The following is a 131358-nucleotide window of genomic DNA, read 5'->3' as shown; positions in this document are numbered from 1 at the left end:
ACAGAGGACTCAGGTTTGATTCCCAGCACCCACATGCTGACTCATAACCATCCATAACTCCAGTTCAAGGGGATCTCATGCCCTCTTCTGACCTCTGAGGATGCCAAGCATACACATGGTGTACATATATACACACAGGCAAAACACTCACACACAAAATAAAATGAATAAATCTAACTGAAAAAAACTAAAACTAGGAGAAGGGTCCTGGAGAGATGGCTTAGTGGTTAAGAGCACCTGATGCTACTCTTCCAAAGGACTGGAGTTCAATTCCCAGACACAGCACTTAGACATGCACATACACAGCCCACATAACTAAACACAAAATAAATATTTAAAAAAAATTAAAAAACTAAAAAGGTTTGAGATGAGCTAGACACAGTTTTATAAGCCCGTAATTCCAACTCATGTGTACATACCCCAACATCCTCCATATATAAATAAAGTTAAATTAAAAAAAAAATCCCAGATCAGGGTAGGGTGTAGGTGAGTAAAACAAGACCATGATTTGATCCCCAGCACTCATCCCACCCCAACTTTGTTTTGCAGACTGTGATGACACACGAATGTGCTGGATGGGCTGCTGGTGAGAAGGAAGTGTCATCCAGCCTGTGTGTGCTCATGAGCATGCATCAGAGCATGTGGAAGTCAGAAGACACGTGAGGAAGTCAGTTTTCTCCTTCTGTCATGGCTCTGTTTTATGAGTTTTAGTGGTGGAACTCTGATCTCTGGCCATCAGCAAGTGCTTTTGCCCATCTCGCTGGCTGCTCACTTAACTTTTAAGGGACTCAGCCACTAGTGTGTCTGCCTCACAGATTGTTCTAAAGAACAAAATTTGATCTGAAGCAGGCGTGCTGCATGCCTGTAATCCCAGCACTCAAGATGCTGAGGCAGGACAATCTTAAATTTAAAGCCAGTCAGGACTACATCGTAAGAACTTGTCCGCTCAGTGTGTGAGTCACAGGTCAGCAATGTACCCCGCACGACAAACCCTCAAATGCTACTTCAATCTCACTGCTGCAGCCACCCACTGGCTCCGACTGGTGACAGAGTCAGCAAGAGCAAGGCAAGTTCTCAAGTCCGAGCGCTGTGGCCTCTCAGTGGAGCCATTACATTGACTGCTATGTAGAGCATGGAGCTTCAGGGACGCAGCCGGAAGCTGAGGAGACAAAGCCTGGGCTTTTCCAGGGAGGAAAGCATGGGTTTCAGGGCCAGAGGCCCTAGTGTTTTCTTAGCTCTTCAGAATAACTCAGAAGGCAAGTCACTGCACTCAGGTCATTGACTAAGCCTCTGATTTGGTTTCTTTTAGATGGGTCTAGTGTATCCCAGGCTAACCTCAAAATCACTATGTACCCAAGGACAACCTTGAGCTCCTAACCTCATTTCTACCTCTCAAGTGCCTTCTTGCCTTCTTGCCTTCTTTCTTTCTTTCTTTCCTTCCTTCCTTCCTTCCTTTCTTTCTTTCTTTCTTTTTTTCTTTTTTGTGTGTGTGTGTGTGCAGGTACCCACTGATCTATAGAGACCAGCAGATGGTGTTGGATTCCCTGGAGCTGGAGTTATAGGTAGTTATGAACTGCTGAATGAGTCCAAACTTGGGTTCTCTGCAAGAATAGTATGTATTCTTAACTACTGAACTCTCTCTCCAGTTCTTCTTTTAAAACATAAACACACACACACACAATCATTCTGTGTGTATGTGTCATATATCGTGTGTGAGTGCAGGCCTATACGTGCCACATCACAAACATGGAGGTCAGAGGACAACTTTCAGGAGTTGGTTCTCTGCTTCCACCATGGAACCCAGGGATTGAAATCAAGTCATCAGGTTGTGTGGTAAGCACTTCTAGCAGCTGAACCATCTCACTGGCCCCAGAGTCCTCATTCTTCAAATACTAGTGTCAAGGACCATCACGAGGATCGGGAGACCCCACATGCCACATACAGTCTCTAACACATTGAGATTGCAGCTGAAGGCTCTTAGGGCATTAATGCTTTCTCCTTACACTCTTGAGAAAGCCCAAGCAATCAATACAAAAGCTGCTCCCCTGTTGGACCTTGGTATACACTGGACTGGGGCAAAGGGCTCCGTATGTCTATGGGCCAAATCTGTTCCACTTTTTGTTTGTCTTTTGAAAAATTATTGTATATGTATGGGTATTTTGCCTGCAAGTATATCTGTGTCTCACATGCATGCTTGGTGCTTGTGGTATTCAGAAGAGGGCATCAGATCTCCTGGAACTGGAGTTACAGATAGTTGTGAGCTGCTATATGGGTGCTAGGAATTGAACCCAGGTCCTCTGGAAAAACAGCCAGTGGTCTTAATTACTAAGCCATTTCTCTAGCCCCCAATACATACTTGTTTCTGAGCCCATGAAAATAGCTGGTTTTGTTGAGACAAAAACAAAAAAATACAAACAAGTCTAGAAGTGGCACATGCCTTTAATCCTAGCACTTGGGAGGCAGAGGCAGGAGGATCTTTAAGTTTGAGGCCAGCCTGGTTTACAGAGTGAGTTCCAAGGCAGCCAGGGTTACACAGAGAAACCCTGTCTTGAAAAACTAACCAAACAAACAATAAAAACAGAACTAGCCAGGCATAGTGGAACATGCCTTTAATCCCAGCTCTCTGAAGGTAGAGACAGGCGAATCTCTGTTAGTTCAAGGCTAGCCTTATCTACATAGTCAGTTCCAGGACAGGAAGAGATAGGTAGAAACCTGTCTCAAAACAAAACACCCCAGAACCAATGCTGTTTTAGCACCAGCTTTGCAAGAGCTCCTGGATGGCACTCAGCCATCTAACTTGACTTGCTAATAGGTTACACACATCCTCCTCTCTGCACAAGCACTGCCCTGGGGCGCCTGCTGGACTTGTTGCCATGCTGGTGAGTCACACATTACTCCTGTAATTATGAGAGGCGGCTGCTGCTGTATCAGCTGTGCACGGGAGCTTAAAATGCAGCAGGTTCCAGGAAACCAGCTGTTTAACGGTGTGCTGAGCTTAATATCGAGAAACAGATTCTGACAGCCAGGCACCAAAAGAGCTGAACCAAAAGAGCTGGCAGGACCCCAGGGGCCCCGACTCTTACCTCTTCCCTTAGCATGGTGAACAGGAAGTTCATGAGCACGGCATGTTTTCGAGGATACTTCTGGCACAGGGCACTGATGGCCTGGACAACCACCACCTGTGGTAAAGAGACATGCATGAGTAGTAGCCCCTGACAATCCTGATGACTTGCTCACTAAATGTCATAGAGTCCCTCCTCAGGCAACACCATGCCCTAGGCCCAACACAAGAGCAAGAAACCAGGAGGAAAGCCACTCCATGCTGGGGCACACAGTCCTGAGGTCACCCAGGGAAGGAAAACATGGCAGTCTCAATAGCACAAGTGAGGGTCTCTCTATCCCCAAACGCTGCCTGGCCTGCTTCCCTCCTGCCTTGCACATTTTCACCCAACATTCCGTTCTGTTCTCTTCTCGAGGTCTGTTTGGTACACTTACTTCTTCCCTCTGCTTTACCCTTTTTCTTTCTTTAAGTGGCTCATGTCTTCACATGGCTCTACATTAGCCCTCTTGCTTGATTCTAAGCCAGTTCATCTTCTGAGATACCAATCTTCTCAAACTCACCCTCCACTGTCTAGAATGGTTATTCTTGTGTGCAAATCTCACCGCACCATCAGCTGATAGACCTTCATATAGCTCACAGGCACAGTAGATTTCTGTCCACTTTTCACAACCCACACTCTGAATTTATCCTGCTGTATCAAAACTTGTTCCCACCATTCTCTGCTCTGATGAAAACTCCCCAGCGACGTATTTCATGCCCCCATTTACATAACACTAAAATAATCTAACTATGGAAAATAAGAATAGATTAGTGACTATCAAGAATCAGGGACGAGGGGCAGGGAATGGAGTGCACAAGCCCTCTCTAGTGAGGGTAAGTCTGATTGTGGCAGCAATTTTGAAAGGCATCACATGTGTACCTCATAACTGATGAACTCTGAGTAAGTGCTCTAGATTGTACAATTGCTGGTTTCTTTGTTGACACTATACTACGACTATGCAGGATGTAGGCACTGGAGTTGAGAGAAACACCCAGGACCTTTCTTCTTATTCATTTGCAAACTCCGGTGAATTATTTGAAAGTAAAAGTTTAAAAGTTACGCTGGGCATAGTGGCATACAACTTTAATCCCAGCACTCGGGAGGCAGAGCCAGGAGGATCTCTGTGAGTTTGAGACCAGCCTGGTCTACAAAGTGAGTTCCAGGAAAGGCGCAAAGCTACTCAGAGAAACCCTGTCTCAAAAAAAAAAAAAAAAAAAAAAAAAAAAAAAAAAAAAAAACCAAAATAAAACAAAAACCATACTACAAGCCAGATAGGGGGCCAGGCATCTGGAATCTCAAGCACTGGGAGACAACAGAAACATGACTGCTCCAAGGTTGATGCTATCCTGGGTTCTACTGAGTTCCAGGTCAGCCTGAGCTACAGAGAAAGACCCTGTCTAGAAAAAAAGGTAGCAAAAGGTAGGCAGGGTGATGGGTGACACACCCCAGCAATCCCAGTAGCAATGAAGGAGCTAACACAGGAGAATCTTGAGTGCAAGGCCAGCATGGGCTATATAGGGACAGCCTGTCTTGATTTAAAAAACAGAAAGAAAATAAATCCCAAACTACAACCTTTCCAAATGTCTATTTTAACAGTTCAAGCTATCACACGCTGTAGGTCTGCAGGGAACAGCCCAGACTGTGCTGACATCATCCCCTTCACCATCCCCAAAGCATCTGACCCCAGCTGGCCTGTCTCCTTGGGATTTTCCAAACACCCGCTCCTGCTCTTGTCCAGGGCCCGTTGCCTTCCTCATCCATGCCTCCCCAGCAGCTACTAGTGGACTGTCAGCTCCTCGCTGCATCTCGGGCTGTGGCTTGTCTACATGTGTGATCATTTCTTAAAGCGTATCTTTCCCAACAGAGGGCGTCTGTCCCATCCATTGCTGTCCCCTTCTCCTGAAATTCCAGGACAGACAGCAAGAACTCAACAAAAACTCCACGAATCAATAAAGAAACCCCTTCCTGGCCTAAAAAGTACTGATCTTAAGGTTCCAAGGGACAGAGAACCAAAGACCTGAAGCAGGTCTGTACACCCCAGCCAGTGGCGTAGACAGCGGGTTCAGAACATCTCCTTGTCTTGGGGACTGCAGGCTGTGAGGGCACTTGATACCTTGAACTCATCTGAGATCTCCGACATGAAGGAAGAGATCTGCTTCATGAGGCGGTCAATGCTGCTCTCACTGCCCGTCTTGAGGAGGGTGGTGATGGCCAATGTGGCGATGCTCCGGTTCGAGTCTGTGACCAGGTTTTCCAGATCCAGATTGCAGGCGGTCACCGCCGATGGGTGCTTCATGGCCACCTGCAGAGGGACTCAATTCTGTCATTTCACCTACAGGGTAGGCCTGGCCAGAAGTCCTTCGGGGACCATGTCTACTCCGCTCCCAGCCCATTCAGAGGGAGGAGATCTACTCTCAGCTAGTCCAGCCCCGCCCCCTCCTCTCCACCCGACTCTTACCTTATTGAGGGTGCGGACAGCCGCATAGCGAAGAGCGGCCTTGGGCGAGCTACAGAAAAGCTGGAGCACTGCAGGGAGAGACACATGTGTCAGGCTGTCCTCGATGCCATGCAGTGGAATACTTCGGGCCCCAGGGGAGCAGCATGGGATCAAAGGCGAACGAGCTCTCAGGCCTGTCGTACGCAAGCCCTTTGCTCGGCAGAGGCCAGCAGGACTGCCTTGTCCTGAACCTTGTCAGTGAGGGCCCCGTGTCAATGGTTGACACGTAGTAAGCACCTGCCATGTGCTAGGCCTTCGCTGAGTGGGTGACAAGACTGTCTGAGTCTCCCAACTCCCAGGGAACAGCAGCAGAGCAACTCAAATGACTTTTAGGTACCATCCACCCGGCAGGAGCAGGGTTCAAGGCAAGGGCTGTCCAGGCACTTAGCACCTCTCTCCCTCCAGGCTCACAGCACCCAGGGGAACATCCCTCAGAACCAAGCTGGCGAGCTGAGTCCTCCCGCAAGGACCAAGTTTATTCTCTCTGGGACAGTGGCATAGAGCTGAGCCCTGCGGCATAGATCAGGGACCAAAACATTTCCTAACCCTGGCCCCCCGAAGCTCACAGCTGAAGTCAGTGTTCGAGCCTGGTCTTGGATGGGACTGTATTCTGGACTGTCCGAGTTCCTTTCTCTACCGCTTAGCTTTTCCTCTCTTGTCGCTTGTTTGGAACTAACATTTTTCTTAAAGTAAGATAACATATCTTCTAAAACCTCTGTGTCTTTCGTTACTCTGGAAATATGGGGATATCACAGGAGTTGTTAGTGAGTGAATACACCTGTTCATTTGTTTGTTTCCAAGGAGGGAGACCGCTATTCCAAACTGGAACCCCATCTTTCCCCCAGGTTTATACCACCACCGTGGGGAACTCTAGAAAAAGCCCAATCATTCCAGCCCTCCTGTCACACTCCTTTGCCTTTGGGCTGGTCCTGGTGAGGTGTTCATCCCTCTCTCCGACTCCTGGGATCCAACACAGACCCTTTTTGAGCTCTCAACAGTCACTGTTCTGCACTAGCCCCTCGCTCTTTACGTCCTGGGTGCATGTTCTCTACTCCCCCGCTAACAGCAGCATAGGGCGGGTGGACAAGGCACTGACCTGAAGGCCAGAGCAGAAACAACACAAAGCTGCTGGGTTCTTGGCAACAACCCACACTGCGTCCATGCTAGTGTCTCATACTGGGCAAGATGGCTGTTACAGATCCCGCCTTTACTACCCCCAGCAAAGAGGGCTGTTCATGTTTTAGAAGGGAAGCGAGGCCTGAGAGGAAGAAGGTCAGAGGATGGGGGCTTGCCTACCTGCTGAGAGCAGTACAGTGAGTCCAGCTGTGAGCTCCAGGGCCACCCCAGGATGCTATTGGGCTTTATAGGCCCTGAGCCCCACCCCAATTTCTTCCTCTGGAGCCAGCTACCTATCAGTGCTAGTATGGACCACACTTGTCTCCTCAGCACTGAGATGGAACTGAAAACAGCCCACCTCAAAAGCAATGCCTGTGACACCCCTAGATCCTGGTCTGTCTGAAGACAACCTCTGGCTCAGGGCCTGTGCCCAGCAGGCCAACTCTGCGGCAGGGAAGGGGACGTAGGGAGACCTGACACTGCGGGGGCCAGCTCTTTGGCACTGCAACCGGGCAGGTTGACGATGGCCGAGGCAGCTTCGTACACCACCATCTCGTGCTTGTTACGCAGGCAGCTCTCGATGAAGTCGAACAGCGGGCTGTCACGGCTACAAAAGACAGAGAGCGGTGACAGGTGGGGGACAACCCAGCGATGCAGGGGACCCCATCAGCTGGCAGACCAGCGCTCTCACCTGCCATCCTCTTCCTCCAGCTGCTTGCTGGCCACTCGGATCATCATGCAGTAGGCAAAGGGGGACTTCAGGCCGTGCCGGGTGAACTTACTGATCATCTTACTCACGGCCAGACGGTCGTTCTTCCGCACGTGGTACAGAAGTCCCAGTGCATGGTACTACAGGACGGGGCAGCACAAGAAACAAGTACACAAGGTCAGGTCCACCGCTGTGCAGCACTGAGGCCACCGTCTGTCTCTGGCTTACCCTTCTTATTTCAAGGAAAGTACAGCAATCACTTCCACACAGAGGGCTGCAGTAATTTCCCCAAGTACTCTGCAAAACCCGCTCCAGCATAATGCTCAACACACCACATACATAATGTTCTCATTTGCACCAGTTTTGGCAAGGACCCTGCAGGCACCCTGACTATGTGGGATAAGACACCTGAACTGAATGAGCTGCCCCAGAGAGCTGGGGGCAAGACCTGAGTGTGGTCCTGTGGGACATAAGACACAAACCCTTCTACCACCCAGAGGACTGGCCTGCTTGTTCCTGCTTATCTGTCCCACTCATGGCCAAGCCGGCTCTGAAACCCAGGGATGACACTTGTAGAGATGTAAGGTACCAAGGTCACTTGTTTCCTGTTCACTCTTAGTCAAGGGGCATTTGAGGGCTAAGGTATGGCAGGTATATGTGCTTTCCATGTGGGTGTCTCTGACCCTTAGAGATGTGCTGATGGGTCAATGCTGACCCCAAAGGCAGGATCCACACGAGTGAAGAGAATGACAATCACTGAAGGACAGGGACAAACCAGCCTTTCCCATCCCTCATTATGTGTGTTTCTCATTTGGGTCTCACTCTTCCAACTCTCCAAAGAAACTGAGATTTGGAGGGAGGCATACCAGGTTGGGTTACTGAGGAAAGTTTCTCCGATGGAAACGGCACATCACCAATGGTCTGGACGGCCATTGGCCTACCAGCCAGGTGGGCGGTGATGGCCTATGTTCCAAAGCACTCTCATCTGCCTTTCAATGCAGCGCCAGTGAGAAACCCTTTCCAAACGCCCTGTGCTGTCCCAGCCGTTTCTCCCCATCTCCCCACACCCAGTGACACAAGGATGAAAGCCTGTCCTGGCCAGAGGCCACCAGCACTTGTGGAGCGTAGACAGTGACAGCGTGCGATGCATCTACTTGTCAGCATCTTCCTCACCTGTACCATGATGTTATCACTGGACGCCGCCTCCTGGGCTTCGTTCACCCAGCGCTTGACCACATCAAAGCTGCATTTCAGCAGATGCTGTGGGCAGTGGAACTTGTTAAGGTGTCAAAAGGAAGGGTGCCCTTCTTGTCACACCCCTGTCCCCTCTCAGAAGCAGCCAGGGCCTCCTCACTGTCCTGATCCCAAGACCATGGACAGACAGCACAGCTGCCTCCTTCATTCTCCCCGCCTGGCAGATTTCCTGCCCGATCCCAGTCCAAACAATCTACCATCTGGGGGGAGTGGGGGGTCAAAGCCACTCACCCCAGCTCTTCCCAATGGACCCAGAGTTTCTGCTTCTCTTCTAACAAGACTCTCAGACATTTTATTCTACCTTCAACCCACCCCTGCCGGCCCAGTCACAGCTACGTACCAGGGAAGACACCAGGGCAGAGCTGGAGACACTGGGCACCTTGTCCACAATGGCTTGTTTCATGTAGCGCTCCACAGCCTGCAGCATGGTGCTCTGCACGGGAGGAGGAGAGCTCAGACGTGGAAGCAGCGGGGTGTAGAGCAAAGCCAACACCTTCAGAAGCTCAAAGAGCCACTCCCACCCGCCCCTCCACCCGATCCCGAGAGCTGCAGACACCCAGGGGTATGCTTGGGACCAGGCCTCCCTGGAGAGCCTGGGAAGCAGGCCGAGGGTGGAGGAACTCACGTCAGTGATCTGGCAGAGGGCTCGCACAGCAGGACCACGGTAATTATCTTCTTTCCCAGTCATGTCTTTCGTCAGGCTGCCAGGGAAGGGAGGCACTGTGACCCCAGGCCATCCTCTCCTCTAGTCTATACCATGCTTGCCTGCTTACCACACCAGCCTCCTAACTACCGTTCCCTGTTCTCACCCCTCCAAGCTAAGCTCTAAGCCAAACAGCAGCTCCAGGCAGGCACAGAACTCACAACGGAGCTGGGCATGGGGGTGGCACACACTTGTAATCCCAGCACTCCCAAGTACAGGCAGTAGGGTCACCATGACCTCAAGGCTTCCTAAAGCATCCAACTGAGCAGCTTCTCAGTCAGCTGTTCTCTCCTCTCAGGCCTTTTCACATGGACTTACTCCTTCAGAATCCAGACCATTCTGGAGGCCTTTTCTGGTCCAAGTTCAAGCTGATGTCCTTCTGTTCTGCTTTGAGTCTGGCTGCCTGGCTATTTGCTTTAAATCCTGAGGCTGCAGAGGCTATGTTCTGTATAGGTTTCCTCTAAGATTGAAACATTCTATCCTTCAGAGAAGCTTCTTAAGCAGGAGGCTAAACAACTCAAAATAACTTCAGGAAGTCCCTAAAACTGACCAGATTTACTAGGCCCCCCTGCCATAGTAAGGAATAAAAGCGGAGCTTTCCTCAGACCAAGAGCTGAGTGGCATAGAAGACTGAGAGCAGGGAAGCTGCCTGGAAGAAGCAGAAACTCGCCAAACTGCCCGGTAGAGGTTTAGACCAACTGAGGCACCGGGATGAGACATTCTCCAACCAACTGAACTGCCTACAGGCTGTGCAGTGTGCTCTAAGTTTCCAGCTTTGTGAGCTGTTGCCCATGTTGGGGTGGGCTTTGGTGATGCAGCTGTCTCAGTCATTTCTGCTCCTGTATGAGACCCTCAGCCACATTACTGTAAGCAACTCCAATAAAACTCACTGGTTCACCAAACTGGACTTTGGTGGTATCTGTACTTTGGTTTGTTGTGGGTTCCCTATCTGAGGTGAGTAGACGTGTGTGTTGTGTCTCCCCCAGAACAGCTCTGTCACACAACAACATGGCTTTCCTGTTTGCTACAATACTCACAGAACCACACGTGGATTGATATGCATTCAGTATCATATTTCTAAAAAAATTTAGTATTTTTATTAGTTTTAGTAATGTGTAGGTACCTATGTCTGCATGTGTTTGTGTAAATGAGTGCAGGTGCCCTCCAGCACATCAGATTCCTTTGCAGCTGGAGTTACAGATGGTTTTAAGCCTCCTGATGTGGGTGTTAGGAACCAAACTCGGGTCCTCTGGAAAGGCAAGCAAATGCTCTTAACCACTGATCCATCTCTCCAGCTCCAGTAAATACCATCATAATGCACCTGAATATGATTGTATGGAGCACTCCTTACATTGCAGTGTCAAGAAGAAATAAGAAAACTGGGCCTCGGGTTTTGTTGTTGTATTTTGTTCTTTGTTTTGTTTTCTTTGAGATATCTTGCTATATAGCCCAGGTGGTTCAAACTAGCAGCAATCCTCCTGTTTCTGCCAAGTGCTGAAAGTACAAGTGTGCACGATCATGTCCAGCTTTAACTCTCAGTTCTCAAGGACATTTGTACTGGTGACATCAGTCCCTAAATTACTCTGCCTAATGCAGTCACTAGTACTTAAGGGCAAACAGACTTCTTCATAAACTCCTTGCACTCTGTTTTTCTTTTCCTTAGCACTCCCTGAAGACTTTCTGAAAGTTCCATGCTGGCTGAGTGGTCTAAGGAGGAGGAAGGGAAGCAGGGACAGAAAAGTGAGAAGGAAACACAACAGTCTAGAAGCTGGCGTGGGGTGGGTGGGCCTAGGAGGAAAGGGCACTGGCCATATGCCCGAAGTTGCTGTTCCTGTTGCCTCTGTCAATGTATCCCCTCAAGGAGCCATCCCCTGCCCAAGACTTGCCTGCTGGTAACAATGATGACGTCCTCTGCAATGCAAGACATCTCCTTGATGGTCAAGTAGCACATGCGGCGGAGTGTGGGCTGAAAAGATACGGAGAAAGCCCCGTCAATGCTGTTCAGTGAGAGAGGGCCAGAGCCAGGAGAAGCCTGCCACTGAAGGCAGTCCATGCTGATGGGCAGTCCCCCCACCACTGTCACAGGTCTCTGTCTCTAGAGAAGCAGAGGTTGATGTACTTACGTCATTGGACTGAAAGAGCTTGGTCATGGCAAAGAAAGCCTCGGTTGCTTCTGTGGTCCCCAGGTGCTCCCCCTGTGGTAATCATAAAAGCTTTGGATAGGAGGTCAGCCAGGACAGACCTGCCGAGCCTGCAGAGGGACTCCAGGCAACAAATGAGAGCTGGAAACTCAGAGGACACAGGACAGGATCTTTCATTCCAACCACAGAGTTGTCTAAGGGGTACCCCACCCCCACCCTCCGTATTCCCTGCCACCCTCGTCTCATTACCTGGTTTATGAGGTAAAGGATCTTGGTGAGGATGTGGGCACATTTCCGAGGGTTGATAGGAGTTTCATTAAAGACCCGAGCCTGTGAAGAAGTAACTATTATCTCAAACCTAGTACACTTCCCTTCCATGGCTATCCCTGAGTTCATGAAGGGCCTGGAGAACCACAGGGTGTGTATTAACAACTCATTAGTACAGATAAATGTATTCTCAAATGGTAAGTTGTTTTTCTTCCTTTCTTTCTTAATTTATTTTATGTTCACTGGTGTTTTGCCTGCATGGATATCTGTGTGAAGGTGTCAGAAGCCCTGGAACTGGAGTTACAAATAGGTGTGTGCTACTGTGTGGGTGCTGGGAATGTAACCCAAGTCCTCTGGAAGAACAACCAGTGTTCTTAACCACTGAGCCATCTCTCCAGCCCCAAGTTTGTCTTAACTCATCTACTAACCATACCTGCAGTCTTTGTTTGCGCTGCCCTAGTGAATACTGATACTTAGCAAATATAATGAACAACCAGCACTCTATATATGTTAGTATTCTAACAGCATTGCCAGTATTCCTGACCGGACAGACAGGTGTGGTGGAACTTGCCTCTTGGAGTACTGCACTCTTCTCCAGGTGCTGGAGGGGGTTGGAGCCTCCACCTACAGTGAACAGAGAACACTGATTACAGGTTGTAATCCTGAACTAATTTTTTTCCCTTCTTTTTCTTTTTTGAGACAGAGCCTCATGCTGGCCTTGAACTTGGAATGTAGCAGAGAACCATCTTGAGCTTCTGATCTTCCTGCCTCCACCTCCTGGTTTACGTGGTGCTGTGGATCAAACACAGGGCTTCATGCATGCTAGGCAAGCACTCTAGCAACTGAGTTACATTTCCAAACCGTGACCCTAAATATCAAGACACTGCCCAAGACAGGGAAGGGGAAGAAGTCTCTGTCATCTACCAGTGGCAGTCAAGGCTCTACTCCGTCTATAAATCCTGTTAAGGGAACTCCCCTCTTCCCCAGACCATTTGCTAACAGTCACCCGGACCGTTTCTGTGCCTCTCACGGTGCCACATTTTGCATTCATTCATGTAACCAGAACTTGAGTCTATGTGCCAGTGACAACCAACACTAACCAACCTGAGACTTGAGTTTCCCCAACAGCAGATGTTACATTTCTCATTAATTATGTGTGTTATTACCTGGTTGCTGTCTGGTCCCTCCACTATGTGATCATTCTAACATTCCTACTGCAGGCAGTGAGTGTCCCAATGGTTTTAGCTACGGCACTGATGTTCAATATATGTAGTTTATTGAATGAATGAAACAGTCAGGGCTCTTAGCTGCAGGAATGGTTACGCCCAGATTGGCTGGTACCAACTCAGCTCTGGCAAACACCAAGAGGACGGATGTTAATACAAGGGAGCATAACCTGGGCCCCTCCTCTGATGAGATGGGGAAACTGAGGCCCAGAGCGGCGCGTGACCCGCACAAGGTCACACAGCAATCCTGGCCGGAGCTGGCGGGGGCTAACAGCATGTCCCCTCCGAGGGCAGCTACGGACCTAAGCACAAGCCCCTGCCTCTTTCGGGCCTCGACTCTGGTTCTGACACGGGCCCGGAAGAAGGGAGCCCAGGAAGGTCCTAGGAATCTGCGCGAGGATCTGGCCTCCCCAGGCTTTCAAGGGTCCCTCACCCGACTCCTCGTCCTTCTTGTCGAATTTCTTCAACATGGTGCCAGCGGAAGCTCCACGCAGCAGGGAGATGCTCAGAGTAGCGGGGTGAGCAGCTTCTCCCAGCGGCTTCCGTACTCCCGCCCGCCACGTCGCCCTGAGCGCTGCGCTGTGGACGGCGCCTGCGCACTCTGTGCTTTGCGCCTGCGCACAACCGCGCCCACCGTACTTTCTGCTCCCGGACACGGAGACAACCGAGACCTAGGTGAGTGGAGGAGGGCGGAAGGGGAGGGCTGAGAACGCTGATAAAACGGGCGTGGCTTGGCACTGGGGGCGGGGCCCTGGACCTGAAGTTGTCTCGCCTCTGCGCCCCCGTGTGTTCCTGCTGTTTGCAGTTTCTCCTGGCTAAATTTAAAGGGCATTCTGACATGAGAATTGCAGCAGAGCACGCCCTCGGCCCTGTTATTGTGTATTGTCTTTTTTCGGAAGCCTCACTAACTGCTCCTCTTTGTCAGTTCCTCTCCTGTTTTTCCTTTCTTTCTGAGTCACCGTCCAGCATCTTGTATTTTTAATGTCTTGCTTTATTGATTTCCATGCACTGCCGTGGATAATGTTGTTCCTAGTAGTTGCCCAGTAAGTTCTTGTTGAGTGAATTAATGCATGGAATTGCTCTCAAATTCACATCTGCCCTGTCCTGTGCAGACTTTGCTGCATTTGGTTAGCTGTGGGAGGATCAGCATCACCTTGCTGCTGCTTTTGGAGTGTTTAACTGCTTCTTCCTGTGTGCTCAAGGGAACTCGAGTGAAACGAAGGTCCACACGGCTCCACGATGGTAACACAGGTCATAGACGGCGTTGGGTTGGCAGAGTACAGCGACTGGCAGAGACTGAGGCTGGGTGCTGCATCTGGCCCCAAGGTGAAATTATCCAACATTAACAGACCAGTAACCTGTTTAATCCAGACCTCACTCCTTATCTAGAGGAAAGCACTGAAAAAATAAAATTGTTCAGTGCTGCGGTTTGATAAAGGAAATTATGGCACATCCACATCCTTTAGAAGGTATCATTTTAGCTGGGCTTGTAGCTGGTTAAAGCCAGGGCTACACAGAGAAGACCTATCAGGAAGGCAGAAGGAAGGAAGGGAGGGAGGCAGGCAGGCAGGAAAGCAAGCAAGCAAGCAAGCAAGCAAGCCTGGTGGTGGTGGTGGTGGCAGCGGCAGCGATGGCGGTGGCAGGGACAGTACACGCTTTAATCCCAGGCAAGTGGATCAAGGCTAGCCTGGTCTACACAGAAAAGCCCTGTCTCAAAAATAAATAAATAAGTAAGTAAATAAATAAATTTTAAAGCAAAAAAATAAAAATTTAGACAGAGTTTCTCTCTGTAGCCCTGACTGTCCTAGAGCTCACTATGTAGATCAGACTGGCCTTGAATTCATAGAGATCCTCCTGCCTCTGCCCCGAGAATGCTGGGATTAAAGGTGTGCACCACCATGCCTGGAATTAAAAAAAAAAAATGTTTAAAGAAGGGGAGTGATGATGGGTGATAGCATGGGGAGCTGAGTCTACAAATGCCTAGTGATACTTTGTATTACTTAATATCGTAGAACTGTACAGATGAAACTGTAAAGTTGCCTGCTGACTCCATTGTCATAAAAGTTGTCACTTGGTTGTCCAGTAGGGCTTTGAGTTGGCACACCCGAACAACTACCCCATCTATGAGCTGCTGGAGCTCATGAAAGGGCAGATCCTGCAGAACCAAAGCTGCAGGATCCCTATGGCTCAGGGCAGCAGCAGGATTTCTGAGAGGAATCTCCGTGAGGGTTCAGTATCATCGGTGTAGGAGAAGAGAGAGGACTGGAACCACACCAATGACTCATAGCGATGAACCTTTGCAAGCAAAGCTGGTTGGACAATAGGGTGGACGAGGTGACACACCATGACACACTGCAGCTTCCACAGTGAGACTTTGTTCTGTTTTCTTTTGTGTTTGTGGGAGGGAGGTTGGGGGGGTTAAAAAGTTGGAGGGCAGATATGGAAGGATTGGGAAATGAGTGGGATTGGGGTGCATGATGCAAAATTCACAAAGAATCAATAAAAAACGGGGAAAACTTCAATTGGCAGACTAGACATTTTATAACTCGAGGGATCTTGGACTAATTGATGATACTTCTGCTTTTATTAACATTTTAATGCTATAAAATACTATGTGAATCTCTAGATTCTCTAGATTATGACATTATACAGTCTGTATTAGACATGCTGGGGTTTTTTTCCAATGTTTTTCTTCTTAAGATTTAGTTTTTTAAATGTATTTTTGCCCTGAAGTACATGTTAATTTGATGTGAAGTCTGCTTTTAAAAATCATCACTTAATTTTCTAATATAGTAAAAGTTAAGCTTGTAAAAAAGTTTTTTAAAGAAGGAAATTTGTGAAATATATGTCTTTCATTTTTAAGATTTATTTTATGTATATGGTGTTTTGTCTTCATGTACATCTGCACACCAGAAGAGGGTATTGGATCTCACAGGACTGCTGTGGAATAATCCTTCTGTACACGGTGAATATGTGTTACTCTCATTGATTAATAAAAAGCTGACAAGCTGGTAGCTGGGTAGGAAGTTGGGGAGGAAAGCTAAACTGAGAATGATGGGAAGAAAGAGTCAGAGGGTCACCAGGAACTTCAGAGGGAACAAGACATGCTGGAAGACAGGTAAAGCCATGAATCATGTGGCAGAATGTAGATTAATAGAAATTGGTTAATTTAAGTTGTAAGAGCTAGTTAGTAATAAGCCTAAGCTATCAACTGAGCATTTGTAAGTAATATAAGCCTCAGTGTGATAATTTGGAAACAGCTGTTGGGATGGAAAAACTCTGCCTACACAGGACTACAGTTGTGAGGTGCCATGTGGGTATTGGGACTTGACCCCAGAACCTCTGGAAGAGCAGACAGTGTTTTTAATTGCTGAGCCATCTCTCTAGCCCATCTGTCTTCTTTCATTATAGAGCTTTTGGTGCCATATCCAAGAATCATTGCTTAAGCCAGGATAAATTTCACCCCTGTTTTGTTCAAGGAGTATTATAGTTTTCCCTCTTACATTTAGTTCTTTGACCCATTTTTATTAGTTTTGGTGTGTGATGTGAGGTGTGGGGAAGAATTAGAGAGACTGGGGAGAAGTGGCAGGAGGGTATTAAGATTGGGTATGATCAAAATACATTGCATACATGTATGAAATTGACAAAGAACAAATAAAAAAATGAGGGGCTATAGAGATGGCTCGGTGGTTAAGAGCAAGCACTTGCTGCTTTTCCAGAGGACCAAGAGATCAGTTCCCAGCACCAGTAGCAGGGGCTCACAACTGACTGTAACTCCAACTCCAAGGGACGTAATGCCCTCTTCTGGCCTCCAGTGCACCCACACACATTTGTGCACATACATGCACACAGACACCTAAATAAAAAACAAAATGAAATCTGAAAAAAGAAGTGGTTATTGTTATAATATTTTATCAGCACAGTCCCCAACTCAAAAAGAAAATCTAAAGTGCCTTGTATGAATTTCAAGTCTTCCTTTGACTGTCTTATTTTGCCGAAGTCAGAATGTGAGCTAGGAAGCTAGCCCTGCCAGTCCACCAAAATGCCAGGAGAGAGCCTGAATCCTCTCAGTGTAATGAGAAGGCTCGGGGCCACCCTTGCTTCGGGAGAAGACTTCAGTCTCAGAAAAGGAATGCTTGCTGAGCATGCATGGAATCCTGGGTTTGATCCCCATTATCACATAAGCTGTGCATGGCACACACTTGTAACCCAGTACTCAGGAGGCAAAGGCAGGACTGAAGTTCGAGGTCATCATTGGCTGTGTAGTGAGTTTGAGGCCAGCCTGGGATACATGAAACTCTTTCTAAAACATAAAACAAAACAAAACATACATACATGCAAACGGGGGCGGGGTGGATTTGGGCATAGTGGTACATACCTATAGTACCAGAAACTTGGAAGGTTGAAGCAGGACGATGGCCATGAGTTCAAGGCAAGCTTGGCCGCTATAGTAAGTTCCATGCTAGCCAGGACCACATAGCAGGACTCTAAAATTAAACAAAACAAGCAAATGAAAAAGTACAATTGACAGCCCAAAATTCCTCGTCTGTCTCCTTCCTGCCGGAAATTCACTTTGTTTCCAGCTTTTTTTTTTAAAGCTGCTATGACAGTCTGTCATCTGATGCATACACTCAGGGTTGCCCCTTGAATACTCATGCCAAGGATGGGTTGCTGGCAGTACACAGCCCTTCCTGATATCACTGAGAGTTTCCCTAAGTGTTTCTCCCAATTTATGCACCACCAAGGGTCTATATGTTCTCCTTCTCCAGCAGGGTGTGTGTGTGTGTGTGTGTGTGTGTGTGTGTGTGTGTGTGTGTGTTATCTGGGAGTCTGATTTGTTTTTCCAAAGTGGAAAATCACTTATCTGTTTGTTGGACAACCACGATGCTTCACTGAGCAAAGGGGATGAAGCCATCTTGCACTGGGGAAGGCCAACCATTTCCGCAGTGTCCTGAGTTAATAGTAAGCTCATCCTGAAACACTGACATAGAAACACCCAGAATCGTGTCTGCCCAGAGATCTGGCACTTGAGGCTCAGGGAAGTTGTCACCTAAAGTAAGTGATCACAAGCCATCTCTTCACCTCCAGAGTGTTTGCTGTATCTGGTGTTCTGAAAATAGCAGTTAAATGACAGATTCTAGCACTAGCCCCAACAACTCCAGGTTTATTTGTCCATTTGTTTTTGGGATAAGAAAGTCCTTCAGGGGGCCTAGAAAGATGCCTGAGAGGTTAAGAGCACTGGCTGCTCTTACAAAGGACCCAGGTTCGATTCCCAGCACCCACTCGGTGGGTGGTTCACAACCATCCATACATAACTCCAGATCCAAGGGATCTCATGCCCTTCTCTGACTTCCAAGGGTGTTAAACACACACACACACACACACACACACACACACACACACACAAACAAACAAAAAAAAACCACATTTAACAGCCAGGTGGTGGTGGCACACGCCTTTAATCCCAGCTCTCAGGAGGCAGAGGCAGGCAGATCTCTGTGAGTTCGAGGCCAGCCTGGTCTACAAAGCGAGTTCCAGGACAAGCTCCAAAGCTACACAGAGAAACCCTGTCTTAAACAATAAAACAACCCCCAAAAAACCAAAACCAAACAAACAAAAAACCCACATGCAACATAAAATGAATAAATCTATTTTTTAAAAAAAAGAAATTCCTTCAGGCGGAGGGATAGCTTGGTGGTGGAGCGCTTGCCTGCCAGGTGCAGGGCCGCGGGTTTGAGCCCCAGCACTGCAAGGAGCAAATGAGCAGGAGCTTCTCTCGAGCTAGGGATGGAGCTCAGGAAGAAGGGAAGGAAGAAGGAGGGAGAAGGGAAAGAGGGGGAGGAAGGAAAGGAGGAAGGGAGGGAGGGAGCTAGGGGTAGGAGAGAAGAGGAGAGGAAGGGAGGGAAGAAAGGAAGGGGAAGGAAGGCATGAGAAGGAAAAGGAAGGGGAACAGAAAAGTCTCTCATGTTGACCACTTAAAGGAGGGGAAAAAGCAAAGAAGCCGAACTGATGTCTCTGTAAACAGTGACTTTCCTGTGATAAAGCTGTGAGAGTCCTGAACTGGGTGTTCTGGGGCCCTCTTAGCAGCGAAGTTCACCCCCTGGTCCTCTTCTATGTGCTGGTTAGCTGAGCAGGCTCCTGGGAGCTGCTTTCCTGTTACTATGGCACCCACCAGAGAAGCAGCAGCATCTGCAAGATCCTCTGCCCTGCAGGAGGGGTGGTGTAGGAAGGGCTGCCAGTGACTCACCAGAGCTGGTGACAGTGAAGCAGACAGGGCTTGGAACATCTCCACCCACAGCAAACTGAAGAATTGGGACATCGGATAAAACTAAAGGGAGTGTCTGCGGCTATGTCTCCCAGGCTCCTCCCCACCAAGGTCACCATGCATGAGGGCTGTCAACAGGGGGTTGTCCTGAGCCCATCGGTTTTGTAGTTAAAAGACCTCCAGGAATGAGTCTGCCTTCCCCATGATAGTCCCCATCCTCAGAAAAATACATGAGATTGTGGGATGTACACAGACATATGTGAGAAAGGCAGGTGCACATTTCATCTTCAAAGACTCAGTTCCATCGGCTTCCTGGGAGGCACTGATGTTTGTGCAGGACTTGGGGCTTGGAAATACTGTGAAAGGTCAGTCTCTGAGGTGATTTCATTTCTTAGTCAAAAAATATTAGGGGTTTAGCAGTTAAGAGCACCTGCTGCCCTTCCAAAGGACCTGGGTTCAATTCCCAGCACCCACATGGCAGCTCACAGTAACTGTGATTTCGGGGGATCTGACATCCTCTCTGACTTCCAAGGGTACTGGGCACACAAATAGTGCACATATATGCATGTAGGCAAACACTCGTACATATTAAAACACACATACATTTGTACTTTATCAAGCTGATGAAAGGAAATGCTGGCTGTACTTTCAGGAGGGGAGGCTAAAATCTTTTTAGATTATGGATTAGCCTATAGAAAAATGTCTGCCATAAATCAAACAGTGAAGGGAAAGATGCATAGGAATCTCACTTATACAACTTAAAACATAGCTCTCTGAACAGATGAAGACAGGTTTCTTCTGTATCCCAGAATCTAATCAATATTTATATGTATAATTCAGCTATCATTTGGCTTAAAAGGGCTTATTGGGAAATGTTATTATTTATACTATTTTCTACAGAGAAAATATTTTACTGTTTAAAATAACCCTGGACTTTCAAATTATAACTTGTTTTTATGTTCAAGCTATCTGTGTATTATTTCTCCTGCAGTTATACATAAAATGTTTTTACATTAAAAAAGGGACAAATACTATAGAATTGTATTACATGAAATATATAGAATATACAAATTCATAGAGACAGAAAGATTAGATTTACCCTTCATGCAAGACTTAAGTAACCATCAAAAAAAGAAAAGTTGAAGCCATGCATTCTGGAACATTCCTGCAATTCCAACACTCAGGAGGTTGAGGCCAGCTTGGCCTCAGTGAGGCCCTGCTCTGCAGAGAAGCGAGGAGATCACTATTCGGTGTATTGGGAGGGGCGGGAGGGGTCCCAGTTGTGAGCAGAGTGGCAGCAGGGAACAGATGCAAAACCCTGGACCGGCTGGAAATGAAGGTGAAAAACTGCAGGGTTTTTCCTGACTCCTTCCAACATCAAAGGAGGGGGAGGTGAGAGGACAGGACAGCAGCCCTGACAGAGAACCCTCCCTGCCGGGACTTGCAGGGCTGGGATCAGCAGGGAGCCACCAGCATATATATAAAGTGAAATGAAATAAAATATCTTAAAAAGAAAGTAGCTGATTTGGCCGAGTATGGGGACCTAATGGCTTTTGCTGAGGCACATAGTTGGTGATAAGGGCTGGGAGTAGCTCTCAGCTGTCATCAAGGCAGAAACCAGGAATGAAGGAAAAAACAAGGTGGAAAAATTCCCAGCTGCAATTGGAGCCAAGAGCAGACTGTTTGACTGCCCACATCTATGATCTTGGACAGCCCACTGATGATGACTGTCTACGAGGAGCCATGGCAACAGAAGGGTGGTTCTAGACAAGATCATGGCAGCAGCCCTGGTGCAGACTCCCAGTGCAGGCTGTGGTGTCCTGAGGACTGAGTACCTGTGTCTGCATGACTGCCTTGGAGGGGAGAGAAACAGAATCCAGGACCTAGCTGGGAACTCTTTGGGTAGGCTTGGGTCATCCTAGCCCCTTCAAGTTTGATGGCTCTCCCTTGATTGGTGCTTATTCTGCCCTTAATTTACATACACACACTCAACCGGTTCGAGTCTGCCTTGAGCCTATATACATGGGCTTTTTTTGGAACTCTGGAGATGTGCTGGCTTCTGGTCAGAGTCCTACCTGAGACTGGGGCCTGCTGCTCTTTGGAGGAGGAAGACACACAACTCATCAGAGACTCACTAGAGACAGGTCCTCCCAAGATGCTGCAGCCTGCTGCTTTAGCTGCAGGAAGGACATGCTTCAGTCTTTGAGACTTCGGAGATTTGGGAAACCTACCATCTGCAGACTCAACTAAGCAAGTCTCCTAAACCAGGACTGAGTGGCATTGTAGACATCTTATCTCAAGTCCACATTACACTCCAGCTACTTTCTTTCTTCTTTGGTAAATAGACACATGATTCCTCCTCTGGACCAGGATGTGTGCTGGATGATGTGGGTCAGGAACAAACTACAGACAAGATCACTGCCCTCATTAATGCCCACAGTCCAGCTAACTCTGTGGATGTAAATGTTTCCCTGTATGGGTCAGGCACGGTGGCGCATGCCTTTAATATCAACACTTGAGAGGCAGAGGCAGGTGGATCTTTATGAGTTCGAGGCAGCCTGGTCTACATAGTGAGATCCTATCTAGATTAACCATTCCAATAAAAAGTGGATTTTGTGATGGAGGTGAGGGGAGAATTTTTCCACAGTTGGAGAGGTGGGGAAGAATTCTCCAATAGACCACAGGAAGGAGGAGCCCTGAGGGCTGAGGGAGAAGACAGCAGGGGAAGTATTGAGGCAGGCATCAGTAAACACAAAAGACTTTAATCCAGGTGGAACAGGTGGGGAAGGAAAGAGAGGAACCACCAAAAAAGATTCCTCTTGGAAGTAGAGGTCACAGACGGAGGTTTGTTTAATTGTTTTATTATTAATTTTTAAATTTGTGGTTTGCTTGCACATGGTTGTGCACTGTGTGCATGGCTGGTACCTGAAAAGGCCAGAGGAGAGTGCTGGGCCCCTGGGGCTAGAGTTGCAGATGATGGTGAGCAGCTGTGTCGGTGCTGGGAATTGAACCCAGGTCCTCTGGAAGACAGTGTTTCGTTTGGTTTATTCTTGTGTCTGTAATGCTGGCTGGCCCAGAACTCACTATGTAGACCAATTGGCTTTAAACTCACAGAGATCAGCTTGCCCCTGCCTCCCAAGTGCTGGGATGAAAGGCGTGTGAACTCAGCCACAGCAGCCAGGTCTTCGTAACTGAGCTGTCTCGCCAGGCCAGTGCTGGTCTGGGTTTGGTGGCTTGCTTGTTTTTGTTGTTTTAGCATTTCACTATATGTTCTGAGCTGGCCTTGCATTCACAGCAGTCCTCCTGCCTCTGTCTCTGAGGCCTGAGATGACAGTCTGTACCACTGTGCCTGGTGTCTATATTCCAAGCTTTGAACACCAACATTAGTTTTGAAGTGGGGAAGCCTGGGACAGCTTCAGGTAGGAAGTGGGTGAGTAAAAAGAGTCCCCATAATATCTAGGATATATCATAATATCTATTCCCCATTTCCTACACATTCACCTGAATCCACCCTTGCCCTCCCTCTTCTAGACCCATGAAGTCCACATGGCCAGCTGTTTTTCTGGACCTTAGCAGCTGGCTCCCGTCCAGGCCACCTCAGTTTACAGCAAAGTGACCTTACCCACATGACTCCAGTCACCCCTGGCAAGCAAAGTCACGTGTATTCACAATAGCAATGCATTTTGGGAAATGCCTTATTAGGTGACACCATCAGTATGTGTGAACATCATGCAGTGTGTTCATGCAGATCCAAATGTAAGTCCTTCACTTGACTTGGCCTCTCTGTTTTATGTTTTACTTTTTGTAGTGCTAAGAATGCAATTAAGACATACAATAAGCACAAAACATGTGAGGGTGCTATGTGTGTGATGGGGCACACTATTTTGTTATAAAGTAATAGTGTTTAAAACAGGGTCTCACTGTGTTGCTCAGGCTGGTTTAGAACTCCTGGTCTCAAGTGACCCTCCTACTTTAGCTTTCCACAGAGCAGAGACTACAGGTGTGTACCACTGTGCCTGGCTTGAAGAAGTACTCTAAAACAGGACAACATAGAAGTTTTGTGAATGTAATATATAAACTACATCATCATACATATTCTATTTTCTCTTTTTCTTTCTCTCTTTCTTTCTCTCTCTCTTTCTCTCTTTCTTTCTTTCTCCCTTTCTTTTTTTCTATTTATTTATTTTTGGCTTTTTTGAGACAGGGTTTCTCTGTGCAGCCTTGGTTGTCCTGAAACTTGCTCATAGACCAGGCTGGCCTCAAACTCAAAGATCTGCCTGCCTCTGCCTTTCTCTCTTTCCTTTCTTCCTTCTTCCTTCCTCCTCCTCCTCTTCTTCTTTTGGACATATTCTATTTTTATAACTGTGCAATGGTCTGTCAATATCACAAACACACGAGTAACATGTGCTTAAGATCACTAGGGGTGCAGCATCCACCCCTAAGCAATGCACATTTTGGTTCCATCATCTTTGGGGGCACTGTAACGTTTGCAGCCTGTGTTCGACAGGATCAGCACAGCGTGTGACTGTGGCTGCGTAACCTAAGTGTTCAACAGATGCTTGTGAGGTGTAGGTTTGTAGGTTCTGTGGACAGAAGGTGCCTTCACAGTCATCCATTCCAGACCCTCTCAACAGGTCTTTTTAGATTTATTTATTTTATTTTACATGTGTCTTAGTTACTTTCCTATTGCTGTGAAGAGACACCATGATCAAGGCAGCTTATAAATGTTTATTGGGGCTTACATCTCAGAGGCTGAGTCCATGACCATCATGGTGGGGTGCTGTGGGGTGTCCTGTATGCTGTGAATATATGTTGTTATGATTGATTGATAAATAAAATACTGATTGGCCAGTAGCCAGGCAGGAAGTATAGGTGGGACAAAGAGAGAATTCTGGGAAGTGGAAGGCTGAGGCAGAGAGACGCTGCCAGCCACTGCGATGAGGAGCAGGATGTAAAGTACAGGTAAGGCATGAGCCACAAGGCAAGGTATAGATTAATAGAAATGGGTTAATTTAAGATGGAAGAACTAGATAACAAGAAGCCTGTCATGGTCATACAGTTTATAAGTAATATAAGCACCTGAGTGATTATTTTATAAGTGGGAAGTGGGCTGTGGGACTGTGGGGGCTTGGTGAACCCAGAGAGAGACTTTCCAGCTACAATGGGGAGCATGCCAGCAGGCAGTCACGGCACTGAAGCAGTGTCGAAAGCTAACATCTTGAAACAAACTTGAAGTGAAGGGAGGCAGGCATTAACTAGGAATGGTCTGGGCTTTTGAAACTTCAAAGCCTAACCCCAGTGACACACCTCCTCCTACAAGGCCACACCTCCTAATCCTTCCCAAATAGTTCCACCTACTGAGACCCAAGCATTCAAACAGATGAGCCTAAGGAGGCAGTTCTCATTCAAACAACCACGGCATGAATGAGGGTCTTGCTTACATGTATTTATGGACACCACATGCATGCCTGGTGTGTATGGAGGTTGGAACACTGCACTCAATCCCCTGGAACTGGAGTTACACATAATTGTAATCCACTATGCAGGATCAGACCCCAAACCACGGTCCTGGGCAATAACAAGTGCTGTTGACCTCTGAGCCATCTCTCCAGCCCCTCAAGGGATCTTTCTGTTCTAATTTCTTAGGTTCTCCAAAGCTCCCACTTTAACCAAAACATCTGGGATTGTGTCAGAAGCCAAGAACCTGCATTTAATTCAGGTAAGTTATATTTAAATTTGGAAACTTCAGAAGTCTGTGTGGGAAATTTTTTTGGAAGTGTCTTATGCTGCCCAGGCTCCCCTTGAACTTGGTATGCAGCTAAGGATGACCTTGAACTTCTGATGAAGCATCATTCCTCCACCTCCTGAGTGTTGGGATTGCAGCAAGAATTTCCTTTTTAAATGGGCTGTTTTGGGGACTGGTTGGCTCCACAGTTAAAAGCACTGGCTGCTCTTTCAGAGGACCTAGGCTGCTCATGACCATCTGTACCTACCCTTCTTCTGGCCTCCTCAGGTGCTGCACATGTGTGGTCCATAAACAAAAGCCCATACATTTAACAATGAAAATAAACAAATCTTTTTAAAAATAATCTTTAAATTGGTTGTTTTGGAGGTGCCTGTGACCATCTTCAGGTCTAAAAATCTTGGAGAATTCGGAGGGGATGGATGTGTTACTCCTGGTTCAAGGTTTTTTCGTTTGTTTGGTGTTTTGTTTTGTTTTCTGATTTTTGTTGTTGTTGTTTTGTTTTTTGTTTTTTGAGACAGGGTTTCTCTGTGTAGCTTTGCGCCTTTCCTGGAACTCACTCTGTAGACCAGGCTGGCCTCAAACTCACAGAGATCTGCCTGCCTCTGCCTCCCAAATACTGGGATTAAAGGTGAGCGCCACCGCCACCCGGCTTCTGATATGTTTTGTTATTGGATTTGTCAACTTGACTAGATCTGGAGTCAAAAGGCAAGCCACTGGACACACCCCTGAGGGATTTTCCTGAAGCAGGAAGGCCCTTCAGTAGTGTGGGTGGCAACGTACAGCTGCAGCGCTGATAAAAGGAGGTCAAAGAAGGAGACTTCACCTTTGTCCCCTTCCCTCCACTCTCACTGGGAAGCTCACTTATTGCTGCTGCCGTGCAACCCGCTGCCGTGCTCCCCGCTGCCGTGCTCCCCGCTGCTGTGCTCCCCGCTGCTGTGCTCCCCACTGCCGTGCTCCCCGCTGCTGCCGTGCAACCCGCTGCTGTGCTCCCCGCTGCTGTGCTCCCCGCTGCCGTGCTCCCCGCTGCTGTGCTCCCCGCTGCTGTGCTCCCCACTGCCGTGCTCCCCGCTGCTGCCGTGCAACCCGCTGCTGTGCTCCCCGTTGCCGTGCTCCCCGCTGCCGTGCTCCCCACTGCTGTGCTCCCCGCTGCTGCCGTGCAACCCGCTGCTGTGCTCCCCGCTGCCGTGCTCCCCACTGCTGTGCTCCCCACTGCTGTGCTCCCCGCTGCTGTGCTCCCCGCTGCTGTGCTCCCCACTGCCGTGCTCTCCGCAGCCGTGCTCCCCGCTGCCGTGCTCCCCGCTGCTGTGCTCCCCGCTGCCGTGCTCCCCGCTGCCGTGCTCCCCACTGCCGTGCTCCCTACTGCTGTGCTCCCCGCTGCTGTGCTCCCCGCTGCTGTGCTCCCCACTGCTATGCTCCCTACTGCTGTGCTCCCTACTGCTGTGCTCCCCGCTGCTGTGCTCCCCGCTGCTGTGCTCTCCGCTGCTGTGCTCTCCACTGCTGTGCTCTCCACAGCTCCCTGCTGCTGTGCTCCCTGCTGCTGTGCTCCCTGCTGCTGTGCTCCCCGCTGCCGTGCTCCCCACTGCTGTGCTCCCCACTGCCGTGCTCTCCGCAGCTGTGCTCCCCGCTGCCGTGCTCCCCGCTGCTGTGCTCCCTGCTGCTGTGCTCCCCGCTGCCGTGCTCCCTGCTGCTGTGCTCTCCGCTGCTGTGCTCTCCACTGCTGTGCTCTCCACAGCTCCCTGCTGCTGTGCTCCCTGCTGCCGTGCTCCCTGCTGCTGTGCTCCCCGCTGCTGTGCTCCCCACTGCCGTGCTCCCTGCTGCTGTGCTCCCCGCTGCCGTGCTCCCTGCTGCTGTGCTCCCCACAGCTGTGCTCCCCGCTGCTGTGCTCCCCGCTGCCGCACTCCCCACTGCTGTGCTCCCCACAGCTGTGCTCCCCGCTGCTGTGCTCCCCGCTGCCGCACTCCCCGCTGCTGTGCTCCCCACTGCTGTGCTCCCCGCTGCTGTGCTCCCCGCTGCTGTGCTCCCCGCTGCTGTGCTCCCCGCTGCCGCACTCCCCGCTGCTGTGCTCCCCGCTGCTGTGCTCCCCGCTGCTGTGCTCCCCACTGCTGTGCTCCCTACTGCTGTGCTCCCCGCTGCTGTGCTCCCCGCTGCCGCACTCCCCGCTGCTGTGCTCCCCACTGCTGTGCTCCCTACTGCTATGCTCCCCACTGCTGTGCTCCCCGCTGCTGTGCTCCCCGCTGCTGGCATCAGAACCCAGCTACTTCTGGTTTCCAGTGTAGACTGAAGACCAGCAGCTGTCCAGGGACCCTCTAGTCTTCAGCGCCAGATTGGAAAATACGTCTATAGATACAGGCAGACAGATACCTATAAATGTACAGGCGATTTTTTTTTCATTCTATCAGTTCTGTTCCTCTGGAGACACTAATATAGATAGGTGTAGCCGGAGACTTTTCTGCATTCCACCCAGTTCTGCAGCCACTTATAAAATAATCACTCAGAAGCTTAATATTATTTATAAATGTTTGGCCGATAGCTCAAGCTTATTATTAACTAGCTCTTACAACTTAAATTAACCCATTTCTATTAATCTATATTTTGCCACGTGGCCATGGCATTACCTGTCTGTTGGCATCTTGCTCCTTAGGTGACTGGATGGCCAACTCTGCCCTTCTTTCTCCTTGTATTCAGTTTGGCTTTCCCAACTAGCTACATTCTGTCCTGCCATGGGTCAAAGCAGTTTTATTCATCAACCAATAAAAGCAACACATGTTCGAAGCATACAGAAGGACATCCCACATCAGATAGGGCTCACTAAGTTGCCCAGGCTAGCCTCAAATTCATACTCCTCCTAACCCAGCCTCCTGAACACCTGGGATTATGAGTGTGAGCTACTTCCAGATGCTAGTGTTCAAGGTTTTCACTGGGAATCAGCACACTGGCATGGAGCCTCACAGAGAAGGGCTGAGCTTAGCTGCTGGGTCTCTAGCCCCCAGGCCCCAGTAGGTCAAATGGACCCAAAGCTCCAGGCAGACAGAGACGTTCACCATATTCCACTGTTAGCACAAACTGCAGCAGGCATTTCCTGCTGGAGTCTGAAGAATGCAGTGGCCATCCAATGCTGGGCCACTGGTGGTGAAACCCATGAGAACGGGCCTCCGACCTGAGCATGTAAAGCTGTGTCTGGTGGCTCCGCCTCCATTCCCTTTTCATTGAGATACTTTATCCTGGTCCAAGTGTGATAGTGCATGCCTGTTATCCCAGCATTTGGGAAGCAGAGGCAAGAGGATCAGGGTTCCAACTGTCATCCCTGGCTACCCAATCAGTTTGAGGCCAGCCTGGACTACATGACACTCTGTCTCAAATAGACAAACAAACAATGATCCTGTATTCTATTGCTGTAAGTATAATGCTTATCAAAATTAACATTGAAAACATGTACAGGCCTGGCCGTGGTGGCACACTCCTTTAATCCCAGCACTCAGGAGGCAGAAGCAGGCAGATCTCTGTGAGTTCAAGGCTAGCCTGGGTTACAGAGTGAGTTCCAGGAAAGGTGCAAAGCTATACAGAGAAACCCTGTCTTGAAAACAACAACAACAAAAAAAGACAAAAAAAGAAAGCATGTACAGAAAATAATTGATTGTTTTCAAATACAGAAAGCAATAAGATAAACGAAATAGTTTAGAGACTGGTTTCCCCAGTCTCAAATTTAACAATAAAAATTTAACAGCTGTAATTTCCTCAGTGTTTATCAAACTAAAAAAAAAAAAAAAAGGCCTGGTGGCACAGGTCTGTAACTCCAGCTGTTGGGTTATAGAGGAAGGAGATCAGGACTTCAAAGTCATTCTCAGTTACATAGTGAGTTTGAGGCCAGCTTGAGTCACATGAGATCCTGTGAGAAAAAAAAAGGAGGGGGGGCACTAGAAAGACAGTTCAGCAGTAAAGAGCACTTGCTGCTTTTTTTTTTTTTTTTGAAGACTTATTTATCTATTTAATGTGCACTGGTGTTTTGACTGTATACGTTCTGTGTGGGGGCATCAGGTCCCCTGGGACTGGAGTTACAGACAGTTGTGAGCTGTTATGTAGATGCTGGGAATCGAACCTGGCTCCTCGGAAGAGTAGCCAGTGCTCTTAATCACTGAGTCATCTCTCCAGCCCCTTGCTGTTGCTTTTAAAGAGGACCCAAGTTCAGGTCACAGAGCACCCACAAGGGGGCCTCACCACTGCCTGTATTTCCAGATCCTAAGATTCTGATACCCTCTCTGACCTCTGCTGGCATCCATACACACACACACACACACACACACACACACACACACACACACACACACGCGCGCGTGCGCACACATACACAAATAAACATGAAGCAAATATTTTAAAAAGAGAAAGACAAAAAAGATAACTCTTGCCGGGCGGTGGTGGCGCACGCCTTTAATCCCAGCACTCGGGAGGCAGAGGCAGGCGGATCTCTGTGAGTTCGAGGCCAGCCTGGGCTACCAAGTGAGTTCCAGGAAAGGCGCAAAGCTACACAGAGAAACCCTGTCTCGAAAAAAAGAAAAAAAAAAAGAAGAAAAAAAAAAAAAAGATAACTCTTGAAAGGCAGAGGTATGAAGATCATGAGTTCAAGGCCAGCTTCTGCTACACCAGGCTGCAGGCTGTGTCTGCACATGTACAACACTCATCCTTACTTTGACTCATATGTGAAGTCAGCTTGCTGCACTCAGGACCACAGAAGTTCCATGTTTGCCGCAGTAGAGAAGTGAGGTGCTCACGAGGAGTAGGGGATCGGCTCACTTCTGGTTCTAGAGTTTATTGAATAGCCTGTCAAGTCCTTTACAGAACCTGTCCCTACTGATGGCATCGGTGGTCTGGATGCAGCAGCTTCTGCAGCACAGACAGGGTGGCCCCAGACTGTCTGTGATTCCAACCATAGTCATGATGTTGTTTGTTGGCAATCACCCCAAACGACAGCGTCTTGGAGATCATCCTCAATCTGCATTTTCAGGAACTCCCCACAGGCCTTGGCATATGCCTTCTATCACTGCATCCACTGTGAAAAACCAAACCTCAGTTGTTGCGGAAGCAGAGCACCACTGTGACTGGGTCTTGTCCTGTCCCATACAACAGAGATGACGTTCTTATGCCCAACACTCTCTACCTTGAAAGCCATGGAAGAAACGGTGGCCTCAATTTTACTCAGCTTCAGTTTGTACAGAATTGTCATCTTCCAGATGCCATGCAAGGATACTTATAAAGATGTGCACCTCTTTATTTTTGTTGTTAAAAAGAAACATCCCTAGAATAGGTTTGCAAAGATCCTCATGTACAGGTGGAAGGGTCACCAGCTAGAGACCTCAGCTGCAGCCGCTGACCCAGGTGTTAGTTTCAATTCCACAAGTCTTCTAGAGCAATATGACGCTGGCTCCTGGCTTGAGGTATGAGCCTCTGGTTCTGCCGGTGCAAACCCAAGGCCTTGGGCACTCAGGGCCTAGTACTGCCAGCACTGCCAGGTGAGCTTTGGTGCACCTGCCCATGATTCCAGGCTGGGTAGATTGGAAGAGCCCCAGTCAACTTGTTGGTAACAGCTGGACTTCTCTTCAAGGTGATTAAGGATGCCAGTGGACGGTTTCAATCATCACTCTGGGGCTAGAGAGATGGCTCAGGGGTTAAAAGCCTTCGTTGCTCTGGCAGAGACCCTGTGTTCAGTTCCCAGCACCTGCATGGTAGCTCACAACTGTTGCTTCAGTCCCAGGGGATCCAGTGCCCTCTTCTGGCCTCTACATGCACCAAGAACATACAGACACTCATGCAGGCAAAAAAACACATACATCCAACAAAAATGAATAAATCTTCAATAAAGAGTTTCTTGAGAGAGCATGCATTACTGAAGACATCCCATGCAACCATCTACCACGCAAGAGTAAACTGCTGTAAATCACCAAAGAGGAAGTGAGCCCCTGTGTTGTAAAGATGCCATAAAGCAGTGGTTCTCAGCCTTTGTAACTCTGTGACCCTTTAATACAGTTCCTCATGTCGTGGTGACCCCAACCACAAAATTATTTCTATGCTACTTCTGAGCTGTAATTTTGCTACTGTTATGAATAGTAATGTAAAAAATGATATGCAAGGGGGTTGTGACCCACAGGTTGAGGACCACGGACATAAAGGCTTTTTGCTTGCTTGATCACCGAATAAGTTTGTTTTTCAAGTGCTGTTCATGAGATTCAGGACCTCGAGTGTGCTGGGCTAGGACTCTGCTTCTGAGTCATTCCTTCAGCCCAGCCTCAAGTATTTATTTTTAAAGTGCTGGCAATTCAGCCAGGACAAGCTCCTGATTTTGTGGTGTTTCAAACAATAAATACATGTAACAATCGGACGGTGTCTGATGCAAAGGAGTGCTCTAAACAATAGCTTCAGGGCCAGTGAGGTTACCCAGCAGGTAAAGGTGTTTGTCTCCAATTGCAGGCTATATAGCAATTTCCTACTTGATAAGGTCCATTTTGGAGGGAAGCTTGCAAAAATCGGGGAATTCTAAAGGGGAGTAAGCAACCCAGAAACCTCAGGAAGCCCATGAAACTGACTTCCATAAGCTGCAAGGACGTCAGTGAGATGCTTTCAGACAAGCTGGGAGTCTGGGAAGGGACAGGGACCCACCCAGCTTCATGAAAGAACTGCCACCAAGTTAAGCAGTGAGCTCCCAGGTTCCAGTATGTGGCAGCGATTATCCATGCTTGGATGAGTGTTGGGCCCTGGCCCCCGTTCCTTGGGTAGCTGTTGCCCTGCTTGCTGACCTTGATCAGATGTCCTCCCTATGCTAATTCCCCGCCGGTTTCATTCCTCCTAAACAGCTTACCCGAGGTTCCTTGTTTGCGTATCCTGCATATTGGTGTAATGCTAGAATGTAAAACATCTGTAGCGAACTTCTGCCCTTCCCTCCTTCAATAAGGACATTCTACTGAGACAATGACCCGCTGTCTTGTCTCTGTTTTAACCCTCAGCCCCTCGCTCGGACACGGTGAACAGGTGCGGGCGCTACAGATGGGCTTCTGGTAATGGAGCTGCCTGAGTCATTCTTGCTCTTGTAAGTGACCCCTCACCCGAACCCCTATAAGTAGCCCCCATATACTCATTGGTTCACCAAACTGGATATTGTTGGTATCCTTCCTTTGGCCTGTCATTGGTTCCCTATTTGGGGCAAGTAGACATCTGTTCACCTCCCCCTGGCCTGGGAACAGTATCCCACAAACTGCCGAATCTGATAACCATGCGGGTGGTAGAAGGAGATAGATAACTGACTCCTGACCTCTACACATGTGCCCTGACTCAAGCACACACACATACAACCTTAATATAAATATATATAAATAAACAGCCTAGTAAGAAAGAGGTTAACTCTAGGGGCAGGGATGGCCGCTTCAGCTTGGGTGGCCTGGAGAGCCCCTCCTAGTGATAGGGACTCATGTTTCCTGAGGAGATGTTAAGCGCTGATGAGAACATTAGTTTTACATTGTGCTCTCTTTAAATCCTCACTGTAGATGCCCTTTTAGTCATCCCACTGTTTTGTATACGTTAGGATCCCTGAAGGTGTCCAACCTGGTCTAGCTGTTGAGTTCTAGGACAGCCTGAGCTACATAGTGAGACCCTGTTTATAAACAAACAAACAAGCAGGAAGTAAACGCTTAAAATATACCTATCTCAAAAAACCAGAGTTTAGGCCAGCAGTGGTGGTGCTCACCTAAATTAAAATCCCAGCACTCGGGAGGCAGAGGCAGGCGGATCTCTGTGAGTTCGAAGCCAGTCTGGTCTACAGAGTGAGTTCCAGGAAAGGCACCAGAGCTACGCAGAGAAACCCTGTCTTGGAAAACCAAAAAACAAAACAAAACACACAAACAAAAACAAAACACAAAAAACTAGAGATTAGCAATGGTCAGTTCCTGCCCTTTGCACCATGGAAAGACAGGTCCCCTCATCCATCTCACTGCGAGAGGCAATTTGCATTGGTCAAAAGGAACCTCCTGAATTTTAGATGACCCTGAAGCTATCCTGCCTACATAGATTTCCTCAGAAATTAATCAAGGAGCCAGTGATTGGTGAAACTGGAGGCTGTGCTGTGATTGGCGAAAACACACCATGCCCTTGTATTGGCTCTGTATCTAGGCTGGCTGTTCAACTCATTTTTGTCTGCAACTATGTCTGTGTGCCACTTGTGTGGCTGGTATCTACAGTGACCAGGAGAGGGCATCAAATCCCATGGAACTGGAGTTAGATGGTTGTGAGCTGCTATATGGGTACTGGGAATCAAACCCAGGCCTCTGGAAGAGTAGCCACTCTGAGTGAGTCCTCTGGAAGAGTTATCCACTGAGCCTTGTCCAACCTACTTTTATTTTCTATTTTCTTCTTTATGGATGTGTGTCTTACATTTTTTAAATTTTGTTAACTCACTTTTGGAGTCAGCCTGGAGACACCTTCCTGCCTTGCCTCCCTAGTATTGTAACATTATGCCCAGCAAAAGGCTTCTCTTGAATTACTGAATAATAGTTGTGGTAGTTTGAATGTAATTGGCTCCTATAAGCTTGTAGGGAGTGGCACTATTAGGAGGTGTAGCTTTGTTGGAGTAGGTGTGACCTTTTTAGAGGAAGTATTTCACCAGGGGTGTGGACTTTGAGGTCTCATATATGCTCAAGCCATGCCCAGTGCCTCCGTCTACTTCCTGTTGCCTGCATAGCAACATGTAGCAGCTACATCTCCAGTACCACGTCTGCCTGCATGCTGCCAGGCTCCCCACCATGATGATAATGGACTGAACTTCTGAACTGTAAGGGAGCCCCAGTTACATGTCTTCCTTTGTAAGAGTTGCTGTGGTCATGGTGTCTTTTCACAGCAATAGAAACCCTAAGACAATAGTTTTCTTTCTTATTCGAATGTTTTACCGTAAGTCATGAGTGTAGTGGGCTGAGCTGGTAACATATGATGGAGCAGCATGAGCAGAGGTGGAATAAGAGGATACCCGAAAAGCTCAAGGAAGTGGCGGGAAGCGGTAGAAAGCAAAAACAGTGGAGTTGATCAGGGACCAAGGACGGTGGACGTGTGGAGATGGCCAATGCTAAGACTGCAGCAGGGCAGAGGCACTGGTCCTACACCTGAGACGTTAGAGTTGTAGCTGTACCTGGCGCTGGCCATTGCTGACAGCTGCGGCTTACAGCGGAGGGTTCCACGTGCTGCAGAGAATGCTGGTCTTCCAGCACGTGAAACCCAGAGCAGCTGAATCGTTAACGTCTCCAGGTCTCCAGGCTTGAAGCTGTCGGTTCAGCTCGTAAGATTTCAGCACTGAAGGGCTCACACTGATACACTAGAAGTGTTCTTACTGACTCATGCCGTTCCCCTTTGAGTAAAGCAGGAGGCCCCGGCAGCTCGCTGGAACACGAGTAGACAACTTTACTGGGATCAAACTGGTGAGAGCAAGCCAGTCACAGAGATCCTGGGACAGACGTCTAAGAAGAGAGTCCAAAGGAAAAGGGGGCAAAAGGCCGCCTTGACAAAGACTCGGCTTGACTCTTAGGAGCAGAACATGAGTCATAATGGCTGCAGTGTGAGAAAGGAAGGAGAGTGCAAAGTCTGAGGGAACAGAGGCCTGTTTGACCTTTGGATGCAGCCTCCATGTATTGAGTATCAGGACCTCTGTCTCTTAGCTCCTTGTCTCTAAGCTTGTTCTAGCCTCTTCTGAGAAGCTCTATCTGATGCTTGCTTAAAGGAGAAAAAGGTTAAGAAGAATCACAGAGACCGTGCCTGTCATCCATTGTCAATTATAACCAGCACGTGTTTCCACAGACATCATCCAGTATCACCACTGAGTCCAACCAGGGAGAGACAGTCCAAGAAGCAAATGTTTGAGCGACATACATGGTGAGCTCCAGGCTAAAGGCTTTCCTGTGCACTAACTTGGCTAACCTCTACAGCCTTGTGAAGGTTTTACCACTGTTTCCACTATTGCATGAAAGAAATAGCTCAGAGTCCAAACGAAATGTAAAACTACAACTTCCAGGCCGGGCAGTGGTGGCACACGCCTTTAATCCCAGCACTCGGGAGGCAGAGCCAGGTGGATCTTTTTAAGTTCAAGGCCAGCCTGGTCTACAGAGCGAGATCCAGGAAAGGCACAAAGTTATACAGAGAAAACCTGTCCTGAAAAACCAACTAACAGACAAAAAACCCAAAAACTGCAACTTCCACCAAGGCCTTTTATTATGAGTCACAGCCTCCATTGGCTCTTCACCGCTCCAGCTGCAGGGCCTGCCGTGGGCAGCTGGCCAGACTGTGTGTTCTCCAAGATCAAGATCTCCATACAAGGGTGTTCAAAGGACTAAAAGAAGATGCTTCTCATATTACCTTGAACTTGTGTTCTTTTTTTTCAAACCAACACCTGGCATATACTGCACATAGCAAATATATAGAGTTCATAAAGCACTTTGTTCTGTATTTATTATAATGTTTTAAACTACCACTTGGTGCTGTTGCTTTAAAATCTGATGTGCTTTAACTAGAGAGGTGGCTAGAGGTTAAAGACAAAAATCCTAGTCCTGGGAGGGTGGGTGAGAGGTAGAGCGTGTGCCTGGCATGCTCTCCTTCAATACTGAGCACCCCGCCAAGAGAGGATGTATTGTTTGAAACTATAACTAATACACTATTTAAAAACAAACTTTGTCAGACATGGTGGCTCATGTCTGTAATCCTAGCTCTTGGCAGGGTGAGGCAGAGGATTTCTGTCAGTACAAGGCCAGCCTGGGCCACCAGGTGAAAGTCTGTCTCTAAATAAATAAATAAATGATCTCATCTTTTAATTATATATTCAAAAAGCTGTGTGTGTGTGCGTGCGTGCGTGCGTGTGCGTGCGCATATAAAATGGGTTGTCTTTTGGGCTGGGAGGATGGCTCAGTCAGTAGGTGTTTTCCACGCAAGCAAGAGGACCTGAGTGCTGATCTCCAGGCACAGGTGTTGAGCATCTGTGATCCCAAGGCTGGGGAGACAGAGGGAGGCAGATCTCTAGAGCTCTGTGGCCAGCAGGCCATTGACTCAGTGAGCTCCAGGACAATGGAGACTCTGTCTCTCCTGTAACCCAGCACTGGGGAGGCAGAAGCAGGCAGATCGCTGAGTTCAAGGCCAATCTGGTCCACAGAGTGAGATCCAGGACAGCCAGGGGTACGAAGAGAAACCCTGTCTCGGGGGTGTGGAGGGGAGGTGGACAGTGGGGCTAGAGAGATGATTCAGCAGTTAAAAGCACTTGCTGCTCTTGCACAGAATCTGGGTTTGGTTCTTAGCACCCTCATGGCAGCTCACAACAGCCTATAATCCAGCTCTGGGAGGTTCTAACACTCTCTTTTCTGGTCTCCTGGAGTACTGCATGAAATGCTATATGTACATACATGTAGGCAAAACACACATTAGCTGGGTGTGGTGGTGCATGCCTTTAATCCAACCTGGGAGGCAGAGGCAAGCGGATCTCTGTGAGTTCAAGGCCAGCCTGGTCTACAGAGCGAGATCCAGGACAGGCATCAAAACTACACAGAGAAACCCTGTCTTGAAAAAAAACACTCACATATTAATAAATAGGTAAATAAAATCCCCTTTGGAAAAAAAGGTGAGTGACTATGGCAGACACCCAATGTCGACCTCTGAGCTCTTACACTCATTTGTGCCCATGTACACACACACACACACACACACACACACACACACACACACATACACACACACATGCACACACACATACACACACATACACACACATACACACACACACATACACACACACATACACATACACACACATATACACACACATACACACATACACACACATACACACACACACATACACACACACATACACACTGTTGTTTTTTATGAACACTATTATAAACCAACGGTTATGTGATACAGTGATAATGAAATACTTATCCAGGCTTTGCATTGCATGCACATAGCACATGTAGCCCCAGCACTCAGGAGACAGAGGCAAGAGGATTGCTGCAAGTTTGAGGCCAGCATGATACATACATACATACACACATACACACACATACACACATACACACATACACACACACACATACTACACACATACACACACACATACACACATACACACATACACACATACATACATACACACATACACACACATACACACACACACACATACACACATACACACATACATACACACATACACACACACATACACACATACACACATATACATATACGTAGTGAGTTGTGAGTTCCAGACCAGCCAATGCTACACAGAGAAACTATCTCAAAAATAAAGTAGTAAACACTTAAACGACACCACAATTTGAAATTTTATCATTTTGTTTCTTGTTGCTCCTGGAGAGTGGAGCCAGGTGATGTGAACCATTTAGCACTGACTTTACTTTTCAGCCCGGGGAACAGTGATCTCTTTGAACAGCATGTGCTTTCCTGGCAGAGCCTGTGAGGAAGTTCCATGGCTTCCTTCCCAAGACCCAGCTTAGTGCACATCCTCCCTGCACCCAGAACACAGCAGCTGTCAGCATGTCCCAATGACCCCCCTGGCCCCTACCCTGGGATGGAACTGAGCAAGGGGTTGTGCTCTAAATAACTCCCATGGCAGCCAAGCCTGGTTACAGTCCTTTCTCAATATAGTCTTTGATTCGCTTTCCAAAGGTCAGCAGCTTGTCTGAATGTGTTTTAGGGATGGCCTGTCAGCTAGTGTTTAAAGAGGGAGGGTTTTGTGCTTAGCATCTGGGAGACCCTGGGTCCATCCCTAGCACAGCAAAAATGAAGGGCGAAACAGAAAAGGGAATTTTTATAATTTGAAAAGCACGATTGATAATCCCTGTGAGTCCACACCCACAGAGGATGCATTTTGACAAAAGTGCACTAATACAGGCACAAGCCTGAGGCCACCTATCCCAGGGCCATGAAAAGAGTCTAGTTACCAGTCCTGTCCACGTGCATATTTACTTTTTATTTTTTATTTTATTTTATTTTTATTTTTCAAGACAGGTTTTCTCTGTGTAGCTTTGGAGCCTGTCCTGGATCTCACGAGGTAGAGATCCACCTGCCTCTGCCTCTCAAATGCTGGGATTAAAGGCATGCGCCACCACCGCCCGGCCTTACTTTTGTAACTAAAGCAGAAATTTATATTTAACTTTTTCTTGTGTATGTGGGTGGTTATGCATGTTCATGTGTGTGTGTGTGTATGTATGTATGTGGAAGCCAGAAATCAGCTTTGGACATTGTTCCTTAGGAGTTATCCACCTTATTTTTTGAAGGTCTTTCACTGGCTTGGAATTGATTAAGCTAGGCTGGCCAGCCAGCAAGCTCCAGGAATCTGCCTGTCTCTGCCTCACAAGAGCTGTGACTATGAGGGTGTGGTATCACACAACCTTGGTGAATACTTTTATTCTGCCATTTTAAATGATAAAAGTGTCCTTTTATGCTAGATATGGTGGTGCATGCCTTTGGTTCCAGGACATGGGAGACAGAGGCATGTAGAGCTCTACAAGTTGGGGCTAGCCTGGTCTACATAGTGACTTCCAGGCTAGCCAGGGTTACATGGTAACATCCTAGCTAAAAAATAAACAAGAAGAAACCTTTACCATGTAGTGGTGGTGATGCACACCTTTGATCCCAGCACTTAGGAGGCAAAGGCAGACAGATCTCTGTGAGTTCAAGGCCAGCCTGGTCTATGGAGTAAAACCTTGTCTTGAAAAACAAAACAAAATAAAACAGACAAACAAAATACTTTTATCATCTTTGTCAATTTATCTTGAAATTTCCTTAAAATTTTAAAGAATTACAAAAGCAATTCACAAATAAGCATTTCATGAGCAATATAATCACAGTTTACTTGAAATTCTGTCTCCCCAATTCCATCCACTGAAGTGATGTATAGTAACAGCACAATCTTATGGGTTCTCTGCTCTTCTATCTTTCATGTGTAAATAATAGACAGTGGTTCACACTTGTGACCCTAGCACCCAGAGGGTGAGGCAAAAGTATTCAGAGTCTGGACTACTTGAAATGGCCGTGGTGGTATAGACCTTTAATCCCAGCACTCTGGAGACAGAGATAGGTGGACCTGGGACAGTTCAAGGCCAGCCTGGGCTACTCTGAGTTCAAGGCCAGCCTGGTCTACAGAGCAAGTTGTAGGACAGCCAGAGCTACACAGAGAAATCCTGTCTTGAAAAATTAAAAGGGAAAGAGAGAGTCTGGACTACATTCTGAGACCCTATCTCAAAAACCAATCACCTCATAAAGAGTGCCGTAATTTCTAGGTGGGTATTTTATCAGGGTGTTCCTCCCACAGTCTCCTAGCAATTGGCTCACGGCAGACTGAAACCATCAGAGAAGACCCAGAACCCTTAGAGACTTCATCAACCTTCAAGGATTTGGAGAGTTGTAGGGGACAGTGTACTTCTGGAGCAGGGAGAACTTCCTGGGACCAATTTGTCTAGGGGACCTGCAATCTAGTAACCCTAGCATGTTGGTTATAGGCATGACTTGTACACTCTGACCACACTGGGTTAGGAATATGCAAGTGTGCAGCCTATGTATTATACTGAGAGGACATGTTTACCCTCACAGGGCCTGGGGCCAGGGCCTGTGTGTTTATGTTGATAAAGACCTCTATCCAGAACTGGGGAAATTTTTTTTCTCAAGTTTCCCCACTATCAACAATTCACATGTGCACTGCCCCCCCTGTTTTTCTTTTGAAACTAGATGTTATGTAGCCTATACTGGCCTAGAGTTCAAGGCCAGTTTAGGTAGTTTAATGAAACCCAGCCACAAAAAGTAAAATGAGGATGTGGATACTAAAGTCATAAAGCACTTCTAGCATGCACAAGGCCCTGGGTTTGCTCTAGTAACACCACCACCAAAAGCAAATGAAAGCAGGCCATGGTGGTGCATACCTCTTAACCCAGGACCTGGGAGATGGAGACTGGAGGATCAGGGACTCACAGTCATCCTTGGCCACACTGTTAGGAGCCAGGCTGGGCTATATGAAACTCTGCCTTAAGACAAATCAAAAAGTAAACAAAACCAAGCAAGACTTCATTCCCTAAAACCCAGTGTCCAAGTAAAAGAAGTTGGTTTTGCAAACGCAAGAGCCTGGAGACAGCAGAAGAAAACAAACCAGGAAATGAACTGGTCATTTCAGCTCCGTTCCTTGTAAGGCAGAGACAGCTATAGAGAGGGAACTGATGAGTCACCAGGCTGTCTTGGCTTACTCCTGTGTGAGCATGAAGGCACCCTGATTGAAACTGTCAGTCTGGAAATCCAGCTGCTATCTTTCTGATCCAAATTTCTTGGAAAGTCAGATAAACATATGCGTTTCACTTGGTGACTGTGAAACTTTAGTGTGGGTGGCTCAAAATTAATTAACTAATTAATTAATTTTCTGAGATAGGGTTCCTCTCTGTAGCTTTGAAGCCTGTCTGAGAACTCACTCTGTAGACCAGGCTGGCCTGCGAACTCACACAGGTCTGTCTATCTGTCTCTGTCCCCCGAGTGCTGGAATTAAAGATGTGTGCCACGGCCACCACCTCCATTTTGACTTCTAGTCTGGCCCGTTGGGGCCCCTTTGTCCAAAACTGTGGACCCCTGGCTAGAATGTGGCTCAGTGGCTGAGCATTGCTTAGCACTTGGTTCAAACCCTACCAAACCAAACCAAACCAACAAAATCAGTGACCCATAATTAACAGCTCAGAATGGAAAACCCCCTTGCAGATCTCAGCGTGGGCACATATCTTACAGAAGAGTAAACAGGTCCAGAGAGGGGCAGCAAGAGTTCCAGCTGTTAACAGATGGCAGGGCTCAGGCTAGCCCCTGGCAGCCTTTCCCATGAGCACGGCACATGTTTTGGGGGGCTGTCCTTGCTTTGCTGTGGTCCTTTTTCTTTCTCTTGGTCCACATGATTACTGAGCAGAAAGTCCTGGGTGAGCCCAGATGACTCAGAGCTGAGGGATGACAGGGCAGGGTAGGGTGGTGTGTGGCAGAGAGTGCTGGGCTCCTCAGAGAAGGGAATGACTCATTAGGAAACCAGAGAGGCTTGTGGAACTGGGCCAGGAGCCTGAGCTCAGGCCCAGCCCAGCCCAGCCCAGCCAAGCCCAGCGACTGGACAGGAAGGATCTGAGGAGGCAGCTCCTGAGAGAGGAGTCTGGAAGGGTGGAGGGGAGTCTGGAAGGGTGGAGGGAGCCAGCACCCGGACTGGTCAGTCTCGAGGCTGTGCATTTTAGCTCTGTGGAGCTGTCGGGCTAGAGGAGGGTGGGTCTGTTTTCTCTTTTGTCACAGTGGTCAAGTATTATGGCACGTTGTGACCATTCCAGCTCCGCCTCCTCTTTTCTATTTCTTACTTAAACCATTTTTACATGCTCAGTTGAATAACACTAATTACTTTAACTGCAATGCAATGATCACCTTCTCCAACATTCTAAAGAATGAGCTCCCAGTCTCCTTCCTCTACCTCCTGGTAACCTCTAGCCTACTTTGCATCTGTAAATTTGCCTATTCTAAGTTTTATTTTTTAATTTATTTATTTATTCTTTCGTTGTTGTTGTTGTTGTTTTCTGAGACCAGGTTTCTCTAGATAACAGTCCTGGCTCTCCTGGAACTCGATTTCTAGACCAGGCTGACCTCGAACTGGAAGAGGTCTGCCTGCCTCTGCCTCCCGAGTGCTGGGATTAAAGGCATGTGCCACCACTGCCCAGCTAAATTTATTTTTATAGTGTCTTGCTATATACCCCCAGGCTGACCTAAGACTCACTACTTAGACCAAACTGATCCTGAACTCACCTTCCAGAAATACTGGGATTACAAGCATTTATTACCTTGCCCTGCTATAGGGAGTGTATGTAAGTAAATTCTCTCATTTTTATCCTGCACATTTGCTTAAACTTACTGTGTAGTTTAAGACAACCTTGAATTTCTGATCCTCCTACCTCTGTCTCCTGAAGTTTGGGATCAAAATTATAGGCATATGATACCATGCCTGGTTTATGTAGTGTTGAGGACTGAGCCCCAGGGCTTCATGAATGCCGGATCATGACATTACCAATTCTACTATGTGCTCAGCCACTGTTTTCTTTTCTTTTCTCTTTCTTTCTTTCTTTCTTTCTTTCTTTCTTTCTTTCTTTCTTTTTTTTTTTTTGGTTTTTCGAGACAGGGTTTCTCTGTGTAGCTTTGCGCTTTTCCTGGAACTCACTTGGTAGCCCAGGCTGGCCTCGAACTCACAGAGATCCGCCTGCCTCTGCCTCCCAAGTGCTGGGATTAAAGGCGTGCACCACCACCACCACCACCACCACCACCACCACCACCACCACCACCACCACCCACCACGGCCGCCGCCGCCGCCAACTCAACCACTGTTTTCATTTTATTTTATTTGAATTTATTGAGACATGGCCTTATGTAGTCCAGGCTGGCCTCATATTCACTCTGTAGCCTAGGATGACCTTGAATTCCTGATTACAGGCCTGAGTCAACATGTCCATTATTTATGAATTTATTGAGACGAAGTCTTGCTATCTATTGAGGGCTGGCCTTAGACTCACAATCCTTCTACCTGTTTTCAGAGTGCCAGACTCATTGGAAGATCTGAGAATATCCTCAAGACAACTTTGAGTTTATGTGACCTTTTTTTTAAATTTGGGGATAATCTTTTAAATTTGTTCACTGCCAAAATGGTTTACATATGTATGCTGACATCATGTAGAAAAGCAGCATTTTCTATTGTTTCTCAGAGATGCCAGTAGTTATTGCTTTTATATCAGTTTGCTTACAGGAGGAAGAGGTAATAAATACTGTATTCAGAAAATACATTAAAAATATTAGAATATTAAAATAAAGTACAAGAATAAAACAATACTTTATATATTGGCATTTTCATAAAACCTATAAATTTCTGGGCACCTATTAATATACACTTTTTAAAAGATTTGTTTTATATTTTAAAATTACATATATGTGTGTATGTCTCTGTGTGGGTTTGTGCATGTGAGTCTAGGTGCTCTGGAGGCCAGAAGAGGGTGTTGGATCCAATGAAGCTAGATTTAGAGGTAGCTGTGAGATGCCCAACGTGAGAGCAGGGATCTCAACTCTGGTCCTCTGGAAGAGTCCATGCTCTTTACCACAGCAGTCTCTCCAGGCCAAACATACAAATGACAACAGTTATCTTCTAATCTCCACATCCACACTGTGTCTCACATATAATCCCCCCACAAGATAAGCACCAATCTTTTTTGAAAAGGTTAATACAATATAATAAAATTGGTAATTTATATTGAATTAGTTTCTCTTGCTCTGAAAGCCTGAGGTAGTTTGCATGGGGACTTTGCCAACTCATTCACATTTATTTCTCAGAAGCACAGCTCTAGAACTCAGGCTTATAGTCTGAGAGCGGGGATGAAGTAAAACATCTAAAAGGATTCAATGTCTACAGTACTTCTGACTCGGCATAATTTTTTAAATTCCCCTTTGGCAAAGAAAGCTAAGTGATTCTCTGAGACTCTCCACTGTCTCTGCAAGCTTTGAGGTCTTTGTCCAGATGTCCATCCTTGCAAAGGCAGCATGGTGGACTGTGGCCAGAGACCAGTGTGCACAGGCGGTACCAGATGCTTCTCTGGGGCTGCCCAGAGCCTTAGATTGACTTGGCTGCTTCATCTGGGAATATTAGGCTGACTTGTATTGTTTTAATTTGAAGCAAATTAAGAAGAGGGGATAAAAACCCAGATAAAGACCTTAAAAGGGTCAGATGTAGTGGCACCCACCCTTAATCCCAAAGAGAGAGAGAATATCCCTGTGAGTTCATGTCAAGGCTAGTCTGTAAAACTGAGTTCTAGACCAACCAAGGCTACATAGGGAAATCTTCTTTTTTAAAAAGACAATACCACGAATGTAATCAATGAACACCACAAATGTAATTAATATCATGAGTGTAATTAATGAATATCATGAGTGTAATTAATATCTTGAATGTAATTCATGCCATTGAATTGTGAACTTAAAAATGGTTACAAATGCAAATGTTATGTTCATTTAAAAAATAATATGGAATGTAATAAACTATACATTATATGTGTGTATGAAACTGTAGACAGCGATGTTCTAAAATAGAACGTGGTGCTGGTGTCATGGGCCTATGAGGATGCTGGACTAAAGTCTATCAAATTGTGCAAACAGGCAAATTGTATACTGTGTGAACTATTTGTCAATAAAGATTTTATAAAACATAAAAAAAGACATTCAAAAGGAGGGATGCCGACAGGTAGTATAAAATGGATGAACCAAAGGGCACTACGTCAAGTGAGATAAGCTAGTCATAGAAGACAAGTACTCAGGGTCCCACCTACATGAGATCCCTAGACTCATCTATAGAGAGGAACGTAGTGGATGCCAGAGGCTGGGGAGGGAGGCAGTATTTAATGGGAACGGAGTTTCAGTCTGAAAAGATGGGAAAGCTCTGGAGATGGGTGCTGGGTGTGTAGCATTGGCAACTGTTTAGTGCTGCTGAGCTGTGCACTGAAAGGAAAATTCTATATCATGTATTCTACCACAGTACAATATTTGGATAAAGGACCCACCCCAAGCCAGGCACGGTGGCTCACACCTGTAATTACAGTATTTGAGAGGGTGAGGCAGGCGGGGTGCTGGTTTATAGGTGTGTGCCACCATTCCCAATTTATGCAATGCCGGGGACTGAACTCAGGGCTTCCAACTGAAATACATCTCCAGCCTACATCTGCTGAGTTTTACAGCCCAGCACATGACACAGATGGAACTGGCCAGACTGAGCCTCTCCCACCAACATCTTCCAAGTAATGACTGAAGGAGCGATGGATTTGTTTTAAAATGTTTACATTTATTTATTATTAAGGAGGACACTTGTACCACGGCCACCAGGCAGTCAGTGGACAACCCTTGAGAGCTGGTTCTCTCCTACACCATGTGGGGCCTGGGGATGACTCTGGTCACCAGCCTTGGCACCAAGCATCCTCACTCACTGAGCCATCTTGCCACATGGGTGTTTAAACCCAACGTTTGGTCTAGGTCTAGGGAGAGGCCAAGAGTAAGGGCCTGAGTGCAGAGTAACAAATGGAATGGCTTGGAGGTAGAATGATGCAGAAACTGCTTTGAAGCATAGCTAAAAGAGAAGCCGAAGGAGCTGGAGTGTTGAGTCCCCAGACCGAGTGCACTGTGAAGGCCTCGGCCATTCTCTGGATGTCTTAGCATCTGCTCGAACGTCAAACTCATTTGTGAGTTAGTCATCTGAGCCTGTCCTGTCCTCTGGTAACCTCTGAGCCTTATGATACTGTCACCCTCATTCTGTGAAGGCAGAGATTTGGGTTTCCATGGCTGGGAGGAAGGAACTTGGACTATTTTTTTTTTTTTCTTTCCAGAACTGAGGACCAAACCCAGGGCCTTGTGCTTGCTAGGCAAACGCTCTACCACTGAGCTAAATCCCCAGCCCCGGAACTTGGACTTTTGAGCACTTCAATTCTCCCCTGTGCTTTGCAAAGCTTCCCATACACATGCCTCTTGCAAGCAAGAATCTCCCTCCCCACTGCTTCTACAGAGCCCAGAGCATGCTTGACACCAATGGGTTCTTAATACTATATTAACCCTAGTACTGGTAACACTGAGGCAGGATGAATATGGATTCCAGGCCAGCCTGAGCTACATAGTAAGACCGTCTAAAACAAAACAAAGGACAACAAACTAAACTGTTGTGGAATATTATTTTAAGGTGTGTTAGTTTTGTTGATGTTGCATTTGTTTAACTCTGTGAAGCTGTGTTACTGTGCCTGTCTAAAACACCTGATGGTCTAATAAAGAACTAAATGGCCAATAGCAAGGCAGGAGAAAGGATAGGCAGGGCTGACAGGCAAGGAGAATATATAGAAGGAGAAATCTGGGAGGAGAAAAAGAGAGAAGTAGCCAGGAGGACTCCAGGGGCCAGCCACTCAGCTACCTAGCAAGCCAAAGAGTAAGAGTAAGATTTACAGAAGTAAGAGATCAGGAAAAGCCCAGAAGCAAAAGATAAATAGGGTAATTTAAAGTTAAGAAAAGCTGGTTAGAAACAAGCCAAGCCACCTTCAGCCTGAGTGGAACCTTTCAAAGCCAGGAGCCCCAAGTCCAGGAAGGTTGAAAAAAGAACTTTGCCAATGATAGCGACCACAGCAAAAGCAAATAATAATAATATTAATACTAATAAAGAGAAATAAAAGAAATAATAAATAAAAACAATAGCACAAAAAAAGGAAAAGAAACATGCCGGGTGGCGGCGGCGGCGGCGGCGGCGGCGGCGGCGGCGCATGCCTTTAATCTCAGCACTGGGGAGGCAGAGCCAGGTGGATCTCTGTGAGTTCGAGGCCAGCCTGGTCTACAAAATGAGTTCCAGGAAAGGCGCAAAGCTACACAGAGAAACCCTGTCTCAAAAAACAAAACAAAACAATACAAAACAAAAAGAAAAAAAAAAGAAACAAGCCAAACAGAGGCCGGCCATTTATAATTAAGACTAAGCCTCCCTATGATTTATTTGGGAGCTGGGTGGCAGGCCCCCCAAAAGAGCAAAAAACAAACAACAATACTAAACATCTGTGGAGTGAGCCACAGAATCCTTTGGCAAAGTTCAAGGTACTTGGTTCTGTTGTCTCAGCTGATAGAATAATCTGTAGGCAGAGGCAACATCTCTTTAGGCCCTAGGAGGCAGGAGCTAAATGTGTGCTGTTGAGAGTAACATGCTACTCATAGGCAGACAGATATTCACGGCTGGTGAAGAAAATAAAGCATTTCTGCCTATCTAATTTGGTGTGTGTGCGTGCGTGCGTGCGTGCGTGCGTGCGTGCGTGTGTGTGTGTGTGTGTGTGTATTGGTTTTGTTTTTTTTTTTTTTTTTTTTCCCAGACAGGGTTTCTCTGTGTAGCCCTGGCTGTCCCGGAACTTGTTCTGTAGACCAAGCTGGTCTTGAAGGAGATCCGCCTACCTCTGCCTCCCAAGTCCAAAGATTAAATGCATGCACTACCACTGCCCAGCAAGGGGTCTCTATTTTTTGATTCATGGCAAAAGTTGGGTAATACCTACTTTTAAATTCTAGGCTTACTAAGTTATGAAATTTACTTAGATATATAGGTTTTCTTTTGAACTTTCAACTGATTAAGATTTTCTAATTTTGCCAGGTAGTGAAGGCATATGTCTTTTATCCCAACACTTGGGAGACAGAGGCAGGAGAATCTCTTGGTTTGAGGCCAGCCTGGTCTATAGAGTGAGTTCCAGGACAGCCAGGGCTACACAAAGACACCCTGTCTCAAAAAAAAATAAACAAACAGAAAGATTTTCTAATTTTATTTTATGATTTTGTTATAATTTATATAGTGGTAATTCATGTCTGTTCAAGTTCAAAATTTAGTGCTTTTCACATTAAACTGTGATACCTGTCTATTTAATTTTATTTACCTGCTTTGTTAAGACGGGGGCTCATGTAGCATATGGCTGCTCTTGAATTCTCTTTGTAGCTGAAGCTAGCTTTGAACTTTTGATCGTTCTGCTTCCAGCTCCCAAGCAGGGGGCCTTAGAGGCATGAGCCACCATACCTGGCTATGTATTTGCTTCTGTCCCTCCAGTGCTGAGGATCCAATCCAGACCCTCACACATGGCAGGCAAATGCTGGACCTCTGAGTCATCCCTTCAGCCTTGCATGCCCAACTTTACTTTAAAGCCCCCGTGAGTGTGGGCACACGTGGGCATGAGGGGGGAACTGTGGTAGAATATTATCTTAAGGTGTGTCACTTTTGTTTATGTTGCATTTGTTTAACTCTGTGAAGCTGTGTTACTGTGCCTGTCTAAAACACCTGATGGGCTAATAAAGAGCTGAACAGCTAATAGCAAGGCAGGAGGAAGGATAGGCAGGGCTGGCAGGCAGAGAGAATAAATAGAAGGAGAAATCTGGGAGGAAAAGAAGAAAGAGCAAGAGAACAGGGAGAGAAGGACTCCAGGGGCCAGGCACCCAGCTGCACAGCCATCCACAGAGTAAGAGTGAAAGGAAGATATACAGAAGTAAGAGAAAAGTAAAAGCCCAGAGGCAAAAGGTAGTTGGGATAATTTAATTTAATAAAAACTGGCTAGCAACAATCCAAGCTAAGGCTGGGCATGTGTGGGATTTATTTGGAAACTGGGTGGTGGGCCCCCCCAAAGAGCAAAAACAACCAGCAACAGGGGACATGGAACACTGATATTTATTCAGTAATCACTAAATGCTATCCTACCTGGGTGCTTTTAGGAATCTTAGCTCACTTCCTTTGAGCCTTACAGTCTAGTGAAGAGGACCTCCGTGTTGCCGGGTTTTCTTTGGTTTTGAGAGGGTTCCGCTATGCTGCACAAGCTAGCCTTAAGCTCAAGGCCTGGGATCCTCCACCTCAGAGCCCTGCGCACCTGGCATTCAATAGCACAGTGTATTCCTACCTCTGCAAAGAAACACAAATGCAACCCCCCTGAGCCTCACAGAGGCTAAAGACTCCCCAATAAAGTCCTGTTCCCGACTATGCAGTCTGCCCCAAAACCCGTGCTTTCTGTACCTTTAAACCGTTCAGTTGTGTTTCTGCACCATAAGCAAGGAAATTACTGGGCATGGCCAGGCCTGCTGGCACAGGCCTATAGTGCCAGCTCTTTCGGAGGCTGAGTCAGGATCATCCAGTCCTGCCTGGGCTACAGAGTTCCAGATGAATCTGGGTAACTTAGTAAGAACCTGTTACCAAACAAAAAGTAAAAAGGGTGAGGGGTGTGGTTCTGTGGTAGAGTGCTCACCAGCGTGTGAAGAGTCTTAGGTTGGACCCCCAGCTCAACAAAAGAAAAAGAAAAAGGAAAGGAAAGAAAAGCCAGGCATGCTGTCTTAATTCCAGCACTGAGGACATAGAGGCAGGTAGATCTCTGTGAGTTGGAGGCCAGCCTGGTCTATACAGGGAGTTCTAGATCAGCCAGGGCTACACAGTAGCCCTTTCTCAAAACAAGCAAGTAAACAAACAAACATCAAAACAAAACCCAAAAGAAAAAACAAATGAACTGTGTATTTAAAGTAAGGGGACTTAATAGAAGGCTATGTGAGATCCCAGAACTCATGGAAAGAAGGAGGATCTAGCTGGACACAGGGAGGACGGGAGGACGGAAGGGCCTCCAGTCCCAACCTTCAGGTCAACCCTCACCTGCTTGTGGTTCCTGCCTTCCAAATTCAAGTCAAACACTCCCTGTCTGTAAAGTCCTTATATTGTTGCTTGCTATCTATCTCAGGCTGGCTTGGGAGTCACAGTGTAGCCCAGGCTGGGTAAGAATTTTTCTTAAAGTTATATATGGTTTGAGATTTACTAGCAAAAATGGTCCAGAAAAAGATTGGATCAAAATTATAGCATGTTAGACATTAAAAGTTGGTGTTGATGTATTGCTTCTTGGGGACTTTATAAAAGATTTCAATAGAAATGTTTCCTTTATGTCCAAACAGAGCATTAGTGGAAGCTAGCCTGCTTTTCTAATAATTGTGTCCATAAAGACTAGGTTTGCTAGGGGAAGCTCCAGGTCTAAGGTGTGCGCCATCACGCTCGGCTAAGAGTTCTCTTCTTTTGTGGAGTTTTTTATTTTAAATATCCTGATAAACAAAAACCCTCCAAATTCTCAGCTCTATGCAAATACTTATTTACTCTCTGACTCTATGGAAAACCTACAATGCAAATGTTCCCTTTTGTGCTGGGTCTCTGTCATTTGGGAGATGCCTCAGTGGGTAAAGGTGCCTGGCTGCTAAGTTGGAGGACTCAGAACCTGCACAGTAGGAGAGAGAACTGACGAGCAAGCTTTCCCATATCTGCCCCCTTCTCCCACCAATCAACCAGCCAATCACTATTTCTTTAACAAGATCCTTCCTGTGGTGGTATTGTGTTCCCTGAAATATTGTGCATGCTAATAAACTTATCTGGGGTCAGAGAAGAGAACAGCCGCAATATTAAACATAGAGGATAGGCAGTGGTAGCACATGCCTTTAATCCTAGCATTCCAGAGGCAGAAATCCCTCTGGATCTCTGTGAGTTCAAGGCCACATTGGAAACAGCCAGGCATGGTGACTCACGCCTTTAATCCCAGAGAGTGATGGCAGAAAGCAGAAAGGTATATAAGGTGTGAGGACCAGAAACTAGAAGCTTTTGGCTGGTTAAGCTTTTCGGCTTTTAGCAACAGTTCAGCTGAGATTCATTCTGGATGAGGACTCAGAGGCTTCCAGTCTGAGGAAACAGGATAACCTGAGGAATTGGCGAGGTGAGGAAGTGTGTCTTGTTCTGCTTCTCTGATCTTCCAGCATTTACCCCAATACCTGGCCCCAGGTTTGATTTTGTTAATAAGACTCTCTCTAAGATTCCTGCTACACCTTCCTCTGATTTGGGATTGTATTGAAGGCAGTAGTGTGTTAATAAAACAGCTCTCAAGATGAGAAAAAAAAAGCTGCAATGCATTTACTAATTTCTGTTGTATAAATATTACTATGAAGACCATTGTCAAACCCAAGTGTGATGGTGCTGGAGTCAGTTCTAGTATATCACTCTCTTTGTGGGACCTATTAAAGGGGACACATCACCAGGTAGCCTGTCTGGAGTACTTCAAGATGACATAAAATGTGGATGATTGTGTCTTTCCTTTGAATCACCTGAATCAGGTCTTTCTTGAGAGTCAGTGGATCCAAACTGGAGGCAAATACACCAAGAGGAATCCAGCAGAGCCGGGTGTGGTGGCACACACCTCTAATCACACTACTTGGGAGGCAGAGGCAGTCGAATCTCTGTGAGTCTGGTCTACAGATCGAGATCCAGGACAGGCACCAAAACTACACAGAGAAACCTTGTCTTGGAAAAAAAGAAAGAAAGAAAGAAAGAAAGAAAGAAAGAAAGAAAGAAAGAAAGAAAGAAAGAAAGAAAGAAAGAAAAATCAAGTGGGGCTGGAAAGGTGGCTCAGGGGTTAAGAGCACTGGCTTCTCTTTCAGAGGACCCAGGTTCAATTCCCAGCACCCATATAGCAGCTCATAACTGTCTGTAACTCCAGTTCCAAGGGATCTGATAGACAAAACACCAATGCACATACAATAAAAATGAATAAATAAAAAAGATTAAAAAAAATAAGAGTAAGAGAAGCCGGGTGTGGTGGTGTGCATTTTTAATCTCAGCACACAGGAGGCAGAGCCAGGAGGAGCTCTATAAGTTCAAAGCTACTGGTCTGCATAGTGAGTTCCAGAACAGCCAGGGCTACATAGTAAGACCCTGTCTCAAAAAAACAAACAGAAAGAGTTAACAGTGCCAGCATGGTCTATTATCTCAGTGTTTGGGAGGTAGAAAAGGGAGAAGACTCAAACCGACTGGTAACCGAAGGAGCTGTGGCAGATGTACAACTGACAACCTGCTCCATGTCCTGTGCCACTAGGGAATGGCAAGTGAAACTACCCACACCTATTAGAATAACCATGCCCTGCACTTGTCTGCTAGGCTGAGGATGTGGTACGGGCTTCCATTCTTTAAAGGAAGCAGATGAAGAAATCGTCCCAGAGAGAGAGAGAGGGAGGGAGTTTAATTAGACTCTGACTATGTATCCCAGAATGAACGTGAACTCCTCTTCTTGCCTCTACTTCCCATGTGTCCCAAGTGCTCGGTTTACAGGAATATACCACCACACCTGGCTCATTTGTCATTTTTTTTAGATTGAATATATTTTTACCATCAGAACCAGCAAGTGCTCCTTGATATTTACCCAAATGAGATGACAGCTTGTGTCCATACAACGATTAGTAGCCATATGTCTACAGCAGCTTTGTCAAAAGATGGAAGCGAGCGAGGTAGACCTGGGGGCCTCTAGCTCATTCTGTAGCTCAGGCTAACCTCCAACCTTGGATCTGCTCGTCTCGTTCTTCCAAGTGCCGGGATTCTAAGTTAGTTACATGCATTATAGCTGGCCGTTCTGCGGTTACACGCCCTCCCCATGCATGGCAGTTCCCATTAAAAAGCAACCATGCTACCATCTGTTCTGAAGATTCTGGACTCTACTGTGTCATGGCAAAGTCTGCAGAAGGTCCATGCCAACTGCTCTACTAGCAAATCAAGGCGGGAAGGCAATTTCGGAAACAGGAAAAACCTGAGGGAAATGCTTCGTCTTAGCAACTCTCCAGTGCAGTTTAGTAAATGCTGGCTCTTAGGATCGGCAATGAACAAGTTGTGCAACCTGGGGTCAAAGTTGAGAGGGAAAACAAAACATTCCCTCAAGGATTATTCATAGAACATTTTAAAGACAAAAAGAGAAGAATTCATGGAGGCCTGTGTTCCAGTTACTGTAACAGGGACTAGGATTGTAATGGATCTCTGTGAGTTCGAGGCCAGCCTGGGCTACACAGCAGAGTTCCAGAAACAGCCAGGGCTGCACAAAGAAACCCTGTCTTGAAAAACCAAAGGGGGTGGGGAAGAAAAAAGTTAAGGCACTTGATACATGAATGTCTTTTTAAAAAATCTTGGAAACAAGATTTCATGTAGCCTCAACTGGCCTGGAACTTGTAATCCTATGGCCTGAGCCTCCTGAGTGCTGAAATCATAGGTGTACACAACGTCTCCAGCTGCAGCTGAGAGAGCTCTGGCTGAAGTCTGAACTGCTGGGCTATGCGGATTCTTATCCTGAGCCCCTTGCCGGAGCCAGGCTGGCTCCATAAGTGCAGACCAAGGTGGGTGGGGCAGGTGGTCGCGGCACTGTTATGGCACTCAAGGAGACAGAATTGGTTGTGCCAGTTTGGACAGTCCACAGCTTTATTGCCAGGACTGCAGAATCAGGGCTTCTGTTTCTGCCAAGGAGGAAGCGGTGGCCGCTGAGCAGAGGACTGAAAAGAGGCTGCCTGCTACCTAAAAGCACACTGGCTTTGGCTCCTCCAAAGCGCCTTCTCTTTTTCAAAGTCACTTTGTGAGCACTGACTGTGCTGGAATAATCAGCATTCTCTGTGGCTGGCTGAAGGATGAGTCAGGATTCTAAATTCTAGCTGCAGAGCTGGGGAAATGGGAACACCAGGGAAGGAAGACCATGATGTCAGCAGCTTGCCAGGGCTCATCAAAATGCTAGAGAGTATGGGCTGGGTTTGCAGTGAAATAAATGTATTTAAATGCTTGAAAATACCAGGGAAAAGATTTACTGAAACAAATCTATGGGCTTTTGATATCTGCCCTCAAGCAGGTAGAAGCTTTGATATCACCAACTAAGGTATACTGCAGTGTGATGGGAAGCCAGAAAGAAGACCTGCCCTGCTGAGGAGTGTGTGGACCTCTTCAGTCTCTTCCCACCCTTACGCCTCTGAATAAAATGGTTTGACTCTTCTCTGACCAAAATAAAATATCCTGCAAATATAAAGTGTGCAGAATAAATGATGGCTGTCAAGTGTGTAGGCTATAGTGATGTCCACAAGCTCCAAGTGAAGGACCCCCCTCACTTACTTTATCAGTTACACACACACTTGAGCAATTCTGGAGCAATTCCTACACTTTATAACACTTTGGAAATTAGTATTTATTAAGATGGAAACATATATAACCTCATGTGATGGCTGATCTTTGCTGCAACTAGACCAGGTTTAGAATTGCCTAGAGATTCTGCTCCAGGGGTATTTGTGAGGTGTTTCTGGAGACGTTTCACTGAGGTAGAAGACCTACCCTGAATTATGGGAGGCACCATCTCATGGGCAAGGGTTCTGGACTGAATCACAAGGAGAAAGTGAGCTGAGCACCAGCATCCATTTCTGTCTGCTCCAGAGGACTGTAGATTTGACGTGACAGCAGGCTCATGCTCTCATGACTTCCTTGATTCAGTGGACCATACCCTCACACTGGGAGTCTATAGAAACCCTACTTTACTAAGATGCCCAGTACCCTGACAAAGGACTGGAGATTCAGAAAACAAACAAACAAACAAACAAACAAAACAAAACAAAACAAAACTCTTGGAGCCCAGTGTAAATGGTGCATGCCTTTTTTTTTTTTTTTTTTTGAGATAGGGTTTCTTTGTGTAGCTTTGGAGCCTTTCCTGGAACTCACTCTGTAGACCAGGCTGGCCTCAAATTCACAGAGATCCAGCTGCCTCTGCCTCCCTAGTGCTGGGATTAAAGGCGTATGCCACCACTGCCCAGATTGGCGCACCCTTTTAATACCAGCATTGGGAGGAAGATGCAGGAGGATTTCTGTGAGTTCCAGGCTAGCCTGGTTTACACAGCTAGTTTCAGGCCAACCAGGGCTACATAGAGTGGCCTTGTCTAAAAGAAAACAAACAACAACTGAAAAAATCTCTTGGGCTAGGGATGGACCTCAGTCAGAGTACTTTGTAACACATTTGAGGTCCCAGCACTACAAACAAAAGAACATTTAGAGACCTTGTTAGAAAGATGGCCCAGAGGGTAGAGCACTTGCTAAGCAGTTCAGATCTCCTGACCCAGGTAAGAAAACAAAACACAGCAGTAATGTAAGCATCTGTAATTCCAGGGTGCCCTACAAGGGGACAGAAGCAAGTTAACCTGGTCTGTGAAGTAGAGAGCAACAAGAGACCCCGTCTGGGAACACATGGTAGAAAAGCAAGGACTAACTTCCAAGGTTGTCCTCTGAACCTCCACACATGTCATGGTACAGGCATAGCCATCATAATAGCCACATCATGCACACACAGACAGACATATACAGCAAAACTAACCAACTAAAAAGAATGAACAAAATTCTAACATGACTTACAAATTAACAAGAAAGAGACCAGATCAATAGTAAACATGTGCAAAACAGGTTCTTCTGGAAGAAGAAACTGAAGACTCTACAATTTAAAAAGAAATGTTTAGCTGCACTGGTAATCTGAGAAACGCTAATTGGAAAGTGAGATGCAAAATGCAAAAGTGAGATTGCAAAATGAGATGCGTTTATTAATTCATTTATTATATATTACTTCATATATATCATTATTATTTACATTCATAGGAAAGCATTGCATAAATGCTTGTAGTGATTGATTTTCTTTTTCTTTTCTTTTCTTTTTTTTTTTTTTTTTGCAATGTCACTTATTATAATAGCCAAAAACTGGAATTAAGTCCTTCAATGAACAGTAGCTAAGCAGCCCAAATGGGGAATCTCACCAATGAAAAGAATGGATTATTGATCTACAATGATGTGGATTGATCGATCTACAGAGAGTTAAGCTGGGTGAAAAAAGACAATTTCAAATGATTACATGTGTAATTCTATTTACATAACGTTTTTCTTTTTGTTTTATTTTCTTTGGGGGCAGGACAAAGTTTCTCCACATTGCCCTAGCTGTCCTGGAACTCACTATGTAGACCAAGCTGGCCTTTAACTCATAGAGGTCCTCCTGCCTCTGCCTCCCAAATGCTAAGATAATCACCATGCTCAGTTTATACAATGTTTTGAAAGGACACATTGTTAAGAATGGAGTTGAGTTGATGGCCTAATGGGTAAACGGGGCCTTTAGAAAAATTCAGGATGGATTTGAAGCTTGCTCCCTCTCATTCTGACCTTGGGCAGATTATTTAAGATCTCTGAACGTTTTTCTTCTGGGGATAATGAGAATTTACAAAAGGCTTGTGAAAACTTATGAAAAAGTTATAAAAAAAAATGCGTGGCATAGCTGGGCATGGTGCACATCTGTGATCCCAGTAGTCAGGGAGGTAGAGACTGGAGGGCCAGGTGTCCTGGCTCATCTTGGCTCTGTAGCAAGTTAGAGCTCACCATGGGCTATAAGAAACCTTGTCTCGGCCGGGCGGTGGTGGCGTATGCCTTTAATCCCAGCACTCGGGAGGCAGAGGCAGGCAGATCTCTGTGAGTTCAAGGCCAACCTGGGCTACAGAGTGAGTTCCAGGACAAAGCTACACAGAGAAACCCTGTCTCGAAAAAAAAAAAAAAAGAAAAGAAAAGAAAAGAAACCTTGTCTCAAAAACAAAATCCAAAATCTGGTTGAGTGATGGTGGCCTGTGTCTTTAATCCCAGCACTCAGGAGCAGAGGCAGGCAAATCTTGGTGAGTTCAAGGCCAGCCTGGTTTACAGAGAGAGTTCCTGGACAGCCAGGGTGACACAGAGAAACCTTGTCTTAACAAAAACAAAAACAAGAAACAAACAAATAGGCTGGGTGTGATCACACATGCCTTTAATCCCAGCATAAGGAGACCTGGGCAGGTTCTAAGCAAGCCTGGTCTACACAATGAGTTCCAGGCTAGCTAGGGCTACATAGTGAGATCCTGAATCAAAAAACAACATAAATCAAAACCAAAACAGCTGGTAATAGTGGTACATGCTGGCAGGTTATCCTGAAAAGGTGGTGGTGGTGGGGATCATGAGTTCAACACCTTTGCCAGGACTGATGGAGGAAGAGGCAGAGCTCAGTGAGTTCAAGGCCAGACTGGTCTACATAGTGAATTCCAGGCCAGGCCACAAACCAACAAATAAACCAAAGCCATGTAGAATCAGCATTCAATAGATAGTAACAGATAACAGAGTGGTCCTGATTTGTGCCAGACGTTGCTATGAGAGTTTTATACTCAGTTCAGGGCTTAGTCATTCGTCCTATCCTTGGTTCTTTCGCTGGTTTTCTTAAAGATTTTAAGAAATGACTTATGTGCATCCATGTGAGTCTGCACTAGAAAAAAGGGCCTGAGATCACTGGTTGCTGGAGTTATGCGTAGTTGTGCTCTAGGAACTGGACCTGGATCTTCTGCAAGAGCAGTGCATACTCTTAATCCTCAGGCCATCTCTCTAGACCCCGTGTTTTGGTTTTTGAGACAGGCTCTACTTGGAACTCACTCTGAAGGTCCAGCTGGCCTTGAAGTCCTTGCTATCATCTTCTTTCCTTCTCCTTCTCCTTCTCCTCCTCCTCCTCCTCCTCCTCCTCCTCCTCCTCCTCCTCCTCCTTCTCCTTCTTCCGCAAGACAGGATTTCTCTGTGTAGCTTTGCATCTTTCCTGGAACTCACTCTGTAGCCCAGGGGGGCCTTGAACTCACAGAGACCTGCCTGCCTCTGCCTCCTAAATGCTGGGATTAAAGGCGTGCACCACCACCACCTGGCTAATATTCTTTTTTTTCTTTTTTTTTTTTTTTTCGAGACAGGGTTTCTCTGTGTAGTTTTGCGTCTTTCCTGGAACTCTCTTTGGAGACCAGGCTGGCTTTGAACTCACAGAGATCTGCCTGTCTCTGCCTCCCAAGTGCTGGGATTAAAGGCGTGAGCCACCACCGCCTGGCCCCTTTGCCATCTTCTGTCCTTGGTTTCTTGAATGTTCTGATTACAGGTGTGCTCTCCCACACCCAACTCTGATTTCTTTCCCAGGTTTTAGCTTAGTCCCTGTGTTTCTGCTTTAGAGGCATACACGAGATGGAAACATCAATTTATTCTCCTCATCCTTGGCCACATACTTTCCACGTGGAGTCAGAGCAGTTTCCCTGCTGGCCCAGAAAACACAAAGGAGAAAGGCCGGTGTATCATTTCAGTTTGACAGCAGAAGCGAAGGCCTGTGTGGTGCAGTTGGGCACTGAAGTGGAAATGAAGAGTTGCCAAGTACAGCTGTTCAACTGTGACCCATTTTAAGAACTGAATCCTGCTGAGTCACAGCATTTTAGCCGGTCCTCTCGGAAACACTCCATACTTTCTTATGGCCCTTGCTTGTTAACCTGCAAGTTCTCTAAGAGCAAGGTCTAGATGATAACTAATTACCTTTGTAACACGGGTAGCCCAATGTCTGACTAATATGAACAGGGAAGGAGGGGGGGTGTAAAACATCTTCCCAAGGCCAGAGACTGAGACAGGAGTCCCTTTCTTCCAGCACCGACAGCTTCACTTAACATTCTTTTTTTTACATTTTATTTATATATTTTTCTTTGTATACACTTGTGCATGTTTGGGAGTCTTGTGTCGCACATGTGTGGGGGTCAGATGACATGTCGGGGCGTCCTTTCCTTCTAACATGTGGGCTCCAGAGATCAAGCTCAGGCTGTCAAGCCAGGCAGCAGATACTGTTACTTGCTGAACTGTCTTGGCTTTTGATAAAGCTGGCTTTTTTTTCTCCTTATTTTGAAACCTTTCTGGTGAAACAGGCGGTCATACTCAGGGAATATAAGTTAACTTCCCTTCCAGATCTCTTTGCCGACTGTCAGAATGCCTCACGGCCAGTCTAGCTTTATGAATAGTGATAATTACAGAAAGTTGTTTGCCAACTGAAGACTCATCAGCTGTCACATCGCCACACCCAGCTTCAAACAATTTTTATTATAAGAAACATTCTATCCCTGGGCCTAAAAATAAGGTCAAACATTTTATGTGCGATTGTATTTAGAATGGTAAATTAGAAACAAGCCATAAAATTGTATTTTAGCCTGGTATGGTGTTGCACACGCCTTTAATATCAGAAAAAAAAAAAAAAAAGAGCCAAAGGCAAGCAAATCTCTGTGAGTTTGAGACCAGCCAAGGCTACATAGTGAGACCCTGCTTCAAAAACAAAAAGCAGTTATGGTTCTGGAGCAAGAGAGGCATCCAGTCTGGACTTGGGACATAGCCTCGGCTTATCCGTGCTCATTGCTTGAACTTGAGATGACAATGCTTGTCTGCAATTGCTTTATCTCAAGACACTGTCAAGGCTGGATGTGGTGGTGTGTGCCTGTAACCCCAGCACTTGGGCAATGGAGGCAGGAGGATCAAGAGTTCGAGGTCATCTTCTGCTACCCAGGGAGTTTGAAGCCATCCCGTGCTTGGAGGCCTGGTCTCAAACAAACGAAAAGACTCAAAGATAGGAAAGAAAAGATAATATAAGAATAAATCAGATCAGGGAGAGGAAATCTATATATCTACAAAGCTGTGTAAACTTCCCGTTAAGAAACAAATGAAATAAAACCTGCTATTTTACTATTTGTAAGTCTGATATTATAGCTTAATCAATTGCTAAGGATTTATTCAACATGACTGGAAATGTCATCTTTTTATGCTGACTATGAAAACATTTTTATGCATCATTTTTGTTTAAAAGTTTAAAAATAGCACTGGTTCTTAAAATCATGCATTCACATGTTCATAATTGTTGCTTTTTTATTAACACTGTATTAAACTCAAATTGCTAAATGCTTTACAATGATGAGTAATGTTGGTTTGAACCTAGGTTTCATGTCTCTCAATATTTCATAGCCTCGGAACTGAAAGAATCCACTGAGATGATATCCTAGCAAAACAGGACCTCAAGCCAGGCCGTGGTGCACGGCTTTGATCCCAGCACTTGGGAGGCAGAGGAAGGCAAATCTCTAAATTCAAGGTCAGCCTGGACTACAGAGCCATGTTCCAACACAGCCAGGGCTACACAGAGAAACCCTGTCTCAGAAAACCAAAAAAGAAATGAATAAAGACAAAACAAACAAAAAACAGTAGTTCAAGTCTACCTAGTCATCAAAAGAATGAAGAGTACTAACAAGAAGTATTCATCCTCGTTTTACCTTTTAAATTTTTTTAGGTTTATGTGTATGGATGTTTTGGTAGCATGCATGTCTCGGTACCATGCAGGTGCAGTGTCTGTGGAGGCAAAAAGAGAAGTTCTGTATCCTTTGGAACTGGAGTTATAGACGGTTACAAAATGCCATGTGGGTGCTGGTAATTGAGTCTGGGTCCTCTGGAAGATGAGCCAGTGTTCTTTACAGCTGAGCTCTCTCTCCAGACTCTTTTTTTTTTTAAATAAAGATTTATTTATTATGTGTTTGTTTGTTTTGGTACTGGGCATTGGAAACCAGGACCTCACACATGCCAAGCACTCTACCATTGAGCCTGCCATTCAACTTCCATAGATTTCTGCATTTTTAATTAAATGGGGAAAAAAAGATTTATGAAGCCAGGCATGGTGGTACAAGTTTATTATCCCAGAACTCTGGGGGTAGATGCAGGTGGATCTCTGTGAGTTCAAGGCTAGCCTGGCCTACATAGAGAGTTCCATGACAACCATGGCTATGTAGAGAGACCCTGACTCAAATAAAAGCAACAAAAAAACTGATGTGGCTGGGTGTATTTATGTGTGTGGTGATGTTGTGTTCCCCAAAATATTGTGCACCCTAATAAACTTATCTGGGGTCAGAGAACGGAACAGCCACTAGATATACAGGTCAGAAAATGGTGGCACACATGCCTTTAATCCTAGCATTCCAGAGGCAGAGATCTGTCTGGATCTTTGTGAGTTCAAAGCCACACTGGAAACAGCTACATGGCAACAAGAGCCTTTAATCCCAGGAAGTGATGGCAGGAAGCAGAAAGGTATTTAAGGCGTGAGGATGAAGAACTAGAGCTGGTTAAGCTTTCAGGCTTTTGAGCAGCAGTTCAGCTAAGATCCATTTGGATGAGAACACAGAAGCTTCCAGTCTGAGGAAACGGGATCAGCTGAGGAATTGGCAAGGTGAGGTGGCTGTGGCTTGTTCTGCTTCTCTGATCTTCCAGCATTCACCCCAATACAGGTATTGTTTTTACTAATAAGACCTTTTAAGATTCGTGCTACATATGTGTACCTTCTAAGATAGAGGGCATTAGATCCTCTGGGACTGGAGTTACAGATAGTTGTTAACAGTATGAGCTGAATTCTGGTCCTCTGCAAGAGCAGCATGTTGGGGGGTGGGGGGTGGTTCTTTTGTTGTGGTGGTCGTGGTGGGATTTTTTTATTTTTGTTGTTGGTTTTGTTTTTGAGATAAGGCCTCACTATGGTTGAAGATTTTGTTTGGTGGGGCTAGAGATGAAATCCAGAGCATTTTACAAGCAAGGAAGATGTTCTACTACTAAACTGTATTTCCATCCCAAGGGTCTTACCATGTAGCTATAGCTGGCCTGGAACTTGCTATGTAGATCAGGATGAACTTGGACTGACAGAGATCCTACTGCTTCTAATTCCCAAGTACTAGGGATTAAAAGTATGTGCCACCATGCCTGGCTGCAAGTGCTCTTAACTATTAAGTCATTTCTGCAGGCCCATATCTAAGTTTAAAGATTTAAGTCATTAGTGGGAACATAGTCCATTGTTGGGACACAGCAGTCACAATATGGCTAACCTTGATAAGTGTATTAATATTTAGACAAATTTTAGTGCCTCTTGGAACTCAGGCGACTTGAGACTCTTCCAGCATGTTGGAAATAAAAATTCATTCCAAAATTGGACAGAGTTCTACAATGTTTTAGTTTACATAGAACAATTTTTGGGGGTGGGGTGGGGTGGTAGTACTACAGGGGATTAAACCCAGGACTTGAAAACTTACATGAAAGACTTCTGGTTTGAAGGCCTACGACTACACACAGAATCTATTAGAGATACCGCCAAACTGGAGGTCATCCCTAAACGGAGCAGCCTAGGTCAATGACTTTCCTGGCCTCCTGTCTCACCCATAAATCCTATGGATGTCACCCATTACGGATCACAAGGAGCGTTGTGACACACGTCTCAGCAGTAGCACCCTGTCACCATCTTTCACCCTCATTAGGCATTTTCATTTGGGAGGATCGTAATCCAGGGGCCCTAGCAGCGCGATGGCTGGTTATCATCAGGAGGCACAAAAACCAAACGCATCTCATGGGGCGTAACGGTGGCCACAGCCACTTCCGTGACCAGGCTACCACGACCTTCCCCCAAACTTAAGAATGTGTATTCTGGAAACCTGGCCTGCTTCTGAGCGCCACCGGCTTAGGGGGCGCCGGGCAGGGGGGGTTGGCTCCCGCAAGCCGCGACCACCGCCCGGGACAATAGAACACAGCTGGCGGGAGCGGTTACTCGGAGTTGGGGGAAGGCCAGCAAAGGCTCGAGGGACGAACTGCCTGCAGGAAAGCAGCGAAACCAGCCCTGCAACTCCCGAGTCCCCGCTACGGGGGGGAAGGCCACGCGCGGGGCACGGCGGAAGAGGCGGGGCGTGGAGGCGGAGCTCGCCCCGCCCCATGCCGCCCTCGCGCTAGGCCGCGCTCCCCGCGGGCGATTCTGATTGGCCGGCTCAGTCCCCTGCGCTGATTGGACGCGTGGGCGAGGCGGAGAGAGAGCCGTGCGCAGCGGCGTGTGTGGGGCCGTGTGCAGACCCGCGTGTGGCGCAGGCAAGGACCCTGAAAATAAACAGCCGCTGCTGTGCGAGTCGCCTTCCTGGGCCTGGGTCCGAGTCTCCACCGCTGTGGGCAGCTCAGACGCCGAAGGTGAGGGATGAGGGTGGAGGCGGCGCAGTGGAGGGTGCGGGGTTGGCGGGGCCGACACCGACGGGGGGCCGGAGCTGCGAGGCGCGATGGCGGCCGCACCTTGGCCTGTTCCCTGCTGCGTCAGGCGCGGGGCTCGGCCTGGCTGCCGCCTGGGCCTTGGTTTCCCGCCCGCCGCCGATGAGCGGCCGTGGTGGCCGTCCTTCGGCGGGGGAACTAAGAGCCGGTGCGTGGGGGGCCTCGCTCGGCGCCCACGGCCGCGCAGGCCGCAGGCGTGCGACGTCGAGGCCCGGCGCCCTTGGGGCCGAGGCGGAGAGGGTCGTGGGCGGGCCTAGCGCCCGGGGCCAGAGTGGCGGGAACTCCTGGACGGGGCGTTGTGCGGGCAGGGGCGCCTGGCGGCGGCGGCGGAGGCCCGCAGGCCGACCGCCGGGTGGAGGCCTGGCGGGCCATGTGCCAGCGGCTGCGGGGCCTCTGGAACCGACCCGTGACGAAGCCCGCGCACGCCGCTTTAAGGCTCAGGAGTCTGGATTCGGTTTTCCATACTGCCAACCTTTATTCCAACTGATTTCTTGATCATTTCTAGTCCTAAACGGCTTCTTCTACTCTGTTGCTCAAAAGAAACTTCTTTCTCCCGGATCGATACGATTCAAGTCTTAGGTCCTCAAACTCTATTACGGGGCGGGCGGAGGTGGGAAGGATTCCCAGTTTGTCAGGCCTTTAAGGCCATCTCGGCGTCAGAAGTCTTTGCCAATATTTCTCGGATTAAACGGATATAAATTACAAGCAAGCCTCGGAAGTAGAATTGGCAAAGGTGAATCTAGATTTTCATTAGCGTGAAAACCTGTTTTAGAACGGTCTGATCGACCCCGTTTGGGTTTGGGTGTTGATTTTATAGGGTAAAGCTTTAGCTTGTTGCCACATGTCAAGCACATGGCTTCAGCTACCAGACCCTTTCAGAGGAAGTGACTACATCTGGTCTTGAGGTGGGGGTGGGGGTCTTGGGGAAAGGAAACATCGCACAGCAATCGTCTGATTTCAAGTTTTTGCAATATTCTTGAGGACACAAAACAGCCAAGACACTCAACTTATGTGTATTAAAGTAAAAGGGAATTAAGTTATATCCCATTTTTGCCCCCAAATTAAGTTTTAGGAGATAAAAATCCCCATTTCCTGTTGTTTGACCGAGTTTTGGAGAGAGTTACTCCAATAATTTAATCTTTGGGTTAAAATTTCCAGGTTAGCCATTTGCTCCTGGTATATATTGAATGTAAGATTTAAAAAAGACAGATGAGCTGAAGTACCCTATCTCGCAATACTTTAATTCTAAAAAAACTATTTTTAAAAAATTACCGTGCTTAAAATGCAAGTTATCAAATTGTAACCCCCATAGTACTTTAATTCTAAAAAAAACTATTTTTAAAAAATTACCGTGCTTAAAATGCAAGTTATCAAATTGTAACCCCCATAGTTCTAGGTACTTTTTTTCCAGCTTGTTAAGCTTGCTTCTTGTCTACAAGGAACTCTCTGTTTACTGGACTATAAAGGGAATAATTTATTGGAATCCCAAGGGCTGAATTAAAGGCTTAATTTTACCCCCAAATTACAGCTCCTGGCAACAGGTTTTAAAAACCTAACAGTATTGTACCTATGTACTTATCTCCTACTTCATATTTAAAAATTCTTGTGTTTGAATTATTCCTTTTCATATTGATAGCAAGAGATGATGTATTTCAAACAGATGTGCAGTCTGTAAAATGTTTTAAATTAAATATGTGGAAGACCAAGGGCTTATATTCTGGCAATTGAACAACTGCAGTGGGCAAAAATAACTTTTAAAGTATTAAAAAAAATTGTAATGATTTATGACGATTCTTTTGGCCTTTTAGAACCTAATAAAATTATTTGGTAAATCACTGCTGGAATGTTTGCTCCATTAGGTAAATACTTGCCCAGAGAGTTTGCCTTCCTCTTCCTAGCCTCCTGACAGTAAGTTGAGAGCCAGAAGACTAATACCAAGGCATCCTGGCCAGCTATGTGGAGAATGCTCTTTTCCATACTGCCTCACTTAATGGGCCTCTAATTCTGGCAGTGTCTAATTTCAGGTTGTTAAATACTTGGGACAATAAAGTGAACTTAGGTCTCAAATACAGATTGCAAATCTGAATTTGCAATTTGTACATTAGGAATATAAGCCAGGTGTGATGGTATAGGCCTATTTCATCCCAGCACTTGGGAGGATGGGCAGGATTGTAAATAAATTTGAGGCCTGCCTGGTTTGTTTGGAAAGGGCAGGGAATCCAGGAGTGGTGGCACACTCCTTTAATCCCTGAACTCAGGAGCCTGAGGCCCATCTCTCAATTTAAGGACAGCCTCCTATACCTAATAAATACCAGGCCAGCAAAGGCTTTCTGAGACCCTATTTCCAAACTGGGGGGAGGGAGGGAAGAAATAACAAGGGTTACAATAATCACCTGGAGTTGAGTCTATAGTTACAAATGAGGGTTTTTAGCTAGTGAAATTAAGTTGAGTGTTGGTGTGTGTTTGACAAGGTTTAAGAGAAAAAAGATTTTGGTTAAAAATCAAGGAATCTCTGTGAAAGATTACTGGGAATAAATTTAAAATGACTCCAGAGTCTTAACTGTTTAGTTTTTATTTCATTTATCTAAAAGAGGGAATACTTTTGTGCATTGGAATTCAGATAATATATAAGAAGCATGTATGTATATGTTTCTTATCACTATCACATAGCCTTAATTTTACAGAGATTTAGAGGCAAACTGTTGACATCTTGTTAGAACTAGGGTCTGCCTGTATGGTTTTAGTAGGTAAGTCACTTGTTCTCTGTTCTTTTTCTTTGTTTTTGTTTTGTTTCTTTCTCTTTCGTTGTTTTGTTTTAGTGAGACGGGTATCTTTGGCTGTCCTAGAACTCTAGACCAGTTTGGCATTCAACTCAGATACACCTGCCTCTGTCTCCCAAGTGCTGGAATTAAAGGCGTGCACCACCATGCCTGGCCACCTTGTTCCTTTATTAAAGGGAGCAAGAATACATACCTTGGAAAGTGGTTAACATAATAGATTATATACTTATGGCTGACATCTTAGGTACTCAGCTATTAATCAAGACCTTGCACAGGTAGTCAGGACAGGCAGAAATGAAATGGATGTAATTAAGCAAGGTTGGGTAGTGAATTGTAGGGTAAAACAGTCCCTCCCAGTTCTTAAGCTATTTTTCATCATGGTAGCCAAAATCAGGTAACACACACACTGTATCTTGCTTCCTTTTACTATATCTAGTTTATTTTTTTTTTTAAGATTTATTTATTATGTATACAATGTTCTGCTTCTATTTGCATATATCCCTTCAGGCCAGAAGAGGGCACCAGATCTCATTATTGATAGTTATGAGCCACCATGTGGTTGCCGGGAATTGAACTCAGGACCTCTGGAAGAACAGCCACTGCTCTTAACCTCTGAGCCATCTCTCTAGCCCTATATCTATCTAGTTTATTAACAATGGAGTGTGTGGTATTGTGGTACCAAGTCAATTTACTGGTGAATAATATGAAGTGAGTATGTTCAGAGGGCAAGAACTGCGCTATGGTCTAGGTATAGCAACCCTGATAAGGCAGGGATAATCCCCACTTGGGAAAAATTGATCCAGAGCATACAAATGAATGTAAACCACTATGGTTGGAAAGCCAGGTGAAATAGTAAAGATAGCTCGTTACATACTTGTTGAGGGCTGGGATTCTCTTCGTTATTCCTATTATATAATATGAATGCATTTTCTAGGAGGTAGCTATGATTTTTTTTTTTCTGTTGAGGTTCCTTAGTGGCACTCTATCACTGAGCTACCGCCTAGAGATGATTGTTTTATTTATTAGAATTCCTATTAGTCTTGACTGTATATAGTTTACTGGTTTTGGTATAAATGTGTTATTGAAAATGAAGACAAATAGCCAAAAGTTCTGTTATTTAATCTGTAAAGCCTGGGCATGTTCAAAAATCTGTAAAATAAGCAAACTTAGTTTAGCATACCTGGCACCTAAGTGAGTCTTTTCCAAACTTACCTGGCAGTAAGTTACTTGATCACTGTCCTTTTTGAGTGGCATGTTCTACCTCATCTTTAATTGTGGTTTATGTCATGACAAAGTGATACTTAGAATTGAGGCATAGAGTGGCACAAAAATTAGCTCAGCAGTTAAAGGTACTTGTTGCACAAATCAGATGCCTGAGCTTGATGCCTGGAATCCCTGTGAAGAATCCCTGTGAAGGTTGAATTTAGAGAGCTGACATATGGAAGTGGTCTTCTGACTGCAGGATGTGACCTTCCCTGCCAAACACATTTTTTTTGTGTGTGTGACTGTGTACCTACATGAGTTCATGTGTACCATGTGCATGCAGAGTTGCCTAGAGGACAGAAGAGGGTATCAGGTCCTCTGCTAGAGCGATAAATGATCTTTACCACTAAGTCATCTCCAGCCCGTGTATATAATGCTTCTGCCTCCCCACCCCTCTCTTTTGAGACAAGGTTTCATGTAGCCAGTGCTGGCTTTGAACTGATCCTCTTGCCTCTGCCTCCCAAGTGCTGGGATAGCAAGCTAGTACCACCATACCTGGCTTTATTTTCTATAATTCTAATTTTGAAAAGATACTTGATTTCTAATACAGAATTCAGTCGGTATTTCTGGTAAACTTCATCACTTTCATCTAGGAAATTGACTTTAAAACAAGAAGCTTGAGTTTGTGAGAGTTTGAACCACACAAATCTGAGTTCTAATATATCTGTAAATAGCCTGACTTGAAGACTTAGGATACCTCGATTATACAGGGGTCATAAAGCTTTAACAGATGTTTGAAACTGAGCACCTATAAAGTAAAGGGATAACAGCCATGGGGGATGTGGCTGGAGTAGTCCATATTGCCTTCCATTCAAATCCAGATTCTCCTTCAGTGTCATTGCTCCCACCTAGCCATGTGTCTTTGAGGTAACAGGTGCTTACCCTAGTTAACTAGTTAGCCTGTGTTTAACCATGGTTCTTCTCCCCACCCCCCAGCTGAGGACCAAACTCAGGGCCTTGTGCTTTCAAGGCAAGTGCTCTACCGCTAAGCTAAATCCCCAGCCCCAACTATGGTTCTAGAATCTTTTATGCTCCCAAGATACATCTGTGCAGCATAGTTGATAACTAGGTTATTAGCAAAAGAAAGCGAGCGAACAAGCTGTTCTCCTGTTGCCTAACAGCGGTGGAATGAGTGTTCTGGGTTTGGGGGTGATTTTTGTTGAGACCTAGTCTCACCTTGTAACTGCTAGATTGTTCTAAATATTCAAGATCATCCTGCCTCAGCCTCCTTACGCTGTGATTTTAAGAATGTACCTGCCACTGTGCCTGATAATTGGGAGTTTGGTTTTGTTTTGTTTCTCTCTCTCTCTCTCTGTCTGTGTGTGTGTCTGTCTCTGTCTCTCTCTGTCTCTGTCTCTCTCTCTGTCTCTCTCTCTCTCAAGTTTTTTATATTTTTCTGTGTGTAGCCCTGGGGATAAAACACAGGACTTCAAGAATTTTAGACAAGTGCTATACTAAACTACAGTCCTAGCCCATATTGTTTTTATTTCATATTGACATTTTGTGTAGCACTTCATGATTGAAATCCTACAAAGGTCTGAGTTCTTAGGCTAATAAAAAGAGCTTGCATGACAAGTTACAGTAAGATGGAGACCTGGGTGCTGGCTCATTTTAATTTTCATGGTGGAAATTTTTCAGCTTTTCCAGGGTTGTTAGATAATAATAACTTTTTTTTCGCCTAGAACTTTCTTGGTTTACTCTCTCTACTAGCACTATATGACTGTTGGTCAGCATGGTTGTGTGTGCCATGTGCATACCTGGTGCTAGTAGAGGCCGGAAGAGGGTGTCCAGTGTCATAACTGCTGAGCCATCTTTCCGGCCTGGAATTAGGTTTTGGTTTTAACAGAGTGAGCCTTGGTTCATATTAGAAGCAAAAGCCTTGGCTCCTAAAAATCTACCTTCATAAGATCATACCTGTGATTTGAGAAAACTTCAGTTACAAGTGACTGTACCCTTAATGAGTATGTAATTGAAAACATTACATTTAAATTAGAGATAAAGTAACTTATGATGGAAAACATTTATTTAATACTTTACTGTTGGTATTTAAGTAGATTGGGTTGGGTCTATATAAGATACACAGTTGCACAAAGCAGAAAGGACTTAAGACTTCCCCACTGTCCCCCAAAGCCATGCTGTATAACTATTCAGAGGATCACTATATGGTATGCTGTAGTGATTCAAAGGTGAATCACTTGGCCTCAGCCCTCCACTAAGCATTGTTAGTGTGATTTGGCAGCTGTTAATAAGTGCTCCAGATTTTAATACAAATTCCAAGCTGGGAAATGTGTTCAGGTTTTCTTAATACATTTGGTATTGGAGTGGCTCTTAAAAGTTAGAAAACGGTGTGACAAGTGAGGGGACTGCAGAGAAATCTAATAGTCACAAGTAGTGAAAGTCATAATTCTCAGCTGTGTTTTTAGTTTTATGGGGAATGATCAAAATATCTAAAGACATATAACTAGATGGATTTATTTGTATATACGATGATGTACTTGAGTTGCCTGGCCAAAGAGAGAAGCCAACTTGCACGTACATTATAGACTACTGAGCTCACTGACTATGGGTTGACCTTTGATTTTACCTTTTTGGGAAAGAATCTGAATATATTATAGCCTAGGCTGACCTAGAACTCAGGATTCTCGGCTACTGTTCTTAGCTTGAATTTTTAAATTGGTATTTCTTGGCAAAAGTAAACCTTGTTTTTCTTTTTTGAGATTAAGCTTCCTTGGGCACTAGGTGTACACATAACAGTCATGCTGGCAAAACACTCAGGTAAAAAATCTGGACCTACAATGTGAGGTATTACTGGGATTATTAACATAAGCATGTTAATCCATATATGCCTCATTTGGAAATTGTACAGTTTTAGGGTTTTTCATTTGCATATGTTAGTAGGTATATAAATAACAAGTAAATAGAGATGGGTGTTATTCTAGCCACTATAAAGTAATTCCAAGTGTTTGTTGTTTTTTAATATTCCAAAGCTCTAACTGCAGCTATGAGCAGCAACGAATGCTTCAAGTGTGGACGATCTGGCCACTGGGCCAGGGAATGCCCTACTGGTGGAGGTCGGGGTCGTGGAATGAGAAGCCGTGGCAGAGGTGGTTTTACCTCGGATAGAGGTATTTTTGTCGATTAAAAAATTTTGAAGCACTCCAGAATTCATTAATACCAAGACCGGCCTGATTATCCCAATTCTTTTCGTTTCTGCTTAAAATAGGTTTCCAGTTTGTTTCCTCGTCTCTTCCTGATATCTGTTACCGCTGTGGTGAGTCTGGTCATCTTGCCAAGGATTGTGATCTTCAGGAGGATGGTAAGTATTTAACACTTCATACTCTGGGAGAGATGTGTGCCTTCACACAGCCTTGTGATGTTTTCTAGCTTAGAGGGTTTATAGTACGTGGTTTAAAGCATAGCATTACTTTGTAAAGGTTTTATAGTCTTGGTCTGCTTCTTTTCCTTATTGTTGAAGCCTGCTATAACTGCGGTAGAGGTGGCCACATTGCCAAGGACTGCAAGGAGCCCAAGAGAGAGCGAGAGCAATGCTGCTACAACTGTGGCAAGCCAGGCCATCTGGCTCGTGACTGTGACCACGCGGATGAGCAGAAGTGCTATTCTTGTGGTGAATTTGGACATATTCAAAAAGACTGCACCAAGGTGAAGTGCTATAGGTGAGTCATCATGTTGGTGCTGGGGGGTGGGGACCAAATCTCCATTGTAGATGTTTGTGGAGGTGTTGTCAAAGGGAGTCAGGCGGCTTATCAGTGAGTGCATTTGGTGAAAGTGAGAATAGCTTGTGAACTTGGTTCTCCATCCATGGGGTGGGTTCTGGGGGTGAACGTCAACCTTAGTGGCAGATGACTTGACCCACTGAGCAGTCTCATCTAGACTTTTTTGAGATGATTTTCCCTCCTTTAGGTACTGGGTATTGGGCCTGAGGCCTGAAACCTGGTAGGCAGGCACTGCCACTGAACCTAGATAAAGTGTGCAGTATGGGCCAGTGAGGGCCTGGTGGATGTCAAAGTACTTGTGCATGCCTATGTTCTGGCCCTGTATCCCACAATGAAAAGAAGAAACAAACTCCTGGGATTTGTACTCGGATTTCTGTACATGATCTATGGTTTGTGTGTGGTGTAGTTAGTAAGTGCTGTTGGTGTAAATGAAACCATGGGGATTAATTTACAAATAGCAAACATCTTTGCTAATATTTTGACCTTGGTGATGATTAATCTCTTATGACTAGGTTTTTGAGAACCTAGTCTTACTCTGTTCTGCTCTTAGTTAAAAAATATAATGACCTAGAATCCTAACTGGGCATGATGCATTAACACCCAGAGTCCTAACCCAAGGCTAGAACTGGTTGTTTGAGACCAGCTTTGGCTTATATATGAGACTGTCTTCAAAAAGTAAAGTAGTTTATATATAGTCCTTTTAAGGAAGAAAGAACTTGTGCTGATATTAATAGCTTTTTGTTAGTATTGACCATTGATTTGATAGTAGTTTTATTTGTTCTGCAAAGCAGTGTGAACTGTAATTTATTTACTTATTTGTTTTTAGGTGTGGTGAAACTGGTCATGTAGCCATCAATTGCAGCAAGACAAGTGAAGTCAACTGTTACCGCTGTGGCGAGTCAGGGCATCTTGCACGGGAATGCACAATTGAGGCTACAGCCTAATTATTTTCCTTTGTCGCCCCTCCTTTTTCTGATTGATGGTTGTATTATTTTCTCTGAATCCTCTTCACTGGCCGAAGGTTGGCAGATAGAGGCTGTTCCCAGGCCAGTGAGCTTTACTTGCAGTGTGAAAGGAGGAAAGGGGTGGAAAAAAACCGAATTTCTGCATTTAACTACAAAAAAAAGTTTATGTTTAGTTTGGTAGAGGTGTTATGTATAATGCTTTGTTAAAGAACCCCCTTTCCGTGCCACTGGTGAATAGGGATTAATGAATGGGAAGAGTTCAGTCAGACCAGTAAGCCCTTTGGGTTTGAGTGTGTTCCCATGTAGGAGGTAAAACCAATTCTGGAAGCGTCTGGGCTTCCATAAATAACATTAATTTTTAGCATAATGACGGCCTTGGATTGTCTGACCTCAGTAGCTATTAAATAACATCAAGTAACATCTGTATCAGGCCCTCATAGAACATACAGTTGAGTGGGAGTAAACTGAAAAGACAAATGTGTTGCTGGCTATGCCAGAGAAATCGGGATAAAAGCCTAACACAGGAGCAGCTTCATCCCATACAGATGGTGATGGCAAAGGTGTAGAACACATTTTTTTCAAAGACTAAATCTAAAACCCAGAGTAAACATCGCTCAGAGTTAGCATAATTTGGAGCTATTCAGGAATTGCAGAGAAATGCATTTTCACAGAAATCAAGATGTTATTTTTGTATACTATATCACTTAGAAAACTGTTTCATTTGCTGTAATCAGTTTTTAAAAGTCAGATGGAAAAAGCAACTGAAGTCCTAGAAAATAGAAAATGTAATTTTAAACTATTCCAATAAAGCTGGAGGAGGAAGGGGAGTTTGACTAAAGTTCCTTTTTGTTTGTTTTGAATTTCATCAATGTATATAGAACAAAATGCCATATTAAAGAGGGGAATGCAGAGGACTGAAAGATGGCAGTTTGGACTTTTCTTTCTGTGCTAAGTAATGTCTTCAGTAAGGAAAGCTGGTGCCACAACACAATGGCTCGGGGACTTGGTGCATTTGTAGGACTATAGAAAGTTCTCTGGGTCGGCTAGAGAGAGGTCTAGTGGGTAAAGGCAGTTTTTGCATAAGCTTGGTGACCTGAATTTGGTTCCAACATTCATGTAAAGGTGGAAAGAGAACTCTGGCTCTCATTATGCTCTGATTTCACACTTGCTCTAAAGAAAATTCTTTTGACCTGTTGTTACAATGGTCTTAGTTCTCCGTTCACTCATTCATAATTCTGAAGGGTCTGAATTGTTAGATTCCTTGCCCCCATCTCTACCCCCAAGAATCATTTGATTTAATGCCTTTACTCTATAGATAATAAAAGCAAGCTATTGGGATGTAGTTTAGGGGTAACCATAAGCACCCTTCCTACCCCTGCTTTCTGAAATACAATTGGTGGGTTTTTTTTTTTTTTTTTTTTTTTTTTTCCCAATTTAGTAGTTAATGGTCCCCTCTCATTACCATGAGATTCTTCACATTGGGTACATTTTTTAAATCCTCTTGTAGATAGTTCTGGTCAGTTTGTGATGTCTGTTAATGTGACTAGTGTTGGAGTATCTTGGCTATGCTGTGCCTGTGACATATATTTGCTCAGTTTTACACTGAAACTTGGTGTTTCTGCTGAGCAAGTGGTAAATTTATTTCTAAAAGTAGACAGCAGCATAAGGAATGACCTGTTTTAAACATCACTGTTAAATACAGTTAAAGCCTGCCCCCCCCCCAAAAAAAAAGCCTAGTGGGTAATTGTGCCTGATAACCTCAACCTGGAACCCATGTGAAGGTAGAAACAGAAAACTGGTTTTCACAATGTCTGGTGACCTTCACACAAGCTGTGGCACGCATGCACGTGCACAATAAACCTTGAGGTTTGGGGTTTAGTGCACATGTGGTTTCTTTTCAGCCTCTGATCTAAAGTTGCAGTACATAAGGTTTGGAGGTCAAAGGCAATTATGGATTCATACAAACATTCTTGTTCATGCTAGGCCATATGCGCTGATAACTCAGCCATAGCCTTTACCTGTGTTCTGATACCTTTGGTAAGTAGTTAACCAGTTCTATAGACCACAAGAGTTCCTTTGTAAAATATGGATTACTTTGCTCTTGATGGTGTGAGCATGTGTTGTGCAGGTTAGCCCAACTAATATGTAGGAGCAACTTGCTCTATAATTCATGTGGAATTCATGTGAGGTTTAATTGGGAAAATTAACTCATGTGGTTTAAAAACAGAAGGATAGCATTGTCTTCATAAATAGTTTTGTGGGATTTAGTTGGGAGTCAGAAGATTAAAATTGTTTTTTAAAACTGTAGGGTTTATGTGTATGTGTATACATATATGCCATGGTGTGTGTGAGGACAGATTTGTGGAGTTCTTTCTATCCTACCTTTACATGGGTTCTGGGGGTTGACTTCAGCTTATCAGGCTTAGGTGGCAAAGTACCTTTACCTACTAAGCCATTTTGCCAGACTGGAGCAGCTTTTACCTCTACAGAAGCCTGGAGTGTTAATTTATTTTCTTTTTTTCTGGAGCTGAGGACCAAAACCAGGGCCTTGTGCTTGCTAGGCCCTACCTAGCAAGCTGAGCTAAATCCCCAACCCCTCCCCCCCTTTATTTCTTTTCTTTTTCTTTTCTTTCTTTCTTTCTTTCTTTTTTTTTTTTTGAGACAGGGTTTCTCTGTATCAGTCCAGGCTGTCCTGGAACTTGCTTTGTAGACCAGGTTGGCCTCAAAATCACAAAGATTTGCCTGCCTCTGCCTCCCGAGTGTTAGGGTTAAAGGCCTGCGCCGCCATGCCCACCTTTGTTTTGTTTTTTTAAAGAAATGTTCTGCCAGCCCCAAAACTTGCCAGTACTAATGCTTTAGCCTCCCATATGCTGGGATTAAAGGTGTGAGCTAACACACCCAATGTTTTGTCTCCATTTTGAGACAGGCTTGATATAGAGCCTTTTCTTGCCCCTAGAAGTAAATTTGGAAGCCTGGTTGGTGGTGGCCCATACCTTTAATCCCGGCACTTAGGAGGCAGAGGCAGGTGGAACTCTTGAGTTCCAGGCCAGCCTGGTCTACAAAGCGAGTTTCGGGACACCTAGGACTGTTAATACAGGAACACTGTTGGGGGAAGAAATTGGTACTTTGAACCTGGTGGTGGTGTACACCTTTAATCCCAGCACTTGGAGGCAGACAGATCTCTGAGTTATGCAAATGAGTTTCTACTTTTTTTTTTTTTTTAAACATTTAATGTCCCTCATGAAAGTATTGCCATGAGTTCAGTTAACTGGGATGTATGTTTTAGTTTTGTGGTCTTGGTCCCCCCCCCCCACACACACACAGGGTTTCTCTGTGTAGCTTTGGAGCCTGTCTTGGATTTCACTTCGTAGACCAGGCTGAACTTGAACTCACAAAGATTCACCTGGCTCTGCCTCCTGAGTGCTGGGTTTAAAGGCGTGCGCCCCCACCGCCCAGCTAGTTTTGTGGTCTTTATAAATAAAATTATAAGGACGTTGGCTTGGTTTTTGGGTGTGTGTGGAGGGGGAGGGTATTCAAGACATGGTTTCTCTATATAACAGCTCTGGCTCTTCTGGAACTCACAGAGATAAGAGATCTGCCTGCCTCTGCCTCCCGAATGCTTGGATCAAAGACATGCACCACCACTGACAACATGCATCTTATACTTTAAAAGTCCTTTCCCCCTGAGGGACAAATACTCTTTAAGAACTGTGTGGGGAAGAGATGACTCCACAGTTAAGAGCACAGACTGTTCTCCCAGAAGACCTAGGTTTGGTTCCCATTTGTAACACTAGGTTCCAGGGAATCTGATTTCCTTTGGCCTCCAAAGCCTCTGCACACATTGCACATACATGCAGGTGAAACACCTATAAAGCAAAAACTGGGTTTGTGTCAGGTGCATTTAGTTACAGAACACAGAAGGCAGAGCAGGTGAGATGAATTTGAGGCTACTTTGGTCTGAGTGAGTTCCAGGCCTAACAAAGGCTACATAGTAAGACCCTTTCTTGGATGAAGAGACACTCAGCAGTTTAACGGCATTTGGCTCCTCTTGCAGAGTACCAGCACCAACATGGCTGGAATGTGAATCACCTGTAATTCCAGTTCCAGAGAATCAAATGTTTTCTTCTGGCCTGCTTGGCACCAGACAGTGGTGTTTGTACACATGCAGGCTAAACAGGACGTAAAAAATTCTAAAAATGGGGCTGGAGAGATGGCTCAGAGGTTAAGAGCACTGACTGCTCTTCCAGAGGTCCTGAGTTCAATTCCCAGCACCCACATGGTGGCTCACAACCATCTGTAATGAGATCTGGCGCCCTCTTCTGTATACATAATAAATAAAATCTAGAAAAAAAAATTCTAAAAACATGCTGCACAGCCTGATGGTTCTCATTTTGAAGGCAGAAGTTCAAGGTTAGCTTGATCTATATAGCAAAACTTTCAAAAATGAAAAGATGTGAGATGGCTCAGAAGGGATAGGCACTCTGATGACCTGAGTTGGATCCCTGAAAGAGAAGAACTGTTAACTGAAAGTTGTCTCTGATCACAAGTATTGTATGCTCGGTCACCTACATGCTTCGTTGGTTGCAGTAATGGGAGTTCATGACATTGGTTCCATCCAAAGCTTCAAATTTACAGTGCAGCTTTACATGAGAATTTCTTTGGCCAGTACAATAGGTTGTTGGAGCATTTGACTACAAGTTGAACATTGGAAATCCAAGATTAAAAATTGGGCACCGGCTGTTTTCAGAGGTGAAAATTGCATAAAATGCTGTTGCACTAGAAATGTATAAAATCACCTTGGGGAATATGTATAAGGGGCATATGAACCAATTCAATGTCATGATTAGACTTATGATCCACGCCCTGAGATAGTATGTTCATACATTGCAAAGATCAAAGTACTTAATGATTCCAAACACCAGATAAGAGTAACTCGGGCTGTAAATTCTGGGAGACAGATTGGATGCCCACAACAGATCTGTCTGCAATGTTGGTTAAAATATTAGAAGCAAAACCTGGAGTTCTTGGCATGCTGAGAAAGAGTTAAATGCATGTATTGGGTGGCTTTTCCTAGGGAGATAAGGACAAATCCAGCTTCACCCTGGGTATGGCACCAGGGACATGTCAAAGAAATAATTCCACCCAAGTCTAGCTTGGTGAGCCATGAGCTTATTAACATGAGGTTGTGTGACTCAATGGCTTCTGCATCCCTGAAAAGCCCACCCTAGCAGGTGTTACGGAAGCCACATCCTTGTAGCTCCCTGTACAACTTGCAGCTAGCTTGACTCGAGTCGACTGGCTTCAGCGTTTATTTTTCCAACTTTGGGGAACAAGAGGCCTTGAGAAGCTTGTAACTTGCTTAGTTTTTAAAGCCTCCCTTTATGAAGGAATGTTTTCAATTAGGAAATAGTCTATAACAACATATTCTGTTACTAGTTTTCCAGTAGTTGGCAGAGTGATTGATTGGTTGACTAGAAGGTTGATAGTCTAAATCCCCATGGTTTTTAAACTCAAAGTTACAAGTATATGGTTTTTCTAGATCATTTTGAGTGCATTGCTTTTGCAGTGTGCTCTAGTATCAATCCAGTGAACAGTTGCAGATGAAGTATTCCCAACTGCTGTTACTCAGAAATGCTCATTCTACAAATCATAGTCCAAGCTTCCAAGTACTGTATTCTGCCTATATGGATTTAAACCAAAGATCCTATCATAAATAGTTGTTAGTATTAACTCCTTTACTAAAATTGGGAACTCAAACACTTGGCTTAAAATGTTCAAAAGTAGGTTTCCAGATGGTTCTAATGTGCCACCAGATTGAAAACTACTGGGTTAGATGACTACAGGTATTAGTGTTGAAGTGGGAATTCCAGAGCAGCTACAGTGCTAATTATCTTAATTACTGTGGTTTCAGGTTTTTTTTTTTAAAATTATTTTGCATGCCTTATAATTTACAGAACTATCCCATGTCTGTCTACATTCAGCCCAACTACAAAGCTGTTGCTCATAATCACTTAGTAAAATCCTTGTAGTAAACTGTGATATTAGACAGTTAATGCTTAACCATCTGATGGTAAGGTCCATGGTATAGTACTCTGATCTTTAATCTACTACATTTATACTAACTGCCTCAGACAGAAAAGATTTATGAATGAGGCATATTGACCTACTACTTATGAGTCAGCCACATGTGATCACTGGAGCTCTTGGTGGCTTTTTCTGGTCAAGAAATTAGAGTTGGATGTTCAGTACTAGAAGATATTTCTGGCCGATTAAGGGATAATCCTATTTAGGTATATACTAAATATTTTGTATAGTACTTCAATGCAAGATTATATAGGGGCTGGAGAGATGGCTCAGTGGTTGAGAGCACTGACTGCTCTTCCAGAGGATCTGGATTCAATTCCCAGCACTCATATGGCAACTCACAACTGTAACCTCAGCTCCAGGGGATCTGACACCTTCACACTAATGCACATAAAATACATTATTTAAAAAAAAATGTTTATTTGATAAGGTCTCACTATGTATTCCTGGCACTTAGAGATCTGCTTGACTCTGCTTCCTGAGTGCTGAAGTTAAATGTGTCTGTCACCATGTCTAGCAAAGATTTCATTACTTTTGTATATGTCTGTATGAGTGATTGCCATTGTGTATAGCTGCTGGGGCCAGAAGAGGACGTCAGATGCTGTAGTGCTGGACTTACAGGTGGGTGGTAGCTGCCCAACATTCATGCTAGGAACTGAACTCAGTCAGGTAAGTCCTCTGGAAGAGTAGCACATACTCTTAACTGCTGAGCCATCTCTCCAGCCCCTTACGTTTTATTAATTTTTTTATATGTGTATGGGTGTTTGCCTTCGTGTATTGTGCATCATATGTGTGCCTGGTGCCCATGGATGGCAGAAGAGGACACTGGATCTCCTGGAACTGAAGCCATGTAGGGGCTGGGAACTGAACACAGAACACAAGTCCTTTGAAAGAGCAGCTTTTCCCCCCTGCAAATTGAAGCAAGCTTTTAATTAAAAATTTATATACTGACCAAGATGGAATTTGGTCAGGACCACTCCATAGAAACTTTCCAGCTGAGTGAGTGGCCCCAAGGCACAGGTTGTTGGGGCTTATATGCCCCAAATCCATAGGCTACCTTTTCCATGAGGCTTTTTTTTTGTTTTCAAAAACTACAACTCCCAGCATTCCAGAAAGTTACCTGGTCCTTGGGCAGATGGGGCTTACAGGTTAATTTAGGGTATAACATTTCTACCTGAAGTTGTATCCTGGGTCAAATCCTTGATTCTATGACGGGTACCAGTTTACATTTGGATCTAATAACCATTAGCTTAATGGTACCCAACCAGGACTTATCATTTAGTTATTATATCAATAGTGTAAGAAAGAGCCAACAGTAATTAGCAGTGGAAGAAGGGCCAAAGGCCCTGTGATGAATATCTTTGTTCTGCATAAAGGATGCCAAGTATCCTATTGTATTATACACCTATTTGTTAATGAATTTATTTGTTGATAAATGATATATCAATTAGCATTATAGATAGCCATTTTGTCACCTGTGTCAGGGAGTTTCCTTTTTACTTAGTGTTTTCAGCCTGTTAAGGGGAGCAGAGACAATGTACTCTCTTCTTTCACTGCTTCCAGCTGGGGCACTGGTTGTCAGGGCCCAGGAAAGGTGAAAGGCTAGTCAAAGGCTGGGCAATGGGACAATTACCAGAAGCATCTGATAAGTTGATCCGTGTGAAAGGACAGGAAGCAATCACACCTGCTAGACTGGTTTACATCAGCAAGTCAAGCTCAGCAGCTTACAGTTTGCAGGTGCTTTCCTGATAGTGTCTGTCAGCCATGTGAAAGTCTGCTGAGACAAATAGAGACTAGGGAAGGAAGTTGAAAATTCAAGAACTTAAAGAAAAACCTTATCGCCTTTAATCCCAGCACTTGGGAGGCAGAGCCAGGTGTATCTCTGTGAGTTCGAGGCCAGCCTGGACTACCAAGTGAGTTCCAGGAAAAGGCGCAAAGCTACACAGAGAAACCCTGTCTTGAAAAACCAAAAAGAAAAAAAAAAAAAAAGAAAAAAAAAGAAAAACCTTATATTTGGAACTTTCTTGTTTGACCTGTGACAGGTGGATCCAAGTCTTACTGTGCAAGAGTAACCAATGTTCTCAGTCACTGCTGAGACATCTCTCCAGCCTCTTAACTAAAATTTAAAATCAGGTCAACAGTGACAGAAATGACTGGAATAGTACTGAAATAAGCAGTAATGTGTTGGTGCATTCCTGTAATCCCAGCAGCACCAAGAGAGTTCAAGGCCATCCTTGGCCACAAATATTTCAGGCCAGCCTGGACTACTCCAGATGTGTCTCAAAACAAAATGCAACAAAAACCTTATAAGCCTACATATAGTGCTGGAGAGGTGTGAAATGGTTCTCATGAATGAGTGTAGACAGGGCAGCTTTCTTTTTAAAAGCTCTAGAGAAGAAAAAAAAATGTGCGGTGCTAGGGATTGAATCCAGAGCCTTGTGCATGCAGGTGAGGACTTTGTCATTGGTCATTGACCTTCACTTCTAGCCTCAAAAAGAAAATGTCCTTGCCTTTTCCGACTTCTAGCACCTGTCCACATCCTTGGCTCTGGCCACATCATCGCGCTCCCCCCCCCCCCATGCCTTTACTCACAAGAGTTCTCAACTGAACCTTGGTTTCCCTGTTATAAAGAAGACACTTCTGATTCCATGGAGGCCACTGGAGAACATGGGATGGCTCCCATTTTGAGGTCCTTAGTTACACCTACAAAATAAATCCCTTTTGGTTTGTAAGGTAACAATTTTCAGATCCAAGGGATACAAGTGTGGGCATCTTTGAGGGCTGTATTTTGATGCTCTTGTTGTAAGTTTGTAGGAGGCAGTTCTCTCCTTCCATCTTGAGTTTCAGCATACAAACTCAGGTCATCAGGCTTGGTGGCAAGCAGCTACACTTGTTTGAACTGTGAATTGGGTGTGGTGGTGCACATCTGCAGTTCCAGCACTTGGGAGACTGAGGCAGCATTAGCATAGAGTTTGAGGTCAGTCTAGATAATAGCAAGAGCTTGTCCAAAAAGAAAACAAAATCCCAAACCAATCTGGGTGTAGTGGTTGCTTACCTGTAGTCCCAGGAATCAGAGGCAGGAAGATCAGAGTTCAGGCATAATAGCAAGTTTCAGGCCAACCTGGGCTATTTGAGAGCCTGGATGCAAATAAAAACAAGTCTTTTTTTTTTTTTTTTTTTTTTTTTGAAGCCAGATGTGGGGACATGTAGCAGGAATCTTAAAAGTTCTTATTAATAAAATCAAACCCGAGCCGAGTTATTGGGGTCCATGCTGGTAGATCAGAGAGACAGGACAAGCCACAGCTATCTCACCTTGCCAATTCCTCAGCTGGTCCTGTTTCCTCAGACTGGAAGCTTCTGTGTCCTCATCCCGAATGAATCTCAGCTGAACTGTGTTGCTCCATAGCTTGAAAGCTTAACCAGCCAACTGCCCTAGTTTCTAGTCCTCACGCCTTATATATCTTCCTGTTTTCTACCACCACTCCCTGGGATTAAAGGCTGGCTTTCTGGGATTAAAGGCGTGTCACCATGCTTGGCTATTTCCAGTGTGGCCTTGAACTCACAGAGATCCAGAGGGATTTCTGTCTCTGGAATGCTAGGATTAAAGGTGTGAGTGCCACCATTTTCTAGCCTTTGTATCTAGTGGCTGTCTGTTCTCTGACCCCAGATATTTTTATTAGAGTACACAATATTTTGGGGAACACAATACCACCACATCTCCTCTCTTTTTGTCTAAAATTAAAGAAAGCTTATAACTAATACAAGAAAACTATCTAATAAGTATATACAATATATACAGACAGAAATTACATTAATGATGTCTAGTCCATTAACATTTGACAGATTCAGATAAAAACTCCATTATATATATTAACAATGTCCAGTCCAGTAACATCTGATAAACTCAGACCAAAAAATTTTCATTACTTATCTTATTTAAAACAAGTAGTTCCTTTTTAAAAGTAGATTGCATAATCTCCCTTTTTATCTTATCATATCCATATTTTCTCTTTTTTCTTTTCATAATAGATTCAGTAGTCTACCTTTTGTTATTTTTACATCTTCCCCTTTTTCTTCAGTGTAGATTCAATGATCTACCTATTTATCCTATTATTTCTTTATCTTTTTTCTCAGAGTAGATTCGATGATCTATCTCATATCTATATTCTCTTTTTATCTTTTTTCTCAGAGTAGATTCAATGATCTATCTCATATCTATATTCTCTTTTTCTTTTTGCTTTCTAGGGGTGAAGATATCTTTAGGGAATCTTGAAAAGAAAATTTTTGGGGTTAATCATCAAGTCCTGTATCATTTGTCCAGTCTCTGCATAATAGGAAAGTTCAGGGCTTGTTTCAAGTCCTTGTTTGAGTAGTCTGTCAGGCTGGATCATCTCAACTAGTCCTCTCGAAATTGTTCTGACCAGTTTGTAGTCCAAAGTTGATTTTTCCACAGTGTTAATCGGCTTAATGGCTTTATCATAGTCCATGTGGAATCATCGTTGTAGGATCCTGTCATCTTTTTGAAGATTTCAAAGTCACTGTTAGGCATGGTCATGGTTTCATGCAGACTTTTTTTTTTTTTTTTTTTGCCTCCTCTGTGGTTTGGAGCAATCACAGTCTGATAAATGTCTGTCTCTAGGAACCATGAACATTCTACCCTAGAACAGAAAATCTTCACAGCAGTTTCTCCCCACCATTTGTCTTGCCAAACTTTTCCAAACTGACCTTTGCCGATGCTTTCTTGTAACACGATGGTCCTGGCAATTCTTCTCTGAACCAGCAGCAGTAAACCCTTCGTTCCAGGTAGCAGCATCACCGCAGTCACCAACATGATGAGAAGGAGCTGGCAACGTGGAGCAGTAGCCACTGCTTCCATGGTCCCACCACTGTTTGTGGCTCAGTCCAGGCCAAAGCTTCCTAGGCCGGCGTCAAACTCGGGATCCTACTGCCTCTGTCTCCTTCAGCAAATCCTACCGGCGTGCGCCACCACAACCGGCTGAGTGTAGCTTGAGCCTGAGCTGGGGCTCACAAGGCCACAGGCAAACAGCTTTTTCATGAATTCGTAACACGAACGTTGGGCGCCAGATGTAGCAGGAATCTTAAAAGTTCTTATTAATAAAATCAAACCCGAGCCGAGTTATTGGGGTCCATGCTGGTAGATCAGAGAGACAGGACAAGCCACAGCTATCTCACCTTGCCAATTCCTCAGCTGGTCCTGTTTCCTCAGACTGGAAGCTTCTGTGTCCTCATCCCGAATGAATCTCAGCTGAACTGTGTTGCTCCATAGCTTGAAAGCTTAACCAGCCAACTGCCCTAGTTTCTAGTCCTCACGCCTTATATATCTTCCTGTTTTCTACCACCACTCCCTGGGATTAAAGGCTGGCTTTCTGGGATTAAAGGCGTGTCACCATGCTTGGCTATTTCCAGTGTGGCCTTGAACTCACAGAGATCCAGAGGGATTTCTGTCTCTGGAATGCTAGGATTAAAGGTGTGAGTGCCACCATTTTCTAGCCTTTGTATCTAGTGGCTGTCTGTTCTCTGACCCCAGATATTTTTATTAGAGTACACAATATTTTGGGGAACACAATACCACCACAGGGACATATGTCTTTAAACCCACTGCTTGAGAGTCAGGTGAAACTGAATTTGAGGCTAACCTGATCTACATATGGAGTTCCAGGCCAGCAGAACATCATAAAGAGGCACTGTCCCACCCCCTCTATTTCTCTCAAGTCTTTGAAGACTAATCATTCTTGTTTGGAATAAAATATTTTTTTAAAGATTTATCTATTTATTTTGTATACAGCATGTATGACTACAGGTCAGAAAAGGACACCAGATCTCGTTACAGATGGTTGTGAGCCACCATGTGGTTGCTGGGAATTGAACTCAGGACCTCTGGAAGAGCAGTCAGTGTTCTTAACCTCTGAGCCATCTCTCCAGCCCTGGAATAAAATATTTAACATAATGGCTAAAACATTTCAAATGCAATGGCTTCAGGACATTTCTAATTTTACAGAGAATTAGGCTCTAGGCCTGGCAGTGGACTTTGGACTGCTCATTTCTCAGTCCAAGTTGGCTGTTCCTAACTAAGTTCACCTCTCAGAAAAGGGAAAAGGTCAAGATTTTCTTTTTTAAATATGTGGTTTTAGGAATTTAACCTACTATTCATTCATTCCATGGGAATTGAAATGATGCACACCTCTCTGACTCTATTTGTGGAATATTTGTTTAACTATGTAAAGATGTGCTGCATTTGTTTAACTGTGTAAAGATGTGTTGCATTTAACTGTGTAAAGATGTGCTGCATTTGTTTAACTGTGTAAAGATGTGTTGCATTTGTTTAATTATGTGAAGATGAATTGCTGTTTTACCTTGCCTGCCTAAGGCACCTGATTGGTCTAATAAAAAACTGAATGGCCAAGGGAAGACGTATAGGCAGAACTTCCAGGGAGAGAGAGTAAGTAGGAGGAGGAATTTAGGCTTAGGGGAGAAAGAAAGGGAGATGCCAGGGACAGACAGACAGACACAGAGGAAGCAGGAAAGTAGGGCACACAGAATGAAAGAAAGGTTAAAAAGCCCCAAGGCAAAATGAATAAGAAACAGGTTAAAATTAAGTTAAAAAAGCACCTGGAACAAGCCTAAGCTAAGGTCGAACATTCATAATAAGTCTCCGTGTCTTTATTTGGGAGCTGGTTGACAGCCCAAAGGAAAACGCCAACTACTTCCATTTCCATAGTTCCCCACCCCCTTCAAACTTAGGGAAAGTTGAAAAGGCCAAACTCCACAAATCTCTGAATGTAAAATGTCATGGTGTTTTGGTAATGCATAAATTAAGGGTTAAGGAAAACAAACAAACAAACAAAAAACAAAAAACAAAACAAAACAAAAAACCCAAAAACACCTTGGGGCTCCTGGCCGCAAGCACCACTGGCCATCAGTTGGTCATACCCCCACACCTAGTTGGAGGAAGTGGGAAGAGAGGTTCCAGTGGGGCGACCATCTGCCCGCTTACATACAAACTTTAAGTATATGTCCGATCCTGTTTGACCCTGAACTCCTCCTAGTGCACCACTTTTGTTGAGATTCTGTGTACTTAGCAATGGTTGAGTCTAATGGTAGAATGCACAGGAGCAGGGACAGCTAATAGAGTGGGCTGACCATGGCCCAGATGCATAACCAAAATGACCGCTGAATGGATAGCCAAAACAAATGCTACCAGGTTCCCCCGAACTACACCTGACTGTGATGCCATTGAGGTTTTTACCTTCATAAATCCTGTATCCCTGAGCTTTGGTTCAGGGAGTGCTTTGGGACAAGAGCCTGCCCTCAGCGGCCTACTAATAAAGGTCTCTAAATTCGGCCTTATATGCATGGTGGTCTGTAACATTCTTGCCTGGCCTGTGAAATGGGTGCTCTCCCTAAGGCCGACTCAGTAGGAGAGCCCACCACCATTTCTAACACCCATGTCTCTGGCAAGTGTCTCATGTAGTCTCTAACCCCCATCTGCTCCTTACCTCCGTATTTGATTTTCTTCTCATACTCCCTCACACCCCCACCTAAGCCAGAGTTTCTCTATGTAGCCCTGGCTGTCCTGGAACTCTTTTTGTGGACGGGCCTTGAACTCTGCCTTCTGAGTGCTGGGATCAAAGGTGCCCAGCTCTTTTCTTTAGTTTTTGAGGAAGGGTCTCACTATGCACCCCTGGTTGGCCTGGAACTCTCTCTATAGGCCAGGCTGTCCTCCAACACATAAAAACTGGCCTTTTTTTTTTTTTTGACATCTGAATCTGAATGCTGGAATTAAAGGCGTGGGACCTTAAATCTAGCCATAAGTTTGTATTTTAAAAAGGTGGTCTCTGAGCCAGGCGGTGGTGGCGCACGCCTTTAATCCCACCACTCGGGAGGCAGAGCCAGGCGGATCTCTGTGAGTTCGAGGCCAGCCTGGGCTACCAAGTGAGTTCCAGGAAAGGCACAAAGCTACACAGAGAAACCCTGTCTCGAAAAACCAAAAAAATAAATAAATAAATAAATAAATAAAATAAAATAAAAATAAAATAAATAAATAAAAAATAAAAATAAATAAATAAATAAAAGGTGGTCTTGTCTTCTGGGAATGTGTGGAGAAAGCTCTGATTCATTGGTTCACACGTTTCTTTCACGATCACATTCATCCTGTCAGTTTCTTGGCAACAGTCACCTTTAGTAAAGTATAATGATAATTATTATGAGTGTTTCCTAAAAGGAGGAGGGAGGAAGGAGGAGCACCATGGTCTCAGGCACTGTTCAGCTCCAAGTAAATGACAGGCAGCGGTGAAAAAGCCTCCCGGGAAGGCAGGTTTGCTCCCCTGGCTCCCAAGCCAGCACTGGCTCCTGAAGGTGTGTCGGGGACCCGGGTCCACGCAGGCGACAGAACTCCCTGTGTTCAGAGAGGTAGAGGGGACTCATTTTCCAAATGGTCATCTGCTGCCATAGAAGGATCAGGAAGGACAAAGACAGGCCAATCAATCTCTGACCACTGTTGCCACGAGAACAACATCAAACGTTGACAGACTCACTCCCGCGGCGCAAGCGTAGTCCTGGCGGCGCTGCGCGAGAGGACGCACTGGACGGACGCCGGCGGAAAGCCGCCCACAGAAGCGCAGCTGCGTCTCTAGCCCCTCCCCCGGTCTCTCATGCGCTTCTGGTCCTTAACTTCCGGTCCTCTCCATTTATTCTTCCGACAGAAGGAGCGGTTTGTCAGCTATTAAGAGTTTTCCGTTCCCGCGCCGGCCCGCCTGGTCTCGGACGTCAAGGCAAGCTGTACAGCAGCGCGGCGCCCCGGCGCCCTCGCCGGCACCATGGTGAGTGCGGGGGAGAGGGGGTCGGGCACGTGGCTACGGGAGGCCCGAGCCAGTATGCGGCCTCGGGGTCCCTGGCCTAGTTCGGGGTTACTTTCCCTCTTGGGGTAGGTGTTAGAAATTGCAGGAGAAAACTGAGTTGGGGAGCTGAATTACATCTGGGTCGTTCAGTTCGGATGAAGAACATTATTGATAGGACTGAATGGGCGGAGGACCCGCCCGGATGTTCTCAATCTTCACAGATAGGAACTTCTCAAAGGAAGGGTCTTCACACTGTTGCTTACTTAATACCCGAGACAGAGTCTGGCATTCTCTAGACAGGTGTGCCATCACCGTGAATGAATGACTAGCATGGGCTGAAGTGTTGAGAGGTTGTGATTCTCGGTTTCATTCGCTCCAGAAGTGTTTAATATGTAAATATGAAATCACACATAGTGTTGGTAAAAAGAGGCGTGGTTACTGCAGTATTTTCAAAGTGATGGCCCCATGGAGGCTGGAGAGATGGCCCAGTGGGTTAAGTTCCCAGCACCCACATGGTGGTTTGCTGCGGGCCGCAGGAATATATCATAAGAACTCAGCTGGTTATGACAAAGTCACTACCTGGAGGAATCAGAGAATTCCTCCAGAGGAAGCCAAATCCCAAGGAGTTTTTGGTGTTACTTGGCTTGTTATATATCAGCTGTATTCTGTTATGAAAATCATGTGTGCCTTCATAGTTTTCCCAATTGACTTTTCCCTAAGAAGGGCTAACAGTGTGGACTGATCACTCTCTGGACATACACATTCCAGGTATTTGGAGAACAGCCTCAGGAAAGGCTTTCTCTGCAATCATATCTCCCCTAGCCACTTTCAAGGACTAAAGGAGACATCACCCAGGTGGTCACCCAATTTCCGAGGATTAACAGTGATAACAGCCCACAGGCGAGTCTCCTGACTTAAGGTAAATTCCACAAGGAGACACCGCCCAAGTCAGGTAGACATTAAGTAATAGCTTTACACAATTTAGCTCAGACCCCTCCTTTCTTACAGCCTTACTAACTTTATAGATCTCTAATTACTTACCTAACCACTTCTAGGAATATTTAGATAACCTTCTGTGCTAACAGCTATGCTCAGCCAGAACTCCCAGTTCAAGCCTCCCTGTAATTATCACTATTGATAGCATCCGGCCAGGTCCATCACCGGATGGAGGAAAGTACCTTATCAGAGATACCTCTGTACTCTCTAAGAACAGACTTGCTAATTAAGCTTAACTTCCTCCTTTCCCAACCCTTACCTCCAGTTCCAGATCTCCCTTTAACTATCACCAGAGGCATCTAGCTGTACACAGGTTGCCTAGAGACTGAGCACACTTTCCCCCACCCTGCAGAAAAACGGCAGACAGCTTGGACAGATAGGAGTCACAGGAAAAAAGAAGACAGTTTTATTTTCTCCCATTGACCTAGCAACTTATAGATTTTTAACATCCTTTACCAAACACATTTAAGGTTATAGTTGTGCATGTAAGATCCCTCTTCTTAGATATTACCCATATTTAGCCTTTAGTTAATTCATTAGTCACTTCCCCTTTGGGTCACAAATGGTAATTAACAACTAGTGCCCCTCTTTGTAATTCTTATCAACCCTCCATTTGATCCTGATAGCGAACAATCACTGTCTGGGGAAGTTCAGGCTGAGTGTCCTGGGTGGAGGGGAGGATTGTGATTTGGGGAGATATATAACTGTAAAGCAGAGGACAGAAAAAAGGAGAAGAGAATGGAAGAACTAGATGGGTAAGAACTTGAGAGGAACAAATTGAGATGGGAGAGAAGTAGATTGAAGGGCTACAGCAGAGTACTAGAGGAACGAGATGGAAGATGAGGAAGAGCCAGATGAGAGAGAAGGAGATGGGAGAGGAGATGATATGGGAAGGAACAAGATGGATGAGAACCTAGAAGGGGCAGAACTAGACAAAGGAATTAAGATAGAACATAGAGGGGACAGTAGATAAATATAGAGAGAAATCAGGCAAGAAAGGAGCTAGACATGAGAACAGAACTGAAGCTGTGTATAAAGGATGTTATGCCAGAGGAATTAAAGCAAGTGGACTATAGAACTTTGTGTGCTGAGATTATATTTCCTGATAATAGTCCTCGCCGTTAGTAGTTCTCTCTCCTGAGCCCCTGGGATGTATAATATTAAGGCTGGTCCCTTTAATATTATACAAGAGTGGTTCACAACCACCTGTAACTCCAGTTTTAGGGGATCCAATACCCACTTTTGAAGTTAGTGGGCACTAGGCACTCATGTGGCGCACATACATATATATAGGGAAAACATTCATATACATACAAAAAAATCTAGATATCTATCTGTATCTATATATAGTAAAAGTCCCCTTAAAAGCATACAGAGTTGCTTTCATGCTATTGAGTTTTGTTGATATCTCTGAGGTCTAGTTCTGAGATCTGTGTAGTCTTATCCACATGGGAAGATATTTACCCATATACACATACCCAAGTATGTTTATGAAACAGGTGTAAGTATATACATAACCATGTAACTCTATATACAAAGTATGGGCATTTATTCAAATATATAGGCCTTCTTGCCAGTCTGGGGGTGCTTTACAATACCAAATAGAAAAAAAAAGCCACTATTTCACTTTTTTTGGGGGGCTGATATTGTATATATATATATAGGTACAAACAGATACATAATTCTATTAAATAAAAACATACACAAAAGTTTAAGAAGCATATGATGCCATGGAATGGTTACAGAGGATGTTTTGAAAACCACTGTATACTGTTAGTACAGAATCCTAACAAGTGGAAACAGTGGCCTGGAAAGCAGCTGTTTTTGAAGGAGGGTGTGTCCTACACTGCTGTCACGTTCATTTATCCACCATCCACCTGCTGAGTTCCTTTCAGAGGTGATTGGAAGGGAGAATCTGAAGGGCAGGTTAACTAAGCTCCTGGTGCTGACTCTGTAAACTATCTGATTATCTTCATGCATTTATCTGAATAAGTCATCACAACATTGTAAGATAAGAGCTATGATATTTGGTGTAAAGGGAAACTTAGGTTTTTGTGAGACCATGTCTCAGTGATACTGAGAGGAAGAGCTGGGAGCCAAATCCAAGTCCCAAATTTAGCAAGTAGTTTACAACCCAATTGGGAAAGATGTGTTGTCCTCCTGACCCTGTGGTTTAGGGGTCATTGACTTAACACTGGTGACGGCACTTGCATAAAAATTGCTTTGCAAAAGTTGGTCTTGGTGTTTCTGAGTCCCACTGGCAGGGAGCAGCCAGCTCTGCTGTTTTGGGTCGGGGCTGTGCATGGTGGTGCATGTGAGATCCTAGGAGGAGTGGGAGAGGGATCAGAGAGGTTAATGGATATGATCACAGTACATTCTACATATGTGCATGATTATAAAAAGTAAATGATTAAAAAAAAACACAAATAGAAAACAATAGAAGTGATAAAAGGTATTTTAGGGGCTGAGGAGTTCGCTTAGTGGTTAAAAGCGCTTACTGTTGGTGCAGAGGACCCAGGTTTGGTTCCCAGCATCCATATCAGTGGCTTACAATTGCCTAGTTCCATGGAACTGATGTTCACTTCTGTCCTGTGGCCACCGTACACACATGGTACACCTACAGACAAGTGCAGACATACACACAGACGAATTTGAAAAAATAAATATATTTTTTAACCATTTAAAATCATTTCAAGTCAACCACAAGAAGAAAAACAAGTATTCTAAACTTAGTGTTTTCTTCCTTTGTCTCCATCTAGGCCCGAAATGCAGAAAAGGCTATGTGAGTATCAACTTCCTTGGGGCTGAAAATTCTGAGATTTAATTAGAAGCACAGAATTTGTATGTGATCCATTTGGTAGGAGTCTTTCTGGAAGCAGTTTCTTCTTTCCATGTACTAAAATAGCATTTCTGCATTTGCTTGTGTTTGTTTTTCTCCTTAATGTTTTCTGGTATCTTCCAGAACTTATCCTGGATGAACATTTTCCCACCTGTGGATAGGCTGGGGATGACTGCAAGGGCATCCATGATGTTAATCTTTGAACATTTCTGTATATTGCTTATCACAGTAGTCTGATAAAGAGTTTCCCCATATGTAGTATAGTTAAAGTAGATACCTGAGTGTTCAGAAACACAAATGGTATTGGAGGCCTATCCCTTGGAACATGAAAATCCTTAACTACTCTGGTTTCTTTATTACTGTTCACACTAATGACTTTAGATGTGGTCATGAACAGACCTGCTCCATCCAGGAACTTGAATGATAAGAAATCTAATGGGGTTTTTTGTTTCCCTGGCAGGACTGCCCTGGCAAGATTTCGTCAGGCTCAGCTGGAAGAGGGAAAAGTCAAGGTGAGTGAAATCTCATCCTCTGGGAAGTGTCAAGCGGAAATACACTGAAACTTCTTGGACAGGCTTCAGACTTCATCTGTTCTTGCTATACTTGTTGAAGAGTTTGTACTCTTGAACTTCTGGTGTTTCTCTCTTCTGTTGGGGCAGTGTGATTATCTGGCTTCTGCTTTTTCTATTTTTTTTTTTAAATTTATTTATTTATTTTTATTTTATGTACATTGGTGTTTTGCCTGCATGTGTGTCTGTATGAGGGTGTTAGATCTTGGAGTTACAGACAGTTGTGAGCTGCCATGTGGGTGCTGGGAATTGAACCCAGGTACCCTGGAAGAATAGTCATTACCCTTAACTGCTGAGCCATCTCTCTAGCCCCACATTTTTTTTTTTTTTAATCTAAAGTGATGTCTGGGTTCTCCTATTACTCTAGCTCTAATATTGACTATAAGAAGGTAGAGGGTGGACCTGGAGAGATTACATACTTGGATGAATTTATTTTAACTAGACACAGTTCCTTGAGTAATTGTATTTCTTAAGAGATTGTAGGGTAAGGGTTAGGAGTTGAGTATCCTCTAGCATTGTGACTTCAAGTATATTTAGAGCACTAACTAGTTCAGGTTTCCAGCCTGAATCGGTGGTGGATGTTACTGAAGTGTGTACAGAGCCTAGTGGCGACATGTGTTACTCTCCTCCTTAGGAACGAAGACCCTTTCTTGCTTCTGAATGTACTGAGTTGCCCAAAGCCGAGAAATGGAGACGACAGGTATGTTCTGGGGAAACCTGATCTCAGTAGAGGTAACATGCTTTTGCTGGCTTCTTTTTATCTCAATGATTATTAACCAGAATTTTAAATTTTTTTTTGAGACTAGCTCTCCCCTTGTGTTCCCAGCTGTCCTATATATACCAGGCTGTTCTCTAACTCCCAGAGATCTCTGCCTCTGCCTCTGCCTCCCAAGTGTTGGGATTAAGGTATGCATTACCACTGCCCAGCGCTGTTTCTGTTTTTGAGATATGGTCTTGCTTTGTAGTCCTGACTGGCCTGTGTAGCCCAAACTGGCCTTGAAAATACAGAGATCTGCCTGCTTCTGTCTCCTCAGTTGTGGGATTAAAGGTGTGCTCTACCACACCTATAGTATTTTTTATTTTTTTTAGATTGATTTATTTTTATTTCACGTACATTGGTGTTTTGCCATGGGTGTTGGGTCTCAGGAACTGGAGTTACAGACAGTTGTGAGCTGCCATGTGGGCACTGGGAATTGAACCCGGGTCCTCTGGAAGAGCAGTCAGTGCTTTTAACCACTGAGCCATCTCTCCAGCCCCGCCAATAGTGTTTTTGTTAGTTGTGAATTACAGTTTTCCTGTGCTTTCAGATATGTTAAAAAATCATGAAAATGTACCTGTTACTATTTATTTCCCTACAGATCATTGGAGAGATCTCAAAAAAAGTTGCTCAGATTCAGAATGGTAAGCTGACTAACCCTGTAAAGTGTTCTAGAATACACAATTAGATGTGGGGACCTCAGCCCTCTTCCCTAATGACCAGTAAGACAAGTACATAGGGAATTAGCAAGGCCATTGAAGATGTGAACATTGGCCCGAGCATAGTGCAGGCCTGCAGTCCCAATGTAAGGCTGGAGCTGAAGGTATCCTCACAGCTACACAGCACACAGGAGGCCAAAACAAAACAAGCATAAAAAATTCTGTCAGTCAGTTTGACCTAGATGACATTTATAGAGTAAAGCACCTAATAACATTCCACATAACTTTTTTATTTTCCTTTTCGTGATAGGGTTTCTCAGTGTAGTCCTGACTGTCCTGGAACTTGCTCTGTAGACCAGGCTGGCCTCCAACTCAGAGATCCACCTGCCTCTGCCTCCTGAGTGTTGCGATTCAAGGTGTGTGCCACCACTGCCTGATGTCTGCTTAACTTTTATTATGTTTTTTTATTTAAAACATTTCTTAAATTTAAAAATATTTTGATCATATTCTTCCCCTCCCCCAAGTCCTTCCAGATCTTCCCCCCCTCCCTACCCACTCTACCATCTCCAGCTTCTACTTAGATTTTCAAAATGTCAGCAAGAAGGTACTAAAACACATTAGAAGATCCTAAAACACACTAGAAGATACTAAGCCAGCATTAAAAGACACTAAAACAGCATCAGCTTTGCTTTGGGAAGACTGGCTGCTTTGAGGGTCTTTCTGACTATAGGGTTGCACATCCTGAAAATGGGAGTCATGGGTCCTTTTCTTGCTTAAGAGGCTAGAGTATAGGAATGGAAGTTTGTAAAATGTATTTTCATATTTGCTCTACTTGGTATTATTATAGTTTTTTTGAGACAAGGTCTTGTTAAGTTGTTTAGGCTGACATTTGAACTCTAGCCCAGGCAACCCTTGGACTTTTTTGTTCCACTTTCCTCAGCCTCCAGAATAGTGTGATGGCTATGCCCTAGTGATACACCCTTTTTTTTTCCCTTTTGGTTTTTCTAGACAGGGTTCTCTGTGTAACAGCCCTGGATGTCCTGAAACTCTCTTTGTAGACCAGGCTGGCCTCCAACTCACAGAGATCCACCTGCCTCTGCATCCCGAGTGCTGGGATTAAAAGTGTGCATGACCAATCCAGCTGATCTTTTCTTTTTTTAAAGATTTGTTTTATTTTCAATTATGTGTATGCATATGTGTGTGTATGTGCATATGGATGTGGTGCCCACCAAGACCAGAAGAGCACATCAGATCCCCTGCAGCTGGAGTTACAGGCTGGCCTCGAATTCACTGAGATCCGGCTGCCTCTGCCTCCGGAATGCTGGGATGAAAGGTGTGCCACCACCACACCAGGCCTTTTCTTATCAATTTAAATGGGCGGTTTTATGGAGTAGACCATTGCAGTGTTGCTATCCATTGTAAAGCTATGACACTGAGTACGTGTATTGCAGATACTGACAGTCGTTGTTTTAGGGCACGGCATCTTGAAGAAATGATACTGACAGTGTTTTCTAGCTGGTTTAGGGGAATTCCGAATTCGAGACCTGAATGATGAGATTAACAAGCTGCTAAGGGAGAAGGGGCACTGGGAGGTCCGCATCAAGGAGCTGGGCGGCCCTGACTATGGAGTAAGTAGTACAGCTGCAGTGGTGCCTGAGGCAGACTGCTGAGGGGGCTGGGGGGGGGGGGTTCAGACCCTGACTATCCAAGAGGAGTGGGCTGACAGTGACGGGGTTGAGAAGCAACTGTTACATGTGGGCAGAGTACCTATGAAAAGGATGGTGGCATAATCCTGAACCACTGCATGGCACCGCAGGCCTTGGCCTAGGCAAGGCACCTGTTTAAAATGCCATGGCCACCCCACATTCTCTTTTGAGCTCCCCAGAGACATTCCTGTCTGTTGTGGGGTTTTCCCCCTTAGTATCATGATTATAGTAAGACGTGTGCACCCAGACTTTATTTTTTTGAGACAAGGTCTCTCTATTATGTAGCTCTGGCTACACTGGAACTTACTGTGTAGATAAGGCTGGCCTTGAACTGACAGATATCCATCTGCCTTTGCTGGCATCAAAGTCTTGCACCACCAATCCTGGCACACATTTTATTTTAAATTTAGATTGTGTGTGTGTGTGTGTGTGTGTGTGTGTGTGTGTGTGTGTGTGAGAGAGAGAGAGAGAGAGAGAGAGAGAGAGAGAGAGAGAGAGAGAGAGAGAGAGAGAGAGAGAGATGAGTGTTGGTGCCCATGGAGGTCAGAGGAGGAGTCTGAGCTCCCTGGAGTGGAGTTACAGGCCGTTTTGAGCTGCCCATGTGGGTTCTGGGGATCAAACTCAGATCTTCTGCAAGAGCAGTACGTGTTTCTAAGATCTGGGCTATTTCTCCAGCCCCAGCATACACACTTTTTACTGCAATCTGGTGCACACAAAAGCATGCTGAGAAAATCCTGTGATGTACTTTGGCATTTTCCATTCTGTCTTATTTTGATATTTATTACTATTTTTGTTGGTTTTTCTTTTGAGACAGGGTATCATGTAGTTCAGGTTGGCCTCAAAGTAACCAAGGTTAGCCTTGAACTGTGCCTTCCTGCCTGGAGCTCATGAGTGCTGGGGTTTCTGGCATGTTCCACTATACCTGTTCTTGTTTTGTTTTGTTTTGTTTTTTTCCAGACAGGGTTTCTCCGTGTAGTTTTGGTGCCTGTCCTGGATCTCACTCTGTAGCCCAGGCTGCCCTCGATCTCACAGAGATCCACCTGCCTCTGCCTCCCGAGTGCTGGTATTAAAGTTGTGCGCCACCGCCTGGCTCACTATACCTGGTGGAGCTGGGGATTGACAGGCTTGGCAAGGCCTCTCCTGATTGAGCTAGGCCCCTTGGTATGTTTTTTCTTTTTTGACTTTTTCTGTTTTTGTTTTGTTTTTTTGAGACTGAGTCTGACTCTGTAGCCCAGGCCTTATATAGTCTAACCGAGCCTTGGATTTGTGGCAGTCTTCCTGTCTCAGGTCTTAGGTGCTGGGATTATAGGCATGCAGCACCACACCCAGCTCTATGCTGAGCTACATCCTCAGCCATGTTGATTTTTCCTTTTGGTTTTTAATTTTTCTTAATGACATTTACTTATTTATTTATTTATTTAGTGTGTGTGTGTGTGTGTGTGTGTGTGTGTGTGTGTGTGTGTGTGTATGCACATGCCACAATGTACATTTGGTGGTCAGAAGACAACTTGTAGAAGTCACTTTTTCACTTCTACCATCTGGGTCCTGGGGAACTGAACTCAGGTATCAGGCCTCCTTCCTTTGCCCTCTCATTGCTGAAATTAGAGGCTTATGCTACCATGTCAGACATTTTTTTTTAAACTTATTTTTTTGTGGTGCTGGGGATTGAACCAAGGCTATTTGCATGTTATGATAGACAAGCACTCTACTCCTGATCTATGTCTCCAGCCCTAGGTTAATTTTTAAGGGGTTTAAAAAAATCCACAAATATTTTTCTGTGTGGAGTATTCTCATTGTATGACATTATTATCTCAAAATGTATTTGTAAACATAGGAAAGTAGGTTTATGTATCAGATCCATTTCCCTTTTTCTTTCCCAATAAGAAAGTTGGCCCTAAGATGCTGGATCATGAAGGTAAAGAAGTTCCTGGAAACCGTGGTTACAAGTACTTTGGGGCAGCCAAAGATTTGCCTGGTGTCAGAGAGCTGTTTGAGAAAGAACGTAAGTAGCTCATGTTTAGAAGGCATTGGCCTCTAATTATTGCTAGTGAGTAAGAGAAGTATGCCATGCAGTATAGGAATTACTGTGTCCAGATTTTAAAAATAGCTTTAAGATTTTATTCTTAATTTTATATTTTTGGATCATGGTCTCATGTAGCCCAGGCTTTGAACTCCTGATCTTCCTGCCTCCACCTGTTAGGATTGTGGATGCCTAAGCCGTTTTTTTTTTTTTTTTTTTTTTTTAAGACTTTATTCTGTCTGGCCTCAAACTGGCCATCTAACTTCAGCCTCAGCCTTCCGAGTTCTGGGATTACAGACCCGTGTCACCATGTTGGATTTTGTTGTTGTTGTTTGCATTTGCTTTTCATCCTTCTTTATTGTAATTGAGGTTTATTTACTGGTGTACCTGTGTGTGTGAGGGGTCCATGTGTGTCGTTAACATTTGTGTGGTTATCTGAGGACAACCACAGTTCTCTGCCTCCCCCACGTGTGTCGTCGGGCCCCGTGGTAAGTCCCTTCACCCACTCAGCCGACTTCCTGCCCCGTGTACTTTTTACTAAATGTAGTTAATTTTTCTGCTGTGTTAAGAATTGCACCCTAGACTTATACAAGCGAGGCATGCTCTCTAACAATGATTTACTTCTTCAGCCCTCAGCATAGATTTTGGTTTCCGTTGTAGGTTTTGTTGTTGACATAGAGCCTTCCAGTGTTACCCAGGCATGTCTTCAGCTTGTGAGCTCAAAGCTCACATGGTAGCCTGCCTCATGAGCGGTGTGCATAAGTCACCCTTACCCAGTATAATTAAAGAGAGAGTTTGAAGTCCCCTTGCTGACCCAACGCAGGCCCCCAGCAGAGATGACTGTATCAGGAACCAGTATCTCCGTGTTTCCTTCTAGGCCGCTGTCAAGGCGTATTTTATCCACATTAGGTGAAAGATTAATCAATCCCAGGTGACTGTACTTTCTTTCACATGATTGCACTTGAAAACCAGTCCCTGTGGTCAGCAGGAAGGCGGTGCTCATTACTCCTTCAGCCGGTGTGATGCCCACCCCTTCACAGGACAGGAACTGAAGTGGCAGATGAAGTGGCCATCACCAGCTGTGGGCAGGCAGTGGAGGCCTGCCAGAACATGGCTGTCCCCTACCCGCCGTGTGTGACACTCTTTGATGCAGCACTTAAAAGCTGCTGCATAACTGGTTGTGAAGAATTCAAGTGCATCACAGGAGCGTAAACTGATGGTGATGCACTTGCTGAGCATGTGTGGGGAGGCCCTGGGTTGGATCATTGTGGTGTGAATTAGCCATACTTTAACCATTCTATTGGTAGTATTGGTATGCCTTTCTTTCCAGTTCTCATAGTTAGAAGATTTATTTATTTATTTATTTTGAGAAAGGGTTTTTCTGAGTAACCCGAGATGTCATGGAACTCACTCTGTAAACCAGACTTACCTTGAACTCAGAGATCCATCTGCCTTTGCCTCTCAAGTGCTGGATTTTGTGATTTTAAAAAATGATGTGTATGTTTCTGTGCGTGAAGCACATGTGTACTCCAGTGTACATGTGGGAATTGGTTCTCTCCTGCCATCCTCATTGCTGTGTACTCTAGGCTAGCTGGTCTTCAGGCTTCGTAGTTCTCCTCTTTCTGTTTCCCATCCTGATGCACTAGCAAGCACTTTGAGCTGCTGAGTCATCTCCCTGTTTCGTTTTGAGACAGGGTCTTAGTGTGTAGCAGAAGCCAGCCTGGAACTTGTTATATACTCTCCCACTATTTCCTGTTTATTTCTGTGATTAGTGAAGCTGATAATTTAATTACCAATGAAATTGTGCACACATTTGCATTTTTTCTTAAATTTTTTTTGGAGATTATATTTTATGTGTATGGGTGTTTTTGCCTGTATGTGTCTGTGCACATGCAGTGTCCCTCGGAGTGCAGAAGAGCATGTTCGATCCCCATGGATGTGATGTTGTAGATGGTTGTGAGCCATCATGTGGATGCTGGGAATCAAACCTAGGTCCTCTGGAAGAGCAGTACCTTAACCACTGAGTCATCTCTTCAGCCCCCACATTTTTCCTTCCTTAGTGGTCAACTCTCATTATTTGACCAATGTTAGGTTACAATTTTCATTTGATTTCCCTTTGACTAATACAGTTGTGCTCTAGATAGTTGTCCTTAGTCTGAACGCTTTCTTCAGAATGCTCTCCTTTGCCCTTCTTAGGGCTTCTTTTTCTGTATATTTGTTTTGTGTCAGTCAACATCATACCATTTCCTATGCTGTTAAAACACTTTGTAAAACCGCATTAGAACAGTGGTTTCAGGATACCCCATGCTGACATTTATAGTATTGGGTTATCCCTAATGTTTTCACTATTGAATGAGTAGTTCTGTGATGTATTTCTCTGCCTATAAAACCTTATTATGGACTTGTGGGTTTGAGGGTATTGATAGAAGGTACTTCAGAGACTGAACCTGGGGCCTTGGACTTGCTTAGCATAGTTCATCATTGATCTAAATCTTCAGCTCTGTTTATTTAAACCATGTGGGTTCCATTTATTTACTTGTTATTTATCTATTTTTGTAATGCTGAGGATTGAACCCAGGGCCTTGTGGCAAGAGTCTAATCACTGGCCTATACCCTTAGCCAAGGGTAGCTTTCTTTAATTAGATTCTGCTCATTGGATCAGAACTTGAACTTTAAGAAAGGTGGTTCCACTCTCTTGATTTCATATCTGATATAGAGAAATGCTGACTCTGTGACATTTCCATGGCCGTGTGACTCTAGCACTGTGTGGAGAAAAGTTGTGGATCAAGGATGATCTTGATGAGAATCCAGTTAAGTCGATGCCATTTCTTGTAGCCCTCCCTCCTCCCAGAAAAACACGTGCTGAGCTCATGAAGGCGATCGACTTTGAATACTATGGTTACCTGGATGAAGATGACGGAGTTATCGTGCCTTTGGAACAAGACTATGAAAAGAAACGTATGTCCGTGGGCATGTCACTATGGCTGCAACCTGGCTTCTGTTCTCGCTCTTGAAAACAGTTGAAAACAGTGCACGATACCAAAAGCTGTCTTTTGTTGTTGCTTAGGGTCTTCAGCGGGCTGGTAGTATCTGACATCTAGGTGGCAGGTGAGGCAGTCAGGTCACGCTAGGCTCAGAACAGCAGGTGAAGCCACAGATCTTCTTTCCTCGGTCTTGATCCTGTTTCTGGGAGGTCACAGTCTAGATCCTTCTAAGCTAGCTTTCCTTGAACGTCTTTAGTAGTACCCATATTAGTAGCTTTCGGATCTTCTTGCACAGCTGACAGACAGCTTACTGACGGAGAGGGAGGTAGTGTCTGTACGAGCGAGCGCTTCCTCCCTGCAGAGCATACCATGCAAGCCTGAGACGGGTCCATAGCAGTTCCCATAGGAATTTGGAAGTGCATGGTGAGGGTGGGACCCAGCATGTGTGTGTCAGTCAGCCATTGGAGAGGATTTGGAGACATTATTACAAAAATTGCCTTGCACCTACGTGAGGCTAGAGGCATTGTAGGACAGACTGGGCAGAATCAGGGTGTCCTTTTCCAGAGGGGACAGCTTGCCCTTCCAGCCCAGTCAAATGTTCTTCACTACCCTGTATTCTCCTTGGTCTTCAGTCAGAGCTGAGCTGGTGGGGAAATGGAAAGCAGAGAGAGAGGCTCGCCTGGCCAGGGGAGAAAAGGAAGAGGAGGAGGAAGAGGAAGAGGAGATCAACATCTATGCTGTCACCGAAGAGGAGGTACTGGCGTGGGTCCTGTCTGGTGCTCAGTGTCCTCTTCTCTGAGCTCCAGAGTACACCAGGGAGGAGGCTGGGTTGTGGCTCCGAGCCCAGCTTCCTCACCTGTAGGATGGCTGTGACGGCCCTGCGCAGGAGCACAGGGAGGGTTCCAGGCAGGAAGGGCTGAGAGAGCTCCTGTTAGCTTCCTTCTAACGGATCACTTCTCTCGGACGATGTGGGACAGTTATAAGCCCAGTTGAGATCACATAAGCTTTAGTCCATGACCTCAGCACTTCTGTGGCTCACAGAAGTGAGCAGTGTGTAGGAGTCTTCTGTAGTCTTCCACACCCATTTCACAGATGGAGACAGGCCCACGGGCTTCTGTAGAGTCTTGTGACCAGGGATGGGGCTGTGGTCCACACTTACTTCTCACGCAGAACCTTTGGGCTTCAGGCTCTTCTATTGTGTCCAGCATTGCCTTGCTGCCTGGACCAGTTAGAATATATCTGATTTGCTGTTCTGAGATGAGGCAGATCCTCCATGTTGTTGCAAGAACTTGCTTGTACATCACTGGCAAAGAAGCAGGTTTGGAGACAGGTTTGATGACTTAGTGAATGTGTTACAGGATGCGGAAGTTCCCGCCTAGGTCCAGCTGACCTGCAGGAGAGCTCAGTAAAGCGTTTAAAGCACGGTGGCTGCAAGCCCTGGGCTTTCTCTGGGTGACAAACGAATACTCACTTGATTCTTCGGGTGTTTAGTGAGTGGCTTCTGTGAGCCACGCTCAGCCACGTGCAGGAGCAGAGCAGGCAGCATGTGCTGGGAGATGCAATGCTGTGCTGAGTGGGGACAGACGGCAGGCCAGTGATGGGGCACAGACAAGGTGCAGTGCTGCTGTGGTGAGGCTGAGAAGCCCCCCCCCCCCCCCCCCCCCCGCCTTTCCCTTAGTGTAAAAACAATGGAAAGGACTTCTTTTTCCTTTTAAATAATTTAAGCTTTGTTTGTTTGCTTGTTTTCTTTTGTTGTTGTTGTTGTTTGTTGTTTTCATGGTCCTGGGGGAAGTAAGCCCTCTACCACTGAGCTCTGTCCCCAGGTCTCTTTTTTTTTTTTGATACAGGGTTTCACTAAGTTGTTCAAGCAGGCCTTAAAAATTATTCTCCAGTCCCGCACTGCTTTTGTTTTTTTATTGTTAATTTTGGAGACAGGGTCACTCTGCAGCCCAGGCTGACTGGAACTCGGAGCAGGCCTCTTGCCTCAGCTTGCCAAGTGTAGGGTTACAGGTTTGCGCCACCAGGCCCAACTGAGTGACACTGTCTACAGAGTGTGAGGGCTTCCGTCACTGGTGACCTGCTCATGGGCCGTGTGTTGTCTTCTGCAGTCTGATGAGGAAGGCAGCCAAGAGAAGGCCGGGGAAGACGGTCAGCAGAAGTTCATTGCTCACGTGCCGGTGCCTTCGCAGCAGGAGGTAGGCTGGATGCTATGCCCAGGAGAGCCGTTCTTCCAGCTCGGCTCGCCTTTCTGGGTGGTCCTTGTCCTTCCATTCCGCTAGGCAGCCTTTGAGCCTCACCATGTAGAGCTCATTGTGTACACAAAGGTGTGGGGTCCATGAAGGGCAGGGCCCTCTTGACGGAACTCACAGCATGAGCTTTGACCGAATGTTCCCAGAGGGAATGGCTCGGTTCTTGCAGTCTTCGAATAAGTCTCGTGAAAGTCAGACTTCCGGACCGTGTCCCTGCCGGTATCCCCTGCTTCGCTTGTGATAGAGGTGGTGGCTGGCCTTGCTGAGAGCTGACTTCTTCATTGTGGGTGTTCACAGATCGAGGAGGCGCTTGTACGGAGGAAGAAAATGGAACTGCTCCAGAAATATGCAAGTGAGACCCTGCAGGCCCAGAGTGAAGAAGCCAAGCGGCTCTTGGGGTACTAGGATGAGCCAGAGCCCTTCACGGACCCTGGGAGATGTGCTGGGTGTGCTGGTGACGCCCCGGGCCTGTCATCCTCATAGCTGCCCGGGCTATAGCCTGGCTGGCCAGTGCTGGGAGGCCCTGTGACGTTCTCATCCTGTGTGTCGCCTCTCTCCTTTGCTGGACGTGTGAGCTGGCCTGATGGTAAGGCCCTGGTACCGAAGACTAGCCATCACGTTTTACAGATGCGTTCGCTACCATTCTGTTTATTTTTATTTTGGAATGTGTAAAATCAACTCTCTCTGAAAATTTATTCTGCCTTGTACTATGATTTTGGGAGAGAGAAGGATTAATTAGTAACCAACATTAAGAATGCATGATTTTTATACAAATCATATTCAAATTCAAAGACATATCTTCTCTGGAAAACTGAGATGATGTGTCTACCCTGGGATGGAACTCCACTGTCAGCAGTAAAGCCACCCCTTTGTGCTGGGCACTGCTTTACTTTGCCATGGTCCCCCCTGTGAGAACCTGCTTCACCCTCTCCTGTCTTGTGGACAGGAATTCTGAGTTTGCAACCTTACTTTTATAACTTGTTTCAGAGAAAGCTGCTTTTATTAAATATTTTAGTAAGAAAGGAAACATCTGTGCCTGGACTTTGTCCTGTGGTGTACCTAGACTGAGATGACATCATGTTAGTCATGGAAGGCACTGAACACTGTATGTGTGTGGGGGGTGGGGTAGAGTGGGTGGGGGTGGAGTAGAGTGGGTAGGGACGGGGTAGAGTGGGGGTGTGTGCCAGGAATGGTACAGATCCCAAGGCTCCGCCTGGCATGAGCATACAGCCAGCTTATGATCACAGCTGAGGATGGCCTTGTACTGGCCTCTGTGGGTACACATTGTAGACCCTAAGTGACTGACTCCAGAACACCACTTTGAGCTGAGTCTTTGCTACCTAACAAGAACCTCGGGCAAGGTCTCTAAGCCTGAGCAGTGTGAGCCGCAGGTCTCCTGTTCTGAGGGCAGTGGGAGCATCTGGGAGGCCAGGGTCATAGTAAGTGGCAGGGATCCAACCCGGGCCGAGGGAACAAGGGCCCTTGGTTTGGAGAAGCTTGTCCCATGGAAAGGATGTGGGCTGTTGAGAGGCTGGGGAGAGTATACTGTGAGGGCAACATCGTGGTGGACGGTGAGTCCCATTGCTGTAGTGGCCTTGCTGGAGCCGAGACAAACAGTGGCTGTGCTGACTGACTCCTATAGTGAGGACACGGTATCGTGGTTGGTGTTCCGTCATCTTTGTAGTGCTTTTTCTCCACTTCTGTTTTGATTGGGGGCTTATTTTCTGTCAGCTTTGGTGACACACAAGGAAAATAGGATGATATATGGGCTATATATTTAAATAAGTTCAGAAAGAAAAAAGAGGCATAAGATGCAAAAGAAATGAGGAAAGAAAGGAAGAGGACACGATTGTCTTTCTGCCCACGGGGGAGGGGTCGGGGCAGCTCTGAAACACACAGATGGTGGTCATGGGATATCTGCTGTTTATCAGCTAAGATGGTGTCACCCTGTGACAGTGACTGTTAATATCCACTCAGCTCACCCACCACTAACTTGCTTTAAGAATGTTAAATCCACCGGGCGGTGGTGGCGCACGCCTTTAATCCCAGCACTTGGGAGGCAGAGCCAGGTGGATCTCTGTGAGTTCGAGGCCAGCCTGGTCTACAGAGCGAGATCCAGGACAGGCACCAAAACCAAAACTACACAGAGAAACCCTGTCTCAGGGGGAAAAAGGGGGGGGTGGGGGCTGGGAAGATGTCTTTGCTGTTTTTGCAGAGGATGTGGGTTTGGGTCCCAGCACCCACATAGGGCATTCCTAACTACCTGTAGCTCTTGTTCTGGGGGATCAGACACCTTCTGTGCTCCTTGGACTCCTGCACACAACATGGGTTATATAAACTCATGCAAGCACACAGACTAAACATAAACGATAAATAAATCTTTTAAAATATATTTGTTGATATATGTAGGATGGGGGAGGGCACCATGGAGCAAGTGTGGAGGCCAGAGGTCAGAGGACAACTTTTAGCAGTCTGTTTTCTTCTACATGTGAGGGAGGACTTGGGGATTGAACTCAAGACCGTACATTAGAAACCAGCGCCTTTACACATTGAGCCATCCCACCTACCCTTTTTTTTTGGTGGGGGGTGGGTTTGAGACAGGGTTTCTCTGTGTAGTGCTGCGCCTTTCCTGGAACTTACTCTGTAGCCCAGGCTAGCCTCGAACTCACAGAGATCCGCCTGCCTGTGCCTCCTGAGTGCTGGGATTAAAGGCGTGTGCCACCACTGCCCAGCACCTTCCTTTTTATTTTTATTTATTCATTCATTCATTTATTCATTCATTTATTTTTTGGTTTTTTGAGACAGGTTTTCTCTGTGTAGCTTTGCGCCTTTCCTGGAACTCACTTGGTAGCCCAGGCTGGCCTCAAACTCACAGAGATCCACCTGGCTCTGCCTCTCGAGTGCTGGGATTAAAGGCGTGTGCCACCACTGCCCGGCTTTCCTTTTAATTTTTTTTTTTTTAAGACAAGGTTTCTTTGTATAGGCCTGGCTGTCCTGGAATCCTATAAATCAGGCTGTCCTTGAATTCAAAGATCCACCTGTCTCTATCTCCTGAGTGCTAGGATTACCGACACCCCCAGCTAAATAAATAAATCTTTAAAAAAACAATAAAAAGGTTCAGCATAGGGCTTGAGATATGGCTCAATGGCTCAGTTAAGAGCACTTGCTACTCTTCCAGAGGATCTGAGTTTGTGGTTCTCAGTTCAGTGACCTACGACTCCACCCCTGTGGTATCTGATGCCCTCTTCTGGCCTCTGCAAGCACCTGCACAGACATCACATAAATAGAAATCTTTAAATCTTTGGGTCACTTAAATTTGAGGTTTGCATTATTTCAAAATTTGCAATTGAAATAGGACTTAATATTTTTATAGGAAAAGTAGTTTATTGAATGTTGTTTTGAACTGTTCCATCTCAAACAAGCATAATGCATTAAAAAAAATGCCACTGTACTTTTAAAAAACTTACTGCCAGAAGAAAGGAAGTGCAGATTTGGTAAGATGTGATTTATTCAGCACTGAATAGTCTCCTTGAACCTGTTCACTTCAGTGTTTTGTCTTTTGTGTATGTGTGGTATATGCATGTGTGTACATGTGTATATGTCGGGGAGGTGTCTGTGCCTGTGTGCATTCACATGTGGAGGCCAGAGATTGATGTTGGGTGTCCTCTTTTGTTCTCTCTGTTTCCCACTTTTTTTTTTTTTTTTTAAGACAAGGTGTCAGCTTGGTGGTGGTGGTGGTGGTGGTGGTGGAGGAGGAGGAGGAGAGGAGGAGCACACCTTTAATCCCAGAACTGGGGGGAGGGGTGGAGGGGAGGGCAGGGCAGAGGCAGGTGGATCTCTGAGTTTGAGGCCAACCTGGGCTACAGAGTGAGTTCCAGGACAGCCAGGGCTGTTACATAGAGAAACTCTGTTTGTTTTTTTTTTTTTTTTTGGTTTTTTGAGACAGGGTTTCTCTGTGTAGCTTTGCGCCTTTCCTGGAACTCACTTGGTAGCCCAGGTTGGCCTCGAACTCACAGAGATCCACCTGTCTCTGCCTCCCGAGTGCTGGGATTAAAGGCGTGCGCCACCACTGCCCGGCGAGAAACTCTGTTTTGAAAAATGAAAAAAAAAAAAAAAAAAAAAAAAGACAACGACCAAGTCTCATTTGAGCCTGGAGCTTGCTGTTTTGGCGAGGCTAGCTGGCGAAGCCTCCAGGATCCCTCTGTGTCTTCTCTCGCTCTGGGGTTATGGGTGTGCGCCTCCACACCTGACAATTTACAAAAACACTGGAGAGCTGAACTCTGGCCCTCAAGCTCTCACGGCAAGGATTGTATCCATGGAGCCGTCCTCAACCCCCATTTTCATGGTTTTAATACATTTCCTGAGTCATGCAGCCCTTACCACAGGAACAGTGTTTGTTTGTTTGTTTTGTTGAGACAGGGTTTCTCTTTGAAGCAGTCCTGGCTGTCCTGGAACTCAGAGATCCGCCTGCTTCTGCCTCACGAGTGCTGGGACTAAAGGCGTGCGCCACCACCGCCTGGCTCAGGTACAGTGTTTTTATTTGTTTGTTTTTGTTTTTTGAGACGGTGTCTCAGAAAACAAATGAATGGCCTGTTACTATATAGATCAAGCTATCCTTGAACTCAAGGCAATCCTCCTGCCTCAGTCTTCCAAGTGCTGGGATTGCAGTTGTTCACCACCAACACCTGGCTTCACAGTCCAATTTTAAAATGTCTAGGGACTCCATAAATGAAAGTAGTGGGTTGACTTCTGCTGACAAGACCCTTATGCAGACCGAAATACCTTCTTCCCTATACCAGTTCAGTTCCAGCCCAGGGCAGAGTAGAGGCCAGTGGGCCATGACTAACCCCCTTCCCCCTTTCTCTTCCCCCTGAGAGCTACGTCCAGCTGAGAGGTACTTCCCACTTCAGGGAGGACACCACTCTGGTTCAGTGTACCGACTGGAAGGGAAGCTGGAGTTCTCCCTCCGCTATCACGAATGTGTCAAAGCAAGGCTCTGGGAATAATTCCTCTTCAGCGCCACTCCAGGGGCTCCTGGCTGGAACTGCTGGGCCTTTTTCACAGGGATGGCGTTCCAACTGTTGAGAACAAACAGCCCCTTCTGCTTTCTCCATGGTCAGCCTTTGCCTTTCATCTACTTGGCCGGTGAGGCTGGTCACAGGGCCTGCGGGGATGGCGCCTGCTCTCTGGTCTTAAGTTTTGGGAGGTCCTCCTCCCTCCCCTACCGGGGAAGGTTTGTATTTTGTTCATGGATGGATCTCAAGGCGCTACAACAGTGCGCGGCCTGCCACAGCCATTAATGAAATCCATTGAATTAAGTAGCTCTGGAAGGGCTAAGGGTTGTCTGGAGCGGCTTGGACATTCCCAGTTTCCTCTCATCTTCAGGGCTGGGGCCGATTTGATCGAGTTCAAACTGCTTACAGACATTTGGGTCCCGTTTCTCTGACTTCTGGTTTTCCAGGCTAAACTTAGGAGCTGGTTGGCCCACACGTTTTCCTCGTACCTCTTCTCAGGTGCAGGTCTGTTTCCGTTGGGATTTGGACTGTATTCCCAGGGAGTCCAGGTTCGGCTGGACTCCTGTCTGGCCTATCATTCTCCAAATGGGACTCCAGGTCATCCTGCCCTCACGGATTTTCATTTCCTCTTGTCTTCATTTTTGACCTACCGGAAGCTGCCTTTGCTGCCTGGTAAGAAAGCTTACCAGGGCTTTCTCATCTCAGAAGTGGGGAACTCTGAGGTGGGCCCTGCCTCACCAGCTTTTTTCATAGTCAGTCCTGGCTGTGCCCTGCCCCAGAGCTACCCTTTCCAGGCCTCTTGCCTGCTCCAGACCGTGTGCAAGCCAGTGCGGGGTGGACGTTTGTCCCGGCGGAGGTGGGCAGGAGGCTGGGGAGAGAGGAACTGGCGATAGTGGGCAGTTGTGGACCAGTAGGGGCCAAAGGCTCGAGAGGGGCGCAGCAGACTGTGGAGAGGCGGAGGGCGGCGATCAGAGGGATTAGGGAGGAGCGAGCTTGAGGGCTATGAAGAGGTGTGGGCGGATTTCCGTCTTGGATGCGGTGCCCAAGGCGAGGTCCAAGCTAAGGCGGGCTCGGGATCACCAACTAAGGCGGGGTAAGAGGTGCTAAGGGCTGGGTCAGGACCAACTGGAGGATCAGGAAGGTGTTGACGGCGGATCCGCACGATGCTTACGTCCCGGCTACTGAGGTGCGGGGAAGTGAGAAAGAACGGTGCTGAGGGCGGGATCAGGGTGATGCATGGAGAAGGGTCGGGGGCGTTGGCCGTGGTGGGGGGCGGGCGGTGCCCGGGGAGGTGAGAAGCTTAGGAGAGTGGTGCCGAGGGAGGGTCGGGACTGTCCTGACAGGCTAGGAGGCGTTGGCTACGGGAGGGGGCGTCTGGGCGGTGCTGGGGGCGGGACCCAGACGCCGAGCGGCCGGAGATGGGCGGTGCTGGGGAAGCAGGGAGGCTCGCCCCGCCCTGAAGGCGGCGCACGAGCGGGCCTGAGGTAGCCCTGGGCCGGCGCAGCACCGACGGCTGGCGGGGAGCTCTGCGGAGGGCCGGGCGCTGCGCTCCCGGGCGGAGCCGAGTCCGCGGGGCTCCGAGGCGGGGCGGGGCCGTCGATCGGTCCGCCGCGCAGCTCGTTCAGGTGCCGCGGCGGCTCCACGTAGTCAGGCGGCCAGGGCGGCCAGGGCGCACGGACCTCGGCCCGTGGCTGTCGTAAGCCCAAGCCGGGCCCCCTGCGTCCCAGGTCTCCCGCAGAGCCATGGCGGGCCCGGGCCCGGGGGATCAGGACGAGCACTACGATTTCCTGTTCAAGCTGGTGTTGGTGGGCGACGCGAGCGTGGGCAAGACGTGCGTGGTGCAGCGCTTCAAGACCGGCGCCTTCTCGGCGCGGCAGGGCAGCACCATCGGCGTCGACTTCACCATGAAGACGCTGGAGATCCAGGGCAAGCGGGTCAAGGTGGGAGGCGGCGCGGCCCGCTGCTTTTGCCCCCCCCCCCCGGCGGGCGGTTCCTGGCCAGTCCTTCAGCTTCCCCTTCTTTCGGAACGGGCCTGGGCCTTGATGTCCGCACTGGGTTCAGGTCCGAAAGCACCGCCTTGGGCTCTGGGAGTGGTGACAGTAGGCGGCCGGAGCGTGGAGGAGGAAGCCTGCCCCCGTGCTCACGGCGTGGGGACTCCTCCGAAATAACTTGCGGTGGAAGGCAACCTGCGGGCCGTTCCGTGAGCGCCGCGCATGCCAGGACAGACCCTTCCCTGCGCGGCCCTCTGGGGAGCACTCAGCCAGATAACGACATCCCCGTGACCGTGACCGGGAGGGACCAGGAAGTAGTGGCTGCTAGGACCGGAGGGCCAAAAGTTTTTGTCAGAATTTCCTCACGGCCACGCCTCCTTGCAGTCTCTTTTATGGACCTGGTGGTGGAACTCGACTCCGCCAGGGCCAGCGCGGGGTGGGGGGTGGGGGCCTCCCCAGCTGGGGTTTGATAGAAACCGAAAACTTCACAGATACCGGAAGATGGGGGAGAGAACCAAACTTTGGCAATGACCCCAGCAGAGAAACAGCAGGATGTGGTTGCCACAATGTCCTGGCAATGATTTGATAAATAATATTTGTGATGAATGAAATCAGTTTCTTAACCTAGGTGTTTGCCCTCCCTAACCGTAGCATCCTGGACAGGACACAGCATTGTTCTTGCTCACAGAAGCACTCAGTAACTTTCCCGACTTGCACCCAACAGAAATCCTTTGCCATTTTTTTTTTTTTTTTCATGGTTTCAACTTCACAAGGATCTTCAAGACAGCTCTAAGGAGTACCGGGTGGGGGCTGCCCTGCGTTTTCAGGAAGTGAAGCCTGGCCATGGGAGTCTCTTGACCCTGTTGCTGCTGTGGCTGTGTTTATTTGGGTGGTTGTAAGCCTGCCCTCTGTTGCCCTTGGCTGGGATACTTAGCTCTTTGTTTCTATAAAGTTGGGATAATTTCTGGGTGTTGCCTCTCTCCTGTCCCATGGTGTAGAAAAAAAGCAAGTCAACAATCATTTTATGACCACTGTGCCTCTAGAGATTTGCCTGTAAGGTTTTAAACAGACTTTTTGGGTTTCGGTATATTTTGGTTTCCGTGAGGTGGAAAAGGGCCAGGTGCCGGCAGGCAGCTTTTATTTAGTTTTGGACCATCCCTTTGGAGCAGGTGGCCTGCGAAGGGCTGACATGGGCGGAGTGTGTTCATGGTCAAGTTTGTACCCTCTGTTTAATGCCAGCAGTCAGCATTCAAAGTGCAGTGTGAAAAACTGAACAGAAGGAGAATGGTTCCCTTGGCCTGTGCCCGGTGTGAGTGGATCCCTGTGCTGACCGGTCAAGGAGGTGGCAGTATTCCTGTTTACCTGTGGAGATAACCGGTCACCTAGTGCAGCCCTGAGTGGACTGTGTACTTGAACTTAGGTTATGCAATACAGGACCGTGCAGCTTGTTACTTCTTTTCCTTGTGGTCACTCCAGATTTTCCTCTTAGGAGGCAGCCTCGTGGGCCTGTGAGTGGCAGAGCTGTGTATGTGTGTTGGTTGTCCTTTCTAGAAGCTCTTGTGAGGCAGCTGTTCAAGGGTGTGTTCTGTAGACTGGAGGGCATTGTTATTGTTAATTCTTTTTGTTGAGCTTAGGGCTCTGTATAAGCTCTACCAGTAAGCCCATCTCCCACCTGATCTGGCTTCCTAAGTTTGAGGAGTCTCAGAGCCAGGCCACTATTCCAGCTCTTCTGAGGTTGGAAGTACCCTGGAGGGAGTTGGGAAGACTAAGAAGAAGGCTTTGCTTCCCAACAGGTCAGAGCAAAACCATTTTACTCAGTTCTGTGTTTCAGTTGTCAGAGCAAACCATTTTATTCAGTTCTGTGTTTCAGTTTTACCTATTTGTGTAGAGAGGTCTGCTAAAATGGACACTTGAAAGTAACAGATCCAATCAAGTTCTTTTTTGTTGTTGTTGCTGTAGTCATTTCCCATTACAACCATTGCACTATCCACTTGAAGAGATGGGCCTGCCTGTCTCTTCAGCCCTCTTCTTTAGATACGCCAAGGTTGTTCCTGCCTTACCATCTTTGCATCTCCTCCCTTTTTGTCAGAATGTGGCCTTAGGTCCCTGTGTAACTGATAGTTTATTATCAGGCTCTGCCATGACTACTGCTTTCCCGCAGAGCCCTCTCTGCCTCCCAGGTCTTTCCCCTCTGTTGTCTGTGTGCTTACAGCACTCACCTAGACATGAACTTACCTGGGTTGTTTGTCTCTTCCTGTTGAAGATAAGCTCCTTAAGGACACAGAGATCCAGCTGGCCAGTGTCGGACACATGGTGTTCAGGGGATGCCTGTTTACTGGTTAATATTTATAGAGGAAGCTGAAGCCAAGGAAAGTGAGGTTAGCTGGCTTACCCGAGGTCTCCTGTTAACTCGGGCAAAACCAGGACTTGAACTCTGCGTTTGGTTGGCTTCTGGGTACAATGCTCACTTTCTGATTCCTTCTGCACCTGGAAAGGTGGCCCCAAGGTTCTGAACCCGATGAACCAGTGCACTCACTGTGAACAGAGTATGCTCTTGGGCTTTTTTTCCTCTCTCTCTGTTTTGTCAAGACAGATTCATATAGTCTAGGCTGGCCTCAAACTCACTAGGTAGCCGAGGATACCCTTGAACTTGTGATCCTCTTGCCTCTACTTCTCAAGAGCTGGGACCACAGGTGTTTAACACCATGACCAGTTTTTTTGTTTGTTTGTTTGTTTTTGTTTTTTTTAAGACAGGGTTTCTCTGTTTAGTCCTGGCTGTCCTGGAACTCACTTTGTAGGCCAGGCTGGCCTTGAACTCAGACATCTGCCTGCCTTGAGGCCTCCCTAGTACTGGGGTTAAAGGCATGCCACCACCATGCCCGACCCATAACTAGTTTTTTTTTTTTTTTTTTTTTTTTTTTTTTACTTAGGAATCTTATAAATGTTTTCAATAATAAGAGTTGGCACCAGAATATTTCAGGGTGTTTATCAGCTAATAGGGACACTGAGATAGCCCCACTCAGGGGTGGTTAGGTGACTCAGCAAGTCCAGCTGCCTGAGTTTGATCCTGGAACCTAGGGTGCAAGGTGAGAACTGACTCCTGAAAGTTGACCCCTGACCTCCACACACGTGCCATGGCACATGTGTACCTCTGTATATGTGTGCATGTTTCACACACACACACACACACAAACACACACATGTGTCATATATAGACACAATAAATAAAAAAAAATAGCCCAATCAGATCACACAAGCTGCTGTGAAAGTTTACGTGCCTTATTAAATGGTCATTTGAGGTGTCCTGGGTTTGTTTGACTGTGGGTCTGAGGACTGGATATAGCATGTGAGTCTGAATGCTGTTTGTCTTTCTGATTGGAGAGTCTGAATAAGAACAGCAGGCCAAGAGCCGGAAGGCTTAAGTCTTACTTCTGTCCTTCCAGCTAGAGTTCTTTCTTGGAGCCTCAGGCTTCTTCATCTCGGAAATGGGACTAAAGACGGAACACTCACCTACTTGTGAAGGTTATTGAAAAGCTGTGGACATGCTTGAAAGCAATTAAAATTTCCCTGGCTTTAAAAAAAATTATGTTTAAAACATTTATTATTATTATTATTACTATTATTATTATTAATGTATGTCTGTGCATGCACTTTTGCAACAGTAGGCTTGTGGAGGCCCCAGGACAACTCGCACGCATCCTTCTCTCCTTCCACTCTGTGGGTCCTTCAAATGGAACCCAGGTTGCCAGGCTTGGCAGCAAGCACCTTATTCACTGAGCCATCTTGCTGGCCCTTCCTAGCTTTTTCCTCTTCCTTTCTTTTTCCTTTTTTGAATAGGTGATCTGGTTTTGATATGGTTCAAATTGCACAGTTTTCAAAGACTTAAAGGGTCTGTAGAATGCAGACAAGTGAAAGCGTTTGTTTAGTGGTTGCTTTTGTTGCCCTATTCCTTTCTGGAGGACCAGGGATGGCAAGCTTGCTTCTCCTCAGCTCTCCCCTGCTCCCTGCTCCCCTGCCCCCTAGGAGAGCTCAGCCCCAGACACAGTCCATTCCCACCGCTGCTGCCTCCCTTCATGTGGGCAGCACAAAGGCCTGTTTTGTAAACTTGGGTTTGCAGATCACTAGGTCCACAAGGCCCCAAGCACAGGGAGCCTGGTTAGGATCTCATCCCTTTACATGGCTGGTCAGGCCTCCTGGCAGTAGAGACTGCCACCACCCCGCCTCCTCTCTTTTATTATTTTTTTTTCTCTTGATATTTTGAGCCAGAGTTTCTCAGTGTAGCCCTGGCTGTCCTGGAACTCACTCTGTAGACCAGGCTGGCCTTGAACTCCCAGAGATCCGCCTGCCTCTGCCTCCCGAGTGCTGGGATTAAAGGTAAGCACCACCACCGCCTGACTTCCACAACTCTTCTTCGTGGAATTGTGCCTTTGACCAGGACTTCCAGCTCACTGTCCTTGACTCAAGCTGTTCCTGGCCTTATTCATGTACTTTGTTTTCATAGCTGCTCCTGTCACTCCCAGAGCAGGAGTAAGGAGGGTTGAAAGGGTGTGTCTGTGCTTGCGTTCAGTGCTGGTGATGGAGTCCAGGGCCCTGTGCACTCTAGACAAGTGCTCTCCTACTAAGCTATACACTCAACCCAGACTTTTTTGTTTGCCTTCCAGTTCTTCCTGTCTAGGACCTGGCTTTTCATCCGTGCCTTTTCTATTTGGATAAAATCAATGTGACTTTTTGGTTCTGCTCAGAAATAGCAAAAGGACTGTTAGATAAGAGATGTTCTGGGTCACGGTGATTGTCTGAAGAAATCTGTTCTTGATACCAATGGTCACCATCCTCATTGTAAACTAAACCTTGCCTCTGGAGGATTCTTACTGTCCTCAGGCAGTGCTCATGTGGAAAGGGTGGGGGTGTGGGGGGGACGGACGGTGCTAGCTCTAGAGCCGCAAGGCAAGCTAACCCTCAGCTGAGCACATACTACCTTGGGCATATGATGGCCCCTCTTGTAGCTTACTGTTCTCCAAGATGCCTGTGCAGCTTTTCCCCTGGTGGACTGTCAGCAGAACGGGAAGTGATGGTATGTCAGTACCTGAGAGAGGAAGTGGCGTGGGGAGGCAGGACTGCCCTGCCTCTTTTCTCTTTCCCTTCCCGTTTGTTTTTTGATAAACTTTCTTTTTTTGTTTTGTTTTGTTTTTCCCCTTCAAGACAGGGTTTCTCTATGTAGCCCTGGCTGTCCTGGATCTCACTCTGAAGTCCAGGCTGGCCTCGAACTCACAGAGATCCGCCTGCCTCTGCCTCCCGAGTGCTGGGATTAAAGGCGTGCGCCACCGCCACCCATCTTTTTTTTTTTGATAAAAGTCTTATTCTGTAGCCCAGAATGACATTGAACTTGTGATTTTTCTGCCTCCACTTCCCCAGCACTGGCATTTTGGGTGTCCGCTACTGCATCTGGCTCTCGTGCGGTTTCTTTGGGTGCTTGGGGGCGTAGATGTGTGTAAAGGTCAGCAGCAGGAGGAGCAATGCTTGCACGTGCATCTGACCCATTCCACCGCTCTGCTCCTCCTCGCCCCTCCTTCCGTCTGGTCTTGTGGGGGGTGTCTCCGCTGCACAGAGGGAGGAGAGGTAGCCCGGGTGCGGCTAGTGTTATGCCCTCCACCACTGGCAGTAAGCACACGGTCAACAAGAGAGGGATCAGTGCACAATCTGGTCATGGGGACCAGCGAGGTGGCTCAGAATATACAAGTGCTTGCTGCCAAGCCCGACAGCCTAAGTTCAGTCCCTGGTACCTACATGGTACAAGAAGACAATCAATTCCTGAATGTTGTCCTCTGACTTCCACACTTGTATGGCACACATGTGCTCCTTTTCCCCAAGTAAGTATTATTTAAAAGTTAAAAAAATTAGCTGGGTGGTGGCAGCGGTAGCAGCAGCAGCAGCAGCAGCAGCAGCAGCAGCAGCAGCAGCGACACACGCCTTTAATCCCAGCACTCGGGAGGCAGAGGCTGGAAGATCTCTGTGAGTCCAAGGCCAGCCTGGTCTACAGAGTGAGTTCCAGGACAGCCAGGACTGTTACACAGAGAAACCCTGTCTTGGAAAAAAAAAAAAAAAAAAAGCAAAAATAAAACCTGCTCATCATAAATCATTTGCATTGTACGTTTTAGTTAGCAATATTGTTTCAACATTGTAATACTGGGTGCTTGTTATAAACACATCCTTGTTAATTCAAATGAATTGGTCAGTGTTGAAAATGACCCCTGTGAATAAGAGAGAAAACTTGTCTTCTAGACTAATGTTTGAATACAAACTGCTTTGTTCTTATTGCAATAGAAACCAACCAAATCCTGCTAGATAAAGAACCGCTAACCCGCTTTGAGTGCGTGAGTAAGAACCTTTGTCATTAATAGCTTCTTAGATACCACTTAATATCTTCTCTTTTTGTTGTCATTGGATGAGATAGGGTCTCACTGTGTCACCCTGGCTGGCCTGTACTTGCTCTACAGCCCAGGGTGGTTTTAAAGTTGGAACAATCTTCCTGTCTTAAGAGCTGGGATTACAAGCTTGCCCACACCTGGCCTCTTCTACCCTTAATTGTCTCACTTGGTCTTGGAGACCTCCCCTTCCTGGACGGAAAGGGGAGAGCCAACTCTCGGTGTGATGTTTGAGAGGTGATTCTTTTATTTACGACTCTGGGGGTTGAAGCCAAGATCCTGCGCATGCCAGGCAAGGGCTTGACCTCTGAGCTGTATGGTCAGCCCCCCCTTTTTTTTTCTTTTAATTTAATTTTATTTTTGTTATGTAGAACTGGCTGACCTAGAATTTACTCTGTAGCTTGGGCCGACCTCAATCTTGTGATCCTCCTGTCTCAACCTTCCAAATGCTGATGTGAGCCGCCAGGCATCAGGCTTCATTTTGGACCAAAGAACTGCTAACACAGTGGCGGGCCCTAGTGGCCTGTAACTCCTTTTAATCATCAGATCCACCCCTGAAAACCTGCCAAAAGAGAAAGTACCAGGTTACAAAAAGATTCTGGACGTAGAGTGTCACAGCTGATTGAACATTTAGAACCACTATTTCAAAGAGCCAGGTACCCATCAAAACATGAAAGGAATGGTACCCATCAAAACATTGAAGTTCTAGGCTGTGATGTAAAAAATTCAGTCACATTGCTATACTTTCTAGTCACATCTATATTTGTTTTTACTCTAATTATTTATAATTATATCTATCTAATATATATATATATATATATAGTCAGGGTCTTATGTGTAGCCCTGGCTGGCCTGGCACAAGCCTGGAACTCACAGAGATCAGCCTGCTTCTGCCTAAAGAATGCTGGGATTAAAGGCACGGGTCACTGTAGCCGTCTTAACAGTCCATATTTGTGATGGCATCGCTGTGGTCATGAACGCATATAAAAACCTTGAGAATGGATACTTTTCAGTATTGATTGGACAAGCCTGCCATCTCAGCTATTCATAAGCCTCAGGCAAGAGAGTTGAAAGTTCAAGCCTGCCTGGGCAACTTAGTGAGGCCCTGTCTCAAAAACCAACCAGTGGGAGTCTGTGAGATGGCTCAGTGGATAGAGGTGCTTGCTGACCACGACTGATGACCCGAGTTTGGTCTCTAGGACCCACAGCGCGGGAAGAAAGAACTTATTCCCAAAAGTTGTCTTGACTTCTACATGCCCATCCCTTTCCTGCACACAAGAATAAATAAGATGTAATAAAAAATAAACAAGAAACCAAACAATTCGCCAAACCAACAAAACCAGTTCTGGGGTTAAGTATAGCTCATTGCCAGAGTATGCTGGCCCGTGTTCCATTCCCAGCACTGTAAAAAGTCAGAGATAGCCAGGTGGTTCACATCAGGTTAGCGGGCACACCTAGGCCCTGAAGACAATCTGACATGTAATGTGCTGTGGCAGACTTTTACTAAATGTGTCTCATCCCCCTCCCCCATTTTTTTTTCAGTTTAAAGACAGAGTTTCTCTATTATGTAACTATGGCTGTCCAGGAACTCTCTGTGTAGACCAGGCTGACCTTGAACTCACAAAGATCCACCTGCCTCTGTCTTCTGAGTGTTGGTATTAAAGGCATGCACCACCATGCCTGGCTCTTTCCACACTTTAAAAAAAGATTTATTTATTTTTGTTTTATGTGTATAAATATTTACCTGCATGTGTGTGTACCATGTGCATGCCTGGCGTCTGCAGAAGCTAGAAGCAGGTGTTATATCCCCTGGAACTGAAGTTACAGTTATGAGCAGCATTGTGAGTACTGGGAATTGAACCTGGTCCTCTGAAAGAGCAGCGAGTGCTCTTTACACGGGGCCACCTCTCCAGCCCCTTTTCATTTTGAAGTGGCTGCTCTTTAAGGGGACCAAGTGCGTCTTGACTTGAGAGATTCTGGGCCTCCAGCCCACAGGCATGGCTTAGCTTCTCATCACTAACAGAAAGCCTCGATAAAATCAACGTAAAGGAGCAGTGGCTTGTTCGGGGTCACAGTTTTGGAGGCGTCTTTGTAATTTCCTGGGTTGCTTTGGGCTGGTAACAGTGCAGCTGGGAGCAGGTAGCTGCGGAAGACTTGAGAGAGAGAGAGAGAGAGAGAGAGAGAGAGAAGAGAGAAAGGGAGGGAGGGAGGGAGATCTCAGTACCCCTTCCAAATCATGTCCCCAGTGATCCAGTCCCTTCTCCAGGTTCCGCTTGCTAAAAGTTGAAGCACCTACCTTAGTGCCACAGGCTGGTCACCAGTTATTAACACACAGGGGTCCCCTTTGGGGACCTAATATTCAGACCGGAACAGTGTAAGGAGAGTCCCTGGCAGCAGTTTGCTCTCTGTGAGGACGCTGAAGACTCCTGAAAGAAGTCTTGCCATTTCACACGAAACAACCACTTGATGGCCACCGTTGCGGCCGAGGTGTGTAGAAACCCGTGAGCTTTTGGCGCAAGGGAACAAACACGAGGCCTAACAAGCTCTTCCGCCAGCTCCCAAATGCTTTGTTAAAATTTAACTTTGCGGTGCTGAGAGTTGAACATGGGGCTCCATGCATGCCAAGCAAGCACTCTACCACTGACCTAAATTCCCAGCACAATGTTTTTATTTATTTATTTATTTTTTCTGAGATGGAATTTCTATGTGTAACCCTGGTTGTCCTGGAATTTGCTTTGTAGACCAGGCTGGCCTCAAACTCCAGAGATCCACCCAGCACAATATTTTTTTAAAGTTAGAAATACTCTTTGTATCGTTTCAATGGAAAACTGAACTTTTTTCTCCTTACATATACTAATTTCATGACCAAAACCAATAAATTACAGTTGTCAGAATAAACATCAGTTTGGTAGCTATGACTTGTTAACATCGTCTATGTTTGTATTTTTAGGTGAAATATGTAGAAAAAAATAAAAATTTTAGGAAGTACATGAAAATTCTGTGAAATACGTGGAAGGAACCACACAGGAAACTAATTTTATTATTGAGTGCCAGGGCAAATGCTTCAGTGTAAACTCCTAACTCAGTAGTTCTGACTTGGCTTCTTGGTATGTTGAGAGCCATGGCCTTGCTTGGACTAGCTCATTGGTAGAGTCTGGGCTTGGCCTGTTCAAGGCCCAGGGTTCCACTCTGAGCACTGAAGGGAAGGTAATCTTTCCAAGGGTTCAGGCTGACCATTGCTGGAGCGGTAGACCGGTTGAAGTCCGAGGGATGGGAAGAACACAGGGAACCTGGCAGGTGCTCTGTGGATTCGCTGTGCTTGTTGCAGAGGCGGGGGCTTCAGCTCCCAATAGTTCTCCTGTGACTGGCTCATGGTTTGGTCACGGTTCCATAAGTACCTGCCTCTCTCAGTGTCCAGATCCCAAGAGGAAAGGTACAGGAGAAACAGTCTCTGTTCTTCAGGCCTCCTCTCAGTTAACACCGGGCACACAATGCTCTTAATGCTGGCACTGTGGAGACTGGAGATTCTGAGCCGGTGCCATGGACACACCTGGCGCACACAGGGCAAGACAGGGCAGAGTGTTGATAGTGAAGATGGCTGCTATGCAGCAGGGCCCTGCGGCGGCCATGGCTGTCATGGGCATGTAGAGATGTATGCTGCTTGCTTGGACAAGGCCAGAGGAGGCAGCAGTCCACCTTGTCCAGGGTCCCGGAGACAGGAGGGTTGAGGGAGACACTGAAGAATGGATGAGTATTCCTAAGGAGGGGGATAGAAGGGGCTTGAGATGTCATGGCCATATATGTCCCAGACCATGAAACACTGTAGGAAGTGTGGGCACAGCTTGAGAGTGGTACGAGGCGGGATGCTGCTAGGCCAGGCAGTTCTGTTGGCATCATGTCCACTGTGTTTTCTTCTAGAAAAAGAAGGTCTGGGAAGCTGGGAATGCAGCTCAGTGTTAGAACAACTTGCTTAGTATGCACAAGGTCCTAGCTCACTCTTCCATATTAAAAAAAGAAAATGAAATCACCTTACCTGGTGAGAGAGAGAGCTTGAGTTTAGAGACTTAACTGTGGAAGCCCCGAGGGCCATGTAGGGCAGAACTTGTGGCCTAGACGCTAAGAATGCTGCTCTTGTCACAAAAGGCTCTCCTGATAGGCAAACCACACGAGGAACTTACAGCCCTCTCTCTTGGATGCTGTCCTGGTCCCGTGGTGCCCACCTGACCGGGGCCAGGTGCCTGGGAGGGATCCCATGGTCCAGGCTCACCCCTTAGTGCTGCAGCCCCTCGGCTAGTGGTAGGGGGGTGGTCTGAGCTTCCACAAAGGGAAGAAGGGGGATTGGGAGCAGTCAGCCCATTGTAAGCAACTGAGGCAGGACTTGTCTGCCTAAGGCAAACCCATCAAGAACTTCCAGGCAAGGGTTTGATTCTTGTGGGAGATTGTAGACTTGCCCACAGTCAGGACAAATCTTTGTCACCCGCCAGTCCCACAGCCACTCAGACCCAACCAAGTAAACACAGAAACTTATATTGCTTACAGACTGTACGGCTGTGGCAGGCTTCTTGCTAACTGTTCTTTTATCTTAAATTAACCCATCTTTATAAATCTATACCTTGCCACGTGGCTGGTGGCTTACTGGTGTCTTTACATGCTGCTTGTCCTGGCGGTGGCTGCAGTGTCTCTCTGCCTCAGCCTTCTGCTTCCCAGAATTCTCCTCTCTCCTTGTCCCACCTACTTCCTGCCTGGCCACTGGCCAGTCAGTGTTTTATTTATTGACCAATCAGAGCAATTTGACATACAGACCATCCCACAGCAGGAGATGTAACTCACTGAGGAGATTTACTGAAAAAGCTTTCCATAAGCTGTGGGAGCCTTGCACACCGTGAGGGGGGTGGGAAGGGCTAGGGCGGCAGGCTTGGAATACCACTGTCACAGCATCTGCCCTGCGACACACTGTAGATGTAAAGAGTAGTCTTGGGGCTGGGTTTGTAGTTCAGTTGGTAAGGTGCTTGCTCAGCATGCATGAAGCCATGGGTTCTGTTCCCTGTTCTGCACATAACTAGGATGGTGTCACATGCCTGTAATCCCAAGACTCAGAAGATGGAGACAGGAGGATCAGAAGTTCAAGGTCCTTTTTTGGCTACATAGAGGGTTCAAGGCCAGCCTGAATATATGAGATCTTGTCTCAGAAAGATTGATTTTGGAGTGACAGATAAGAAATGCTGAAAGCTCTGAGTACCCTGCTGAGTTCTGCTTGTCTGGATTAAAGGCATCATGGACCCGTTTTCTTAGTGTGGCTGTGAGGTGGGCTGACGCTGTCCAGAGTGTGATGAGGAAAACCACAAAAAGCTGGCACGGCCATTCTGTCACGTGGGCAGATGCTACTTTGCATTGCCACAGAACTCCCCATTCAGGAGCCACATTACAGCAGGGACTGAAGTACGCTCTGATGCCATGCCTTGACTAACCGTGTTGAGGGAGTGGAGAAATTCTGGATACAGAGGTAGTCAGCATCACCCTCTGATATGACTCCTTTCAGCCCCCCTTTGTGTGCCTCCAGTTGACGTCCCCAGGTCAATGCGTTTTCTCTTTTCTAGTCCTCACTTTTTCTCTATCAGATCAAGACTTGCCTCTGGGCACTGGGTTAGAGTTCAGCACTGTTAAATACAGTTAACGCACTATCAATGGTAATAATAGGCCTTTGTTATAAGCACCCTTTTGTAGTTTATTTTTCCTTTAAATAAGTTAAGATTTGAGGACTAACATGATTTGACGTCCATTAGAGCTTCCCTGGTACCCTGGCTACCTTGAACAGAGGATTATTAGCTACGAAGCTGGCTCTGATTGGCTTCACGACTCCCATGCTGATTTGAACACTGACAGATTCCTCGAGGAAGCCAAGCAGCAGCCACAGCTGCTGGCGTCCTAAAGCAGACCTCCAACTCCAGAGGCATCAGCCCATCTTGACTGCTTCAGACAGCGTGCACTAGACTTTTGCCATCACCGTCTTGATGAACTCTAGCAGCCATTTTCACCCAGGACAGAAGGGGAACACTTCTCTGGCTTAGCGGGAGACCTGTGATTGAGGTTTGTTTGAAGGACCACACCATGATGGTGCAGAGACCCCCGGAACAACACCTTTCTGCCTGTTTAAGAAGGCCGTCAGTTCACTTTCACACTCGGCTACAGGACACTCAGTGCTGAGCCCTGGGCTTGTGACATTCGGTCTGAAGGGTCTTTTCTTGCCTACTTTGGATCATTGCTATTAGTAGAGTGGGCTGAGCTGTGGTAGCAGTGACAGCGGTGGCAGCAGTGGCGATAAGAGGGTGGCTGAAGAGTCCCTGAGAATGATCAGGATGGAAACATGGGAATAGATGCAAATGAGGGGCCAGAGAGCCAAAGGTGAGGAAGGGTAGAAGGCTTTATGTATTTATTTATTTAAGATTTTATTTATTTATTATGTATACAGTGCTCTGCTTGCATGCCAGAAGAGGGCACCAGATCTCATTACAGATGGTTGTGGTTGCTGGGAATTGAACTCAGGTCCTCTGGAAGAGCAGCCAGTGCTCTTACCTCTGAGCCATCTCTCCAGCCCTGAGCTGCCAAGTCTTAAGGTCCAGGGGTCCTCGACACATTTGACCTGACAGCTGAGACACCGCCTGCTGTAGGAGCTAAGGCTCCCGATACTGAGGCTCATTCAGGAGGGTAATGCAAGCTGGGGGAGACTGAGGATTACAGTAGCTGCCCTGTGGCCACTGGTGATTAAAACCCAGAGCAGTGAGCCTCCAACCTCAGGACCTAGAGACATGAGCCCCGAGCAGTAGGCCATTAACTTTAGCTGTAAGGATGCCATTCCAGCCTAGGGGGATGGGAAGGGGGTCGGGGGAAGACCCCAGCAGTGGGAAACTTTGATCACCTGCTCACAGTTCTTAGCCAGAGAGCAGAAGGACCGCAGACAGCAGAGTGAACCTGCACACCTGGTGCTCTTCCTTCCACCAGTTAGTCTAACCGATGATGGTGGCTTCCGCAGCATGGCAGAACCTGCAGCTAAGCTCTTCCCTAGAGGAGGGCACAGCAAAGGAGGCTGGTTGGAGGAGGAGCCCTCAAGCCCTACCTCCTGCTTTGACTCATGTCCCAAGACATCATAAAAAAATAGCTCAGGAACTTGTATTTGGGTCAGTCTGACCATCTCAGTTTTTGCCCTGAGAACTAACTTTTCCGAGGTTTTCTTCTAAGGCAAAGAAGCCTGGAACTTTCCACTCTCTGCTTACTCAGGACAGACTCCTTTTCCATTGGGAGGGACAGGACAGGACAGGACAGGACACAGGCCTTGGAACTGAACTTCCTAACAAACAAGGTTGATTTATTGCAGCCCGTGACTTACTCCATGGGACTGTAAACTATGAATCCCTGGAAAGCAGCTTGCAGCCGCCTGTTTCTGTGTGCGTGCGTGCGTGCGTGCGTGCGTGCCTGTGTGTGTGTGCCTGTGTGTGTGTGTGTGTGTGTGTGTGTGTGTGTGTGTGTGTGGTGTGAGTGTGTGTGTGTGTTGCTGTATCTCATGCTCCCTGCGTAGCCCCTGCAGTCATCTTGATGTAGGATGCCTGAGTGAAATACAGTGCTCTCCTCTATGGTATGAGTTGTTAGAGAGGCAGGAACATGAAGGGAACAAGAATAACTTCTACCTGGGACCAGAGCGTGAGTATCAGGAAGAGCTACCTAAAGTGATGAAGGGTGGATAGGAGAGTCGAACTGCTCAAAGGAGGTGCTGCCTGTCCTGAGAAAGGGCCTGATGATGCACACAGTACTGCTTCATCATGGGCTCGTGGAGGCTTGTGGGCCAGCACAGGCTGGAGTTATTAAGTGTGGAGCTTAAAAGGGAGTAGGAGCCCCACCCCCACAGAGGATGGTGATTCTCAGTCTTCCCGTTACAGAGTCAAAGAAGGGACTGAACTCCCCTGCCTGACCCTGCTTAGTGGCAGGGGAGGGGCAATGTGTTTTCTGCACGTGCGCTCTGGGAGCCCATAGTTTGTCCTCACTGGGACTCAGACGTGCTCTAAGCTTCACAGTTGTTCATGGACAGGACTCTAGAGATCAGGAACCTGGAGAATTTCTCCTAAACATCAAATGCAGGCTGAGAAGGCTTGGCTGGGAAGGATTGAGAAGCAGGGTGTGCCAGGAGAGAGTGCAGAGCCAAGCCCTCCTGGGCTGTCTGTCCGTGAGTGCAGTGGTGGGGACCGGTGTCAGTGTGCTGGGGACCAGTGTCGGTGTGGTGGGGACCGCTGTCAGTGTGGTAAAGATCGGTGTCCGTGTGGTGGGGACCATTGTGTTGGTGTGGTAAGGACCAGTATCGGTGTGGTGGGGACCGTTGTCAGTGTGGTAAAGACCGGTGTCGGTGTGGTAAAGACCGGTGTCCGTGTGGTAAGGACCATTGTGTTGGTGTGGTAAGGACCGGTATCGGTGTGGTGGGGACTGCTGTCAGTCAGTGTTGTAGGTATTCTTGGCAGTTATGGCTGATTTGTGTACTCTGTGCAGTGAAAAAGCCTTTCAGCTTTCTTTTCTTTCTTTTTTGTTTTTCGAGGCAGGGTTTCTCTGTGTAGCTTTGTGCCTTTCCTGGAACTCACTCTGTAGACCAGGCTGGCCTCGAACTCACAGAGATCCGCCTGCCTCTGCGCACACCTTTAATCCCAGCACTAGGCTTTCAGCTTTCATAACACTCAAATTGATCAGCTATCCAGAAAGAGAGAGAGAGAGAGAGAGAGAGAGAGAGAGAGAGAGAGAGAGAGAGAAAGGAAAGGAAGTAAATAAATAAATAAACAAACTGGGGTGAGGGAGTAGATGGGGCTACTCTGGAGGTGATGACCAGTGTTCACTAGAATGAAAAAGGAGGTGATCATCCAGGACAAAAGCCTTGCTAGTGCGATCTGGTAACTCAGGAAGCCTAGATCGATCTGTCTGTCTATCTATCTATCTATCTATCTATCTATCTATCTATCTAGTACTTTTATTATTTATTTATTTATTTATTTATTTATTTATTTATTTATTTATTTATTTATTTTACATAAAACAGAGACCTTTATTTCTAAACACAGAGAAAAACAGCTTTGGGAATAACTCTAGGAATTCCCAAACTTTTTTACTTTTTTTTTTTTTTAAACATAAAAACAGGTTTTAGTTAAAAAGTCCAGGGTTATTTGAAACTGGAAAATATTTTCTCTGTAGAAAGTAGTAAAAATAACATTTCCTAATAAGCCCTTTTAAGCCAAATGATAGATGAATTATACATATAAATATTGATTAGATTATGGGATACAGAAGAAACCTGTCTTCATCTGTCCAGAGAGCTATGTTTTATTTAAGTTGTTTAAGTGAGATTCCTATTAATCTTCCCCTTCACTGTTTGATTAATGCAGACATTTTTCTACAGGCTAATCCATAATCTAAAAAGATTTTAGCCTCCCCTCCTGAAAGTACAGCCAGCATTTTCTTTCATCAGCTTGATGCAGTACAAATTCTTATCCTAGTAGTGAAATGTTTCATTAAGCTTGCCCAGTAATTGAGTAAAACCAAAACTTATTATAAGCCACAGTCATCCTAGGGTCCCCCCTACTATGTAGCCTCCCTGGTTCTGTGGGTTGCAGTCTGATTGTTCTTTGCTTTTTATCTAGTATCCACTTATGAGTGAGTACATACCGTGTTTGTCCTTCTGAGTCTGGGTTACCTCACTCAGGATGGTATTTTCTAGTTCCATCCATTTTCCTGCCGATTTCATGATGTCATTGTTGGAAGCCTAGATTTAATTAATTGCTTCTTTGTTTGCTTGTTTTTTTTTTCTTTTTGTCAGTTTGGCTATGATCTGCTACAATTTATTCTGTTTCTTCTGTTTGGGATTTGTTGATTTTCTTGCATTTTAAAATCAGTATCTTTTATATTTTATCAAATATAGAAATGTCTTGGCCATTTGTTCTTTGATCATCCCTGGCAAGGATAATCACATGTACATACCACCTCTCCACTGCCCATGCCCAGCGGGGTACCTACCCTAGGGCACTGCCATTTGTTAAATGGTGGAGAAAGGCCCTAGGCCCCATACTTTGGCCAAGGTAGTAGATAAGCAGGTATCCACTGTCCCAGTGCAGCTTCCTCACCACCAACTGTGGGATCGTTAGGAGACTCAACACTGTACAGCCTGGACCCACTGAGCGTGCAGCAGAAAAGACCCAACTGTGTAGCCAGCCTGCCCTTACTGCACCTTGGAGTCAGTTCCTCATCTGCAACCATTAAACCAGGGTTAGGGGAGAGCCGGTCCATGGAGGACGCAGTTCAGAATAGCCTCTTGTCTGGAGGGACCCTGGAGTTGTGAGGCAAGCTGCGCCCACTCCCTCTCTTTTCTTCTTCATACTGGGTCTCTGAGCTTTCTTTCCTTTTTTTATTTGTGTGTGCACATTCAGAGGCAAGGAGAGTCGGGGTCTTGCTATGTAGCACGAATCTTAAAGGGTCTTATTAATAAAAACAAACCTGGGAGCCAGGTATTGGGGTGAATGCTGGAAGATCAGAGAAGCAGAACAAGCCACAGCCACTTCACCTCACCAGTTCCTCAGCTGATCCTCTGGAAGCCTCTGAGTTCTTATCCAAATGGATGTCAGCTAAACTGCTGCTCAAAAGCCTAAAAACTTAACCAGCTCTAGTTCCTGGTCCTCACGCCTTATATACCTTTCTGCTTTCTGCCATCACTTCCTGGGATTAAAGGCATAAGTAACCATGCCTGTCTTTTTCCAGTGTGGCCTTGAACTCACAGAGATAAGGGCGGATTTCTGCCTCTGGAATGCTTGGATTAAAGGTGTGTGTGCCACCATTTTCTGGCCTCTATATCTAGTGGCTGTTCTGTCCTCTGACCCCAGATAAGTTTATTAGGGTGCACAATATTTTGGGGAACACAATATCACCACACTGCTATTACTTCCCATCTGCTCCTTTAGTGACAAGGTCTCTCCCTGAACCTGGGCCTTGAGTTTTCATGGCTAGACTAAAGCTTCAGCAATCTTGTCTCTGCTCCACTTAAGCTTGAGGTTACAGGTGTGTACAGGATGCCTGGTTTGTCAAGTGAATGCTGGATCCAAACTCTGGTCCTTTGGATTGTACATCCATCACTCTGAACCTCTGAGCCATCTCTCCAGCCCTGAGTTACTCTCTAAGGCTTGCCGAGGACTGTTTCTGTGACCCACCATTGGCCAGTGGGCTCACTGTTTTGGGCATGGGTCTGTGGGGCTGCCCTTCTTGTCCCTTTGGTGTGTGTCACTGGGTTGACCCCTTTCTTCAGCTGCAGATTTGGGACACGGCTGGCCAGGAGAGGTTCCGAACCATCACCCAGAGCTACTACCGCAGTGCCAATGGGGCCATCCTTGCGTATGACATCACCAAGAGGAGCACCTTCTTGTCAGTGCCTCATTGGATCGAGGACGTGAGGAAGTACGCCGGCTCCAACATTGTGCAGCTGCTGATTGGTGAGCTAGGGACGGTGGCCGGCGGGGCCTGGGAACGAGTCTTATCTCTGTCTTTGCCTCTTTCTTTTCCAGTACAGGGCAAGCCTGCCAGGGAGGGGCTGAGCTTGGCCAGGAAAGGAACCAGAAGTTCAACCAGAAGTTGCAGTCAGTTTAAAAGTTGGACTGAAAATTGAGATTAGAAGGCAAGAGGGTGCTGGAGTTTGCTTTGCAGTGGCTGTGTGTCCCTCCAGCTCCAAGGCATGGCGTTTCTGCACACAGCACTGCTTCTCCTGCTCAGAGAGAGCAATGTGGCTGGTTTACTGCTCAGTGGCTGAGCATGTAGCTAGTGTGCACGAGACTGTAGGTTTCATCCCCAGACTGCAGAGGAAAAAAGATAATAAAAAGAAAACGAGATGAGAGGCCATAGAATAGGAACTCTGCTTTTGCATTTTAGAATTACATTGACTTAGCGCGTCTGTGAGCATGTGTGCATGCTCACACGTGTGCACCTCAGTGCATATGTGGAGATCAGATGACAGACTGCTAGAATCAGTTCTCTCCTGTCACTCAGTGGGTCCCGGGAACTGAACTCAGATCGCTGGACTTGGTAACAAGTGTCTTCACCTGCTGAGCCACCTTGCTGGCCTAGAATAAGAGTTTACATTTTAAAAAATCTGTCTGTCTGTCTCTCTGCCTGTCTATCTATCTGGTGTATGGATATGGGTATACACATGCCGCAGCACATGTGTAGGCCAAAGGACTACTTAGAGGGTCTATTTTCTCCTTCCACCATGTAGGTACTGGGGATTGAACTCAGGTTACCTAGTTTAGCAGCAAGCATCTCCACCCCCTGAACCATCTTGCCAGCTGAGAATAAGAGCTTTAAAATAAGAAAGGTAGCCTGACTTGGTGGCTACACTTGTCCCAGCTCTCAAGAGGCTGAGGGGTAGGACGGTTGCTTTAGTAATCAACAAGTGAAAGTCTAGCCTTGGCAACCTAGGGAGAACTCTTCTATTTTTATTTTTTGCTTTTTGAGACAAGGTTTCTCTGTATAACCCTGGATGTCCTGGAACTCTCTGTAGACCAGTCTGGTCTTGAACTCAGCAATCGACTGCTCCTTGTACTGCTGCCTGGCTGAGAACTGTTTTTAAAAATGGCTAAAATATGCTGGGTGTGGCGGTGCTTGCCTTTATTCCCAGAATTCAGGAGGCAGAAGCAAGCAGATCTCTGTGAGTTCAAGGCCAGGCTGGTCTACGTACCAAGTTCTAGTCCGGCCACAGCTACAAGTAAGACCCTGTTTCCAAAAAACAAATAAACAAAAGGATTAAAGTAGGGGTTGGAGAGATTACTCATTGGTTTTGAGCATTTCCCAATGACCTGAGTTTTCCCAGCACCTACATTTTGGCTCAACCATCTGTAATTCCAGGGAATATGATACCTTCTGGTCTTTGTGGCTGCTAGTTATACATGTGGTTCACAGACATACACACAGGTAAAACACCCATACACATAACATTTTTTTTTTAAAGGTTAAAATTAAAAGGACTATTTTAAGCCAGGAGGTGGTGGCACACACCTTTAATCCCTGCACTCAGGAGGCAGAGGCAGATGGATCTCTGTGAGTTCAAGGCCAGCCTGGACTACAGTGTGAGTTCTAGGACAGCCAGGGTTATACAGATAAAACCTGCCTCAAAAAACAAAAAAATCCACCACCACCAACAAAGGACTATTTTAATATGGACCAGTCACCACACCCAGCAATGTTTCCCTGGAGCTGGTGGAGGGGACATGCTCTGGGACTCTCAGTGTGGCTCTGCTGGGTAGATCTGTGCTGGTCTGGCACCTGTGGGTCTTACCATGCTCTATCTGGCCTTTCTCAACAGGGAACAAATCAGACCTTGCTGATTTCCGGGAGGTCCCTCTGACTGAGGCACAGAGCTTGGCCGAGCACTATGACATCCTCTGCGCCATCGAGACCTCTGCCAAGGACTCTAGCAATGTGGAGGAGGCCTTCACCAGAGTGGCCACTGAACTCATCATGAGGCATGGAGGCCCCATGTTCAGTGAGAAGAGTACCGACCACATCCAGCTGGACAGCAAGGACATTGCGGAGACCTGGGGCTGTGGGTGCTGATTGGGGGGGCAGGGCAGGCAGGCCAAGACCTCCCCCGCTCCTTTGTCTCTAGCCTGTCAAGCCCCACCTCCAGGGCACTGGCTTCTCTAGAGGGATTCTGCAACCCTGACCTGGATGCTGGGTAGAAAGGGAGAAGCAGGGTGTCCTTTGCAGAAGGCCATTGGCCGGTTGTGGACCATCCTGTCAGCCAGCATCTGCTCCCTTCGTGTTCTTCACATTCCAGGACTAGCCTGAGCCTTCCAGCACAGACTACGGTGGGAAACGGGCCGGCTGTGCTGCCCAGCCCCATGTGCTGGTCTTAACTTCTCCTGCCTTGACTGCTGCTCTCCAGGGATGTGGCTGGTACCCCAGGCTCCTCCGGGTCTTTCTCTGGCTTCTAACCAGAGGGTAAAAGCACATCAATTAGGCCAACAGACTGGTGCCGAGCCTTGTCCCTGGGAAGCCTGAGCTCCTCAGGCGGAAGCAGCGTCCTCATTCACTGCCAACTTGGAGCTCTTGGATGGCTCCCTGGGCCCAGCTCACTGCCTTACCAAGATCTCTCGAGTTTTTCTGCTTTTCCATGTAGCATCTCATTTTCACTGACACAAGTGCAGGGTCATGGCCAGGGGCCATCTGGGGACTGTCTGCTGGCTTGAGGCCGAACATTTTGCCAGTCAGGTTACCAAAGCAGCTAATCTTTCAGTGTGGTTGAGGGCTGAGATAGGAAAAAGGAGCAGCTTGCGGGTGGGCAGCTCACTCACTGGTGGAGCACATGCTTTGCACACACCAGGCCCTGGGTTCAGCCCTCAGCACCAAAAATGGCGACAGCCAAACAGTAGCTTTGGTTGTATCCCAGAGGTGGAGGTGGAGGGTCCTGTGGATGCCAGCCTTGCCTCGTGGAGAAACCTTCCCTGCCGTGGTTCAGAGCTCCTAGCTCCCCATGGTCCTGACCTGGCTTTCAGTTTCAAAGCCAAAACGACAAGTACTGGTGACCTGAGACCTGGCTGTCTTACACCTCACAGGTCCCTTGCCTGCCTTAACGGGTGCTTTCTGCGGGGGTCGGAAGGAAAAGTGGGGTTCTTAGGAGGCAGGGCCGTCCTTTGGCGGGGCTCGGGATCAAAAGCAACCAGGTGTAGGGATGGAGCCAGGGGATGTTTCTAAGATAGTCCTTGGCCTTTGAGTCTGCCCAGTTCTGTGCCCTTCCCCCACCCCAGTATAGACTACAGGCCCACGCAATAAACTGCTTTTAGACCCATGAGGAAGACCACATCAGCAGTGCGGGCCCCCGGGCATTGGGTCAGGCTCAGCCTAATCTAAGCATGGATCAGGTGTTTCCTGCGTCTCCCTTCTCGATGGCATCCTACCCTTGCCTCCCATTTCAAGCATTGTGGTCTGTCGGCCCTATTCCTAGGCATGTCTGGCCACAGGGCCAGAAGCAGGGCTTCGCAACAACACCATAACAGCCTAGGGAGACAGCTGTGGTGTAAACGGGGCTAGACCCACTGCCCTCCCTTCAGGTAGGGGGCGGCCTGTGAATTAGCTGAGCCTGGTCACTGTGAGGGAGAAGGGGGCCTAAGTGAACCAGAGCCTGCTCTGAGTGCTTCTCTGGTGGGGATCATTGTAGCTGTCCTGGGTAGGAGCTCCAAGGAGCTGCGGCCTTAGGGAGGTTGGGAACCACTGCGGTAAGGCCTAAGCTGGAATGGGTAGAACTCAACGAGCCCTGCTTGGCCCAGGGAGCCTTCTCCACTGGTGGCCTGTGGCTCACCCAGCAACCAGGAAGATTATTTCTTTTCCATTCACAGTCAGATCGCCTCACTTCCCTTTCTCAATCCCCAGGTGCTGAGGCCCTGCCCTGTGCCCTGGAGCAGGAGCAGCCCTGCTCTAAGAGGTTAGCCCAGACACCAAAGTCTCCTTGAGCCCTGCACTAACCCCCTGCCCTGGTAACCACCCTGCCCCCGCACTCACTGGGTTCCAGTTCCACTGCCAGGTGCAGGTCTGGAAGGCCAGGCCCAGGGCCCTCACCCGGTGTGAATGGCCATGGCCTTCACAGCCTGGCCACCTCTCTACTCACTGTCATGTCTGGGGCCAATGTGACCCTCCTCTCCCAAATCTCTCTGCCAGCCTGCCTTCTTATTGACAGCACAGAATCCCACAAGTGACCCAGAGGACATCCCTGAGGGGAGATGGCCCCTCCCCAGTCACAGGCCTTGTCTTCAGTATCCTGGCAAGGACGAGTTCTTCCCTTGAACCCTGATTCTTTGGCCCGGGAGGGCCCTGAGTCCTGGCTGAGCCCTGAGCTGGCTCCTCCAGAGAAGCTGCTGCCATCCCTTCAGACAGTAGTGCCAAGGCTCTGCCCCTCTGCTGAGGGCACCTGCCCCATTGTAGTGCACAGAGACCTCAGGACCTCTGGGCCTTTGTCAGAAGGAGCCTGGGCTTGAGGACTAGAAAACAGGCAAGTGTGTGTCAGGAAACAAAACCAGCTGCTCTCCTTCCCCTGGGCAGGCTTGGCCAGCTGCCAGCAGCCCAGGGCCTCTGGGGCAACAGGAGTTTAATCTCTTCCCTTGTTTAGAAGTTCCTTAACAGCAGGAACAGGTGGAGGTCGGATGCTGGGGAGGGCCAGGAAGTACCCACAGAAAGGCTGGGCAGGGCCAGGGTGGCTGCAGCAGCGGCAGGAGAGTGAAGGACTAAGGTCTGGCCCACTAAAGGTACCAAGAAGGGGCCCCACGTCTTTTTGGGTGGTAGTCTGTCTCCAAGGACACAGGCCCCAACTGGGGGGAATCTACAGGGAGCCCCTGGTTCACATTGAATTGGTTGCCCTGTCCTAGGATGCTGCCAGTGGTGGACCGTAGCCAAACTCACCCCCGCAGGGCCTGGACAGGCAGGATTGCCAGCCCAAGGATGCCATGTGCAGTGGGGAAATTTTCACATTACCTATTTATGACTATGTAAGTCTTTCTATCAGATCTATTTTTGAAACATGAAAAGTTGCCTGTCTGGATATGTCATAGAGCCAGTGTACAATTCAGCCATTAAACATTTCTGTACTGAGTCTGTGCTCAACCTTGGTTCTGTCACCCCTGAGCCCAGAGCCTGTCTGGGCAGCTGTGTGGAGTCCCTAGGCTGGTCTCCAGGATGGGTGGGTAGGTGGGTGCATGTCCTCACTGTCCTGCCTGATCTGGAGAAAGGAATGGGTGGGTAGGTGGGTGCACCACCTCCTCACTGTCCCTGCCTGATCTGGAGAAAAAGAGCCTCACCAAGACCTTTTCTCTGGTCCTGGGTCCTCTGAGCTAGAAGCAGTCAGAGATTGGACCACATCTCGGCCAGGGGACTTTTGATCATGTTGAGGAGGGCTCCTGGATGATGATGGTCCAGTCCATGAGGGGGGAATCATGCCTTGCTTTTTACTGAGCATGAAGGGCCTCAGAGTTAGCATTCTTCTTTGTTCGTATTTTGAGACAGAGTTCCCTGTATAGTCCAGGCTAGCCTCAAACTCAGATTCACCTGCTCTGCCTCCCAAGTGCTGGGATAAAGGCA

The 131358-nt window shown here is 46.3% G+C and overlaps 5 protein-coding genes and 2 long non-coding RNA genes across 15 annotated transcripts in view; 5 read left to right on the top strand and 2 right to left on the bottom strand.

Annotated features, from left to right (window-relative positions):
* The window catches only part of Copg1 (COPI coat complex subunit gamma 1), a 25352-nt gene extending 11763 nt beyond the window's left edge, over nt 1-13589 (bottom strand). The window contains exons 1-13 of the mRNA XM_028854110.2: nt 13448-13589; nt 12360-12412; nt 11771-11851; nt 11504-11575; nt 11267-11346; nt 9303-9378; nt 9018-9110; nt 8597-8683; nt 7406-7563; nt 7188-7321; nt 5560-5627; nt 5215-5403; nt 3084-3179 (exon numbers count right to left, since the gene is read on the bottom strand). Of these exons, the coding sequence (XP_028709943.1) occupies nt 3084-3179; nt 5215-5403; nt 5560-5627; nt 7188-7321; nt 7406-7563; nt 8597-8683; nt 9018-9110; nt 9303-9378; nt 11267-11346; nt 11504-11575; nt 11771-11851; nt 12360-12412; nt 13448-13484 (1224 nt within the window). The 5' untranslated portion in view covers nt 13485-13589. The remainder of the gene's footprint in view (nt 1-3083; nt 3180-5214; nt 5404-5559; nt 5628-7187; nt 7322-7405; nt 7564-8596; nt 8684-9017; nt 9111-9302; nt 9379-11266; nt 11347-11503; nt 11576-11770; nt 11852-12359; nt 12413-13447) is intronic.
* LOC119087637 lies at nt 13086-15882 on the top strand. 4 transcript variants are annotated; one of them, XM_037203901.1, is made up of 3 exons: nt 13086-13689; nt 14217-14340; nt 15101-15882. In XM_037203901.1, the coding sequence occupies exons 1-2, from the start codon at nt 13104-13106 to the stop codon at nt 14258-14260; spliced, it is 630 nt and encodes a 209-aa protein (XP_037059796.1). In that variant the 5' UTR covers nt 13086-13103; the 3' UTR covers nt 14261-14340; nt 15101-15882. The 4 variants fall into 4 exon arrangements, 3 of the variants coding, with proteins under 3 accessions (XP_037059796.1, XP_037059795.1, XP_037059797.1); XM_037203900.1 differs by having other exon boundaries at nt 15098-15882; XM_037203902.1 differs by having other exon boundaries at nt 14127-14340; nt 15098-15882.
* On the bottom strand, nt 14247-19346 carry LOC119087638. The gene is made up of 3 exons (XR_005091122.1): nt 19262-19346; nt 17393-17501; nt 14247-14329 (listed from the first exon to the last, which is right to left on the bottom strand). It is a non-coding gene; the product is annotated as an uncharacterized LOC119087638 (long non-coding RNA).
* Nucleotides 19347-20895: 1549 nt separating this feature from the next.
* Nucleotides 20896-32096, top strand: LOC114680938. Its single transcript, XR_003732843.2, has 3 exons — nt 20896-21181; nt 24926-24998; nt 32018-32096. It is a non-coding gene; the product is annotated as an uncharacterized LOC114680938 (long non-coding RNA).
* Nucleotides 32097-62109: 30013 nt separating this feature from the next.
* Nucleotides 62110-71999, top strand: LOC114680897 (CCHC-type zinc finger nucleic acid binding protein). Of its 6 annotated transcripts, none has more exons than XM_037203898.1 (5): nt 62110-62262; nt 69368-69505; nt 69604-69696; nt 69850-70054; nt 70941-71999. In XM_037203898.1, exons 2-5 carry the CDS (start codon nt 69382-69384, stop codon nt 71056-71058), a joined length of 540 nt encoding a protein of 179 aa, XP_037059793.1. In that variant the 5' UTR covers nt 62110-62262; nt 69368-69381; the 3' UTR covers nt 71059-71999. The 6 variants fall into 6 exon arrangements, with proteins under 6 accessions (XP_037059793.1, XP_028709921.1, XP_037059794.1 ...); XM_028854088.2 differs by having other exon boundaries at nt 62111-62262; nt 69368-69484; nt 69853-70054; XM_037203899.1 differs by having other exon boundaries at nt 62111-62262; nt 69368-69484.
* A 13856-nt stretch (nt 72000-85855) lies between these two features.
* LOC114680880 (pre-mRNA-splicing factor ISY1 homolog) lies at nt 85856-101827 on the top strand. Its single transcript, XM_028854052.2, has 11 exons — nt 85856-86003; nt 89777-89799; nt 90317-90368; nt 91060-91125; nt 91784-91826; nt 93357-93469; nt 95432-95549; nt 98403-98525; nt 99184-99305; nt 100660-100746; nt 101098-101827. The coding sequence occupies exons 1-11, from the start codon at nt 86001-86003 to the stop codon at nt 101203-101205; spliced, it is 858 nt and encodes a 285-aa protein (XP_028709885.1). The 5' UTR covers nt 85856-86000; the 3' UTR covers nt 101206-101827.
* Nucleotides 101828-107302: 5475 nt separating this feature from the next.
* On the top strand, nt 107303-130873 carry Rab43 (RAB43, member RAS oncogene family). Its single transcript, XM_028854063.2, has 3 exons — nt 107303-107755; nt 125549-125732; nt 127595-130873. Exons 1-3 carry the CDS (start codon nt 107558-107560, stop codon nt 127843-127845), a joined length of 633 nt encoding a protein of 210 aa, XP_028709896.1. The 5' UTR covers nt 107303-107557; the 3' UTR covers nt 127846-130873.
* The last annotated feature ends 485 nt before the right edge of the window (nt 130874-131358 follow it).

Source organism: Peromyscus leucopus, chromosome 3 (assembly GCF_004664715.2).
Source record: "Peromyscus leucopus breed LL Stock chromosome 3, UCI_PerLeu_2.1, whole genome shotgun sequence".
Lineage (NCBI taxonomy): Eukaryota > Metazoa > Chordata > Mammalia > Rodentia > Cricetidae > Peromyscus > Peromyscus leucopus.
The sequence above is the reverse complement of the archived record's forward strand: the minus strand, read 5'-3'. Positions and strand labels throughout refer to the sequence as shown.

Bases quoted from the DNA above. Each gene is read 5' to 3' on its own strand.
- LOC119087637 (XM_037203901.1), top strand. From the start codon at position 13,104: ATGGTTACGCCCAGATTGGCTGGTACCAACTCAGCTCTGGCAAACACC. The intron at 13,690-14,216 runs GTGAGTGGAGGA...TGTGTGCTCAAG, and splicing joins CGGAGACAACCGAGACCTAG to GGAACTCGAGTGAAACGAAG.
- LOC114680897 (XM_037203898.1), top strand. From the start codon at position 69,382: ATGAGCAGCAACGAATGCTTCAAGTGTGGACGATCTGGCCACTGGGCC. The intron at 69,506-69,603 runs GTATTTTTGTCG...TGCTTAAAATAG, and splicing joins TGGTTTTACCTCGGATAGAG to GTTTCCAGTTTGTTTCCTCG. The intron at 70,055-70,940 runs GTGAGTCATCAT...ATTTGTTTTTAG, and splicing joins ACCAAGGTGAAGTGCTATAG to GTGTGGTGAAACTGGTCATG.
- LOC114680880 (XM_028854052.2), top strand. The intron at 89,800-90,316 runs GTGAGTATCAAC...TTTCCCTGGCAG, and splicing joins CGAAATGCAGAAAAGGCTAT to GACTGCCCTGGCAAGATTTC. The intron at 90,369-91,059 runs GTGAGTGAAATC...TCTCCTCCTTAG, and splicing joins TGGAAGAGGGAAAAGTCAAG to GAACGAAGACCCTTTCTTGC.
- Rab43 (XM_028854063.2), top strand. From the start codon at position 107,558: ATGGCGGGCCCGGGCCCGGGGGATCAGGACGAGCACTACGATTTCCTG. The intron at 107,756-125,548 runs GTGGGAGGCGGC...CCCTTTCTTCAG, and splicing joins TCCAGGGCAAGCGGGTCAAG to CTGCAGATTTGGGACACGGC. The intron at 125,733-127,594 runs GTGAGCTAGGGA...CTTTCTCAACAG, and splicing joins CATTGTGCAGCTGCTGATTG to GGAACAAATCAGACCTTGCT.